Source organism: Magnolia sinica, chromosome 19 (assembly GCF_029962835.1).
Source record: "Magnolia sinica isolate HGM2019 chromosome 19, MsV1, whole genome shotgun sequence".
NCBI classification, from domain to species: domain Eukaryota; kingdom Viridiplantae; phylum Streptophyta; class Magnoliopsida; order Magnoliales; family Magnoliaceae; genus Magnolia; species Magnolia sinica.
Genome location: NC_080591.1, coordinates 53,064,237 through 53,174,851, shown reverse-complemented (window position 1 = coordinate 53,174,851; position 110,615 = coordinate 53,064,237). Strand labels below are relative to the sequence as shown.

Genomic DNA, 110,615 nt, shown 5'->3' with positions numbered 1-110,615 from the left:
GTCCTACGGCACACGGACAAAACAGGCAGGGACGTGGTCCCACTTGTAGGCCCCATCATGATGTGTGTTGTTCATCAACACCGTGCATTTGTTGGGTCCCTTTGGGACAGTGGGCCCCCCAAAAACATCACCTGCATTTGGGACTTAGGTGGGCCACACGGCAGGAAATAGTGTGTTTAAACGACTGCCATTTAAACCCTTTATAGCAGAAGTTTTGAATCATATGAAATTAGTTTTTTCTTTTCATCCAGGTATGTGTGACCTTACCAACAGATTGGATGTCAACTAAGCATTTTGGTGGGCCCCACGTGGGACCCACTAATGTATGTATTGTATTCCACGTGTGGGACCCACCACGTCACATGCATCAGGTATGCCCCATACTGATGGATTTTATCCATCCAGACCGTCCATGCATTGACGTCCATGTGGACCCCACACAGATGGCTTCATCCATCCGAGCCGTCCATCCATCTTAAATCCCAACCGTCCATCCGATTTGATGTGGGCCAGCAGCTGATGCCACCTGCTACTGCACGTGTAGTAGCAGTACTTTGGGACTAAGACGAAGCAGATTCATTTCTCTGGTGGGCCACCTACGTAGGCCCCACCCCCTGGTGTGTTTAAGCATTCATGCCATCCATCCATTTTTTTACAGTGGGCCCATTTTGACGCCTCCATGCCATCCATCCATCTGACGTGCACATGGCCCCCACCCTTTGATACATGTGTTGCGTCCAACCGCCCATCCACTTGGCGACCTTGTCTTATGGCTTGAGACTATAAATAAATTAGATCTAGCATCAAGTGGACCACACTACAACAAATAGTGGGTTTGAACATCTACATTGAAACCCCCTTTTTGGGATTACAGAAGTTTTGGAACCAATATGATATTTGTTTCTCCTCTAAATTCGGGCCTTTATGACCTTATGGACAGATTGGATGGAAAATAAGTACTGCGGTAGGGCCCAATGGAATTCAACAGTGGAAATCATTATCACCACTATTATTTGTGGTACAGTCTAGATGATCTGTCGATATGAATTATTTTCTTGGAAATGCTCTATAATGATCCTTAAAAATATAGATGGATAATGTAGTTGATGTGGTCCATCTTGATGTATTGGAGCCCATGGGTAGAGGCCCATTATGATGCATTTGAGGCCATGGGATGTGGGCCCTTTGTGACGTATATTGAGTCCATGTCGGGGGCCCACTGTGATGTATATTATGCCCATGTACAGGGCCAACCCATTGTGTATTAAGGCCCACGGAATAGGGCCCATTATGATGGAATTGTGGGCCCAGAGGGAGAGGCACAATTTGATGAATACAAGGCCCATACGATGGGGCCCACCTGCTTGAATCTGAGGCCCATGGGCAAGGCCCCTTGTGATGTATTTGTGGCCTATGGGCAAGGCCCATTGTGATATGTGTTAGGCCCATTGGCGTGGCTTATTTGATGCATAGGGCCCACATGTTATGTGTTTGAGGGCTCATGAGCAGGGCCCACCTGTCGTGTCGTATATGAGGCCCATGTAATGCGGCCCACTCAACGTTTATGAGGCCCATTGGTGCAACTCGTTGATGCGGCCCACTTGATGTTTACAAGGCCTATTAGTGCGACCCATTCGATACGACCCATTAAGATGTATTTGGGGATCATTTGGAAGGGCCTGATGTGAGGAATGTGAGGCCCTTGTATAAAGCCCAATATGATGTATTTGCGGCCCATTCGTTAAGGCCTAATATTACGTATTTGTCTAAGGCCCAATATGATATATTTGGGGCCCATAGGTTGAGGCCCATTGAGATGTATTTGGGGCCCCTGGGTTAAGACCCATTGAGATGTATTTGAGGCCCAGGTGCAGAGCCCACTTGTTGTGTATTCAAGGCCCGGTATGATGTGTGATTTTGCCATGATGTATGTAATGGTGATTATGTAGGCCACTCTTTGAGAGCAATGCTGGTTAAATGTCCACATTGATAGGCAATGATGGTTGAATGTCCACCTTGTGACCTTCCCTTGGGCCTTGTTAGGCCCATTCGTACCATTCTCTATATATGTTAACTCAAATAAGTGGGCCCCATTCGTCATAGACAAATGGCCCCGTGCCATCAGATTTGATATAACCACTGCTGTGGGCCGATCTTGATATTATGGTTGATCAGCCGTCCATCTTTAGATCCCACCTTGTTTATAAGCCAATTGTTGTGGCCGATTGCCGATTTTGATCTTCGAGGCTAATTATCGATCGATCCTGATTGTCGTGACCAATTACCGATTAGCGATCATGGCCGATTATCATGACCGATTGTCAATTTCGATTGTCCTAGCCGATTGTCGATTCCGATCATTGAGGCCGATTATTGATTGATTCCGATTGTTAAGGTTGATTATAGAGGCCGATTACATTTGCCGAGGCCGATGGTCGAGAGCCATATGATGTATATGCGGCCTATGTTTGAGGCCCATTATGATGTATATGGAACCTGTGTTGGAGGCCCAATATGATGTACATGTGACCTGTGTTTAAGGCACAATATGATGTATATCTAGCCCGTATTTAAGGCCTAATGTGATGTATATTGAGGCCTAGGTGATGAGGCCCATTGTGATGCATTTGGGGGCCAGGCGAAGGAGCCCATTGTTATGTATGTTAGGCCCATGTGAAAGGCCCATCATGATGTGTATTACGCTATTGAGTGGGACCCATGGTGTTGTATATTTGGCCCTTATGTGAGGCCATGGGTCCACCATTCCTTGGGGAATAATGTTGGTTAAATGTCCACATTGTTGTGATTGATTGTCGATGCCGAATATTGATACTGATTATGAGTGTGTGACTGCATAGCATCATGATCATACACATATGCATCATTTACATGTTTATTATGAGATGTGGTTGACCATTGCATATGCTATTAGGCAGGTTGTTATGAGACTCCCTGATAGGCGGAGGTTATCTCACATAAGCACACGGTATGCGCTGGATTGATGCATATCTAGATTGTATGACTCATGCATCTTGCATTGTGTGCCCTAGCAACATCAGGGTCGTAGCCTCCACAGGCATATCGTGGATGGCCAGATGGGATACCGAAAATGTTAGTTCTAGCATACGGGGGCCATAGATGTCCTTAGGTGAAAATCCTTAAACCCTTTTGGTACCAGAGGACGCCCCAATGTCGAGACCGAGTGGATATATATGAGCGCATGATGGCCGTATACCATAGGCCGTGTCTCCCACTGTGTCATGGTCGGTTGGGAGGGGATATGGCTTTACTCGCCTGAGGGAGTAGGTAATGTTAGGCTGAATCTGACCAGCTCGTGAATGGGTCCGCTATCGACATGCCGGATAGGTATTGGCAAACTATTGGCTAGGCGGATAATGAGATTTCTTACGCTCACTTGGACTGTGTGGATGGGAGAGCAGTGGTGCTATTTGGAGTGTACTAAACCCTGGTGATGATCTCAGAGATAAATTGTACTGATATATGGATTTAGTGAGCAGGAGTTGCATACTCATTCATGCATTCATTCATTCACTATCCACTCGGGTTAGTGGTGCACAACTATTTGTTACGTGTGCCTTCGCAATGGCCAGGATTTTGGTTGGGGCGCGCGACTAACCTGAAATCAGGAGTTTACCACATTGAGTCTGACTATCCAAATTTTGGTATGAGACTGGTTTGGACAGAAGTCCCTTGTGATGGACCCCATAGCCTATGATACTACGTACTATCATCCCGACTTCACACTCTAGTATGGTCATTCCATTCGCAGCATGACATTCACGGCATACAGCATTTTGGGTTATTGTGTCTCTACATTTATATGGTCTAGGTACGGCTAACGCTATTTGTGTTACTCATCAGGAATGTATATTGTATTACATCCTCTGCATCTAATATTTGGCTATCTATGATTCCTCATTTACATGTTGATTTGTATTACGTATTCTAATATTGGATAATTCCTGATCTTATCAGTATTTCTACTTATTCCGATATTGAACGATTTATGGATTACCAGTATTTTCAGTATTGTATGATTATGGCATTGTATTGAATACTTGACACTTACCTTGTGCACACACTTACACCACCCTCTAAGCTTTTTATAAGCTTATGCACGATAGATGCGTGCGGGTGATTTTAGGTTGGAGTAGTGTTGAGCTTGAAGGGTACAACGGTCTTCTGGAGCTTGATTTTTATTTATGTATTTCCTTCCAGAATTGTACTCAACTGATTATATTAGTGGATATGTGATGATGATGTTGCCTTTGTGAATTAGGTAATCTTGTAGTTATACTTATTGCGAGTTAAATGTACATAAAAAAATCCTCCTTGTAGGATCCTAGGATCGAAATCTGGCGTATGAACGCTAGGAGCCGAGAATGAGGTACTACGGAGACTGTCAGCACCGGATTCAGCGATCGAGATTCCAGTGAATCCGATTTTCGGGTTTGAGGTGTGACAGAAGTTGGTATCAGATCATAACTTGGGAATACATGAGGATAACATCACATATCTGCTGATAGCTACCTTGTACTCTGTGATTGTTGAGAACCTAGAATAATTAGATCCCCAAGTTCGAATAACTTAGAGATTTTCTAATATAGCTCTCTACCAATGAAATTATGAGGCTACATAGTATTCTCATTTCGATCGTTTCTAATATGGGATCCGAGAATTAACATGGTTCACTATTCTGTTAAGGAGGTGTCTTGGGAATGCAAAGCTGAGATTAGAGAGCGCTATCTTCATCTTTTGGTTAATTGATTGTGCCTTGACTTATATACTTGATGATGTTCTCTCTTCCCTTGTCTATTCTGTAAATTTCGAGGATAAAATTTTTATTAGGAGGGGAGAGCTGTAAGACCCGTATCCTAGCCTGTACCATTCCGTAGGCTTCCGCGGTCCTCCTGATCAAATTCCGGCGACCCGCGGTCTATTTCGGCGTTTGCATGCAATCTTAAGTCATGTCCTATCGATCTGAGTCGGCTCAACCCGAGACTTATACCATTACGACCGCACCGACGCCGCGAGTCCGATGTCGCGTCTCGTGTGTTAATACGACGCTTAAATCATGAGATGTAGCTCGCGCATTGTAATAGCTGTGGACCGCACATTTGCGGGGCCCACATATCACAATGGCACCATTTCCTAGGTTATCATGAGGTGATGTCATCATCCCATGCCAAGTAATAAATACTTACAAGCATTTATGACATTTATTTCTCCATGAGTCAACACCCTCCCTTACCAAGCAATTAATGATGACCTTACATCATTAATTCAAGCCATGATTTTTGATCTCTCCTATTTCCCTTTCTCTCTCTCCTTCCTCATTTTCATCTCCCCTAGCAACTAAGAAGCCATGGAGGTCCCAACCCATCTCCATGGCCAACCCTCTTACCTTAGATCCCCTTCAATCCTGCCATTAGAGGCTCATCTCCACCGTTGAAAAAGATCCTAAAAGGCTTGAGAACCCAAGGAATTGAGGAAGGAGTCGATTTAGAAGTGGGTGCTTCTTTCTCCCCCCCTCTCTCTCCCTCTCTCTTTCAATATTTTGGTGTGATGATGTGGCCGTGTGGCCCACTCGGATGTACCCCACCCCGATGTATGTGATGTCCAAGCTGTCCATCAAATGGACCCCATGGCCGTCCAGGCCATGTGGGCCCTACTTAACGGTGATGGGTAAACACAAAGATCAATTGACCAAGTGGGCCACTTCCATGTGGGACCCACCTTGAAGAACATTCCAACCGTCCAGCGTCTAGGGACGCTGAACGTATTTTGTAAAGTGTGAGCGGACAGTGAGGTGCTTACGTTGATTTTTTTTTTTTTGGCTTTTGGGTGGGCCAATCATACAGGTCCCACCTTGATGTATGGAGTAAATCCACATCGTCCATTTCATTCCCCGGCTCATTTTAGGCATTGAGCCGAAAAATGAGGCTAATCCGATTTTCTGGCGGGCCATAGCATAGAAACCAGTGGTTTTCACTGTTAAAACGCACTCTGATCTTCCTACACACCGAAGCATGCCCACCTTGAAGAACATTCCAACCGTCCAGCGTTTAGTGGACGAGGTGGATTTTGCTGATGCGGGCCCCACCTGGGAAAAACCATGGAAAAACACATTTCTTTTAAAAAAAATTTAAAACAAGGCAGGGACGTTGCTGTTGACGTCCTCAGCAGCGTCCTGCTGCGCACGGACAAAATGGGCAGGGACGTGGTCCCACTTGTAGGCCCCATCATGATGTGTGTTGTTCATCAACACCGTGCATTTGTTGGGTCCCTTTGGGACAGTGGGCCCCCCAAAAACATCACCTGCATTTGGGACTCAGGTGGCCCACACGACAAGAAATAGTGTGTTTAAATGACTGCCATTTAAACCCTTTGTAGCAGAAGTTTTGAATCATATGAAATTAGTTTTTTCTTTTCATCCAGGTACGTGTGACCTTACCAACAGATTGGATGGCAGTTAAGCATTTTGGTGGGCCCCACGTGGGACCCACAAATGTATGTATTGTATTCCGCGTGTGGGACCCACCACGTCATATGCATCAGGTATGCACCGTCCAGAACATCAGACCCTCTTGACGGTGGCTCTTTAAATATATATATATATATATATATATATATATATATATATATTGTATCATATGATAATATAATATATTATATTATATTATATTATATTATATTATAAAACATATATATCTAAACCCTCTAGAGGTGGGCCACGTGCGTGGGACCCACCTGATGAGCGGATTGACAGCGTCCTCACTGCCCCATACTGATGGATTTTATCCATCCAGACCATCCATGCATTGATGTCCATGTGGACCCCACATAGATGGCTTCATCCATCTGAGCCGTCCATCCATCTTAAATCCCAACTGTCCATCCGATTTGATGTGGGCTAGCAGCTGATGCCACCTGTTGCTGCACGTGCAGTAGCAGCACTTTGGGACTAAGACAAAGCAGATTCATTTCTCTGGTGGGCCACCTACGTGGGCCCTACCCCCTGGTGTGTTTAAGCATCCATGTCATCCGTCCATTTTTTTACAGTGGGCCCTTTTGACGCCTCCATGCCGTCCATCCATCTGACGTGCACATGGCCCCCACCCTTTGATACATGTGTTGCATCCAATCGCCCATCCATTTGGCGACCTTGTCTTATGGCTTGAGACTATAAATAAGTCAGATCTAGCATCAAGTGGACCACACTACAGCAAATAGTGGGTTTGAACGTCTACCATTGAAACCCCCTTTTTGGGATTACAGAAGTTTTGGAACCAATATGATATTTGTTTCTCCTCTAAATCCGTGCCTTTATGACCTTATGGACAGATTGGATGGAAAATAAGTACTGCGGTGGGGCCCACTGGAATTCAACAGTGGAAATCATTATCACCACTATTATTTGTGGTACGGTCCAGATGATCTGTCGATATGAATTATTTTCTTTGAAATGCTCTATAATGATCCTTAAAAATATAGATGGATAGTGTAGTTGATGTGGTCCATCTTGATGTATTGGAGCCCATCGGTAGAGACCCATTATGATCCATTTAAGGCCATGGGATGTTGGCCCTTTGTGACATATATTGAGTCCGTGTCAGGGGCCCACTGTGATGTATATTAGGCTCATGTGCAGGGCCCACCCATTGTGTATTAAGGCCCACGGGATAGGGCCCATTATGATGGAACTGCGGGCCGAGAGGGAGAGGCACAATGTGATGAATACAAGGCCCATATGATGGGGCCCACCTACTTGAATCTGAGGCCCATGGGCAAGGACCATTGTGATATGTGTTAGGCCCATTGGCATGGCCCATTTGATGCATATGAGACCCATGCATAGGGCCCACATGTTATGTGTTTGAGGGCCCATGAGCAGGGCCCACTTGTCGTGTCGTATATGAGGCCCATGTAATGCGGCCCACTCGACGTTTATGAGGCCCATTGGTGCAACCCGTTGATGCGGCCCACTTGATGTTTACGAGGCCTATTAGTGCGACCCATTCGATACGGCCCATTGAGATGTATTTGGGGCCCATTTGGAAGGGCCTGATGTGAGGAATGTGAGGCCCTTGTATAAAGCCCAATATGATGTATTTGCGGCCCATTCGTTAAGGCCCAATATTACATATTTGTCTAAGGCCCAATATGATATATTTGGGGCCCATAGGTTGAGGCCCATTGAGATATATTTAGGGCCCCTGGGTTAAGACCCATTGAGATGTATTTGAGGCCCAGGTGCAGGGTCCACTTGTTGTGTATTCAAGGCCCGGTATGATGTGTGATTTTGCCATGATGTATGTAATGGTGATTATGTAGGCCACTCCTTGAGAGCAATGCTGGTTAAATGTCCACATTGATAGGTAATGATGGTTGAATGTCCACCTAGTGACCTTCCCTTGGGCCTTGTTAGGCCCATTCGTACAGTTCTCTATATATGTTAACCCAAATAAGTGGGCCCCATTCGCTATAGACAAATGGCCCCGTGCCATCAGAGAATGTTGGATGTGTGATTTTATTTTTTTGCTTGGGAATGAGCTTGAGAAATGAGAGAGAGAGGGTTGTAAGGAGAGAGAGAGAGAGAGAGAGAGAGAGAGAGAGAGAGAGAGAGGGATGGGTGATGGAGTGATGGATGTGGTGAGTGATGGGTGTATAAGAACTTTTTGACTTTAGGGGTAGATGGTGTAAGAAAGATATGGGGTGTGTAAGAACTTTTTGACTTATGGGGTTGCTTGGGGATGGGTGTGAGGTGATGTGTACTTGACATGTACTTGACCCTTGATGAGATTGATTGATTGATGGATGTGACATTCAGTAGAGATTTTCTTGAGTTTTGCAACGCGCGGTGTTTTCCTCGAACTGAACATGAGCCCACATCTCCTGGCTTGGGTATCACTTCGGCGCACGAGACGCGGCATCGAAATCGCAACGACGATGCAGTCGCTAGGGTACAAGTCTCGGGTTGAGTCGACTCGAGTTGACAGGACTCGTCTTAGGATCATGCGCAAATGTTAGATACTGGTCGAGAGTTGCCGAAATTCGACAGGGAGGATCACGGGAACCTACGGAATGGTATGGACTATGATGCGGGTCTTACAAATACAAAAAGGCAGAAGGATTTAGAAAACTGGTGTGGTAACAATTTAACTACCTTAATAGTTGAAATAAAGAACATAAACAAATGCAAATCATTTGTGTTTACATCTGTGTAGCAGAGAAGCTTATAAACAAAAGAAGAAATCAACAGAATAAATCATATCATACCAACCAAATAAACCAATCACTTTATCTTTCCTTATTATAGCTTTAGCTCTATCTTATGAGTTGCGATAATCTTTAGTGGTAATCTTTACTTGTAATCTAAGTTTATGCTCTTACGATGGACTATTTTTGTTTCAATACAAAGAGTTTTTCATTCAGAAAGATTCCTTGCAATCTCGCCTAGTGGTCGATTGTAAATATTCCCTTTTTGTATGACTTTCTGATTGTTTGGTATACCAAAAGTCCTTTTGTATGGAATGCAATGTGCAACCCATCTCTAGAGGAAGAACCCCACCCTTCGATAATCATTTGATTGTCTTGTAACAATCTTATGCAAGTGGATAAATAGGTGACCAATCTTCTCAAGTCTCCATCATATACGTTCACATTCAACGTGTCCATCTATCTTGGCGCTCGGGAAGTTGTTCGGTTTGAATTGAGCCACATAATCGATTCTAGCAAGCCAGCACACACCACATGTACCTAAAACAAATCGAGAGCCAACAATTTTTGGCACACCCGGTCGAACTTCAAACTACTAGACTGTCATAAATATTTATTGTGCATCGGCCATGCATAAAGCCAACAATTTTTTGCACAACCGATACGAAATTACATGGTGACCATAAGTTTATCGATGTAATATGAGCTGAAGAGGTCGTAACGTTTCTAGCAATACTAAACCTTCTACATAAGAAGATGAAACGTTGTTGCAGCTAGTACCAGAGTTGTTGTTGAATTGGGCACTTAATCTTCCAAATCAGGATAGGGCATCTTCGTCTTGGATTGATCCTCTTAAGATAATGTCAATTGGGCTACATGATATGCAAATGGAGATTCGACATATTACAAAAAAGTCAAAAGCTCAGGCCGAGCAATCTCAAATTCAAGCCGAAACTTTCAACAGTTGGATAGTCAATCATACCGAGAGCTTGAATCGAATGATGACTATTTTTACTGAAAGTGCATCTGTTATGCCTTAGTAAATTGTTCTTTAACCAATTGTTAATACTAGTTCTATTAGAAATCTGTCACCAACATTACCAACGCTGACAATACCACCAGTACCTGTATTAGAATGGAACTTGCATCTTGCTTCCGTACAGGAAGTGATGAATATTCCTCAACCTGTTGAGGTCAGGCAACCTAAATGGGAGAATTTGAATTTTATTCATAAGGTCAAGAATCAAGTAATACCTAGGGGGCAACCCTTTCCTAGGAATGTCTTCACAATGGAGAACAATACCATGTAGGTCCTAAGCCACATCAGATGGTTGAACCTCCCGCATGTGGACAATGACTAGATTTTGGAAGTGGTCGAGCAGCAGCCAAATTCTTGGCCAAACTACCACCCCGGTCTACCATAAGCTTTATCTAGAACAGATTGACCAATAGACATAATTGCTGCAGCCATCTTTAATGTTTTTCGACCAAGATAGCTGAGTTCGATCAAGATGGCCAAATTTGATATTTTTCGACTAAGATAGTTGAGTTTGATCAAGACGACTGAAGTTGATGTTTTTCGACCGAGATGGCTGAGTTCGACCAAGATGGTTGAATTTGATGTTTTTTGACCGAGATAGCTGAATTTAATATTTTCGACCAAGGTGGTTAAGTTTGACCAAGATGGACGAATTTGATATTTTTCAATCGAGATGGTCGAATTTGATGTTTTCGCCTGGTCAAACAGTCTCATTTATTGTGTTGAATGATGAACCAACGTTGCTCTCACCTTGTCAACCAAATGTGAGGAGCTGTGGGGGGCCAATGTTATACTATATTTCTGACTGATCCTAAAATACCTAATCAAAGAATGACACATGTTATTGCATGAAGAAAAAATAATATCTAATGGATATGCGAAAATACTTGAAGTGCTTTTTATGGAAGTACAACTGGCGCTAAGCTAAATAGTACATGTCTTCTAGTAACAAGGCAAGGTCGAGAAGTTCAAGGGGTAGAAAGTGGTCGAGAGAAGAGGAACAGTTAGAAGAATACAAAGAGGCAGAAAGATCTACATGACTGACGTGACAATGATTCAACTACCTTAACGGTTGAAGTAAAGAACAGAAACGGATGCATAGCATTGAAAAGGCCTAGCTATATGTCCTAGAGGGGGGGTGAATAGGACAATGCCAAATAAAACTTATAACAGCGGAATTAAAAAGAATATGATAGCCAAAGTAAATCACAATGCAGGAAAGTAAAACAGCCTCAAAATTCAGATCTTGAGAGGTTGATACAAATGTTGTTCTAAGGACAACCTTACACCAAAAACCAGAGTTTATGGTAGGACAACCTAATTTCTAGAAGGATCTTTGTATCAAATCTCAAACCGAAGAGGAATACAGAAATAAATACAAACTGAATTGAAATAAATAGTAATCACAAATGTATTGTTCTAGGGATAGCCATACACCATAAAAATGGCAGGGCAACCTTGCTGGAACAACTTTTAAATGAAATTGAATATCAAGCTGATAAAGGAATAGCAGAAAATAAATTCTAAACTATTACAAAATTCTCATAATGCTTGAATTAAATGATTACAACATTCACCACCACATATACATCCCACAAAAGAATAATTAAAGATCAGAAGTATAAATCATTCAACCACAACACAAGGGATTATAGTGGTTCGCCTGTGTGTTTACCAATTGTTAAACAACAGCCACACAGAATGCTACTCCACTCCTAATATCCTCACACAGGGGATATTAGCGTTCATTAACAAAATAGGTTTTCCCAGGTTCACCCAAAACCTTTACAATTATGTCTTTGTCTGTGGGCTTACATAATTAAAAAACCCCACTTCTGAGTTTTCCTGGCTCTCCTCAGATAACCAATACAACAAGATTTTTCTGGCAAATCTTGAAAGAAACCAAAACAGAAAGGAATTTACAATTATGTAAAATACCTGATTATCTCCTTCGTTGTAGCAGCCCGGTAGAACTAAGTCGAGTAGATGATTGAATGTCCAAGTTCAATGTCCAAGACTCAATTACAATGGTTCTAATTCTAATAGATTTTAAATTAAACCAAATAGGGCTTGCTTTAATTGATTTTGATTCCAAAGAAAGGGAATAACAATTCCTCTTATCAAATTAGATTGGAATAGCGAAACAAAATCAATTAAATAAAGCTAAGGAAAGAGAATATTAAATAAGCACACTTAGCTTAGATGGAGCACGAATTATCTCTCGAAGTTCGACGAAGATTGGCTTGAATGGATTAATTAATTTGATGATTTCTTCGAGATTCGTGCACTATTTATAGGTGAGCGGATCGCGTCTTCGATGTCTAGGGAGCTCTTCGACTAGTCGAAGCAATAATGAATATTTGAAAAATCCGGCGAGATATGCTTTGACCGTTCTACGACGGTCGAAGGTCTCCTTCGAGTCGTAGAACTGAAACATATCTTTGGATTTTGAGTCAAGTTTTTCGACCGTCAAAAATGCGATCGACACTGTTCCTTCGACTGGTCGAATAGATTCCTGGACTAGTCGAAGCCTAACAGATTTTATCTGAAATTTGTAACAAACTCACGACAGATCGAGGAATTTCTTAGACTGGTCGAAGCAACTCTAGGACTAGTCGAAGAAGGCCTAGGACTAGTCGAAGAACAGACCAAACTCATGTAAAATAAACATTCGATTTATGTATCCGAAATGACCTACTTCTAAGGTCAACCTATGGTCAGTCAAACCTCAACCAAGAAGTAAGGATATTGAAACATTAGGAACTAGAGACCTTGAAGTATGAGCCTTGAAGTCTTGAGTTCTTTACAAACTGCCTTGTACTCTTCTTGAAGTCTTGCAGCTTGAGTCTTGTCTTGTGAGCTTTGCTTGTTTATGAATGTTGATCCTTGAGAGAACTTCACTTATGCAAGTTATATATAACAGTGATTTTGGCACCACAAATTTGACAACAGACAGGGATATAAACTATAGCACTTACAAGCATCTACGTAACAAAGAAGCTTATAAATAGAAGGGGAAATCAACATAACAAATCATCTCATACTAGTCAAACAAACCAATCACTTTATCTTTCCTTATTATAGCTTTAACTTTATCTTAGGAGTAACGATAATTTTTAGTAATAATCTTTAACTGTAATCCAAGTCTATGCTCTTAAGCTAGACTATTTCTGTTTCAATACAAACAGTTCTTTATTTAGAAAGATTCTTTGCAGTCTCACCCTGTGTTCGATTGTAAGTATTCATTTTCTATATGACTTTCTGATTGCCTGGTATACCAAAAGTCCTTTTGTATGGAAGGTAAAGTGTAACCCATCCTCGGAGGAAGAAGCCTACCCTCCACCAGTCACTTGATCGTCTTGCAACAATCTTGTGCGAGTGGCATAATAGGCGACTGATACAATTGGTTTGGCAAGCCCGCACACATCACATGTGAACAGAAAAAAAAAAAAAAAAAAACCAAGAGCCAACACACACCACAAGAAAGAGCAGGGATTGAACTCCTACTTGGAAAATTTTTGGGGCCACAAGAGTTTTAGATCAAACTGATATTTATGTTTCCCTTTGTTAGGTTTGTGTGAACTTATGAACAAGTTGGATGAAAATATAGCCATTATTGTGGTCTCTAAGAAGGCTTCAACAGTGGACATATTGTTCTAGGGGTGGCATGGTCCACTTGAGCTTTGAGGGCCCCTATTTGGCCGGGCAGATTGGATGGGATTAGATGGTATTAGAGTGGATTGCACGGATTTCAAGGTAATGATAGCTGTGTCAGTGGATTGGTGCAAGATCTATGGGATTGCTATATCTGGTTTGTTTGGCACGCCCGGCCAATCCCGGAATTAAACCTTCCAATCCCTTTCAATCCCTCGAACCAAACACGTCCCAGGAAATTTTGAAGGGATTAGGGTGGATTGGATGGGATTTAAAGGTAATGATGGTGATGTCAGTGGATTGTCTTAAGATCCACGGGATTGCTATATCCCGGGATCAGGATCCCATGTCCGGGATCCATCTTCCAATCCATTCTAATCCCTTCCAATCCCATCCAATCTACCTGGCCAAACAGGCCCTGAATATACTTTAATTTTTAGCTTGTGCCCTACGATGAGTTGGAAAATCAGACGAATGAATAAAACGAATACACCATGGTGGACCCTATAAAGTCCTGACATAACGCTGTGGATCTACCCAATGAGGGTAACCACGCGGTGTTTGAAAGTTGTTAGGTCAGGGTATATACATAAGGGGGTGTTCATCCCCATTATCGCTAATTCCAGCAAAAGCCAACCAAAATGAGTTATCTGTGATCTAGATGGATTTGCATGGTGTATTTGGAGATATTTGAGGATATAGGAATAGGATTCTATGATAATACAACTGGAGTGCATCGAGCGACGCCACGTCATCCACTAAGCGATCGATTGAAGAGTGATTGTGTAGAAGTGGTTACACAGATGGCGAAGTAGAAACAAAGATGATTAAGACATGTTAAACGGTTACAACAACTATCAGAATGTGAGAAACATCCAAATGGCTGGATTTAGGTGATAAATAGTAAATGAATTCAATGGGAAGATTTGTCTCATACCAACATAATGAAACCCAATATATATTTCAATTATCCTTTCAAGTACCCAATATTTACATTCCTTAGCGTATTCGTCAATTACATTTCTTAGTGTAATCCTTTACTTTTTGCTCAATGTTTACATTCCTTAGTATAATTCATAGCATTAATCAAGTGACTGATAATCTTAGCTGTAATTTGGATTTATGCTCATATGTTGCATTCAGCCCGAGTATTCAGGAAGGTACTTTGCAGTTGCTCTTTTCAACTGATTGTAAGGTTTCCTTTTCTATTTTTTATTTTATATGTATCGAAAAGTCCTCTCATACGGAAGATAAAGGTGTAACCCATCATCATAGGATGGACCCTACCATCTGAATATCGTTTGATCCTTTTTACATAATATGTTAGTGGTTGAATAAGTGACCAATCTCATTCGATGTTAGCACATACCACGTATCTACCTATTTCGGTGCTTTGGGGTCATAGTTGTTCGATTTGAATTGAGTTGGAAATTCAATTCCGGCACACCCACACTTGTCACATGATAGAAACTGAAAATCGAACCACAGCACAACACGGGCACCTCCTACAGAGACACATGACTCGAATCAAATCTCTCTGAATGAGTTCACCACGGAGGTGGGTGATGTGAGGTCACCGTACCAGCACAGATGATTCTCAGGCTCTTAGAAGTCATTTAGAAATTATATCCGTGACATGCAATAGAAATTAAAACTCCCAATTATAAGTCCTAGTTCACATGTATAACCAAAATTTATGCTAATCTCTGATTATCTAACCATTGGACAGGTGAGTATTTATTGGATGGTTAAACATGGAAAATAACTAATAGTCTTACTTCGCCAAACAAGTGTCTCACAATCAAAGATTAGGATGATTCAACTAATATAATTTTGGACTACAAATATTGAAATTGGCTTTCACTGATTGGTTTGGTTCGGTTCAATTTGAGTGTGAGCTCAACCTGAAAAACGTGTGAATGTAGGCACCCCACCCATACTCAAGGGAGTAACTTACCTCATAGCGTGAGAACGTATAGAAAGATTGCTTGAACCTTTTATTTCATTATCACTCATGCATTCTTATGTGCTCAAACTAGACACGTGTAAACCTGCACCAAAGATACTAACATCGGGGTTTTAATGGGTCAGGATAGGCCGAGTATAGGGAACCCATCTCCATACTTATAAGTGGGTATTGAACACGTACCATTCCCTAATGCTATTAAACCTGAAATGGACACACCCCAGTCTCAGACCTTTAGAGTGTTGATGTACCCCCGTTAAGATATCAGGTACCAATTTATTATTTAACATTTAAAAGAAAAAATACATAAAATTAACTCAAAAAAATGAATTTTATAACAAACATAAATATATACAATATATGATTTTTGTTATACAAAAAACATAAAATATAGCACGATAGCAAGTTATTTTGAAAAAAAAAAAAAAAAAAATCTTATTGTTTTTAGAAAATTTTACGGCAAAGTCCTTTAGAAATTCAGATTTTACAAATAATCCCCCTATAAATTGAAACTATTGGGTAATAAAATAAAATTACCTAAACACCCTTGTTTTAGTTTTTTTCTTTTATTGGTGGATTGAGAATCGTGGGCCCACAGAGTATATGTTTGACATCTAACCCATCCAATGGATATACAACCATATAATGGTTACCATACAAACCCAAAACATGGTGAATCTAATGATAAGATAGGCCAAACCATAAATTACATACACCGCTCAAAATCATCCAAATTCATATGTAGTCCATAGGTGATTTAATTAGCCGGATTTTTCGTTGGCATGAGCATCATGTCAGGGTTTGTATGTTAGATGGATAGGATGTTATACCCATACCATATGGACCTTGCAATTCTCAACTTAACAGCTTAAAAATAAATAAATCAAATGAGAGCATTTTGGTACTTTCTCCTCATGAAATCATCTCCCTGAATTATCATTTCAGCCAAGCCTTCTATGGTAAAATGCAAATGCATAATGAAATTTTCCATAAAAATTCCTTGTTTTAAATCCATAACATAATATTATTAAAAGCTAAAAACTATCATAGTAAAATTGTATACTTGCAGTCCAAGTAATTTAAATATATTGTCCAATTCTAGCCCAGATTAGATCTAATGTGAACCAAAAGTTAAACTTATTTGATCATCTTTATTATGTTTAATTGGAGAGGTTTTTTGGACAGTAAGAGCAGGTTTAGATGATAAGCTACTTAAAATAATTTACTTATAACTTAAGTAGCTTATCTTGGTTTATTCTTGATCATTAGATGAGCATATTTGGCAAGTGTATTTTTTTAAAACACCTTGTTCAAAAAACATTTCTATTATGGAAACACCAAATCCGGCAATGTCATGACAGTGGACACACCTTAATGTATGTGGTACATATCTACTCCATCCATCCATTTTGCCAGATCATTTTAGGATATTGGCCCAAAAAATGGGCCAGATCCAAATCTCAAGTGGATCACACAATAAGAAACGGTGGTCATTGAATGCCCATGATTAAAAACTTCGTGAGGCCCACTGAAATGTTTATTTGCCATCCAACCTGTTGATAAGTTCACATAGACTGAGATGAAGGGAAAACACAAATACCAGCTTGATCCAAAACATTTGTGGCCCTCAGTAAGTTTTAATGGCAAGCATGATGATTGAAAACACAAATTTTATTTGCCATCCAACTTGTTCAATCATCACGTTTCCTGTGATTTGGTCCACCTAAGATTTGGATCTGCTTCATTTTTGGGCTCATGCCCTAAAATGAGCCAGCAAAATGAATGGATGGCATGGATATACAACATATAAACTAAAATGGTCCACCGTCACTACTTGACTGAAATATTTGTTTCTTAATTTTCTTGACGAACCCAACTTCGCATTCCTAAGGCCCACCATGATGTTTCTTAGAAATCCACCCTGTCCATCCATTATACTAGATCATGTTAGGAGGTTGGCCCAAAAATAAGGCAAATCAAAAGCTTAAGTGGGCCACATTGAAGGAAACAATGGAAATTGAACAACCATCATTGAAATCTTTTTGAGGCCCACTCTGATGATTATATGCCATCCAAACCAGTCAGAAGGTCATTCCTATCCATAAGGTCATACAGAAAAACATGTGGATATTTTTTAAAAAAAATGTGGGCCTCATGACTATTTCAACAATTGAGGTTCGATACCACTGTTTCAAGTAGTATGGTCCATTTGAGTATTTAATTTAGCAAATATTTGGACTCATAGCCTAAAATGGGCCAATGAAAATGATAGACATGGTGGATTTCTCAAAAATATTATGATGGGACACTTTTTTTAAGCTCCGCCATTTTAAGGTGGGGTTTAATAATAGTTTTTCAAGTTGTGTGGCCCACTTAGGTTTTAGATCTTTATTATATTTGGACACACAGATTTAAATGAACTGGAAAAACTAGAAGATGCAGTGAATTTGTCAGGAACATCATAGAGGACCACATAACAATGGGCGCAGCTTCAACAATGGGTGCTTAGTATCATTGTTGCAAGTTGTGCAGCCCACATTTATGTTGGATCTACCTCATATTTAGGCTCATCCCCTCAAATGATATGAATAAAATAGTTGATAGGGTGGATTTCTCAAAAACATTACAAGAATTATTTCTCAACATGGCACATCCATTCATCAAGAACCAGCATAAGTTAATTTTTGTAAGTTAAAAAGAAAAGAAAAGAAAAGAAAAAAATCATCAAAATAAATTGCTTTCTATTATAATTACTTATTTAAGTTTAATAACCAAATTAAGTTAAAAAGTAACTTATTAACTTAAGTAAAAAAGTTACTTATTGAGTGGTATCCAAACCGACATAAAAATAAAAATTAGTTACTGATCCAATTTTAACAAGGTTCTATGACTCGAAGGTTAGATTTGTTTAACCAATCTAATTTTGGAGTTGTTACTACTTAGCTACAGTGATTCCATAATTTACTTGGTTTAATTTGAGATATTTGTTTGCCAAGCATATGATTTTTAGTTCCTAATAGGTATGTAAATTTTACACAACCGTTTGATTTGGTATATATTTCTTGGTATATATTTTCTACAGGGTGACACACTTGCACTTGGGCCACAGGCTGTTTTACACCTTAATGGCCACATGTTCATGTCAAAATAGATACTCTGGTAGGTTTGACTTATAGTTTATTCATTTGAATAAAGTCAAGGGTGTACCATGATAGAGCGGGTCATAGTCCTATTTGTAAGACTCGTATCCTAGTCTGTACCATTCCGTAGGCTTCCGCGGTCCTCCCGGTCGAATTCCGGCAACCCTCGACCTGTATTCGACGTTTGCGCGTGATCTTAAGCCGAGTCCTGCATAGTGAAGTCAGTTCGACTCGAAACTTTTACCCTAGTGACTGCGCCGTCGCCGCATTTCTAACGTCGTGACTCGCGCACCAATCCGATACCCGGGCCAGGAGATGTGGGCCCGCGTTCATTCCGAAGAAAACGCCGCACGTGCGAATTTTGAGAGAATCTTTACGACTTATCCCATCAATCAATCAATCAATCAAGTCAAGTACACACCATACCATAAGTACAAGCAACTCATCTATTCCCATTACTAAAGTCAATACTCTCTATCTCTCTCCACTCATCCCTTTCTTACAACCCCATCACTCCACCCATCACCCATCACCCATCATCCCATCCCTTTTCACCCATCACTTCCCTCTCTCTCCCTCTCTCTCTCTCTCATTCCCTCTCTTCACTCCCAGGCAACAAAATATCCTACATCCAAGCCTCCCCAAGCTCTCTTCCAAAACAACAAGTGTGGTCCACTTTCCCACCCTCTCATCTCCCATCTCAACCATTCACTCATCATCTACCTCTAACAAAATCGAAGGCAAGGAGCATACAAGCCTAAGGGAGCAAGAAGGAGGCCAATAGGTAGGTGATCTACCATCAATTTGCATTTGAGGGCCCACTTATAGGTGGGACCCATTATGATGTATGTGTTGTAATCATGAGGGGCCCATAGTGGCGAGGCCCCTCCATCGGCGTCTCTCTCGTCTCTCTCTCTCTCTCTCTCTCTTTCCTTGTTTCTTTGTGATGATGTGGCCATGTGGCCCACTCGGATAGAGCCCCACCATGAAGTATGTAACCTATCCACGCCATCCATCTTCATGGGACCCACCTGATGGATGTGTTGGATCTACACTGTCCAGCCCATTAGCGGGCCTGGATGAAAGGACAAACACAAATATCATGTCGATCCAAATAGGTGGGCCACGTCCATGTGGGACCACCTGTGTTGTTTCCACACCGTCCAGCGTCCAGGGACGCTGGACATGGCTTTACAGTGAAGTGTGAACTGGACAGTGTGGTATACTGACGGTAAAACAAAAATATTAGCTTTGGTTCAAAGCTTTTGGGTGGACCACTTATGTAGGCCCCACCTTGATGTATAAATCAAATCCACTTCATCCATTCCATTTCTCAATCTATTTTAGGCGTTGCGCCGAAAAATGAGGCCAATCCGATAATCAAGCGGGCCATACCATAGAAAACTGTGATTTCTACTGTTCAAGACTGCTAGGGCCCACTTTGATGTTTTTATACACCAAAACACATCGCGTATTAGACTCATTTGGTCGATCATGAGCCGTAGAATCCAATGGATGGAGTGGATCCACCTGATGGGGGCCCTACCATGGAAAAACCACGAGAAAATATAAAAATAAAAAATAATAAGGGTGCAGTAGGCGCTGTTGCTGAGCATGGACGGGAGGACGAACAGGGACATGGGCCCCACCGTGATGTGTCATGGCATCAACACCGTGCATTTGGTAGGCCCCTTAGGGCAATGGGCCACCCCAAAAATCACTTATAAATCACAGCTCAGGTGGTTCACGTCATAGGAAACGGTGTGGGTTGAACGTCTGCCATTAAAACCTCCCTGGTTCCAGACGTTTTGGATAAATATATAATTTTTTTTTTATGTATATGGGTTTATGTGACCTTATTAACAGTTGGATGACAGATAAACGTTATGGTGGGCCCCATGTGGGATCCACTGATGTATGCATTCCACACGTGTGGACCCCACCTTGAGGTATGCGCTTTATCTATACCGTCCATCCCTATGGGACCCACCATGATGCATATGTTGCATCCAAACCGTCCAACTATTTTGAAAGATAATATTAAGGCTTGAGACTAAAAGAAAAATGAGACAGATCTAGGATCAGGTGGACCACATTATCGAAAATAGTGGGTTTGAACGTCTACCATTAAACCCTTAAGCTACCAAGTTTGAACCATTATGATATTTGTTTTTCCTCTAAATCCAGGTCTTTGTGACCTTATAAATAGACTGGATGGGAAATAAACCCTATGATGGGGCCCACTGGAATTTAACCATGGAAATCATTATCACCACGGTTAGATATGGTACGGTCCAGTTGATCTTTTGATATAATTCATTATATATATATATATATATATATATATATATATATATATATATATATATATATATATATAGATTTCTAAAAATAGATGAATTGTGTTCGGCCCATTCGACTTGGCCCATTTAATTTGGCCCATTGCTTCGGCCCATTTGATTAGGCTCGATGTGATGTATGAGGCCCATTCAACTCAGCCCATTCAACTCGGCCCATTCGATTAGTCTCAATGTGATATATGAGGCCCGATGTTGAGGCCCACCTGGATATATATGAGGCCCATGTGATACGGCCCATTTGATGTATTTGGAGCCCTTGGGTCGAGGCCCAACGGGATGTACATAAAGTCCATTGCAATGTGTGATTCTACCATGGTTTACGTAATGATGTCTATGGCGGGCCATGCCTTGGCAGCAATGATGGTTTGATGTCCACATTGTAAGAATAATGTTGGTTAAATGTCCGCATTATAACTCTCCTTAGGTCCCATTGATAGGCCCATACTTGTTGTGTATAGGCTATCTAGGTCCATCTTCGTTGTGAGGATAGTTCATCACCTGATAACATGTTTAGTATAATTCCATGACTCATACCCATACGCATCATATGTATGCTTGATATGAGTTGTGACTGATCATAGCATATGTCATTGGGTAGATTATTCATGGGACTCATTGATAGGAGTTACTCACATGAGCGCGCGGTATGCGCAGGATTGCTGCATAACTGGACGGTGTGACTCATGCATCTTGCATATGTGTGACATGATCATTGTATGCCCTAGCGACATCAGGGCCGTGGCCTCCACAGGCACATTGTAGATGACCGGAATAGATACCGAAAATATTGGCTCTAGCATCGAGGTGCCATAGATGTCCCTGGGTGAAAATTCCTAAACCCGATGGTACCAGAGGATGAATCCAACGTCAAAACCAAGTGGATGCATAAGCGCGCTAGGGCTGTATACCAGTAGGTCACGTCTCCTACTGTGTCGTGGTCGGTTAGAAAGGGGTGTGACCTTACCCGCTTGAGTGAGGGGGCAATTTCTAAGTTGAGTTTGACCAGCTTGAGGAAGAAGTCCGCTATCGACGAAACGGGCCCGATATTGGTAGGCGGATAATGAGGTCTCTTCCACTCACCCAGTTGTGCGTTCGGATAGGAACGACAAGTTGGCGTAGAGTGTACTAGATCCCGGTGATTATCCAGAATGAGAACTATACTGATATTTGATGAGTTGTGTTAATATGTGGATTTGGATGAGGATTGACATGCTTGATTTTGCATCTCGCATCGCATAGTCTTGATATGGCTGATAGCATTCATATCCTACATCGCATAGCCTTGGTACGGCTGATTGCATTCATGTACTCATCAGCATGATTCCACATTACTCTGACCTTTCATTTTGAGCACACTTATATTGCGCACACACTTACACAGCCCTTTAAGCTTTTTATAAGCTTATGCACGATTGATGCGTGCAGGTGATGCTCGGACGCAGCCGTAGCCTCGTCACAGTTGGAGCGTGCAGTCGAGCTTTTGGAGTTTCTGTTATTATCATTATCTTATATTTCCCTTTATATGCATTGTACTTAAAGTTTTTGATCATAGTGGATTTTGTGATGATGTTCTCGTGGTTACTGTTCATGGGTTATGCTTATGGTTATGCTTATACTAAATCAAAATCATGTTTGAAATCCTCTTTGTAGGATCCCAAGATCGGAACCTGGTGTATGGGTGCCGGGAGCCGAGAATGGGGTACTACGGAGGCTGTCGGCGCCAGATTCGGCAATCGAGAATTTTGTGAGCCCGGTTTCCGAGTTCGGGGTGTGACACTATTTCTGGTGCAGATGGACCAAGAAAAGCCCGAACTGAAGTAGATGTAATTTATCAGTTCTGGGCCTAGTCTTACATGGGGCATGATGTAACTGGCCTCGGCGCATTTGGATCAAATAAAATTATTTCAGATTGAGAAATTTATCGGTCAAAGTGTAAACTATAAATCAATCATAACTTATGAATTTTACTGTAAAAGGTCATTCAAGATCAACCGACTCCATTAGCGGGTTATGTCTCTCCATTTCATGAGAAAATGACTCGTTCCTATCCAAAATTCTTACTTTTTGAAGATTTTATTATATTTTATAAATTTCATATTGGACATATTTTATTTTGTTTTTTCGTTTTAGAGTTTTAATATTTGGTACATTATAAAGATTTACTTTTTATTATGACACTAATCATCATGTGAATTAAATTAAAAAAATTTATTTGTAAATAAGCTTTACTATTTTGAAAAAGTTTTAGTTTATTCACATTAGAACTCTTAATTAAGCTTGCATTTTATTATTTAAAGCCTTATAATCTCATTTAGAGACAAAATTCAATAAAAGAAGTTAGATTTTCTTATCTTTTGTAAATTCGAGAGCCATTATGACTTGTGGATTTAAGGTTTATATCATGTGGAGGAAATGGTTTTCTTTCTCTCCACTTTCTCATGCCTTCCCAATGTCAACCCATAGCTGGACTCATTTGTTAATCAGGTCATAAAAAATAATTATAATAAATAAAAAATCACACCCACACCTATTTAGCTACACCCATGCCTGCTGATATTAGGCTGCTTTCAATACCTATTGGTGCACTTAGCCTGTGGATGTTCTCACCACACGTGTGAGTGTGAGAGAAGAGACTAGAACTTATATATATATATATATATATATATATATATATATATATATATATATATATATATATATATATATATATGGAAATGGTACTATGAGGTCGACATCATGGCAACTTCCATTTAAGGTCGATTTGTGTCGGCCACACTGTGATGTGTGTCAAGCATCTACCCCATTACTCAGATGCACTATTCCATAGTGGGCCACGTGCTTAAAATCAAGTCAATCCATGACTTAGGTGGGCCACACCACATACAAAAGTTTAGAGGGGTTACCCACCCATTAAATCATTCATAATCATTTGTTGGGTCCACCTAGATGTGGTTCACAAATCCAGCTCATCCATTATGTGTATCCCACTTGGATGGTGGGTCAAACCAAGTGGCAGATGCATCTAAATTTCAGGTGGGCCCGACCAAGTGCTTTTATATGTTTTAGGAATGTCTTCACATGATTTTAGATGGTATGGCCCACCTGGGTTCCATATATGGCTGATTTTTAGGATATCCCATAATTTAACGGGGACCCATCAAATGCACGGTGTTGATGTTCGATACACATCACGGTGGGGCCCACACGGCTAGGCCTCATGGGAAGCTCCCATGAGGTTGACCTTATAGTACCATTTCCCACACACACACACGCATGATGTAAACATACGTGTGAATATAGGCACCCCACTCATATACACCCAAAGATAAACGTACTCACGGCGTTTAGTTTTATTATTATTAAAAAAGCATTGACTCAGTGAGTGACTCAGGTTTAGGTCACACCAAGTTGACCGAGTTGATGAGCCAACTCAACAAGTCTTGCCAAGTCACAATTGAATCCAGCTTGTCAACGAGTTTCTCACTGACCCAGCCCAAGATCTCATCTAGTTGAGTTGACTCAGCCAAGTTTCAACTACACTTGGTTTCAAAACTATCTTTCTAACTAGTAGATATACATTAAAAGCTATACATCCACGTGTGCTCTATCCACCTAGAAAGATGTGTGAATGTAGCCACCCCACCTACGCTTGTCAATGGGTCAGGTTTGAGCTGAATAAGGGTCAGCACAAGCCCAACCCACTTACTCAACAGGCCAAGGATTCTTTGACTGCAGCACATTACCTTCTCAACCAACCTGACCCACTTAAACATTCATCAAGCCCAACCCAACCTGATCTAGCCCATTTAGCTGTGAATCGGTGAGGCCCAACTAACCAAACCCAGCCCACCATAACCCAACTCAAGTTTAAGCATGGAATATGATACTGAAGCTATGCATAACTTAGTCCAGACAATGGATATGCAAGTACACACAGAGAGAGAGAGAGAGAGAGAGAGAGAGAGAGGCAAGCTCCCCTGTGCACCTGCGCACCTTTACACACGTGTCATGGGCGTCTAATCCTCACAGTGCATGTGATGCGGCATTCTATGAAACACCACGGGACCAATTTTCACCATGATTTAAAACTCTGGTGGGCCACAGAAAGGGAGATGCAGATCAAGGGAGAAAACTGTTTTCTTTTTTCATGGCCCACCAAAGTTTTGGATCAAAGTAAAAGTTAGGCCCTAGGGGTTTCATGGGATTCTGCATCAAGTGGACCGTGAGGATTTTAGACTCACCTCACGTATGATTATGATGAGTTCTCAAAAAGTTCGGAGGAGTTCAATGCGAACTGGTGCGCATCTGAGTGCGCATCTGAGTATTCCGGTATATATATATATATATATATATATATATATATATATATATATGGATTGTGGGTCAGGTCGGGTGGGTTCATTTGGCTCAACCCATCCGCATCCTGTGTAGGTGGGCTAGTTTGGTAGTGTTCAACCCAAGGCCAACCCATTTACTCAAATGAGTCGTACTTCTAACTTGAGATCAACATAATCATTTAGCTTGGCCGAACCCACCTCAAAAACGGGTCATGTCAGTTGACCCGTGGACGGGCCTGACCCAAAAGACTACACTACTCATCACATGTGTGTGTCCACACGTGTGTTGTGTGTCTTAGAGAGAGATTACCTGAACATTTGACATTTCATTATAACTTCTAATCATATATATATAAACAACAATCCTCATACATTCACAGTCTACTTTCCAATCAAATCTCCAAATAATAAAACATTTCCCTCCTCACATTCCAAAGAAGAAGAAACGATCCCCACAAGCAAATCCACAAAAGCACCTACTATAAACCTATGAGTCTTCTTCCCATTCATTTTCAAATACCACTGCAAAAGCTCCATCAAACACTCCCAATCCTTCAATCCATGTGCTTCCACAATCTCCTCCATTGACACCCGAAAATCCACATACGGATCATCAGACTCCACCGCAAGCGCCACCACGCTCTCGTCGTCTAATACTGGCTCGCCCAATATCGACTTAGTGTCATCAGGTTCGCAGAAGAACCGGCCTGACCGTACAACCCCTCGCATGACACTCTCCAAAGACTCCCCGTCCGACACCGTCGAGAAGCTCCCCGACTCGGATGAATCCGTGAACCATGACTCAGATGTGGGGCCCACGTCGGAATATGCCGGTTCCACTACATGGCCGGTACTGCAATGCCCGAATGAGTCAGTTCTTGGGTGTTTGCATGAAGGCCATGGCCATGTAGATGTGGTTTCCTTGTGTTTGAAGAAGGTGGTGAGGCCCATCTTCTTGATTAGCTGAATTTTGGGTGGTTTGGTGAATTGGGTTTGGATGGTTTTTGGGTTGTTTTGGAATGGACTACTGCTTCTGTAGTGTTGATGGATATGATGAATGAAGGCTGGTTGTGGGGTTTTAAAGGGAAGGTGTGGGGAGGGTGGGAAACATGAGATTTAAAAATTTTGGGGCCCACCCATGTCTGTGTACTGAACAGCACGTTGAGAGACTTAAATGGTATTCATTGCACCATTTGCATGTTCCATGTTTCAAAAAAATAAAAAAATTCTTCATATATGAAGGTGTTTGATATGATTCCTTGCACCTTGTTCTTTTAAACGTGGGAGAGAATTTTAAGACAGTTCACCACCATTTTAAAATTGATGGAGAATCATCTACCATAGATGTTATGTTGTTTTTCGCCAATCTGGACCGTACAAATCTCTGTATTTTTTGCTAATAGAATTTGGCCCGCTGAATATAATTTTACCTTTAAGCCTCTCTTTGATAGACGCAATTTCAGTGGTTAAGATTACTCTATTAGTTTCACATTCAAGATATATTCCATACATAAAGTGCCCCACGATTTGTATGTTCTGGATAGCTGCACACGTGTGCCACTTGTGAGGATGAAGAGTTGCTGTTATTCTGCAAAATGGTGGTGAACTATCACCGGAGTCTACAAGAAGTTTCTAGGTTGGCTCTTAAAACAGTTGTCATTGTCGTTTCTTTAGTGTGTTGTAGCGTAGACCTCAGCCTGGGTTGGGTGGCTTTGAATTGTACGGTTTTCTAAGGCACATGATTCCCGACATGTGGGACCAATGCTGTGGTGGTGATTGAAACAGTTGATATGATGGGTCCCATCATAGACAAGCAATGTCCCAACAATCTTGAGGTTAATTAATTGGTGGATCTTAACCATCAACTAACCAACTAATTTTGTTTTTCCATAGAATACAATGGTGGCTCATCTGCCGTGGGGCTTTCATTAACCACATGGCCCATGAGATGATTAATGGATTAAAATAAATACATGCTAAATTTTTAACTTAATAATCGGTTACTTTAGGCACGGGCCAACTCACCAAATTCACCTAGGAGTAAGTTGGATTTGAATGATTGAAATCTAATTAGCTCAATTTATTTGAAGTTTAGGTCTTCCAGTCTCTCACTTCAATCTCTCACTTCCATAGAGATTGGACCTTCAAATCTTTCAATGTGGCAGAGTTTATTTATTTATTTTCATTTTTGCCTGTCGTATCTCCTGTGTGGCCTTATTGAATCAACGATTGCCTCATAATTCTCCCTTACCATGTATTTGTTGTTTTTGATGTCTTAAATCTGTTTAAAAACAGTGTTTGTTAATGTCATCGAGCACTGCTCGATGCCATCGAACAGTTGATTGCTGGACTTATTGGGTACCTTTCCGATGCCTTCGAACCAAGTTTCTATGCCATTGAAACTTAAGTTTTGATGTCATTGAACCACATCGAAGTGCAACTGAGAATTTCTAGCTTTCCATGGTTTTTTTTTTGGATTGTTTTGGTGTCTCCCATTGAAAGTGTCATCGAGCGTCATAGAGTCACGCAAAGTTGCAAATTTGTGGAATTTGTTTCCGATTTTGATTGTGATAATATTATATATATAAAAGTATAATCGGGATTGAAGGGTATTCTAAAGTCTTTTCCAATTCATTCTAGGGTTTCAAGGGTATAGTTTGGAGTGATTCAAGGCTTGTTCGAATTGGGTATTGTTACATCACAGATTTTTGCTATTTTAGATTTTTTAAAAACCTTAGAAAATTTTCAATATAATTAATTTATGTTATCACTTACTGACCATTAACACTCGATGTTTGCATAAACGTGGGTGGTACCAGTAAAGAATGGCACAAATTCGATTAATCAAGTATAAAAAACCAACGAATTCACCCGATCACTTAAGCATCAAGTTTAACCTCATGATTTGTTCACATAGGGCCCAAATCTAGCCGACGTATCATTGAATAATTAAGACGACCACAACTAAATTAAAGATCTACTCAAAACCAAGACAACTATGGGTCAAATCTTAATTAACAAACCCAAGTGACCCAATTATCCATTTAACCCATGAACCAACGGTTTATAGTACTTATGACCGAATCGCTATTTTCACAAATTGCGAATAGACCTACTATAAACATAGTTAATCCAAATCCTAATAATTACGCATAAAAAATCTTGATACCTGATTCATTCTAAAAATGTCCTGATTATCCAAACAAGCTATATACTTCTCGTTGTGGGCCATTAAATCTGAAGCTATAGAAAGATGTTCGTCTTACTGGGCTCAAGGTCCATCACGAGCAACGACTCAAGTTAACACCTAGAACTGCTCAACTTGGGCCGAAAGCTAAATGCTTTGAAATGCGCGATTCTCCTAAGCATGAAATCTGAAACTTAAATAAAATAGGCCCCCTCACTCTTTTGTGAAGTTATGACTTTTCGACTGTCGAATTTTGACCAAACTCGATGTACGAGTTAAGGATACTTCTCCCATCGTATCTGTAGAATCGCATCCCCGATCGATCACCGATGACTATCCATCGTAAATGGGGTCCTCACGGTTGATTAAAGCATCTGATCTCTACCTAAGTTTGACTAATCGCAAATCCTATGATCGGGCACCTGCCCCTTAGTACAGATGAGCTAGTGGGCCCTCGAAGGAACCCTATAGGCCGAAATTAGCCCAATAAGGGCAAGTTTATTGGAAAAGAGACCCCCAGGGCCATTTGTACACAAGTCTGGGACTATAAAAGGCCCAGAAATTCATTTCCCCACTCCCATACGAATTTCAAGCTACAAACAGAGAGAGGGAGTGGGGAGAGGAGGAAAGAGGAACTTTGGAGAGGCTAGTTTGGGCAGCTTTTCCGCCTTCGCTGGCCGCAAAAGAGCCTGCAACCGTGACGCGCCTTAGGAAAATAGCTCCGCAAAGAAAAGGAGGTAATTATTGGACCCTCCTTGTGGATTTAAATCTCATAAGCTAATTTGCATGCGCCCTTACAAGCAATTTCACCAGCACAGGGCACCGGCACGCTAGCCTACGGATCCAAACCTTAGAAGCGGCACCATAGATTGACGAACCACTTTTAGGTGCTGACCATTATCCTTAGGTTGCTGATTATCAAACCCATGTCACTATTAATGGTTTGTGTAATGAATAGACGACCGCATGCTAACCAATGTACATTTACTTGATTAATTGCTTTTCGAACTTTTAAATTTGCATAGTTTAGGTTGAATACCGGATTGCATGCTAGTATATGGTGAGATTTCTGAAACTTCCTACATATGCTTTATTGTATTCCCCCATAAATGCACCCAATTTTGCCTAATGATATGTCAATTATGATAATTTAGGTACTCCGCCTATATGTTCAATAAATTGCCTAATTTAAGTGGAACCCCTCTTAAAATTACTGTGTCGGATCCTTTCATGTACTTGTGATAAGTAATGTATGGAATATACTATTTGATTTGGATAATTGGTTAATCGGGTTGGCCGATGAACCGTAAACTCGTGAGGGCAGCCTAATTGGGTCAGCTGCCTCGAGCTAGTCCGACTGATCCAAGCCGAACGCGAACAATCGACAGTAGTCAGATTATACGAGATGCCCGCACCCAATGTCGGTTGCGCCATATTTCACCTAAGTTAGTCGGATTAGTCCACCAGCGGGCCAACCATGTGTGTCTACCATGTATGATCATGCCTGCTTGAATCTGAGGCACCCCACACCCTAGGAAGGCCCACTTACAACTGTTAGCGATATAATCCTCAAGTCTCGAGAGCTGGGCATGGTGCTATAGGACACTGTGTCGGTATTGTTGGCCTACACTGGGGTGACGAGCCTCCCCATAGTGACTAATGAGCTATCAAGGAGGCTGAGAGCTCAGTATATCAAACTAAAATGATGTCGCGACTGCTCCACAATTGCGTTTAGGTGACGACCGTTGCATCATTTATGGGCGCCCTCCACCCGTTAATGGGCGGCCTAACCCTATGTGTCCGGACTTGTCATCTGAGTCCGGAGTGATTGGTCGAGCCAGTTAGTCGGGCTAGTGTTAGCCTCACAGTGATTGAGGAGTTATCGTCTCGGTAGTAAACCCTAATATGGATCAATGATCATAAGTACAAGGCCGCTACGATCGCCCTGGGCCTAGTGATTGGGTTAGGGTCATTGATTTAGTGGAGGTGTTTCAGCTTCGCCAATCTGGTTGGATGAATGGACCTAACTAAATACTCGGCTAACATGATCACTTATCGCATTGCATTAGTATATGTTGTGGCGACTTGGGCATTGTCGTCTTATAATGAGAGAGTGTTGGCATTTGCGAATGAAGCATTGGAGTCGCTATGAGAGAGTGTTGGATTGTGAGAACATGCATTATTTCATAACAACATGCACGTGCATTAATAAGAGTATTTAGGAATTTAATCTTTAAGTTGCTTTATCATTAACTGTGCTTGTGAAATTGAAACATGTGTAACTTGATGTTTATAGAACTACTGAGTTGATCACTCACTTCTACTCTCGGACGATGTTTTAAAACACCAACCAGACCCTATCATAGACGCAGGTACCATGAAGTCCGACGTGCTGGAGGAGGCGTCCATGGACTTAGAGGAGAAGTCCTTGTATTTCCAGTTGCTCAGTGGGCCGATGTAGGACGCTTGTGGGTCGTCGATGAGACCTTAGAGTTGACAAATTTATAAATTTTAGACTGTATATTTTACTCAGCAGTAGTCCCGTACTCTGGATGGACATGTTTTACTATTAGCTGATTTACTTACATTAAATTTACGTTTATTTCAGGGTACATTACATAATCTATTTTAATTCTATGAACTACTAAATGCCGAGTGAAGCAAACTATAAAATCTCACTTTTGTAAAGCATAAGTGGCACCTGGGATATCGGAAGTCAAGTATTTACTCAGCCCCCGAAATCCAGGACGTTATAAGTATTCTCTAAACTGTTGTAATTTTTGCTTTCATAGTGATTATCTGTTGCTTTGTGCCGTGATTTTTTTCTACAAGGGTTTTTCCACGTTAAAATCGTTGTGTACTCTTTGTGCTTGTTTGGTGTGATAGGATTACTTCGCTTGATTCATCTATGTGTGCTTCTGCGGTCCCCCAACAAGCGGTATCAGAGATATTAGTGGGGCTCAGGCTTGAATCCAAAAGTGAGTATCAATGGCTGTCAATCCTAAGTATGATGTTTAGAAGTACTCCGAGAAAAATAATTTTGAATTATAGAAGATCAAGATGATTGGCCTAATAGTTCATCAAGGATATGATCAGGTCCTCGAGAAGCAACCAAAATTTATGGATAACGATGAATGGAACAAATTGGATAAGAAAGCTAAAACCTCAATCCAATTGTGCCTAATTGATGAGGTTCTCTACCATGTCATGAGAGAGAAAACTGCAGCTAGTCTATGGGCAAAGTTAAAGGATATTCATGCAAAGAAATCCCTTGAAAATCGCCTATACCTGAATTTGCAATTGTTCAATCTTAAGATGGTAGAGGGAGGAGATTTCGAGGCCCACATTAGTAATTTTAATAAGATGATTTGCAAATTGTTGGATGTGGAGGAAATGGTTGGGATGAAGATCAAGCTTGTATATTGTTGAATTCTCTCCCGACTTTGTATGAGTCTATCAAAGACATACTGTGTGCCGGTAAAATATCTCTAAGCGTTGATATTGTTATCTTAGCCCTTTAGGAAAGACGATGAGAAAAGAAAATGGCAACATAGGGGCCTCTACCGGCGTATTATTTATGAGGGGGCAGAAATTCTTAGCGAGACACCGGATCTTCTCGATCGAGATCCAATTCCAAGGCCAAGGGCAAAAGGTAAACTAAAGTGCTGGAACCGTGGGATGACGAGGCACATGATAAAAGATTTGTATAATCCTAAACCTAAGAAAGAGACTCAGAGGCTTCTTAAAGAGAGGCCAATACTGTCACATATGATAAAGGAACAAGTGGAGGTGATTTGTTGTTAGTGTCTATGATCGGACACTTATAAAATGATCATAGAGACGAGTAAATTTTGGACATGGGGGCATCATATCACATGACTCCTCATCGGAGTTGGTTCACCAGTTACAGAGAGTGCCATGGTGACCGGATATTTATGGATAATGATAATGCCTATAATGTTATGGGTTTTGGTACGGTGCGCATCAAGATGTTTGATGGGATGGAGCATACCTTGACTGAGGTAAGGCACGTTCCTAATATGAAGAAGAACTTGATATCTCTTGATGCACTCGAGACGATCGAGTGCAAATTTATTGGTTTCAATGGTGTCCTTAAGGTTTCAAAAGAGGCACTCATAGTTATGAAAGCACAGAGGCACGAAAATCTTTATAGGTTGATTAGGAGTACTTCAACAGGTGGAGTTGCAATACTTGTAATGGATTCCACGGCTGCATGTATGTGGCATGCATGTCTAGGCCACATGATCGAGCGAGGCATAAAGGTACTTGATCGTTGTTTAATTCCTAGTTTTAAAAGTTTTGATTTAAATATATGCGATCATTATATATATGGTAAACAATATAGGTTATCTTTTAAATATGGAAAATATTTAATTTACTAAAGACTCAGTTATCAGGAACATTAGATATGAAAGATCTAGAGGATGCAAAGAAGGTTCTTGGCATTGATATACACAGAGACAGGAATAGGAGTAGACTTTGGTTATCACATGCAGAATACCTTGAGAAGGTATTGATTAAGTATGGGATGGATAAGGAGAAACCAGTTAGTGTTCCCCACACGGCTCACTTCAAGCTATCTTCAGAGCAATGTCTTAAAACTGATGAAGAAAAACAGGATGTCTCGTGTGCCATATTCAAATGTAGTAGGCAATTTGATGTATGTCATGGTTTGTACAAGACCGGATATTTCATAGGTGGTTGATGTTGTGAGCATATATACGTCTAACCCCAGAAAGCAACATTAAGAAGCAGTGAAATGGCTACTTTGATACATTCGAGGTATAAAAGACTAGGTTTTAAATTTTGAAAAGACAAGGGCCAAGTTAGTTGGGTATGTAGATTCATATTACACGGGAAGTGTGGACTCTAAAGATTCATATTACACGGGAAGTGTGGACTCTAAAAAGTCGACTCCAGATTATTCATTTTTACTAGCAGGTGGAGCAATCAGTTGGATGTCGAAGCTTCAGTCTGTGGTGTTTCTTTTCACAACCGAAGCGGAGTATATGGTCATGACGGAGGCATTCAAGGAAGTTATTTGGTTAAGAGGCATGATAAATTAGTTGGGGCTTCAGCAAGAGGCCATGCCAATTAATTATGACAGCGAAAGTGCTATCAATTTGGCTAAAAACTTAGTTTATCACTCATGTACTAAACACATTGATATTCGTCACCATTTTATCTGACAAGTGCTTGAGAAAGGAGGCTTGAATCTGGAGAAGATTCACACTAGCGTGAATCTGGCAAACATGCTAACTAAGGTGGTTCCTGCAGAGAAATTTAAGTTTTGTGTAACTTCTTTGGACTTGGTGAAAGCATAAAAGGAGGACTATGCATAAGAATCGATGATGGAGCTATGATGCAAGGCATAGATGAGAGAAGAGGTCAATAAGCTACATGATTGAAGATTGAATACAAGGTGAAGATAGTTATTTTTTGTCTTAAATCTGTTCAAAAACAGGATCTGTTGATGCCATCGATAAACCATTTGATCCCATCGAGATTTTTTAGATTTTCTCCAGTTGGCTACTGGACTCGTTGGGTGCCTTTTCGATGCCATCGAACCAAGTTTTGATGCCATTGAAACTTAAGTTTCGAATCCATGGAGACCCATTGAAGTGCAATCGAGTGAATCCATGGAGACCCATTGAAGTGCAATCGAGAATTTTTGGATTTGTACGTTTTTTTTACGTCTCTAGATTGTTTTGGTGTCTTTTCGATGGCATCGAAGTGGGTTTGATGACATCGAAGTCCCATCGAAGGTGTCATCAAGCGTATCGTAGAGTTACGCAGAGTTGCGAATTTGCAGGATTTGTTTCCGATTTTGATTGTAATTCCTCCTAAGGCTATATATAAGAGTATAATCGAGGTTGGAGGATATTCCAGAGCTTTTTACAATTCATTCTAGGATTTTAAGGTTGTAGCTTGGGGTGATTCAAGGCTTGTTCGAATCGGGTATTTTCTAAACTCTTATAATTTCTACTTTCATAGTCATTATCCGTCGCTTTATGTTATGGTTTTTTTCGCAAGGGTTTTTTCACGTTAAAATTGATGTGATCTCTTTGTTCTTTCTTGGTGTGATAGGATTGCTTCACTTGATTCATCTTTGTGTGCTTCTGTGGTCCCCTAACAATATTTTTATAGTGGGCTCACATGTAGAGATATTCTGATGATTAGAACTGTCTATACTATATTGGTTACCGTAAGAAACTCGGCTTGAATGATGATTGTTATGCGTATATGAATGTGTAGTGTTGGGGGACCGTGGAAGCACAGAGAGATGAATCAAGCAAAGTATTCCAATTGCACAACCAAGCCCAATCACAAAGACTCCAAATTTAACATGGAAAAACCCCTGTAGGAAAAAACCATGACACAAAGTAACATATATCACCATGAAAGTAGAAATTATAAGAGATAAAGAGAATATTTGATTCGAACAAGCCTCGAATCTCCCCTTACAAGCCCTTGAAAACCCTATAATGAATTAAAAAGCTCTAAGATGTACCTTATTTCTGAATACACCCCTGTATATAGCCTCTAGGAGAATCACAATTGAAATAGGAAACAAACCCCGCAGATACACAACTCCGCGTATTACTGCGCGATTGTTTGATGGAACTTCGATGGGATTTCGATGGCATCGAACAACCCTCAATGTTATCGAGCAGTCTTCGATTGTATCAAACTAAATATTAAAACGTTCCAACGATAAATCATGAATTTTCTAGATTTTTCCGACGGCATCGAATATGCTTTTGATGTCATCGAAGAGCCTTCGACAACATCAAACCTATTTCGTTGGCATTGAGTAGGACACCAAAAGTGATAGCAACCAACATGAGAAATTCTGAATTTTTACGATGACATCGAGCAAGACTTTGATAGCATCGAAGTTTCTCGATGACATCAAACTATTATCGACAGACATATTTAAGACATCAAAAAAACATGTAGAACATTGAAAAGAATTTTCAATGACTAAAATTCAACTCAAAAACCAAATGTTAGAAAACATTCTTAAAAAACATGATTATTGAACCATAGCCCATTTAGGGTGGCACCAAGAAGATGGATGATTCTAATCATTGATCATATCCGGTCCCACGAGGAAAAGCATGCTCACTACCATCACAGTCAAGGATTGATGACTCATCCGAGTCGACCAGGACTCGGTCAAGTCAATCCAGTTTGATTCAACAATGGAAGCATGGGTAACTCAACCTGACTCGCCTGAGTCATACCCGGACCGATACAGGACCGCAAAAGGTGAGTTAGACACAGATCGCAGTCAGCCGATGCAGGACCGTAACAGGCGAGTCGTACGTACAAACCACTATCTATGTAGGATTGAGATCTGAGATGTCCCAATCAGGGAATCTCCTGCCGTTGGTTCATATGTCAACATGAATTTTTTTATTTCATTTTAGGCTTTTCCTATACTCCTTAGAAAGGTATGATGGATGTGGGTGGCCCACTTTTGATTCTGTTTTTAACAACCACCAACAGATGAAGGATACATATAAACAGAAAAATCATAAATTCGGTTTGTTTCCACATGTAGGTGTCCTGGGCCACTAATTAATTAGGTGGGCCACAATGTCGGAAAAAACCCCTACATATTATAAAAGTTGGCCAAAGGTCCACATTCAATTTACACGTTTGTCCTAACTGATGGTTGGACGGACCTTTTTCTTGGGTCAAGGTATGTAAGTACTCGTACCCAGCAAACGGACGGTTGGATCTCCACACATCTGTCGCACTGGTACTAGTTGAGGCGTGGATGAGGGTTGGATTAGCAAAGCTCTTTAAAAGCACTAATCTATTAGAGAACAAACACTTTGTCAATGAGAAATGCCCACATCCAACCAGGCGAATGAGTTAATGGGACAGGTAGGTGGTACTAACTGTAATGTTTGTGAGAAATCCACTCCGGCCATTCATTTTTCCAGCTTATATTAGGACATAAGACAAAAAAATGAAGCTGATCCGAAAATCAAGTGGGCCACATAGTAGGAAATAGTGGGGATTGAATGCCCACCATTGAAATGGTCATGGGGCTGTCAAAGTTTTGCATCAGGCTAATATTTTTCTGTTTTGAGCTCATCCCAATAGGAATGATATTATAAATGGTTTGGATGACATATAAACATCAAGATACATGGTGGGAAGGATTCAAAAGTAGACATTTCCTTTCCCACTTTTTTCAGTAACAGGATTAGGCCGTGTTTGTTAACGCTGAATTTTTGCACTTAACGCAAGATGGGAAAATTTTCCGTGTTTAGTGGTGTTTGTTAATGCGTTGTTAACGCGGAAGACGGAAAGCGCTAAGTGGTTTCTATCTACTAAAATGAGATGACAAAAGTGATGGATAAGATAGATTTCTCACAAACATCACCGCCATAACTTTGCTGAAACCTATGACACAGCAATGTGGGTGGTACGTTGACCGTGGGGCTCACCTTAATGTATGCATTGTATATTTACCTTATCCATATATTTTGCTGACTCATTTTGGAGCATGAGCCCAAAAATAAAGTAGATACAAATATAAGGTGGACCACACCATAGGAAATAGCGATAAATGACTATTAATAAAAAGTTTTTGTGGACCATAGAAGTTTTGGACCAAGATAGTATTTGTGTTTTTCCATCATCAAGTCTTTGTGACCTTATAAATAAGTTGGATGGCAAATAATAAGCATTACAATAGGATTAAAAAGTTTATACTAATGGGCATTCAATGATCGCCGTTTCATGTTGTGTGGTCCACATGAGATTAGTATATGCTTCAATTTTAAGCTCATGCTATAAACTGAGTTGGTAAAATGGATGGACCACATAGATGTATAAAGCATTCATTGAAGTGTGCCTCACAGTCAGCATGCCACCCACAGTGCTAGTTTTGGGTCCCAGCCATGTCCAAACATCACAGTGGAGCCACCTAGCCTCCCACCCGGCAGGCAAACCTCTCCAAGTTCTGTCCATCTAACAAATAACTTCACCTAACCCAAATGGTTGGGCCCACCATAAGAATCACCTTGTGCAAGAATCTTCCCCAGCCACTCATCAAGAGGACCACACGTAATGAGTGGATGGGGATTATTCTTGCACAAGGTGATCCTCATTGTGGGGCCAATCTATTAGATAAGTTGGATATTTGATGCAAGGTTGAACGTGATGAGATCAATTACCATCTTCCTCAAGGATAACTACTCCGAATCCACCAGCTTTTTTGAATTCCTCACATAGACTTCTCGAATCCACTAGAAAAAGAACAATAGAAATAATTGTAGAAAATTCATAAATTGATTGATAAGTGAAACAAACAAGTTTACCACCCTTTAAATAGGGATACTAAGCCATGAGAGAAGTTTCAGAATTAAACTACAACTAAAACTCTTAGAAATCGCGACTTAATATAAATAGTAAACTTACTATTTATAAACGGTCGTGATTGCACATGGTTTCTGGCCAAAAGTAGCAAGTTCTATTTGGCTTCACCATACCATTCTCCTAATTATTCTAAGTACTTTTCACGTTGGGCGCAACTCCTAAAGCCCAACGGATGAAAAGTTATACTCAAACTAAAACTTATTATAAACGGTAAAAACAAAATTAAAACAGGAATTCTACAATCAATTTGATGGTATTTCACAAATTCGGTATGCACAACCTGGCATAGCAAGGTTGGATGGCTAAAGTAATTCGTCCTTCCTGAAAATCATATATGATCCATAGAAAAATATATTTTGGCTTGCAACATGCATCCATTTTAAGGCATGGATGGTCTTGGACTTTTGATCGGGCCTTTTTTGATATTTCATCTTGGCCATGAAACTGTCTGCTACCCACTTTGCATCAATATTGCATGCACATGAAATATTTAAAGTTATTTAATGTGTGGACGGAAACTCATTGTGGTGTCCTAGATGATGGACCATCCGTAATTAGCCGTAGGCTCCCATCATCCTTCCTCATGGTCGGCCACATGCTACATTGAAAGATGGGTTATTCATTGCCCTTTCGAGTGTTAGTTTTGTCCTGTGGCCACTCACAATCCAATGGTTGTCGTTGCCCAGTGGGGCTCACATGATCAGCAGTCCAATGATTGAAACCGTCCATGTCTAGGACTCCTTGATAAACGTGTGGAAAACACCAAAAAGAAAATTGTCAATGGCTCGCAATCAACTCCAATAATCAAAGGTTTGGATTATCAGTAGATGTGATTATGGAATAATAACTTAGTAGTGATGATAATATTAATGGTTCAGATCATCTTACTACATCATGGATATCAGTGGACGTGGGACGATCACTGTATAATCGTGATCTAACGGTGACCAGGCCAAAGGCACTACACCAAAATCGTCATTTAGGAACGGTTTTAAACCGTTCTTAAATGCTTCAGGAACGGTTTAATACCGTTTTTGATTGAGGCGTCGCAGAAAATCAGGAACGGTTCAGAACCGTTTTGGGTACCGTTTCAGTTTTTAGAAACGGAATTTTAGGAATGGTTTTAAACCGTTCTGGTGCCAACGGTCACATTTTGGGCAAAAAATTGTAAAACGGTTTTGAATGCTTATGAACGTTGCCAACGGTCAGATTTTAGGACGAAATTTTAAGAACAATTTTAAACCCCTTTGTTAATTGTATGAGAGAGAGTGGGGTATGTAATCTACTTGTATTATATGCCAAATAATTACACAAATAGAAGAAAAAGACAATAGAATGATTCACCCGCAACAATTTTTTCCTTCTAGTACACGTTCAATTTAAATTCCAATTTCAATACAACATTTCATTTCCAGGCTTCTATAATCCAACAATTCCTTGCTCTTTTCTAGAATGATCACTCTGCCTTCAGATATGACATCCGCTGCAAATCCTCCTCATCCATCCCCCACAACCCGAGCGATCTCTTCCACCAGTTCTTCAGGCCTGGTATTCCATCTGCAAAAATACCATATTTATATTAAAAATAATTGCACAGGTAAAAATGTTATCAGCCCCTGTCCAGGCTCTTTATTTGGTCACCAGAAATTGAGACCAAGGCCTGGCCTGCAAACCCCAAAATCATGGAATAGAGCTCTCAACAGCCAAAAATGGGCAGGGACTCGGTATGGGCTAGGCCTTAGTGGAGATAGTTATGAAACCTCAATCAACCCATAGTAACAAGGGCCACCTAGAAGCCCAACAAGCCCAGTGACAGCATAAAGAGAGAGGACTGATCACCTATAACTGGTTGTACTCTGCAACCTGCTTTTCTCTTTTCAATGAAAAAAAAAAATTTTAAAACTGGCAAGCACTCATGCAGTTAAGGTAATTGCATAGGAAATTACACCAATCATTTCAGTGTATAGGAAGATTTTGTTGCACCTGGAATTGGATCCAACCCCACAAAATGGTCCTTGAATGTCTTCCCAAGCAATCCATACCTGCATTATGAGAAAACCCATCTTAAAATGAATAAATTCACATTTAGTTCTGCTTCGACCGAAACAGAAAAATACGCACCAGTTAGCTTGCAATCCCGCACGAAGAGTATCCATTTTAAGCAATTCGACCGTCCAATCAATGGTGTGGATCTTTGCAATGACTCCGGACGTCACCAGCCATGCGTAACGCTATAGTTCTTCATCATCGAGGTTTGGGTAGTTGTCCTGAATGGTTGTTTCAAATTCGAATAATGAAAGATGATTATAGTCAATGCATTTAATTAAGCTAGTTAAGCCCCCATGTAGATAAGAGGTGTATACGTGTAGGAGATCTGGATCCTTCAACTGCGTATCCCGAAAATTTACTCTAACCAGATGATCCAAGCCATGGTAGGTACTAGCAGATGAGTAGCCTGGATCTCATACATATCTATAGTGCTTTAGAACTAACACTCAGATCGTAGAGTTTGATGCCCAATCCCTTTTAAAAGAAAAATAGAAAGTTAAAGCACCCATGCTGGCATCATTGTGAAACATTTTTTGTGACTGCTCTATCGATCAACATGTCAGATGTGGGGACCAAAGTAATTCATGGTTCACGCGAACAGTTTTGAGGTGGTGGGCCCCACAATGAAACTTATTTGATCGATGATTAGACGGCTACAAAAATTGCTCGCACTGTGATAGCCACAGTCCGCCTCACGCCAGTTATCAAATAAGAGTTTGATTCTCACCTTGAGCTTGTCACATACTGCATTATGTTCTTTAACGAAGAGTGCTTGCAACACAGAAACACCAACCCAACTGTTCCGCACGTCGCCAGAGATCAAAATACCATTGTTATTGTGAGGAAGAAGACCATCATCGGAGATGACAAGCTTCCCATCTTTGAAGGTCTGAACACGTGACAGTTTCTCTACATTGCTTCCATAGATAGCACTACCATCCCTGTGATTATCCATGTTAATCACCACCTAATAAGGAAACAACTCTAGAGAAGGGAAGAATGATTTTTTTGTTTTTTTGTTTTTTTAAATATGGCTTAAGTGCTGTTTGTATGCACAATTGAATTCATTTTCAATAACAAATCTGATAAAGAAGAAATGGCACCACTGGATTGACTCTCTACTCACAATGAGGAATTAGACTTCAAATTGCAATTTCATTCCTTTCAATTCCAACTCCTAATTAAAATAATCGTGATTTGGAGGATAGTTTAGTGCAAAAGGTAATTGCAATTTGGTTATTTCCTCTCTATTGAACAAACCATTGTAATTAAATAGAATGTTGCATCCAAATGCGATTTAGTTTATGTCGACACTTACCACCATGCAATCCTAGTATTCAAATGCCCACTCTTGATTTCATAAGAGCCTATACGGACTTCCTTCGTCTTGTAGAATCGGAATGCCTTGAGCGGGCATTCGTTTGCAACTGATGAAGGGGCTATAATCTCTATCTGTATCATTTGGAAATTAGGAAACCCTTAAAAATCGATAAAGAATACAGATATGCACATAATTTGAAATCATGTCCCCTCTTGTAGATGAAACCTAGCCCATAAGTTACACTCATTGGGAGATCAGAACCATCTACCCTAGATAACACCAATGCACATACATGATCATTAATTTGTAACGGTTTGTTTGTTTCAACCAAATTAGACTGGCTAATCATGATATTTAGTGCAACCAAACACACCCTAATTTAATTAAGTTGGCATACTCTACCTGTTTGGTATCCTCAAGATGGTCAATCCAGTCATGTATCATGAATTGGATCCAAGATGCAGCTATCATGTTGAATTGCTTTCCTGTGTTTACCATCTTCTTCCTAGCAAGTACCTTTGTTGCAACAACGACTGGATCTGGCTTCATAACCTGTTCAATTAACCCAAATGCCACATGAAATCTTGACTTTAAAGAGTTCCTTCTTTATGATACAGGCTCATCCAACATGTGTTGCACCAAGAGACTCTCATGAAGGGATGGTTGGATGATCAGAACCATCAATCAGTTGGGTGATACTTGTGATGGAACATGACCAATAATCACGATGAAAGGATGATCCTGACATTCTTTAGTGGATTTGAATGTGAACTGTTTAAATTTATCGAAAATATCATCAAATAAGCATGAGTTTTGAACTATGGCCACCCAAGTAGCTCCAATAAGATCGACAGTTCTGATCATGTTTGTGACTTCCTCTCTCACCGTTTGGCATGTACTCCATACAATATAAAATAGATTCTTCTACAATGTAACGCTCTGCAATACACCCTTCAGGATGTGCTGTATTCTTTACGTATCCTTTATAAATCTTTATTAACCTGATGGAGGCAATAATATATTGTCAATATACGACGACGATGAAGTCTAAATGAATCACATCAAGGTTAGATATTTACCGTTCAAAAGGATACATCCACCGAAATCTAACTGGACCGCAAGCTAATGCTTCGTCAGCTAGATGTACCATAAGGTGAACGCTAATAACAAAGAATGAAGGAGGAAAAAACTTCTCCAAAACACACATTGCCACAAAAACACGTTGTTTGACAGCAATGATATTATCTGCACTAATTGTCTTCGAGCACAGGACATTAAAGAAGTAACAGATGTGCTGAATAGCAGTTCGCAACGTCTTATGCTCTGAGAAAGCATGTTGTAGCAACACAGGTAGTAATTGACACATAATGACGTGATAATCATGCGACTTTAGTCCTTTATCTCAAGAGTTTGTAAGTTCACAAGATGTTTGAATCTGGAACTATGCCTTGTTGGAACTTTCAAGTCATGCAATGTTTGGCAGAACAATTCTTTCTCCTTGCGACTTAAAGTAAATGGTGCCTTTGGTTTAATAGTTTTGCCATCCGCTTCTTTCAGCCATAAGTCTTTCATTATGTTCATTTTTTTCAAATCTTCGCATGCACTTATATCATCCTTAGCTTTATCTTTGACTTCTAGAATCGTCAACAGAAGATGGTCACCAACATTCTTTATAACATGCATTACATCCAAGTTATGCCGAACTGGTAACTCCTGGAAAAACACAATTATGATGGAATGTTAAGTTTTTATTCACTAACATATATGCAAATGAAACTAACAAGTTAAGGAAATCACCTTCCAATATGGCAAGTCGAATAGGATAGATCTTTTGTACCAAGCAGTTATATTCCCAGTCGAATCATCACCATAACTTTTTCGTTTCTTCCCCTTCGATTTACCGATATCCATCTGAATACCGATTACCTTCGCTTCAACCTCTGAACCACTTAATCGATGAGAAGGTCTTCCTTCTTCCACTTTATTATTGAATGCCGCTTTTTGAGTCCTAAAAACATGATTAATAGGAAGAAATCTTCGATGACCCTGATAGGAGTACTTCTTGCCACTCTTAAGTCGTTCAGCGATGGTTCCCTCGGCACAAACAGGGCAAGCATATTGTGCATGTGTAACACATCCTGATAAACTCCCATATGCAGGAAAATCATGAATTCCCCACATTAAAATGGCTTTCAAATTAAAAATTGTCTTTAAATGAGAATCATATGTTGTCACTCCATTAAGCTACAAATTCTTCAACTGGTCAATCAACGGTTGTAGGTAGACATCAATGTCCTTACTTGGTCCTTTTGGACTTGGTATCAATACCGTTAACATTGAAAATTCTCTTTTCATACACATCGAAGGGGGTAGATTATATGGCACTATAATGACAGGCCAACAACTATAGGCACTACTAAGATGTCCAAATGGGTTAAATCCATCAGTCGCAAACCCTAAACGCACATTACGGAATTCTTCAGTAAAACTTGGCCACTTGTTATTTATTACCATCCAACTTGATGAATTAGACGGATGCCGCATAACACCACTATATTCTTTCGGTTGAGAATGCCAAGTCATTTGCTCCGCTATCCATGGCACACTAGAAATAAAGTTTTTTTTTAAAAAAAGATTACTTATTAATTTTTTTAACAAAAGGTATATAGGATAATATTAAAATTATATTAAACATTGAATGCACACCTGTATAGCCTCTGTAGCCTTGGTGCCAAAGGAAAATATCTCAAAACCTTTGATGGAACTCTAACGCCTTTTTTCTTTGCCAAGTAATCTGACCTCCATCTCGATCTATGACATGTTGGACAATTTTGTCTATCTTTATACTCTTTCTAATAAATAATACAATCATTGGGACATGCATGTATAGTTTCATAAGTCATTCCCAATGAGTTGATCATCTTTTTCGCTTGATATGTGCTCACTGGCAACGTGTTTTCTACTGATAACAACTTCTTAACCAATTGAAGAAGATCATTAAAGCTGTTATCCGACCAACCATTACGTGCCTTTAAACTATACAACTCAACAGTAACCGATAATTTTGTGAGTTCTCTAGGGCAGGAAGGGTACAAAGATTGTCTTGCATCATCAAATAAAGCCTTATATCTTTCTGCATCAAGGTCTTCATGACAATTTTCATTTCTTCTAAGATCATCCATAAGAGTATCAGCATGTTCTCCAATATTTCTAAATGCATCATTAACAAGTTCCTCCATTCTAAGATACTCATCATCGGATTGATCATCAAACGTCGATGATGATGGTTTCTCGTTACTTTTCGCAAGACTTTCACCGTGAAAAATCCAATGTGTGTATGACTTATCAATACCGTTAATGAGCAAATGCTCATGAATCTCTCCAAGAGTGAACATCCCACTCCCATTTCTACATTTCACACACGGACACGAATAATGATCAAATCCACCACCGTTGTTCTTTGTAAACTCAATAAAATGCACAAGTCCATCCAAATATTCTGGACTTAACCTATGTTTGTCCATCCATGCTTTGTTACTTAATGACAACATTCTGCAATAAATGAGAAAATCAAGTCAATTTTGATGTTAAAATGATGGTTGGACCCTATTAACTAAATGTGTTTAAAGTGAATAAACAAATTCCGATGCATGCTTTAGTGAAATAAAACAAGTTTTTTATTTCCATTTTTCAATCGTAAGTATGATAACAAACTAAAATAAAAAACACTGCATCTCTTTTTTAGACTCAACGGGCAGATATGTTTACATGAAGTAATAAAAATATAAATTAACTAAGACTATAGGTAAGCACACAATTATACCTGATTCAGTAGGTTCTTATCTACAACAAGAGAAGTAGACTTCAACAAATATGATTATATTCCTGAAACAAAACAAAACAGATATATGGTTCATTTGATTAAAGAGGTATTTAGCATTCTATAAAAGCATTTAATGCACCACATTAATCCATTGCACTCTCTAACAAGTAATACCATTGTTAGCAAGGAATGTAACATTCATTTTAAAAATAAACTCTCCACCATCACTACGAACATTCTTTTGGGTATGCAAACCATTCATTTGTAAAGAAAATGAGTTTACAGGAACAAGTGGGAAGTGCAGTGGAAGAACAGGGAGATTGGCCTGGAAAAATGTCAATAAAAACATGTACCTCAGTGCGCCCTTTCACAGCTTTTGGGTATTGGTCAGATCAGTCAAGCCCAACCATCTAGTTGCATAGAATGTTGTGGAACCTGTTGTGGTGTTGCAGTTTAAAATCAGATTTCTGCTACAACGACCAATTGAGGTAGAAGACTAGAACTCATCTTCCATCTAGTCTGAACAAAAGATATATAATTTTTGTAAGCTGAACAAAAGAAATGAAGAAAGAATGAACGATGACTGTGGACTGGAAGCTGAACAAAAGATATATAATTTTGTAGGAGCACTGAAGTAGTGACCCACCATAAGATTGTGGACTTCCAGCTGCTATCCCTGATTGATCCATGGATGATGACTGTGCAGGCATGGAAGCACTTCCCTGTGTAGGAGCACTGGAAGTAGTGCCATCCCCATACTGCGTTGGTTCCCCAATAAGATCGCACTTTTCAACTATTACTTCCAAGTTGATGATAATAATGATCTTGATTGTAGTGAATGAAATCATCATGAGAGAGAATATTAAAAAATAAATAAAAACACCTAGATGAAATGAAGAATAGATATGATATGCATATGCTGAGCATTTTAAGAGAATGAGGTTGGGCAGAATTAGCTTTAGCCCAAAAGTAACAGCCACATAGCTTTCTGTCTTACACAACCTAAGCAGAATATTAATTTTGAGTTTAGAAGGAAGAAAATGAATGGCCTTCCTAATAAGAAAATCACTTTATGTGCCCTGCACACCTCCCACCTTTCCAGTGGTAAGTAGCTTTTTTCTTTTTCCTGATACAAAATGCTGCCAATCAATCCCTGGACCTTCTGTTTGACGGATTAGCTGCTCATTCAAGACTGGTCTGTGGCAGATAGTATCCTATTCTAGTTCCAGTAGCTCTGCATGTCAACCACCATAAAAGAAATGAAATATCGTCCAACCTGTTACTGTTGAAAATATAATTTGAAAATTAATATATCTATTGCGGGTGTTATCCACCACTGAATTGTATCTTAGATGATGATCTGAACCAAATCATGCTGTGGATTGTATGCTACTAGTGCCATTTGAAGAAAATTGGTTTTGGATGATTGTGCATGAATAGGAACATGGAATATTGAAAAGTAAAATTTTTAACGAGTCATGTTCAAATCCAAGATTCAAAGGTTATAGGATCATCAATGATGCATGATTACAAGAAAGTAGCAAACATGAACAATTGAGATCAATATGAGAAAGTACCCTGTGTCTGTTGCAACCCTGATAAAAATGCACCCACCATGTCTACTTTCTAATTTAGTATTATTATCTGACTAAAAGCAGAAGGGATAGGGGGGTGTTTATCAAATCAGTGGGTCTATACAAGAATGGTGATTCCTTACATGTGCGGACATACAAAAGGGTTGCAGGATTTGTGACGATCAATGAGCAGTAAAGATTAGGTGAATGTATTTCAGCAAAAAATGTTGTGCAAATTGCATGTGACAGATAATTGTAAAAAGAAAGAAAGGAAAAAAAAAAAAAAAAACAACCACATACCTTTTGTCACATCCTACACCCGATGATACAATGCATTGACCTCAATAAGAGTACAAAGGTATGATTTCTTTGTAATCCAAAATAAACATAAATGTAATGTACTACTGGCCACAACTAGCCAACTTGGTAAGGTATGATTTCTTTCTCCTTGTAAGTAACATGTTTATTTTGAATTTCTATCCACATCTCTACCCTCCATTTCCACCTTTGCTACTACTAACTATAAAATTGGTAGCACTCTAACTTTTTGGCTGTTACAGAGTCACAGTCATCTGTTGTTTGTCTTTTATTCTTAGTGTCGAAAATGGAAACATGCATGTACAGAATCTGTTGCACAAGAAGCAACATCTTATGAGAAAATTGATGCAAGAAAACCTGCAACCATGATTTGGAAGTCCAATAATAAAAAAAAATGCTACAAAGTAGAAATAAAGAAAATGCTAACAGGAGCATGTCTTACACTAGTAAATTCAGATTCTGATGTGCCACATAGCTCAATAAGCTTAATCTTGTCTACTTTAAGCTGCAAAACAAGTAAACACTGAAGCGTAAGAAACATTTTAAAAAATCAGGCAGGTTGAAATGGAAAGAGAAGAAAGGATTTCAATGAATAGCTACCTTGTGCCTTTTTGCACACAAGTAGAATGCAGTGGCTATGAAAACAGGCCGACTGAAGTCAACACTTGCTCAACGAGGTGCTGGCAAAGCAACAAGAAACTAGGGGCCGTACTCGATTGACGATTTTGGTGTAGTGAGTGGTTGCTACACAAACATCACAGTGGGCCCCATAGAAGCTCAACTGCATGGGAACTTCCCATATGTTGGATTAATCCATTTGTGAACACTTGTTTGTTGAAATAGGACTGTTGGATTTTCCCTCCATTGTTAACCATCCAATAAATGTCCACCAATCCAATAGTCAAATAATCAAACAAGCTTCATTTTTATTCATGATACATCTACTGGGAACACCATAATTTGGATGGCATAATTTGACTTGTATGCCATGTATGCAATTTCTAAGTAATTTCTAAGTGCCTGCACATTATCCGTCACACTGCCAGAGTATCTAAAGTTTCTCTTTTTCAAAAGCAACCACTTATAATCCGTTCAAGTGCCCAAGCAAAGATGAGAAATGCTAGCCAAATGTAGATGAGAATGGGCAAACTAGAAGCCATTTTCAGATAAATGGAATACAAGCACAATACATTGTCTAGTTAGTAATTGTATTTATCATGTAGAACATGTTTGCTTTATCACCACCAGAAAAGACGAGGGGGAAAAAATAATAATAAAGAACGTGCCATTGTAAATAATCAAAATACCATGAAAATAAACCCAAGTATACAGATGCCTAACAAGGTAGAGAGAATTGAACCTGGACTACCATGGGTCAATGCTGAGTTTGTCCTGCATTCTCTACTATTGATTTCTCTGAAAAATAAAAATTTAGAGTCAAAATCTATCAAACAACAACAGGATACAATCTCAGTGAGGTCGAGTCACAGTCACAACCAAGTTTCCTAGTGATGCAGCTAAAAATCTCAGCAAGTCAGAGTTTACTCCCTCGAGTTTCGAGTCGAGTCAATGAGTTTTTGAACTGTGCAATAAAAAATGCCAGGAATTGATATATCCAAAGGCCTTTGTAGAACAGTGAGGTCTCTACGATTTTATCTAAAGGATATTTGGACCTACTTATCCAACCAGAATGGTGGTCCGAGCTTTATATCCTGTTTTTAATTAAAAAGGGACCAAGTGAAGTGAAAAATGAAATCAAACTCCTAATTACAAGAAATATCAGCCCCATGCACTTAAAGGTTGCATTTCCATGTCCTGATGTTTCTGCCCAGGCAGGATGCTTTTCTCCCCAAATCAACATCCCCAATGTTTCACATCCAACCTGAATCTGGATACTGATTTGATGCACAAAAGGCTGAAAAATGGGACCTTCGATAATGCAGTTTCAAAAAACTTGCACCACTCCAAGTGTCAGATGGAACAAATAGCCATCTTTTAAGCCAAAAACTCCCATCGATTTGCAATTTAGATGACAACCAAATGCATCATGATTGTCTAAGAGGACCACAACTAAATTTCCTACCTCTCCCCAGACATGATTGAAGAAAAGTATAATGCCTGCCTCATCAGTTAGTCACAACAGCCAGCAGGGTTGCAGTTTAAATTAACATGCTCGAGGTCTAAACTATCATCCCAGTCTACCACTTCATTTTTCTTTTACCAATTCCAAGTCCACATTCTCCTTGTTGTGGCAGATTAACTACTACAGTCTACAGTATGTATTAGTAATGGAACAAAAAAAAAAAATCCAGTTTAATGCAATGTTTGAAACCCAAACTGGACCAAAGAGTCCCAGTCGAGACCAGTTGGGAAATCCCAGTCAACTAAAGTGTTCATTTGCTTTCTTTTAAAAAGAAAAACAACTCTATCAGGTAGAGTTTGATCCAACAGCCTCTAATTCAAAAATAATTGCCAAGCCAATGACATCGTTATCCTTTTAGTTACTTTCTTCTAACTCGAGTAGATTTCCAGATTGGATAAAAACAGTCTGAAAACCCCACAAAATGCAAAACTACATGTTCATAAACATTTATAAATACACCAAAACAAATATATATCGAAAGATTATAACATGCACATTCATGATGAGAGATTCTAGGAGACGTCATTTCAATTTCATAGAGTAAGCAGACGTCACATTACCTTCTTCCACAGATTCAAATGCACGAATACATCTTTCATATGAGAGGAGATGTAGGGAGAGGGAGATCGAGAGAGGGAGGGAGTGTGAGAGGGAGATCGAGGGAAAGGGAGATCGAGAGAGAGAGGGTCGAGATCGGAAGACGGAGAGGGAGATCGAGGGAGAGGGAGATTGAGGGAGAGGGAGCGAGAGTGAGAGGGAGAACGAGAGAGAGAGAGGGTTGAGATCGGGAGAGGGAGATCGAGAGAGAGGGTGGAGATCGGGAGAGGGAGATCGAGGGAGGGAGATCGAGGGAGATTGGGAGAGGGAGACGCAGATGGCGATGGCGTAAGGAAATGAGGGATTTAGGGCGTTTTGGCGTAAGGAAATGAAGAAAAAATTCGGTAGTCTGCGGTATATACAGTAACGTGGCTCTCCAGCCATGTGGGGTCCACTCAGAAGTTACTAATAGAATCCATTCCGTCCATCTGTTTCAAAATAAAACAATAAAGCATAATAATAATAAATAAGAACATCAAACACTCAATTAAGACACACCAACAAAAAATGGAAACAACAGAGTATAACAACAACTAGCCAAGTACGGTTCATTACCATTTCAAACCAGAAATGGCCTAGAGCCATTTCTGAACCAAACATCCAGCCGTACCAGATGCACGATTTTGGTGTAGTGAGGGGAGACCTTAATAGAAGGTGGTGGGCCGAAAATGGATGGTGAAATCTACTAATGCAACGGTGATCATTGGATCCGGTGTTTACATTGTGTGTTGGATCTCATTTCTCCCATTTTCTACCGACTTTAACTACAAAATTCCTCCAAAAGTTCCTAGTTACACTGATGGTGATTTCTGGGCAGAGCAGTACACAAGTCGAATCAAGTGAGCTTGGCACAGCTCAGCTCAGCTCGGCCAGTAGCTCACCACAGCTCGAACTCAACTCGGCTTAGCTTGATCCTCAAGCTTGATTGGCTAGCTTGGCACGGTTCATTCAGTAGCTCATGCTAATGTGAGCTGAGTTTGAACATGTGCAACATTTTTTCAAACACAAAATGCATCTTTAATTTCTCACACATTGCAGGTATTTCATCAAATACTCGGTGAGTATCATCAAAACCAAGAATGAGGGTAGTTTTATAATATAAAGTTCTTTTTTTTTAAAAAAAAAATTAATTTTTATTTTGTAGTGATTTGTTTCATGTCCATCCCTTCCTCGCCAACAGCCAATCCCACGGGAAATGTATGCCATGCACCCGAAACAACACGTCATTGAGTTATTTCATCAAGAGCAACATCAATATCAAAATAACATAGTTACCGAGCTGATTCAAGTTGAGGTTCGGTTCAAGTCCAATCGAACTCAGGAAGCTTGAACTCTGGCTCAAAATTTTTTCAAGCTTCAAAAATCAGTTCAACTCAGTCTGAATCCAATTTCAAGCCAAGGCGAGTCAAGTTTTTCCTAATCGGGTCGGACAAGTCGGCCCAGCTAACTCAATTCATATACAACTCTATTTTCAGGGAATGAAATTAATAAATTCTCCTCGTAGAATTGTAATGTCCATCTGGTATGTGCATTAAATCTAACCTGTCCGTCATATGCACCCATCATGATGATCACTTTAACAAAATATATAGTTAATCGAATGATCAGATGGGTCACAGGTGAATTTGGATATTTTTGGGTCGCGTATATTATATTCTATTATGAGGTCTATTTTCTAGTTAGATCTACATTATTTTTATCCACATGATCATCATGATTGGATTCATCTGTTGGGCGGGTTGGATGCCATGATCGTACAACATAAGCCCCTACAATGTTCGACTTTATCACTTTTTAAAAAGAAATATTAATGAGGGTCATTTTGTAATTTCATTCTTGAAAGGACTTCACTGTATTTTTTATTTTTATTTTTTTAAATTCTATGAAGTATTATTTAGTAAAATTCAAATAAAAATCATGTTTTAAATTATTAAATTGAATGAGGAAGCATACTTAAAACATGTCTATGTTAATGGATGCTCCAATGCTCTGGGCGCACTGTAAGTTATACTGCTCCTGATTGCATTGGGTAACTTGGACAGTACAACAGATCCATCTAAACCATTCATTTAGTCTAAAACATATTTCTAGGGATATCTTGCATAAAATAAGGCTGATTGGATGATCAAATCCATCTAGAATCAGCCTTAATTTTTAGCTGTCCTTTTTCCAACTCATGGATGGGATTGTTAAAATTGCCAACGGAAGTGATTCTTTAAAATCACAAGCAATCCATGATAAATGGACCGAATTGTTGGATTGACCTATTTTTATGCCAATAATCTTGACCATCCATATTGGAGCCACTGATCAGATGGTTGAGATCATCATATTGGTGAGAAATTTGTATGGTGGCTCATTATTTTTTGTCGTACCTAATGGACGGTATAGATCAACCTATTGGACTGTTCAAGTGTCCCAGTGCAACTAGAAGCACTTTTAAGTTATATGAGAGCACCTGAACACCTCTCAGTATAAAATCACTCCATCCCAATAGGGAAAACGGATTGGCTACTCCCCATGGCACCAGCCAATGACTGATGGTCGCTGCTATGTGGGCTCCATTATGATGTATGTATTTCATCCATGCCGTCCATATATTTTTATAGGTAATTTTACGGTATGAGTCCAAAAATGAGATATATTCAAATCCCAAGTGAACCACATTACAGGAAATAGTGTTGAATGAGGATCTACCATTAAAAACATTTTGGGGGCCATAAAAGTTTTGGATCAAGCTGATCTTTGTTTTCCCTTCATCTGGGCCTGTATGACGTAATAAATAGATTGGATGTCAAATAAACAGTATAGTGGGCCTTAGGAGGTTTTAAATGGTGGATTTGTTTTCGTGTGGTGTGGTCCACTGAGATTTATATCCATATAATTTTTGGTATAAAGCCATAAAATGATGTTTAACAATGGATGAACGGAATGGATGAAACACATACATCATGGTGGGGCCCACAGAGTACCGACCATTAGCAACTGAGCTGGTGGCGGGGGGAGTAGCTAATCTGTTTCCCCAATAGGGTCCTCGTTGGAAGCGGATTGGTTGATGTACCTCGCACCAGCTGTATAGCTTATGTATTCACGTGAGCAAGTTCCGTGGGTTTGATCATGAGTTACGTGTTATATCCAAACTGTCTATACATTTGGCAAGCTTGTCTTAAGGCTTGAGACATGAAGAAAGACAGATCCATCTATCAAGTGGACCACACTGCAAAAAGTAGTAGGGAATTGAACATCTACCATTGAAACCCTTTTTGAGGTCACAGAAGTTTTGGATCAATATGAATTTTTTTTCCTCTTTATCAAGGTTTTTTTTAACCTTATGAACAGATTGGATGGAAAATAAATGTTATGGTGGGCCCTACAAATTTTTTAACGGTGAAAATCATTATCTCTGCTGCTATTTGTGGCGTGGTCCAGATGATCCTTGGATATGATTCATTTTTTTGTATAATGCTCTAAAATGATCTCTAAAAATAGATGAATGGTGTAGATATAATAAATAAATCACTGTGGGGCCATGTAACTTTGATCTCCTTTGAACCGTTCGTACAACTCGGAGCTCGAAGAGCGAGGTACACTAGCCAATCCGCTTCCGTCCTTGTTTGTACACGTGGGGTCTGTGGCTTACTGAAGAAAACCCTTCATATGATGGGCCCCATATCGAATTGATCATGGCCAAATATTCTCTTTGATCGGCCAATCTTAACCTTTCAATTTGTGGTAAACACCGCAGAATTCCACATTTAAATGGAAAAGAAACTAATAAAGATTGGATGGCTGGCGATATACAAATATGGGTAACTTTTACCTTTAGTTGGGGCCCATCAAAACAACGGCTTGGATCACCGAACCGTGTACTCCACTTGTAAAACCCAAAACCAGTGGATACTATAGATATCCCCGGTCGAGGATCATAAGCCTCCTCAAGAACGGACGCGGATTTCTGCGAAAGGCCCAGTGCAAGGATGCCGGGTGGGGTCCACCTCGATGTTTTTGAGAAATCCACCCCGTCCATCCTAATTTGGAACTCAATTTAAAAATTTTGAAAATTCAGCGTATCCAACACTCAAATGTGCCACACGAGAGGAAACAGTAGACATTAAGTAAGAACCGTTGAAGCATTCCCATGGCCATAAAACTTTTGTATCAGGCTATATTTTTTGTGTTTTCACTTCACACATTAGGAATGACTTTATAAACGGTTTGGATAGCATATAAACATCAAGGTGGAGCCTAAGAAGTCTCAACGGTAGGAATTTCTTTCCCCAAATTTCCCTCTCGTGTGACCCACTTGAGTTTTTTATCCACCTAATTTTCGATCGTACGTTCTAAATTGAGCTCTCAAAACGGATGGACGGAATGGATTTGTCACGTACGTCGCATTAGGCCCCACCCACCATCCTTGTGCAGCGAAAGGCTTTCACATGAAATCCGCGTCCCTCTAGAACGTGGGTCAAAGCCTTGATACTCTTTTATTTTTTACACGCACGCACCCTGCACCCGCCACATCTACGCACGGCGTAGAGGGATTTCACCACCTAAGGGTTTCGAACCCAAGACCTCGGGTTGAAACTCCTGAGTCTACCACTCAGGCAAGGACCGGAACCCAGAGTTATTTGATACTCTGGTTGCGTACGACTCGTGATACACAGGCACTTAAATATTATACTTGTTACGTGGAAAATAAATTTTAACCGACTATATTGTGGAAAAAAAAAAAAAATCTCTACGATACATTATAAATTTCATATTGTTTGAACTATCCTAACCTCTGATTCGTGGATACTTACTTTTGAAAATAAGGTCATTGGATATTTTCATTTTCAACCGTCCAATTAATGTGAAGAAATCCGATATTTAGATAATCAAATAAGAGTAATTTTCCTTTACCTATAAATTTAAAGAGGTACTCGTAATTCTTACGGTTTAGTTTGACTTAGTTATATGCAACATATGAATTTCACGGTAATTTCTAACTGCCTGCGCATCATCCATCATCCTCTACCAGAGCAACACGGCATTTCTTTTTTCCACCGACATCTTCAGAGGAATTGTACGTACGTCGACTGCAAGTTCCATCTGGTTTCTCAATTCCTATAACTGGGTCCATATTTCAGTAATCCAGACGGTTGATCTATCTTGGATGGTCCATGACTCAAATAATACTCGATTAGACAATCTCAAACTTTCAATTTCTTTCCTACAGATATATGTTTAGGAAGAGAAATACAACACTGTTTCAGTGGAATAGGATATTATGCCCTACTTATATTATGGTACACTAACCATCCATGGTGGGACTCAACAGATCAGTGGTCTGGATCAACAAAAAATAGCCCCATTTGTGAGAATTGAAAACGGATGTATACACCGCTGTCATGTGTTTTCAGCTCACGTAGTGCAAGAACGTGGAAGGAACTACCCAAAAGTGAAATTTAATCAGTTGGGCCAGTAGGTCAGGGTGCACGGATTTTGTGTAGTCCTTCCATGAGTTGTCAATACTGAGATTATTGAGTTTTTGGCCGTTGATGGAAGGGCAGAGGAGATACGGTCGGCCGCACACGTGTACTTTGAACGTGGACCGTTTATTGTTATCGCCAGCTCGATGGATAGATCAGCTTGAGATTGGCGTATGATTGTCTTAAATGTGAGGGCATCAAGAGTAGGGTTAGCGTTGTACACTGAGCCAAGGCGGGTCGAGGTGGGCTAAATTTCGTGCTTCCCTTGAGATTGAGCTTACCACTGTAGTTTGGCTTGTTTGTCAAACATTTGAAGTCAAGCTCAAGGCAAGCTAGTGGATCCAGATGAGGTGAGATTACTTCGAGTTGAGTCAAGCCTGCTTCTGACCTGGCTGAGCCCAACTCGCATCCAACCCAACTCCCAAATCAAATATTTAATATATATATCGGATAAAGCCATAGAGGTACCTTGTTGTTGGTGTTGAGAGAGTCTGTAGAGCTCGAGCACAAGACAGAGGAGCTTGAGCACAAGAGAGAGAGGAGCTTGGGCACGATTGATAGAGTAAGAAAGAAAAATGATAAGAAAGCAACGGACGGATGCTTGCATGACCTTATGAACGGGTTGGATGGCAAATAAACACCACGGTGGGCACTAGGGAGATTTCAATGGTGGTTATCGCTATCCTCACTGTTTCCTGTGGGGTGGTCCACTTAAGCTTTGGATTTGCTTCATTTCCTGGGATCATGCCCTAAAGTGAGCTGGCAAAGCGATGGACAGCATGGATGTAAAACGGCCTCACCATGAAGATGAAGATCTGCAAAATTAGGAAAGTACCCATGCAGTCCCATTAGATCAACGGTAAGGTTCACATGAGCCTTGGGACAAACAAATGGCCTTGGATGTTATTATACGAAGCATGCGAAGTTTATTCACCAAGGAAAGATTGAAGAGGCGATTTGCAGCACGTGTGCATACATGGCACATGTGTGAAGAAATCTAGGCCATTCATCAGGCAGGGTTCACAGCAAAAACGCCTTGTCCCAAAATATCACCAAGTTGAGTGGACTTGGCCGAATTTTGAGTATAGCCACTGGCTTTCAGAATTATGCTCTTATCTAATATGGATTTAAGAAATTGTGTTGGAAACCTTACAACCAATAAATAAAATGCTTGCAGCCATTGCACTAAATATAATTAGGGTATCTTTGTGTTGGAGATTAGACGTTGGAATCACACATAGATGAACTTAGGATAACAATCCAAGAGCACCAAGCAAACACAAGAGAATACAAATATTTAACGTGGAAAATTCTTAAAAAATAAAAATAAAATTCACGGCACAAAGTGACAGATCTTTATTATAAAAACAGAAATTACAAAGAGAAAAGGCTTACCCAATTCAAACAACTTTGAATCTCTCCCTTGCTTTACCCCTTTGAAACTATAGAACTATTTAGAAACCCTTGAAATAGTTCCTAAAGCTTAGAATAACTCCCAATCTCGTTTATACCCCTCTATATAGCTTCAGAAGAAACCAAAACAAATTAGGAAACAAAATTTGCAAATCTTGCGGATCCGCAAATTGCGTAAATCGTTTGATGTCATTGAACTACCTTCGATGACATCGAACAAACGCCAAAAGAGTCTAGTAACTAAACATGAATTTTGCGAAAATTCTCGATTACTCGACCCAGCTTTGATGGCATCGAACATGTATTCGATATCATCGAAAATGGCCACAGTATGTCCATCAACCAATAGAGGAAATCGAGAAAATGTTCGACGGATTGAGCACTGTTTGATGTTATCAAAGGTGACATTGAACAAACAATTGATGGCATCGACAGACTCAGTATATCACTAGATTAAAGACATCAAATACAACAATTTGGTTGTATAAGGGGTCGTTTGGATGCTTATAAAGTTTTTAGTTATGAACACATTACACCTAAAAAGAGTTTCAGATGTAATTGAGTTACATGCTATTTTACTTGGATTTTAATTGGTAATATGGTTACAGGGATAAATAGATTATGTACTAGGCTAGCATATAAAGTGTTTACAATAAATAAAGTATGTATTTATACCATAGAGCTTAGACGGCGAACCTTCCAAAATCCACAAATCATATGAGGATTTGATTTTTTTAAAAGCCCTAAGAAAGCATTAAAGCATGCACATACTAAAGAGATTGGATGTCTTCCACCCATCACATTGGACCCCAAATGCAATTTAAAAGTTTTTAATGGTGGACATCCCATCCTCCTCTCAGTGGTCAATTTGATAATGAATGAACTGTTTTTTTTTTTTTTAAAGGGTAATAGGAGAGCATCAAGGGAAGTACATTATGAATAAATTGAAAGTACCATACACATTATGGTAGGCCCCACATATCATGAGTGTATATTAACCATTGTGTTCTGACATGTATAATACCTTTTTAGCGGTAAAGATTTTACATGTGCCATGTTTCACATTACAACTTAAAGTTATAATATGTTTACAGCTTGTAAAGCCTTCTAGGCAAATACATGCATCCAAACAGCCCTTGTAACCAGATTACATGTAATCCCTTTATAACCTAAGGACTTTACATGCATCCAAATCACCCCTAAAATCAATGGCTAAAATGAAAATTGATTTACACAAATACATGAATCCTATCTAGTAATCATTATTCTTATTTATAGTTAAAATTTTTTGACACAAGAAACAAAGTAACTGCGGTGGTTTAATGCATTTCAGATTCTACTTGATATCCAAACAGGGCATCTCATTTTTAGAATCCTAGTAATCGTCACTTAATCCATGAAATCCAAATGGAATGTATCCAAACACGCTCACAGCTCTCTCTTTTCTCTTGATAAACCAGACCCATTTCGGAATTTTAAAAATAATGAAAAGAAACCTCCATCTCCTTCTAATTCTCAAAGATCTGATATCAACAAAATTATTTCTTCTAATAGACTTCAATTCTTCTCTTCTAAAACTTGTCCTTAGATAAGATAAGTGTCAAACGGAGGATTTGAATTGTTATCAGTGCCTTAAGTTCTCTGTCTTTCCTATTTTGGGTGTTTAGATTCCAGCGTTGATTATCCCTGAGATTCATTTTCTGTACGATACAAAGATACATATGTATGTGTGTATAGAGAGAGGCCTTTCCCTATTTGGGACCTAATCTGTACATGAGGGGCCATAATAAATTTGTCGAAGTCATGGATCTGATGTCCTCCATAATGGATGAACCATGGCTATAAGAAAACCTCCCAAACTGGAAGATCCTAATAATCAAATTGTTTTTATTTTCTTCATTGAATGTGGACTCTGGGAGAATTCCTTCTTCACCATGTATTTACATGCTAACAATGGAATGGTTAGAGTTGACCAAATCAAGAAATTTTTTTTATTTTTTTATTTTATTTTTTATTTTGGCATGGTTCGTCCATGATGGGTCATCAGATCAATGGATTGGATAAACCAACCATTGGGCTCCACTTTTAAAGATTAGCCTCACACAAGCACGGGCATATGGAAAATAGTGATATGGGAGAAAGCTATTAATTTTTGTATCATAGATCAACCTTCGGTCTGGTTTGATGGTCTACTCAATTTTTAAGGCATTGGACTAAAGCATGCACCTTTGTTATGCAACTGCCAAAACCAGTATCATTGGCTCTATATTTTCATTTGGGTTTTCTAACATTCCTTGCCATTTGAGGCTTCTAAGGTCATGCTAATACATTCTATTTATTAATGGTAGCATCTTTTAGGTTCAGGCAGTTTCTACTCTGGCCCTTGGAAAATTCTCAAACCCCACATGTTTGTGGGATGGGACTTGTTCTTTCTTTTTCCTTCAATCTTCTTATGTGAAAAACATGGAAAGGACTTGGTTTTTTTCTTCTTCTTCAGTCTTCTTATATGGGATGTTGGCTGTAAATTTTCATTTATGCCATGTTTGGATATATGTATCCCCATAAGCATTATTAAAACACAGATTTCATTTTTGGAGTTCTCTCTCTCTCTCTCTCTCTCTCTCTCTCTCTCTCTCTCTCTATATATATATATATATATATATATATATATATACATATATAATAATAATAATAATAATAATAATAATAATAATCTGTCACATCAATGGAAACATTTTCCATTTCCATTGATTTCCATGGAATTGATGATACTCAAACATGCCCTTGGCTACTTCTATTAAGTCCTAGTTGTGATGGTGAGAGGCTTGCTTTGCTCTTCAATATCCCAAAATCATTAGGATGGATTATTATTTTCTAAAGCTGCCACCTCAACACAAATAATGCATTCAGAAGCAAATAGGACTAGTTACGTAAAAATCACTCATCGTATAACAAAACAGAAATAACTGAAAGATAAAACAGATTAATGAAACAAAGAATCAAGCTGGATGGATGGAACTCAAGAGTTCTAAACCTGAGTTAGCACCCAAAGATTTTGTTTTCAACCAAAAAAAAAAAAAAAAAAAGAAAAAGAAAGAAAGAAAGAAAGGAAAAACAATATCATGTCCAATTGTCGATTTGAACCGTTGATTCAGTCATGCAACTAGAAGCAAGCCATGGTGCAAAAATCACACCAATTTGATGATCTTAAACATCCAATCAATATCAGGGCATGAAGAGTCAGGATTGAGCAGAGAAAAAAATAGATCCAATCATGATAGATCCCATTTTGTATTGATTATGATTCCATGGTAGCAGTTCAGTTTGATGATTATATCAATGTGATTTATGGCTCAGAAACAATGGATGGTTGTAACAAATTGACCTTATTCAAAGGGTTAGGATCATCTAATCAGCATGATTCTTCCACCATGGCTTTCTCCCAATGGTACTACTGAATAAACTGTCTCAATTGGTGATTGGGTGTCCCGTGTGTCATTCAAAATGTTAGGGAACATTAGCAAAACCATATATATAGTCCTTGATAGAGTAGAACAGCAGAACACGACTCATGTCGCCGACCCCTATTGATTGGGAATTAGATGACGACGATGACAATGACAATGACAATGACAATAGAATAACATGCATCTTTCAATGAAGGATCCATTGTTTTGTTATCCAATTTCTTTAATTGTAAGATGTGGCCACAAATGCATGCAAAAAGCAACAATGTCAAAGCTCAAAACTGGTAACTCTATCCAATGAAGCTTGATCACCTCATTCTAGTCTGTGCCTGTCCAAACAGTCTCGAGCCTGGGTAAAGCCAGAGGGTTGATGTTACGTGGACAGCCAAGCAATCTTGAGAATCAGCTGACTCAAATAGCTGGAACAAGTCTGCAATGATATGATGGATGGATGGATTGATGGACGGACGGATTGATGGACGTGTACATGAACATTTTGACTGTGTTAAATAACGTAGCTCATAAGCAGGTGAATAATCCTATATAGAATGTGAAAATTCAGAGTGGGGCAACACATGAGAGAGTTTCCATGTGCAAATTCTCATGATTTGAGTGTTAGATGGTAATTTAAAATTGACTTCTTTTTTTTTTGTTAAGGCAGTTAAGGTAATAGATAGTTTTGATCAACTACGTGAATTTATTATTATGCGGATGAGATTCGATGGGAAGTGAACACAAGGGCTGGAGTGAAACGTATCTATTTCATGTTTCTTGGGCTTGACAGTGTTGGATTCTTCAATAGATGTCTATTTGAAATGGGTTGTTTTAACTGTCTTACAACATTGTTTTGTTTCATGATTTTCCCAACTTTGGAAGGATGATTTTGATGGAAGGAGATTTTGACACAATGGTGGTGGATGATGCAGCCATCCTTTTCATGCTCTTGAGCTTGGGAATGCTGAATTTGTTGATGGATCTTCTTCAGGAGGGCTGTTTGGGGGAGAATTACAGGTTCTGGATATTTTGAGTATTGGTTCTCTTAGGCTGCATTTGATTGCACCAAATCTCATGAAATATGATGATATTTTGCACCAAAATGGACTAATTAATCATGATATTTCACGATATTTGGTGTAATCAAACATACCCTCAATGATTTTTTTATAGAACCAGATGCATTTCCTTTTCGAAAACCCATGCAACTTGGATTGTATTTCTTGTGTGTGATGTCATAGTAATTCAGTTTAGCGTTCGGGGTGCAGGAATTGACTTCTCTTCTAGAATTGAAGTTCTCATATTTCTAGCAGATTTATAGTTACTGTGGATTCAAAGTATAATGAGAAGCCGAAGAGAGACTGAAGCTGGTGCAGCCCATGTTGCAAGAGCTGGCCTTTCATTTCACAAAACAAATAGAAGATCAGCAATAAGATTGCACGCTCATTTATGTGGGTTGCCTTTTCATTTCTTCTCAAATATTGCAACAGATTATGCCAAATGATTTAGATATTAGATTATGCAGAATGATTTAGAGATTTTAAGTAGGGAAGAGAGAACTTCAATAGTCTGAATTTTTCAAAACAGAATCCCTTTCCTTCAATGCTTTTGTCTAAGTGGAAAACGATTGCTTGAATACATCCAAATGTACTGCAATGTGATACATGGAGACTTTAACCTTGAATCTGGGTTGTCTTCCAATGACCCAAATGGTTTATAGGATGTGTCTCACCTTGCACGGTGGATATACAAAAAATAAAATCTCTCATATCCAATTATTTCAACCATTTGAAATTTGGGTCTCTTTTGCTTTGAAAATGGACGATCATCATAAACTTCATATAGTCAAGAGGGTTGAAATATTCAATCCGAGAGATTTTTGGTCCATCCCACATTAATAGGAAGCCCTTTAAAAGAACCCAATTACAATGGCTAGTGCTGATGTATCATATTGCCGTACATCGGGATGTCTTGGAGCAAACCTCTTAACTGCAATTCACGTCTTTGTTCCTTTTTATGCTCAATGCTGTTGCATGGCTGTATAGACTGTTGTTGATTGTGTTTCTTTCGGAAGATGCAGTATTCACATGAGCAGAACAGCCATTCTGCTCAATTTAGATTTCCCCCAGCTTGCTTGCCTTTTTATGAAGAACCAGCTTCACGGACTTTCTCTGTTCAGCTGTGTTTCTGAACTTCCCAAACATGAGACTGCTCTCGGTTTAACGTGGACAATGGCAATTGGCATCTGTTCCAAGCAGAACATTAGGCACAGTTTGGAGAGAGCGAAGATTTCCAGCTAATGCTGCTATTGAAACAGACGGGCCGAGATGTGCAGAAGGTGCATTCAGGAAACAATCCATCAAACTGAATTTGCAGGGATCTCAATGCGGCAAGTGGCTCAACCAACCAATTCAACACAATGGCCATTCCGCTCATCTTGAATACAGTAACTTCAAAGGAATTGTTTGAGTTCTCAGAAGAAACTTTCATCCACCATTCATTTTCAGTGGACCCATCACGAACAGAACATGGTCAAGCACCAGAGTGATATTCATTCCAAACCGTTCAATTTTGGTGAATGTATTCAAGGGCTATTGACGATCTTCCCAAACATTCTATTCAAGACTACATAGATCAGGCAGCTAGAATCATTTTATCATTGTGATCCTTCAGGCCATGACCCATCATCCACAGTAGCCTGCACATGCAAAATCGATGGGTCCGACAAGAACTACACTCGCCCCATTGACAGGAAGCAAGGGGACCCAAACATGGAAAACTGTAGGTCTGGATCTGTGTTTCATTTAAGCAGTCAGCCCCAAAAGCTGATGAAGTCTGAGGGCCCACCTTTCTACAATCAGAGACAATAATCATCAAAAGCTGCAAGGTAAGCTGGGGGCCCCACAATTCAGCAGCTGATGGGTGGGCCACATTGCTATGGTCATCAATGACTATAGCGGTAATGGGGCCTGGCCGTATCTGCTCAAAATCTGGCTGGTGGACTACACCATTGACGACTTTAAGTTGACAGGTCCATGTTTCAGCAGCAAACGTGGGGACAGAGTCATCACTTGACCACAATTTTCTATAACTACCATTAATCAACATTCAAATAATAATAATAATAGTAATAAATTTTGATGGGCCCTATGGATGCAGAGACTGTTGTTGGTTCTGTTTCTTTCGAAGATGCTGTATTCGCATGAGCAGAGCAGCTTCATGGACTTTTTCCAATCAGCTGCATTTTTTGCAACTTTCCAAACATCGTTCGAATAGATGGCAATGGCAATTCACACCAAAAGCAATTGTGGCAGAGATCTCAATGCAGCCAATTCAACACAATCACATTCTGTTCAGTGCGAATACAGTAATTTCTAAGTATTTTTGTGATTAATAGACCATCCACAATTCATATACAGTGGACCCATCACAAGCAGATCATATGATTGAACTCAGTTGACTATCTTTCCAAACATTTATATACAAACCAGGCAGCTAAAATCATTTAATCAATGCAATTCTTCAGGCCACACTCCTTCCAGTAGTACACAAACAAGCCTCCATGCTAACTGAATCAAAATGCAGTTTGTCAATGGCAGTGATGGGTCTGAAGGCCCATCATTCTGCAGTCAGGGGACCATAGTTATCAAAAACTGCAAATTACGATGGGCCCCACTATTCAGCAGGTGATTAGTGGGCACAGTCATCAACGACAATGGCTAAAATGGGCCAGTCTGGATCCATTCAAAATCCAGCCGCTGGACTGCACCATCAACGGCTTAAATTCAATGGGCCCGCGATTCAGCAGCTGATGGGCAATCTACAGTCATCAAAAGCTGCAAATGGGACCAACCAGATCCGTTCAAAATCCGGCTGGTGGACCACACCATTAACAACTTAAATTCAACAGGCTCAGCGACTCAGAAGCTGATGGGTACACCACAGTCATCAACAACTGTAAATGGGTCCAACAGGACCCGCTCAAAATCCTCAGCTGGTAGCCCACACCATCGACACTGAAATTCAACGGGCCCATGCTTCAGCCGCGAATGTGAGGCCAAGGTACTGCAATTCGATATAACTACCACGAACAAACATTCAAAAATTAAAAAAACAAAGCAAAACAAAAACACCATGATTTGAATTTTAGAATTCCAAAAAGACCCATTTACACCAATATATAAAAAAGTATCAATTGTCTGTATATATGTATATGAAAAAAAAAGAAGCAAAAATTCAATTCAATTCAAACAATTCCCCATCAGCAGCAAACCTGCTTGAGCCCATACAACACTCCGGCGTGCTTCTCAGTACCATTGGCAAAGTACCTCTCCTTCAACCGTAGGAAGGTGTGCCACGTCAACAGGCTATCAGACCCGGCCTGGTGGCAATTCCCGACAGCCCGATCCACCTCCAACACCTTCGCCAATCGCTCAAGCCCTCCATACAAGCTATCACAGAACGTCATGAGGTACTTCACATCATAAACCATGTTTCCGAAGTTCTCCTTGAGCAATGTGAGAAACTCGCCCATGTCCTCCGGTAGGTCTTGCCAAGTCAGGATCCTGACCAGGTATCCAAAGTCGTAGGCGCTGTGAAAAGTAACCCAGTTCACGGAATTGTTCCCAACAAGCCCAGATCGCTTCATGAGGAACCCGAAACGGGCAGCGTCGATGCCGTAGAGTCGGTTCTGTTCGAAATCGATGCCGTTCTGACGCAAGAGTTGGATTGATTCGGGTGCGTGGGGATCAGAAAGCGGATCGAAATCACGGAAATTGAATTCCCATATGTAACGGTATTGGGTGCCGAAATCGGGAAGGTTGCCGGCAGAGTCAGAGAAGGTGAGTCCGACCTGGATGAGCTTGAGGGCATTGACGTTTGCTCGGAGGATTTGGTAGAGGAGAGCGGATCGGTCCTTCGAAACAGAGTCGGACGTGCCGGGCACGTGACGGTAGACAACTCCGGGGAACTCAGTGTCCATCGCGATGTATGGGTAGCGTTTTAGCAGGCCACGGATTAGGCGGAATTCGTACTCGAGATTCGTTGAGTAGACGGATCGTATGAGAATCGGTTTTGGTGGGACTGAGTCGGTGGAAGGCATGACTCGTTTTGGTGGAACAGAGTCGGTGGAAGGCATGACTCGCTTTGGTGGGACTTTGTCGGTGGAAGGCATGGATCTCTTTCTCTCTCTCTTTCTCCTCTTCTCTGTATTTGAATTTTTGGAACTGTGGAGAAGAGAGCGAGGGTTTTATAAAGAGAGACGGAAGCAAACGCGTTTCTTTTTTAGAAGGCTTTTGAGAGAGCTCTAACCGTACACGAGTGTGTATTAAATCGCGTGTACACGTACCACACGTGTGATAGAATCATATATACGTGTGAGATCCAATCCATCCATATGGTTTTTCAAAACTCAATATGGTCAAATAATCATCTACTATACAATATTGGAAACATATTGATGGGATCTGACTTCAGCAGTATTTTTTTAAATATATAGATATTTTGAATTTGTGGTCCACTGAAGATTATATAAAACTAATTTTTATAATTTTTCATCAATTAAAATTTTAATTTATTATGGACGGATTGGATCTTCTATATATGTATTGTAATTCTGGACGTGACACTCTACCATAGTTAGGTATGATGGCAGCGTACCATATAAAACCCCGTTTTGGAAACTGATAGGAAGCTGGAAACGTGAAAGGGAACGCTGTTTGCCTTCTAACGGGAGTATTATTTGATACTCCGCTGCTCATTACGCTTGATACGAAATACTCTGTGGGGCCCACTGTATTTCCTATGTGTAATCCCTTTATCCGTCGATTTCTCCAGATCGAGTTAGTGCGTGATCCGGGAAATCAGTCACATGTAGAACTCCAGTGGGTCACACCACACGAAGGAGTAGAGATGGGAACTCCTACCATTGGAACTATCTTTGGGCCCACTCCATGTTTTTGATAGATCGATAGTTGTATATATCCATTCATCCTGCAGAGAATACCCTTACGAACGGTCTGAATTGAATATGAACATCACTACGGCCCCAGAAATGTATCAACGGTAGACATTCTCATCCCCACTCTTTCCTATGGTCTGGACAATTTGAACCTTTAATCTGTCTGATTTTCGGGTTCACGGACTAAAATGAGATGACACGAAAGATGGACGGAGTGGATTTCGCACAATTCTTACGCTGGCACCATAGAGGTTTTGTTGCACGGTGCTTGTACAACCCGGGATGCAGGAAATTTGCGCGCACGTGTGGCCCGCTAATTTTGAGTTTGACTCGACTTACTTAATAATTAACGACGATCGACTGATGGGCGCTGGAGACGCGGCTCGCTTCGGCTTTATAGCCGACTTCTCTTGCTTGCGGCTGAATATATATATTATATTATATATTAACCGGCTGAATATATATATTTTAGCTTTATAACGGAACGCTCACCTGCGATCCAGTTCGTACGTACCACATACCAACTTTTTTGAGAACTCATCATATCTGATGAGTTTCGAAAATCTGAACGGTCCACATGAAGCGGAACCTCATGAAACCCTTCTGCCAATTTTTACCTTGAACCAAAACTTCGGTGGGCCATAAAAAATGCAAACAGTTTCTTCCCTTGATTTGAATTTATCTTTTCTATGGCCCACTAGAATCTTAGATCAGGGTGAAAATTCACCCCCTGAAGTTTCATGGGATTCCTCATCTTCTGGACCGTTCGGATGCGACACCCATGATACGTGTGAAAAGGTGCACACGTGCTTAGGTGCGTAGGTGAAAAGGTGCGCACGTGCTCAGCCGGAGTAAACTGGCACCAGCTATATATCTTAAACCGATTCCTCCTAACTCCTTTTATTAGAAATCCAAAAAATGAACGATCGAAAGAAAAGATATAGATATGACAGGATTTTCATACGGGTACAGTCTTCTCGTTCGGAAATTTTTGGTGCACTAATCACCCACGGTGAGAAATTTTAGATCTTAAGACACATGAACTTCTGCTCTAATTTCATAAGCTCTTAAAAATTTGTTTATCAATATATATCAAAGGACTTTAATACAAATACATTGAATTGAATTGGAATATAAGTCTCCCACATCTAACACATATAAGCATACTGTCACGGGTAAAATAAAGCTAAACAAATATATGAGATGGGTGAGCCAAGCAGTCAAACTCAATGACTATGAATTACTTGAGGGCCGGAAAATCACACTGACCATTGGTATCAAATACTTTCTACTTCGGCCTTAGTTGTGGCCCGTGAGCCCTCGAGTACTGACCTCATTCCCAAGGAAGCGGTGCATGTGGATGACTATTCCGACTAGATAGCTCTGACCGTCATGGTAGCTAGTCTTAAACAAGGAAAGTTCTTCTCTATTGATAAGAACCCCCTGAATGAATACTCTCATCGACCTACTTAACCGAGCTAAAAAATATTTAAATACCGAGAAATTCTTTAGTTTACGAAAAACTACTCGAGAAAGAAACAACTCGGCCAAAGATGGGAAGCGAAAGGAAGAAGAGGATCCCTCTGCCGCTTATGCCAAAAGAAAGAAACAGAACGACCAAAACTGAGGCCAACATACCAATCGACATCTAGAAAGTTACTTCCATTGGTACACTCCCTTGAACACCAAGTCGGAGCAGGTACTTAAGGAAGTTGAGATGAGCAAGAAAACCTGATGACAAAGCTGAACCAATCAACCAAGATCGGTAATAAGGCTCACCGACCAACCTCGACCTCGACATCAGGTACTGAGGGATATACCGATTAAAAGACATGGAGGGTAAGCTCTTACCTCACCCATGGAATGCCGATCATTTAAAAATCTATTACCCACGAGGCACTTCGATCGGTGAAACGACTATGCTTGATTGATCGCTTCGGTAGAAGCTACCCATGTTTGACTATAAGAAACCTCCCTCAGTTAAAGGGAAGAAGGTTCCTCCCTCCCTTTTTTTACTATTTTATCTACATATTCGACTGTGAGTAACCTCCCTTTGTAAAAGGAAAAAAGGTGCTCCCGATACTGCTACCATTTCTCATCTATTATTTTACGAATTCTACAAGGAAAGAACTTCTTCAAGTCAAGGGAAGAGAATTTCTTTCAAATCCCAACTATCTGAGCCGTATGATCGACCACAAGGACTTCTCTCAATTTAAGGGAAGAAAGTCCTTCTTAATGCTTGGCTTACCACTGTGTCTACTATTTGACGGTCGACCTATTGATTCTACCATGCACGACCTATCACTACATGCTTGACTTCTCGACTAGAAAACTACATGCTCGACTATTGTATCTACTAAGTCATCATACACGACCACCACACATAAAGGTAACAAAATCGAGAAACATACATGGAATAAGCTGACATTCTCATACATTAATTCAAAAGTTACTTATTGAGCTCGGAAGTAGGGGGCCTATTGTTATGGGTAAAATGAAGTTAAACAAATGTATGAGACAGATGAGCCGAGAAGCCAAACTCAATGACTATGGATTGCTTGAGGGTTAGAAAATCATCCTGACCTTTGGTGTTTGCTACTTTTTACCTTGGCCTCAGTTGTCACTTTGACCATCGGGTACCAACTTCGGTCCTAAGGGACGACCTCAACCTCGGAATTCGGTATGACCATAGACTTCGACCTTGAATACTGACTTCAGCCTCGAGTACCAACTTCGATCTTGGAGGTTGGCCTCGACTATAGACCTTGACCTCAGAGGTCGGCCTCGACTATAGAGCTTGACCTTCGAGGTCGGTCTAAATATCGACCACCGGCTAGAAATAGAAATATCCTTACAATATATAAAAATAGGATTACCCTCCGATATCTGTACAGAAGATCGCGTCGATCGATGTAAAGTTGGAGATATTCTTGAAGTTAGAGTTCGACTCTAATATAGGCACTTCTAGCATATCCAGCAAATCAACTCAAATATATGAGATTGCCTTAAAAGCTTATAAATACCTCCCCCCCTTTAATTCTACTACACCTATTGTGAGCTCATATGCCTAACTTAGGCATCGAAGGGTCCCCGGATTTAACCAGTGCCTCCCCTATCTTCTTTTGTTCTTCATTAAATTATATAAATCAGGCTATTTATTAAATACGTGGCCATGTCTTTTAATTAAATAGCAACATATTCAAAGCTCAAGTGAGGTCGATCTATGGCTTAGTGGTAGATAAAATCTATTCCACGTTAAGACAAATGATCGAGTGCCCATGCGGTGGCTGGGGTGTGTTAGTAATTAAAAAAAAATTTCAAAAGTCAAGTGAACCACATGATGGAAAATAATGAGGATTGAACAATGTAACGCCCTAGAAATTGGGGGCTGTGCATACACTCGGCTCCCGAGTTCCCGGGGTCACTTATAACCGATTTTCATTACTATGCGTTTAATTCAATTTAAATGTGTAGCCTGAAATTTCTTGGAACATGAAGCACAACCACACAAATCTATTGAAATGAAAAGATCAAATATATACAGGTCTAAAAGAATGTAAATGGGTCGCACAAGGCGTCGCCCAACAAAATTATAAGAAAAGAATGCCATGTCCCAAAGAATATAAGGTTGAGTCCACGACTCAACGATCTAAGCTCCACCCGTCAAGCCAATGGAGAGCCGCCCATCAACGGAAAGTAGGATAGCTCGTCCTCTTTGTCTAAGCTCGCGTCGACAAGCTCCTCGAACTCCTCGTCACCTGCAGCTATGGAAGAGTCTGGTTGGTGTTTTAAAACACTGTCCCAGAGTGGGAGTGAGTGATCAATTCAGTGGGTGCTATTAGACTTAAGTTGTAACAAGCATCAGTTATAATAAGAATTTAATGAAAAGTAATCATTCACAAATACCTAACTAATCTTATTAATACACATGCATGGTGGATGATATGATATATGCCCTCGCCACAATTCTCCCTCAAGCGACTCCGTCTAACGATTGCGTATGTCAACACTCCCTCAGAGCGACCTCGACTGCCGAGTCGTCAACCTAACTAGTGTCGTGCAATGATGATGTTAACCGGGTTCTTAATTAGTTCCATTCATCCAGCAGATTTGAGAATTTGATACACCCCACGTATCAAATGCCCTGAACGAGTTACGAGGCCAACAGCCCCCAACGTGTGAGGCTAAGACATCGCGATCCTTGATCCTGTCAGGTTCCCCGTCCCCGACTTCAAGCACACGGGGAGTGCTGAGAGAATGGGATCACTTGCAGTCACCACGGGGAGGCGCGTCACCCCAGCGTAGGCCGACAGCCCGGATACAGTATCCCATTCCACCATGCCCGGCTCACGAGACTGTGGATCAATATTCTATCCGGTATCGATGGGCTACAACGGTGATAGGGTGTTCCAGATACCATACATAAGTGAGTAAACATGGTTAACAACCAGGGTTGGATAGTAAATAAGCTAGACCGCACGAGTCAGGCGAGCACGTGACGGACGACATCGAGCACAAGAGGCCCATGTAGTCGAACTACTGCCGCCCATGTGCACCTGCCCAAATCCATGGGTTTAGACATGGGTGGCCCTACCAATGGGGCTACCGTCTCTCCTCAAGTTTCCTAACTAATCCAAGGATTTGAGAATGACTGTTGACATGCCAACCATCAAGGATATCATCTAGCATACAGTATTATGTTCACATACATTTCAATATATGATTCAAATACTCCTAGCAAGCAAACTACAACATCATGAATAAGGTGCATGTGAGTGGTGTGGATTTGGAAGGAAGTCAAGCACTTCCTACACCTCAAGGGATCAATTACATAAGACCAATGAATCATACACACTAGGAAGTAACACATATGAGAGAAAAAGAAATCAAACAAACATGAGCATATAATCATCCATACACTAGATCATGAGAGGTAAGATTTAACATTAAGGAGAACTAAACATGTTATTCCATATAATCCAACAACATACCATTCCTAGGTTCCTCTAGATTCTTCCATACAACATACCAAGCAAACAAAATCATTAAACTCCAACTATAATTGGTGCTAGGCCACCTAAGGATAATAGTCCGCACCTATGGATCGTTGAGATCTTGGAAACGACCTAGGAGGGTGGATTTTGGGTCGATCGGCTGGAATCCCTAAAGCACACATTTGCATGTTAGAAATCCATGCAAATCCTTTCTCAACACAAGGGTTTTAAGAAAAAGGATGAGGGATCTTACCTAGACGATTCTTGTGGTTGTGGTGTAGGGTTTTTCTTTTGAGAAGGGATAGGGAGTTGCAAGATTGAGTTTCCTTGGGCCCACCTCGATTCATGGTCCACCCTTGCTCTCCTTCACTCTTTCTCTCCTTGCTCTCTCTCTTCTCCCTTTACTCTCTCTCTCTTTCTCTCTTCTCCCTCATCTATGGCAAAATCGTATGGGGAGAGGGGGTGCCCAAATGAGCCCCTTTTATAATGCCAGATTTGGTGGAAATGGCCCCAAGTGTTGGGTTTTTACTATACTAACCCTATGAGAGGGTTTTTCTAGCCTCTAGGGCCCACTATAGGGTGTACAAGTCGATATACACCGTAGGATAGTTAGCCCTAATAATGATCTACGTATGGATATGATCGGCCCGCCATTTGGATGTGCCAATCAACGGATATGATTAGAAGTCTGTTTAACGGTCACCGATGGTCGATCGGGGCTGCGGTTATACGGATGAGTAGAAAAATATCATTACTCCATGTGTGAATTTTGATCGCAACTGACGGTCCGAAACTGTCAACTTTGCATAAAAGTTGACGACCCAATTCACTTAAAATTCAGCTTCTTCCTTTAGGGTATTTGCACTTCTCATGCGCTCGTCCTTTGCACTTCTCATGCGCTCGTCCTTAACTTAAGTTGAGCGGTTCTGGATAGTACCCAGGTCCGGCTCTTGCGATGGATGTCAAGCCCAGTAAGACGGACATTACTCTATAATTTTGTAACTAGTGGCCCACCAACGAGTGGTCTAGAGCTTGTTCGGGAAATCGGGATATTTTTGGAATGAATTAGGTATTGAGATTTCTCGTGAGCGATGATTAGGGTTTGGATTAACTATGTTCATAGTGTGACTTATTTATAACTAGTGAAAGCGGAGATTTAGTCATGATTACTCTAAGCCGTTGGTTTTAGGCTAAAAGAGTAACAGGGTTGATTTGGTCTATTATTTAAGATCCAGGCCTTATCTGACTCTACCCGGTTAGATCTTTAATTTAGTCATGCTTGCCTTCATTAGTTAGCGAAGGGTCGGTTAGATTTGAGCCCTCTGGCCTTAAGTTTCAATAAATTTCCACAATGACCCTCTAGGACTCCTCATTGGCTTTGGAGCAGATTCAACACCCCCCCTGGCCACCAACTTTGGTGTGTAGGTACCTTATGGCCCAATGAAGGGCCACATAAAATTTAGAAACAAACGGATGAACGGATATGGGGTCTGAGTAAACGATTTCAACCTTTAAATGGCTTTGTGGGGTCCATTCTGGTGATTGGAGCAGTTTTGGTGGCCCTCTAGCCATGAAACTTATAGGATAAATGTTCCATGGCCCGATGAAGGGCCATGCAAAATTTGGAGATGATCGGATATGGGGTTTGGTCGTACGGGTTCAATTTGCGATCAACGGTCACCGTGCCACGATCGGGATCCAGATTTTGTGGGCGGGCATATACAAATACATTAGACCTTTATCTTAAATTTGGAAGAAATTCGATGGCTGAAATGTCTGAAATTCCAGTTTTATTTACCAGTGCCAGATTTCAATTCTGGCATTGGTGGGGTACATTTGGTAAGTGCCATATTCCAATTCTGAGTGTCCACTGGGTCCGTGGTCCGTGATGGACCACAAGCCCATTGAGATCTTCAGTTCCCTAAATTTTTAGATTTTTCTGACCCTCCTCGGTCGCTGGGTGGCCCACACGGGTTGTCGTCAAGTGTAAACGGGCCATCTGGCTTGCCTTCAGTTAGATCTTTGGGTCCAATGTGAGTGAATCATGGGGCTAAACTTGATGTTTAAATGATTGGGCAGATTCATTGGCTTCCTATGGTTGATTAAATGGACTTGTGCGGTTCTTTACTGGTTCCACCCATGTTTAAACTATCATTGAGTGCTAATGGTCATTAAGTGATGTTATAAGTTAATTAAAAAAAATAAAATTCAAGGATTTTTGGAAATCCAAAACAGTGAAAATTCAGGATGTTACAAACAACTATAATTGGAATCTTCCCGATGTCAAAAGAGTTTTTGCATGAAGTTGATATTCGTATTTTCCATTCATCCACGTCTACTTTATAAATAGGTTAGATGACAAATAAACATCATAGTAGGCAATAAAAAGGTTTCAACGGTAGTTCATTTTCACCATTGCTTAGTGTGGTGTGACCCACTTGAGCCTTGGATCAGCCACCTTCTCAGGATTCATGCCTTGTGATTAGTCAAAATGGATGGACTATGTAGATTAAAAAAATACATCATGGTGGGCCCATAGAGCCCTTACCAAGGACCAAGTCTTTTAGGCAAGAGTTGATGCAATTCGCCTTCTTGTTGGATAGAAGCAGTTTGCCTATATAGAAAATGTGTCTTATCCACAATGTTTGTAAGTTTTTTCAACTCAGCGTGAACTCAAAATTGAATCATATCCAAAGCTCTGATGGACTACTACACCTTGAGAAACAAGGTAGATAATGATGTCAACCGTTGAAACCTTCAAAAAAAAATTTAAAATTAAAATTAAAACCTTCTGGGTACCCACAATGATGTTTATTTGTCATCAAACTTATTATAAGGCAACATAAATATGGATGAAGTAAAAACACAAATATCAGCTTGATCTACGGCCTCCGTAGCTTCAAGAAGTTTTCAATGGCAGGCATTTAATCACAGTGAAAGTTGGATATACTTCAGATTTGGGCCATGCCCTAAAATGAGCTGAAAAAACAGATGGATGGTGTGGATAAGACATAGACATCTATGATGGGCCCATAGAGTTTACTCAGTACACTAAACATAACGGTGGGCCCAGTGGGGATTCGATTATGGGACTTCCCAACCCAACTGATTCCTTTGCTATGGCTCACTTAAGCTCGGAATCTGCTTGGTTTTTGGAATATCCACTGGAATGAGCATTAAAAAAATTACCGACGGACTGGATGTTACGTTGGGATCACGGTGAGGCCCACATATCATTCACTTTATGTTTCCCTTCCAGGAAATCGGATTGCCTACTGAGTTACTCAGTACGCTCTTCTCGTACTGAATAAACTCTGTTGGGCCCACCGTGTATATATGTGTTTTATCCATGCCGTCTATCCGTTTTCCAGCTCATTTAAGGGGCTGATACCGAAATTTAAACATATAAAAAGCTCAAGTGGACCATACCACAGTAAACAGTGGGAATAATGATTTCCACCGTTGAAACCTTGCTAGCCCCTACAGTGATGTTTATTTGTCATCCAACCTGTTCATAAGATCAAAAAACATAGATGAAGTGAAAACACAAATATAAGCTTTATCCAAAACGTCAGTGGCCCTCAAAAAATTTTCAACCGTAGACATTCAGTTCACACTGTTTCCGTGGTGTGGCTCATTTTAGCTTTGTATATGTTTCGTTTTTGGGCTCAAGCCCTAAAATTATCTGGTAAAATGGATGGAAGGAGTGGATAAAATATATAAGTCAGGGTGGATCGTGGATCCCACAGAGTTTACTCAGTAGCGTACTGAGTAACTCACTACGCAATCCGCTTCCTTGAGTAGCACCAGTACAACTTAGGCTTTGGTGTTTGCCGGAAGACGTAGGTGGGGTACATGTGACCTGAATAATCCAACCCGTTCATCAGATACTTCAGAGTACGCTACTCCCAAATTCAAAAATTCAGGCCGATCTATAAATCAAATGGGCCACACCATGGGATGGAATGCCCACCCTTGATTTGCATGAAGGGTCCAGACAAAACTCAAGACTGTTTTGCAATTCATATGGGCCGCTGGGACTGGTTGGATGAACTCAGACTCGGTAGTGACCCCTCCACTACCCAGATCTCAGTACAGATCGGTGTTGTGGGCCCCACCGATGTATGTGTTTTATCCACTCCGTCCATCCATTGTACCAGCTCATGAGCTTAAAAAATGAGGCAGATCTAAATCTCAGATGGACCACACCATTAAATGGCTGTGATTGAACGTCCACCATTAAAACCTTCCTAGGCCCACTGTCATCCAACCTATCGATTAGGTCGCACCTTTTGATGAAGTTAGGTAGTCTCCAATGGAAGCCGACTGTTGGCTGGGTAAACTGTATCTGGTCCGGTTCGGCCTTTTGCCAATCTCATCAGCTCATGAAAGTGCATGAACGGCTTAAACGACTTCAAAGGGTGGGCTTTGACTGTACGGTCAGCAGCCTACGGTGAATGTGGATGGCTCGCGGAAATTAAGGTGATCACTTGTGGAAATCAAGAGGCGTCAGGAGTATGGTATTATACTCGCAGCGTGTGACACTTGATACGAAGCCGCTTAGGAATTATACACGTGGCATGTAATTTGTTGATGCAAAAATTCTGATGCTGTCTCTTCGCCGATCCATCACCTGCACGAGAGGAAAACAAAGGACACCCTTGCAATAGCCGGGATCCTTGGATATTAAAGTTAGGGTTAGGATTATTAAGGGTCTCAGAGACAATGTTTTTGTGTATCTTTCATCTTGGAAGTCTTTTTTATTTATACGAAGGGGAGAATCTCATCGTGCCATGATTCTCTTCTTGATATCTTGGAGATTCGGTGTCAATCCATTTCTCGACTCCAACCGATCCCAAGATCTTTAGGATCGCTAATCCTTTTACTAGATTTTCAGTAAGGTATTTCACTTGATACCGTTTTTATCTTGCTCGGATCGGTCCGGGCCGACTCTACTGATGAGTGAGTCTCGGCCTGCTATAAAGGGTAGAGCTACTTGCTTACTGTCGGATGAGATGAGACCGATTCGTAATCAGTGTACGTTCTTTAATCCGATAACCGACTCTATAACTGACCTAAAGATGGGTCGGTTTTATAATCGGTCTGGTGGCTTCTGAGTGTTGGGCCTTAGTTGGCCTTTTCGGATGTTGTTGCCTCGTTTTTTGAGTCAACTTTATGCATCTCGTATACTTTGCCTTATGGATTTGGACTTTGTAAGTCTCGGTCAGGATTTACTTCCTACAATCCGAGTCAAGTCTCTCATTTAGAAGTTTGGTCTACTTATCTCAGTCGGGCTCGTTGCCTCGGAATCCCGGGCGGTGTCAGTAAAAGTGGTTCATTCCATGGCCGAGTTTTTGAACATGTTCTATTTTTTCCCCGACATAATTAACTCAAATTTATTTGGCTAAATTGTGGATCCCCCTTCAATAGGTCACATTCTGAAAATCAAATTGTTTAAACATTCTTAACCTCTGATTAAAGCACAGTCGTTCGTTGAAATAGGTTCATTGTATACTTTTCTTTTTAAGGCCGATGGAAGTATACTAAAAATCCGTAATTTTTAAGTCATGATACATCTAAACTGAGAATCGTAATCTGGACAGTTAAATTTGACTTTCTTTTATGCCATACATGCAATTTTAAAATAATTTATGAATGCCTGAGTATCATACATCACACTCTGCCAGAGTATAAAAGATTTTCTTCTTATGACGTGCCAAACATTTGAGGAAATCCGAAGAGTAGAAACCGTGAGGCAGACAGTGGACGCATCAGAGCCTCAAATTTACACCAAACAGAATCTTAGCCATATAAATTTACCCATTACTTTATTTTCGACCACCCATTTTAGTAAGATGCTAATTGGACGGAACCACCCATTTTAGTAGATGCTAATTGGACGGATGAAATTATCAGTTCAATTATATTTTGAAATATAAACTGTCCAAATTCGGCGCTACTATTTTAGACGGCTTAGATTGAAGTGCGTGTATTTCACGTGTACCATGGATGAATCAGCACAATCTAGAATATGCTGGTCAACACACACTGACCAAAGTCGTCTGGCGGCTGTTTGACGTTTTCAGTGAAAACCCGGTCAACACTCTTCATGGTCCCGCACCAGTTTTATAGGTTATTGGAGAGCGGTTTAGGTGGGAACCCGGCCACGTCACTAAGTTCTGTGGGCCCACCGTAATATATTTATTGTATCCACACCGTCCATTCATTTGGAAAGATCGTAGACTCTACAGAAAACGGTGGATGTTGAAACGAGGTGTCTCCACTCAGTCTGCCAGTTGAGCCATGGATCTGGGTGTTGTTTTCAATCAATATAATATTTGGGTTTAACCCTTAAAAATGATCTGAAAAAAAAAAAATGAGGTCGAAAAATAAATAGATGGAGTAGATAAACTACGTGCATTCACGGTGGGCCCAACAGAGTTTACTCTTGAGTAACTCAGTAGGCAATCTGAAAGGCTCTGTGGGGCCCACCCAGATGTCTGAGTGACAGACACTCCAAACCTCAGTTGTTGCAGTTCATGCGCCGCTTATATTAAAACTAGATCCCTAAATCCACCCTGATTGATAAATCAAGTGGCCCACTTCGAGGAAGGGGCGCCCACCATCTGCATGTGTATATTTCATCCAATCCATTCATCGGGGTAGCACATCAGGAGTAATCAGACATACCCGAGCACAAGCCATTCCAACATTTAGGTGGCCCACAATAAGTGAATACATAGGTTGTAGGCATGATTATACAGTTATTCCTGTGGTGTGTCTCACGTAAGCTTTTGATAAGGATGATTAATGATATGTACAGTGACTATGAGCAGACGCACCAAGACACGTCACAATGGGACCAAACAGAATAATGTTTAAAAAGGCCACGGTTGCACAATCCTGACTGTTGATCTAACATGCTCCATCCTATCCTTTTAAACTGTGGTCTACATATAACTTAAGAAAAGACACCGCAATGAATCTCTCTAACCCAAAGCGCCATGGGGCCCACCTATCCAAATGACACGGGGATGAATGTGATGAGGTCCATCACCATCGTCTTCAAGAATAGCTATTTTGAATCTACTAAGCTTAAGGGAGACTTCTCAAATTCTTGAGAAAAAATAAAAACTAGAAATAATTTTAAAAATTCTAAATAAATTTATTGATGATTGATAGATCAAATAGGCAAGGATACTAAGACTTAGAAGAAGTTTAAGAATTATTCTAAGCACTTTTCATGTTGGAGACAACTCTTAAAGCCTAGCGGATGAAGAGTTATAATTAAACCAAAACTTAATAAAAATAGTAAAAATTGAAATAAACATGAAATTTGACGGTTGATATGATATAATCTTATAAATTCAGCATAAGTAACCTGCTAGAGCCAGGTTGGTTGGCTAAAGTAGTTTGTCCTACCCCAAAATTATATATGGTACGTCGAGTAACTCAGTCTAGTTTACAAGATATGTCTGTTTTAAAGTTTTGACAGTCTTGATGACTTTTGCTTCTGATTTGGCCTTCTCCGATCCATTTTGAACATGAAAGTGCCTGCGACCCCCTCTACATTACTAAAGCTCTATAGGGCCCACCTTGATGTTTGTGTTATATTCACTCATTCATTTATTTCATCAACTCATTGAATTTCTAACCATTGAAATCACATAAGTCTTGGATTAGGGTAGTATTTGTCAAATGGAATGATAAGCTTCAAACCAAGCTCAAAAGCATATGTTTATTTATTTATTTTAAACACACGCACACACACCCCCACCCCCACACGCTCACACGCTAGTGGAATTTCACCATCTATGGGTACTCGAACCCTTGACCGGGTGTTGAAACTACTGAGAGTCTACCACCCGAGCAAGAGTAAGGACCCATATGTTAAATATGTTTTTCTTAAAATATTATTTACTAATACCTTAAGATTTTTTAATCGCTTCTAAAATAGGACAAACCTTAATTGTTTCAGGTGCAGCTATTACGGAGTTTCAGATGATAGGCGTTCATCTCGGCCCTTGGCTTCCTATCTCACGTTGTTTACTCTGACACCTGGGTTTTATAAGAGATTACATGTACAGTGGACTGGTGGGCTGGACTCAGCAAATCTTGGAACTGTTCAGTGCTGTGGGTCCCACCATTGTGTATCTGTTTTATCCACCCCATCTATTCATTTTATCAGTTTATTTTATGGCATGAGCCAAAAAATGTGAAAAATCTAAATCTTAGGTGGACCACACCAAATGAAACAGTGGTGATTGAAAGTCTATCATTAAAAACTACCTGGGGCCCACTGTCATCCAAACTGTTCATTAGGTCGCACCGTTTGACAGAGTTAGGTAGACTTCAGTTGTTGCAGTTCATGCACCGCTTATATTAAAACTAGATCCCTAAACCCACCCTGATTGATAAATCAAGTGGCCCACTTGAGGAGGGGGCGCCCACCATCTTCATGTGTATATTTCATCCAACCCATTCATCAGGTTAGCACATCAGGAGTAATCAGACATACCCAAACGCAAGCCATTCCAACATTTAGGTGGCCCACAATAAGTGAATACATAGGTTGCAGGCATGATTATACAGTTATTCCTGTGGCGTGTCCCACCTAAGCTTTTGATAAGGATGATTAATGATATGTACAGTGACTATGAGGAGACGCACCAAGACACGTCACAACGGGACGAAACAGAATAATGTTTTAAAAGGCCACGGTTGGGCAATCCTGACCGTTGATCTAACATGCTCCATCCTATCCTTTTAAACTGTGGTCTACATATAACTTAAGAAAAGACACCACAATGACTCACCCAAAGCGCTATGGGGCCCACCTATCCAAATGACATGGGGATGAACATGATGAGGTCGATCGCCACCGTCTTCAAGGATAACTATTTCGAATCTACAAAGCTTCTCTAGACTTCTAATGGAGACTTCTCGAATCCATGAGGAAAAATAGAAACTAGAAATAATTCTAAAAATTATAAATAAATTTATTGATGATTGATAGATCAAATAAACGAATTTACGAACCTTTAAATAAGGATACTAAGGGCCTGTTTGTTAACGCTGAATTTTTGCACTTAAAGTGGAATTGGAAAAATGTTCTGTGTTTAGTGGTATTTGTTAATGCGTCGTTAACGCCAAAGAAGGAAAGCACTTAGTGGTTTTTCACTGAATTCTTTCCGTGATAGGAGTTTGGCTTAACATAGAGTGTGTGTACTGACATGGGTGTGTTACTAACAAGCTAACTGAAAAAAGGAAAAAAAAAAAAAAAAAAAAGGAGTCTGGCTTAACGGTGAATGCGGAATGCGCTCAGTGAATTTCTCATTAAACAAAAATTTTTGCTTCCAAAATTATCCCTTTTCAAGTTATACAAAATAACTTTCAACCTGTTAAACTTCTTTATGCCCCACCAAGATGTATGAGTTTCATCTGTTCTATTCATCCATTTTTAAAGATCATTTTATGGCTTGATACAAAAAATGAGAGGAATATAAATCTCAAGTGGACCATACCACAGGAAAACAACAATGATTGGATATCCACCATTAAAATTCTCCTAAGGCGCAATGTACTGTTTATTTGACATCTAATCTATTGATTAGGTCATATAGACCTAAATGAATGGAAAAAACAAAAGGTCAGCTTGATCCAAAACTTTTCTGGCCCCCAAAATGTTTTTAATGGTCGATGTTCATTCAACACTGTTATCTTGTAATGTGGTCCACTTGAGAAACATAGATGGATGGCATGGATGAAACACATATATCATGGTGGGCCCATATAGCATCGACCATCAACCATTGGCTGGTGGCAGGGGAGTAGCCGATCTGTTTCTGCAGATGCGGATTGGATACTGACAGGTCGAGTAGCGAGACTCGCTACTGAAGTTACGTCACCAAGTTATGTGGGCCCCATCATGATGTATGTTTTGTATCCATGCCATTCAGCCATTTGGAAATATAATTTTAGGTAAAGATCCAAAGAATGAGTCAAATCTAAAGCTCTAGTAGACCTCACCACAGAAAACAGTGGGGAGAGTGACGCCCACCATTAAAAACTTAAATATGTCACAAAAGTTTTTGATCAAGCTGATATTTAATTTTTTCCTTCTTTCATGTTTGTGTTAACATGTGAACAAGCTGGATTTCAAATAAAAATTACGGTGAGCCTTAAGAAGGTTTCAACGGTAGGCATCAATCTCGCCACTATTTTTTGTGGTGGGGTCAACTACATATTTGGATCTGCCTCATTCTTTAACTCATGCTCTAAAATTAAATCTCCAAATAGATGGATGGTGTAGATAAAACACATACATCATACTAGGCCCACATACATCATAGTGTTCCCATGGGACTTGATGATGTCACTTCCATAGCGAATCTCGCTATTCAACCTATCAGTAGCTAATCTGCGTCGAAGTAGGTATTGACGTCAGCAAGTTCTGTGGGTCCCATCATGAGGTGTGTTATATCCAAACCATCCATCCATTTTGCGAACTCGTATTTAAGCTTCAGACGAAAAAAAAAAGGCTGCAAAAAGCAGTGGGGTATTGAACATCTACCATGAAAACCCTTTTTGGGATCATAGAAGTTTTGGACCGGTATATAAATTTTTTTCCCCTCTTTATAGAGGTATTTGTGACCTTATGAACATATTGGATGAAAAATAAACTTAAATAGGCCACGGAAGTTTTGGATATGTTTTCACTTCATCCAATTGGAAATGCCCTTATAAACAGTTTGGATAGCATATAAATATAAGGTGTTTTTTATTTGAAGGTTTTGTTGCTACTGGTGTTCAATCCTATACAACACATAGTGACAATCTTCCCACTAAGAGGGATTGAGGGCTTTATGATGATATTTTAGTTTTTTTTTATCAAGTATTTTAGTTTATTTGAATTAAATATAATGATTTTATTTTCATTTAATAAAAAATAATTTTTTTATAACGTAAAACATTTCCAAACGAGTGATAGGAGCAAATGTGTCAAACTAACATATTTTAGACATGTAAGATGTTTGTTAACAAACAGCTTGTTTCAGATTCATTACTTAATTTTTAGACTTAAGCCATAATTATCAAATAAGTTTTTTTTTTTTTTTAAAACTTAAAATTTCAGATTCAAGCTTTAGATTTCAGATTCAGGCTTCAGATTTCAGATTCGGTATTTAGACTTCAGATTTAACAAACGGGATCTAAGATTTGGAAGAAGTTTAAGAATTATTCTAAGCACTTTTCATGTTGGAGACGACGCTTAAAGCCTAGCAGAGGAAGAGTTACAATTAAACTAAAACTTACTAAAAATAGTAAGAATTGAAATAAACTTGAAATTTGATGGTCGATATAATGTAATCTCATAAATTCGGCATATGCAACCCAGCATAGCAAGGTTGGTTGGCTAAAGTAGCTCGTCCTACTCCAAAATTATATATGGTATGTTGAGTAACTCATTCCGATTTACAAGATATGCCTATTTTAAGGTTCTGACCGTCTTTATAACTTCTGCTTGTAATCTAACCTTCTCTAATACATTTGGACATGAAAGTATCCGCAACCCCCTCTACATCACCAAAGCTCTATAGGGCCTACCTTGATGTTTGTGTTATATTCACTTATTCATTTATTTCATCCACTCATTGAATTTCTAACCATTGAAATCGCATAAGCCTTGGATGAGGGTGATATTTGTTAAATGGAATAACAAACTTCAAAACAAGCTCCAAAGCATATGTTAAATATGTTTTTCTTAAAGTATCATTTACCAGTACCTTAAGATTTTTTAATCGCTTCTAAAATTACGACAAACCTTAATTGTTCAGGTGCAGCTATTACGAAGTTTCAGATGATTGGCGTTCATCTCGGCCCTTGGCTCCCTATCGCAAGTTGTTTACTCTGACGCCTGGGTTTTATAAGAGATTACATGTACAGTGGACTTGTTGGCTGGACTTAGCAAATCTTGGAGCTGTTCAGTGCTGGGGTCCCACCAGAGTGTTTGTGTTTTATCCACTCCGTCTATTCATTTTATCAGTTTATTTTAGGCATGAACCAAACAATGAGGAAAAGCTAAATCTTAGGTGGACCACACCAAATGAAATAGTGGTGATTGAAAGTCTATCATTAAAAACTTCCTGGGCCCACTGTCATCCAAACTGTTCATTAGGTCGCACCGTTGGACGGAGTTAGGTAGACTTCAACGAAGCTGACTGTAGACTTAGTAAACTCTGTCTTAGCCAGGGTCATCAGCTGATAAAAGTTCATGAACGACTTTAACGGCTTCCAGAAAGGGGCTTTGACCGTACGGGCATAAGCGTACATTGAATGTGGATAGCGCGTGGAAATCAAGGAAATCACGTGTTGAAATCAAGGGGGTGTTAGGAGTATGGCAATATAATCTGGTACAGTGTGACGCTTGATTCGTGGCTAGAGCTCGGCATATAGTCCAGTTGTACTGGGCCAGGGTTGACCCCGATCCAGTTTTGAAATAGGCCTGATCTGAAGTTTACCTGACTCGGTACCGACTGGACCATGCATGACCCAATTGAGTCTACATCTAGCCTTGACTAACCTAAACCCACCCAATCATAAGTACAAGTTGAGTTGAGTTAGCACCCGGCTGAGTCAAGTGCAACAGGTATCCGCAGGCTAAAATTACAAGTCAAAACTTAAATTCACTTGCTATGTTTGTAACTTCTCCATCAGCTACAAGGCATCTGGGATCTAAAACAATATATATATATATATATATATATAGACACACATATACTAGTTGAATTTCGGATGAGTTGAGTCAATATCAAGTATTTCGGGTCGAGTCAAGTCTAGTTACTGGGCCACTTGAACTTGACACGGTTTAAGTTTGGATCAGATGGAATTTACTTGATTCGGATCGACTCACCCACTTGGTTCGGATTGAGTTAAATCTGAACAAGTCAGACAAGTCGAGTTTGCCAAATCAAATTGTTTTATGCACAACCTTACATGCAGCCACTAAGAAATTATACATGTGGCATGTGATTAACTCAAATTAAACATGCTAAACTGTGGATCCCCTTTCAATAGGTCACATCCCAAAATCAGATTGATAAAAGGATCCTAACCTCTTATTGGAGGACAGTTGTTTGTTGAAATAGGTCTGTTGCACACTCTTCTTTTATAGCTGTCCAATAAACATTCACCAAAATGGCATTCTGATTGTTAAAAAACGGTAATTTTTAAGCCATGATACATCTAAACTGAGAATCATAATTTGGACAGTTGAATCTGACTTTCTTACATGCCACATTTGCAATTTCTAAGTAATTTATGAGTCCTGCATATCATCCATCACACTCTACCAGAGTATAAAAGATTTTCTTCTTGTGGTGATGACTCATTCACCAATGACATGGCATTCATGTGAGGAAATCAGAAGAGTAGAAACCGTGATGTCCGTCATGGTCGCATCAGATCCTCAAATGTACTCTGATCAGCCAATCTTAGCCATTTAAATTTACATGTTACTTTATTTTCGACCACCCATTTTAATGTAGGCTAAATTGGACGGATGGCACCATCAGATCAGTTATATTTTGACATGCAAACTTTCCACGTTCGGCACTACTATTTAAACGGCTTAGATTGATGTGCGTGTATTCCACGTGTACCATGGATGAATCAGCACCATCTCGAACATGGCGGTCAGCACACACATTAGAGTTATCGCAGCTTCCCCTTGACAACAGGTCGTCTGGCGAGTGGCGACGCTCCGACGTTTTCGGTGCAAACCCGGTCAACACTATTCGGGCTCACGCACCAGTCCCTAAGAGGCTCGAAGACCATTAATGTGAATTCACCACCAACTCAAAGTGACTTTCACTCATTCTATGTTATGTCAATGCGTACTGTCTGATGGCATCTAGTTGGGTACCGAGAATAACCTACTTGGGTACCGGGAATAACCTACAATTAACCGGGGACATTGGAAGGAGTGCTGGTTCTTCGAGGGTGGAGATCTACCCTATTCTTTTCACTGATTATCTCGCTCGATTGCTTTTATAATGGGGTAAGAATGTGATATTTGACCAGAGTCACCACTAATCAATTATTACGATTCTATAGTCAGTTAGAATCCGTGAAAACACTTAAAATTGAGGATCCGAAGATTCATAACCCCAAGATGATTTGAAAGTTTACGTTCCAGAGATTCTGAATAAATGATTACGGTTACAGAGTAGGGAGGTGTTAGACACCTACCTTACTCTTACAAATATACGGTCTTTACTACATAAAATCTGACTAATTTATGAAGACTAAGGACAGTTCTCACGTATTGAAAATTTAATGCGATGCAATGATATTAGTAATTCATCGATCTAAATTTTTGATGGATAGGATCCGATTATATCGGCAAGCTATAGAGTTGTGAACGCTGGGAAATCGATGCCCATGTAGATTTTGTTGTTGATTTAGTGTGATGGGGTGATTAGGCTGATTTGGATTGATGATGCAATAGACTTGGAGTCGCTACTAGTCACTTAATTCAAAATTCCGTAGTCAGCTAGAACCTACAGAATATGTAAAGCTAGAGAATCCGGAAACTATCTTGCTTTAAATTGACTCCTGATCTGCGATTTGATATTATGAGTAAGGAACCTCAGTTACAAAGAGAGAAAGTGTTAGGCACCTTCTCTGCCCGTACGGATGTACAGTCTTTACTTCGTGTGATAAGATAGTTTTAAGGGATGAAATGATAAGATTAGATGGGATTAGTCAGACTTGGATTTCTGATGTGACAAGATCTGAAAATTCGGAAAGCTAAAGAGTATATGCCCAGAGAATGTCTAGAGGAGTTTTAAATAGATGATGATGATGGAATGTGGACTAGGCTACTATGAGTTTCTGATGTGACAGAATCTAGAGTTCTAACAAGTCATAGAGTTTACATTCAATGGTAGTCTAGAGGAGTAAGAGGGGGTGAGAAGGGAAGTGATGATGCGATTGATGGACTATGAATGCTAGTGATGATTGTATGATCTTTGGCTTGTACTTGAAAAGACTTGGATTTTTGAAATACTATGACCAGGTTTAGCTCGAGTGGGTGTATGAAGCTAAGGATGGGTGAAGAGGCTAGAAGGATAGAACCTTGAAGGCTCAAGCGCTCCTCATTCTCACTTGCTTACTCTCTCTCTCTCTTCCTCTCCGGTGATCTTCGTTATCTTGGTCATGAGAAATGAAGAGAAGTGAAGGCTATTTATAGCCTTTTGAGATGACATTTTAGTAATTCTAAGGGCTATGGAGGGTGAATGATGATGTGGTGACCTGAGATTGGTCGAGGGGAAGGTAATGCCACATGACACTCTCTCATTAGTCCTTGGGCTTTGGTAGGATGGTAAATAAGGTGAATACTAGGGGTAATTTTTTGGAAGAGTTGACTTTGAGAGGAAGGAACAACTATGTGCTCAGAGGGCACATTTGTCGAGAGAGGGTGGTAATCGGATTACCACCGGCGATAGTCCGATTACAGCCCGGCTGCCGTTGACTATGAACTCCAGCTAGTGGGCTCTGGGTATGACTTTTTGGGCTTTTTAGGCTTTTTGGGGTAGTAACTTATGTTTGTTTTGGCCGAGGTTTGTGGTAGGATGTGAAGTTTAGGTTCAATTTATAAGGATCATCCATGCCTTATCAAGATGCTAGCCTGGGTGGGGTGTCTACAAGAGCATACGTTCGAAACAATCAAGTGCATGGTGCAAAGTTGTAACGCCCTGAAAATCGGAGGTCGAGCATAAACTCAATCCACAAGTTCCAACGCATCACTTATGCAACACAAATAATGATGATTAAATGTTGTCTGCGTTAGTGCATTAATCATGAGTGAGATTATACCAAAACAGTAATTCATACTCCAGATCAAATCATATAACGCAAGCGGAAGACTAGAAAATGTATATAAACGAGCATGAGCCAAAAGACCACGATCGATCTCCAGAGTATGAATACATCACTGAGTCATCATATAAATGTAATAGTTCAAAATAGTTCAACTACAAAAATAAACCCTGTAGCCCCGTCGATCCGGATGGCCTAAGTGAAACCCCCGGAGAACTGCATATACGAGAACTCGTCCTGATCATCATAGAAATCAAGCTTCGCCTCCTGAGTTGCATCATCAACTGCAACTAAGACAGAGTCTGGTGGGTGTTCAGAACACCATCCCAGAACGTGGGAGTGAGTGATCAACTCAGTAGAACAATAAAGCAAAGGTTAACATGTTATCAATTCAGTCAAGCAGTAATGATAACGCAATACAAGCAAACATCCCTAAGTATTGTGATTAATGCAAGAATGATATGAATAACGATACATGCCCTCGCCTGCGCTCCCTCAGTGACTTCATCTTATGTTCGAGCATGCAACACTGCCACAGTGCTTAACCTGCTACGCCAAACACACTCGTAATGCGGTGTATGAGCGTGATTACCAAGTTCTTATTAGTCCTTTTCATACAGCAGGATTGGGAAGCTAAGGTACCTCCCTTATATCAATTCCCAAACAATGATCCATTCTAGGGTCGTTAATCCTAGTAAATCTCATACGATGATACGGTTCTAAGTCACTGCAAAGGGTTCGTCACCTTATCAGTGCAGGCCTAGTGTACTCTTGTTGCTACGTAAGGGCTTGTCGCATCTACGCAGTCTTAGTGTACGCTCAAGGTCACAACAAAGGGCTCGTCACCTTATCAGTGTAGGCCCATAGCTCGAATACAGTGTCCCATACCACCGTATTCAGCTCACGAGTCTAGGTTGCTCACTAGTCACTACGGGGAGGCTTGTCACCCCAGCGTAGGCCGACAGCTCGACTACGGTGTCCTATACCACCATGCCCGGCTAATGAGTCTTAGCGGATCAAGGTACCAAGGTTAAAGGGGTTTTCACTGTGAGTTTAGTACTTTAGATTCAAGCAGTAGCGTCCATACATGGTGAATATACATCGGGTTAATCGGGTTACTTGATGAGCTCGATTAGTACGAGCGCACGTTGAGTTGATCGACATGAAGTGCGTAAGCACTCCGTGTGGCCTAACCACTACCGACATCCCAAGTACGGCTCGGATTCATCGATCACGTCCTATGTGGCGAAACAACCTCAGCCACCATATCAGGACCTGTTACCGATTGTCTGGACTATTCTGTAGTCCCAAACACATTCAATTATAACAGATACCCATACAAGCAAATCAGAACAGTAATGGATCAATAATTCTAAATACAAGCATGTGAGCATTTGATGGATTTCAACTTAAACATGAGTTCACACATAAGCAATGTCAAAGTTAAGCAGACAAAGAATGTAAGTTGCATGGAGGAAATCATATACATCGTTAAGGTAGTTGAGAATCTCTTCTCAACGCCCATATAAAATACAATATATTCCACACTTATTCATTCAGACATTTCTACAAACACTTAGACTACGTATTCCAACATACATGATGTATGTTGGTGATAGCACATATTAGGACAAATCCTTACACTAGAGAGTTGCCCCATATACCACACGCATATACCCACGGCGGATAATCATGGCTTGCATGAATCCAGGTTCCATATTCATTTAATCATTTTCACAAACACTTGGGCTACACACTTTAACATATATAATGTATATTAGCCGTGGCGTGATTTAGGGCAAGTCCTTTCGCTAAGGAGTTGTCGCATATATAGCAAGCATATATCCACAACAGATAATCATGTTAGGCATAATTCCAAATTCCATACGTATTCAAATATCACAACATATACATAGAATACACTATACGTCACATAGTTCATATATACTTATAAAACGAAACAGACGATGCATTTTGCATGTAACATAGCACCCACGTCAGTTATAAATCATTAACCGACATTGAAAGCTTTGAAAACCATAACCTATACGTTTATAGTCCGCACCTTATGCGGGTAGATACGTAACGAACTCAGTTTGTTCACTCACGCTCCGTCTACGGCCCAACGGCAACCTATTTCATGAAATAGGTTAGTTACCTCGTTACTTTAACTAATGGAAACCCTGGAACGGATTAGGGTTAGGATTCCTTACCCAATAGTGGAATGGAATTCGCCAGAATAGCGATCCGGTAGCGATGAATAAGCACGGGAAGAGGCAGGGTAGAATACCAGGAATCTTCACCAAGTTCTCTCTCACTTTCTCTCTCTTTACTCTCTTCTCTCTCCTAGGGTTTTTCTCAAATTCGTATGGAGTGAATGAGAGAGGGTTTAAGGTCCTTATATAGGCCCAGGTTTGATGGGAATGGCCCCAGGGCCAAGGTATACTTAGGTTATATCCAAATACGGACCGTTCCGATCCAACGACGCACTTCTGGTGGCCCCTTTTCCACGTGCATTCGGACTTAAGCTCCCTAACCATGGATCTAGGTCAGGCTGAGTTTTCGTTCCAATCGGATTTACAGATCAGCCGTGGCGGATCAGTTTCAGTTCAACGGTCACGGTCACTCGATCAGGGCCACAAGCACGTCGACATGTGTGGGACATTTCTCCTGATCCGAGGGTTTATTTGGTTCAGATTCTGACAGTCTGAATCCTTATATTTGGCCCGCAAGTGACACGACTCAGATTACTTAAATTCGGATTTTATTTCTAAATATTTTCACGTTTCTCACACTCATCGCTCCGGGCTCAAGTTGTGCATTTCTAGACACAATTAAGACTTAATTTCTGAGGGGGTTGTCAAGTCCAGTAATGCGGTCATATCCGTATAGTTTCGGGGTAATCGGACTTTCAATGTGCGGTCGAGGTCCGATACGGTGTTTCAAGGTGCTCCCGATAGCAACTGGGTTTTGAGATGGATCCTAAGTTTCAAGATAATGTAGCATTAATGATTCTACATATTTTGAGTCTTGTAGTTCATATTTAAAGTAGTTCGAGCTAATTCTATTGATTGTTCAGTTTAACACTTAACTAAATCGTGCCCTAATTACGATAGAATAAGGTCATAGGGCAGTTCTACGCCCATTTCTGGCACTTTTAGTTGGTATATTATTTTAATTATTTTTCTAATAGTTCTTCATCAAGTCCACTTCATTCATACCAAATTTCATTAGATTTGTGTTGTACAAAAATTCTAAAAATTCCAGAAGCAGCAACTGTCCAAACTAATGATTTTCGGACAATTGTCACAACAACCTATATTTAACTATATTAAGTATTTTATTATATTTTTATATGAAACTAGACTTATCAAGCTTCAATCTGAATTTTGAATTACCTAAATGAGAGTTATAATGAGGGAGATATGATTTTTCAAAGTCGAATGTATATTGCAGAATTTTTCTGCCGAAAACGGGGCGCCGGCCCGCTGCGGCCCTACCAGGCCCGCATTTGGGTGAGGCCTTACCAAACCGGCGAGCCCCTCACCGGTCACTGGACCCCCCTCGGGGGTGCCGGATACATGCGGGACCCACCTCGGGTCCCCCCGAATTGTGTCGTTTGGCCCCCGTGTCCATGTGCGGTATTTTTGGGTCCCATTTGCAAATCGAAATGAGTTTATTTGACATACAATATATGATTTTGGGGTAGGAAATGCTAATCTATCCAACTAACCTATTTATTTTGTTAGATTCCAAAAGGTTAAGGGTCAAAAACCCATTTTACCCATTTAGTTACTATTTATGGTAAGTTTTAGTTTCGGTATTGTTCTTCATCATTTATACCCTAGGATTGGTGTATATTATGAATGTGCTTAGAAAAATTTGAAGGATAGGATGGTGAAAGGTGATATTTCGAAGGAAAAGGGTTAAAAAGGGACTTTACGCTTTGAGATTGAGTTTTGGAAAGTTAATAAGGTATTAAGATCGACCCATTGCCTAAGTACGTCTAACTCCAAGTTGGCAAAAATTCGGGGTGTTATAAAAGTATGCTTGATGCTGTATGGATGCTTATGATAAAACGACGACTAACCAACTAAGGTTTTTAGTGGACCCACTGTGATTTTATTAATAGGTATCGAAGCATACACCCACCAGTCAGATGCGATAAAAATGACAGGATGCAATGTATATGCTAAATGACAGCTAATTGGCTAAGGTTTTTGATGAGCAAGATCTGATTATATCGGCAGCCATAGAGCATACACTCACCAGTCAAATGCATGTAAACAATGAAAAATGCACTATGATGATGATGTATGTGAGTAGGGGGGTTTAGAAGGGAATGAATGTTATTCGATGCTGATGCACTAATTTAATGAAACTGATAAAGGTTAGAACTGTTGGATGAATGGTAGTGTCGTGATACTAGATTGAGTGACTTAAATTGAAACTCGGGTGGCTTAGACTCTAGTTATGCTAGGTTAGACCAGGGCTAGGTACTCTCTCTCACATTCTTACTCTCCTTGGTAGAAGGATGTGTAAGGCTAATGGATGAGCTTCTATGAAATAAGAAGGCTCTCTGATGCTTGGTGAAGCTTATTGTGTCTAAAATAAGAAGGGGAGGAGGGCTATTTATAGTTTCTCAACTCAGTTTTCTGGTAATTCTTGATGATATTAGGGATACAATGTGCTTGAATGGTTGGAATTGGAGATTACCACATGACATCATCTCATGGGTTAGATGAGTTGGTAAAATGGTAATTTTAGATAAGAAGAGGAGTATCGGAGTAAATGCACATCAATTGCATACTTAAGGTTCTAAAAAAGGAGAATCCTATATGCTTGAAGGATGTTGCCCAAAAGAGGGAGAGTGCCACGTGGCCGGTGGCAACCTAGTTGCTCCCAATCTCCATTTGGACTTCCTATTTTGACATGTGGCATCATCCAAGCATGTGGAGGCTTTGGTGTGAGGATTGGTAGTTGAGGTTTCGACCATTTATCCAATTGGGATTGGTTTTGAGCGTGAGTTCGGATTTGGTTTTGGGCTTGACTAGGTAAGTTAACTGTGTTATGAGTTTGGGTAGACCGATCGAGTGAGTTAACTTAATGAGTTGACCGAATGAGTTGACTTACCGAGTTGACTTAAGGCTTTAGGATTTTGGATTCCTAGGTTTTATGATTAGGTTGAGTGGGTTGATTGGGTTGCATGGGCTGAGTTTAGGGTTTAGGATGAGTTTTCTAACATTTAGATTCATAGGGTTAGAGTTTAAGATTAAGTGTAATTGTTCGTTCATCCCTTCAAAACTTTATTAGTTTATCAGCTTAGGATGGAGTGTCTATACTAACAGGACAATGATGAACCGAACCACACAATTGTGGCTTCAACGTGAAAATATTAATGTGAGAGGTCTAAAGTCATCCTTGTTAATGAAGGGGTCCCACTATTTGGACCGTCCGGATTGCAGAATGATTTATGGCATGTAAACAACAGATGGTCATTACAAATTGACCCCATTCAAAGGGCTAGATAATCGGATCAACATGATGATCTGTGCAAAGTGGCTTGCTTTTAATTGAATGATTGAATGAACGGTTCAGGTTGATGATAGGTCACCTCTTGTGTTCTTTAAAAAAGTCACCAACATTTTCAAAAAAGGAATTGAAACGCAACCGTATCAATTCTTCCTCCCTTGTCTTACTTGCGAATATGCTACATGGATGGTACGTAGACCGGGTCTTTGGTGAGGAAGCGAAGTCTCCGTAACAGTCGTTGTAGGGACCCGTTCCACAAAAAGCCCCGTGGGGCCTACCTTTATGTCTGAGTGATATCAGCTCCGACTAATACTTGTGCCAGATCATGCACCGCTTATGGGAAACGGATTGGCTACTCCCTCTGCCACCCGCCAATGGCTGATGGTCGGTGCTCTATGGGCCCCACCATGATTTGTGTTTCATTCATGCTGTCCATTTGAGACTAAAAATTAGGTATATCCAAATCTCAAGTGGACCACATTACAGGAAACAGTGTTGAATGAACATGGACCATTGAAAACTTTTTGGAGGCCATAAAAGTTTTGGACCAAGCTGATCTTTGTTTTTTCCCTTCATCTGGATCTGTATGACCTAACCAATAGATTTGGATGTCAAATAAACAATATAGTGGGCCTTAGGAGGATTTTAATGGTGGATATCCCATCACTATTGTTTTCCTGTGGTGTGGTCCACCTGAGATTTATATTCCTCTTATTTTTAGGAGGAAGCACTAAAATGATCTGTAAAAATGGATGAAACACGATACATCATGGTGGGGCCTACAGAGCACTGACCACCAGCCACCGGGCTGGTGGCAGGGGGAGTAGCCAATCCGTTTCCCGCTTATGGAGAGCGGATCGGTTGGGTCCCCGGCCTCACCCAAGATGGTGCAGCCCTTACCGTGGGGCCCACCTTGATGTATGTATTATGTTTCCACACTGTCTATCCGTTTTCACAGATCATTTTACGGCATTATCCAAAAAAATGAAGCAGATCCAATTATCAGGTGGACCATACCATAAGAAACAGTGGTGATTGATAGTCCTACCATTAAAAACTTCTTAGGGCCCACTTTAATATGGGCATGCAGCTATGGCAATTGACCATCTTCCCAAACATTCTATTCATGACTACATAGATTAATATCAGGCAGATAGAATCATTTGATAATTGTGATCTCATAATGCATCATCCACATTAACCAACGACTATATATAACAGTAAAGGGGCCAGGCCTGCCAGGTCTGACCCAGTCAGTTCAAAATCTGACTGTTGGACCACACCATTGACGACTTTTATGTCAACGGGTCCATTTTTTCGGCGGCAAATGTAGTGCCAGAGTCGTAAAAAAATTCATAGGGCCCAATGACCAGAGAGACTGTTATTTGTTGTGTTTCTTTGGAAGATGCTGTAATCACATGAGCATAGCATCTTGTTGGACTTTCTCCTATTGGGTCATGCCAAGCATCCATGGTAACTGAATCAAAGCATACGTGAGATTGATGGGTCCCACAAGAACTACACTCTCCCACTGGCATGAGGCAGGGGACCCAACATGGAAAATTGATGATGGGTCTGTGATTCATTTAAGCTGTCAAGGGTGGTGATGGGTCTGAAGTCAGCGGACCATAGTCATAAAAAAAAACTGCAAATTATGATAGGGCCCACGATTTAGCAGCTGATTGGTGGGCCACACTCATCAACTACTATGGTTAAAATGGGATCATCTAAATCAGCTAGATCAACTCGAAATCCGACTGGTGGACCACACCATTAACAACCTAAATTCGATGGGCTCTTTGATTTAGCAGCTAATGGGAGGCCACAGTTATCAACAGCTGTAAATCGGTCCAGCCAGATCTGCTCATAATCTTCAGCTGGTGCACTTACCATCAGCGGGAAGTTCCCATGAGGTCGAACTATGTGGGGCCCACCATGATGTGTGTTGAACATCAACATCATTAGTCAGATGCACCATTCCATGGTGGGCCACGGGCTTAAAAATCAAGTCAATCCATTACTTGGGTGGGCCACACCACATAGAAAAGCTGAGAGGGGTTACCCTCCCATTAAAACATTCATAATCATTTATTAGGCTAACTGAAATGTAGTTCACAAATCCAGCCCATCTATTGTGTGTGTCCCACTTGGATGAGGGGTCAGACCAAGTTTTAGCCACGTACAAAACTTAGGTGGGCCTCACCAAGCGCTTTTATATGTTTTAAGTATGTCTTCACATAGTTTTAGATGGTATGGCCCGCCTGAGTTCTGTATATGGCTGATTTTTGGGATATCCCATAACCTAAAGGGGACCCATTAAATGCACGGTGTTGATGTTCGACACACGTCATGATGGGCCCCACACAGCTCGACCTCATAGGAAGTTCATATATATATATATATATGGTATCTCACCTCACGATGGGCCCCACACAGCTCGACCTCACAGAAAGTTCATATATATATATATATATATATATAGTTTTAGATGGTATGGTGTAACGCCCTGAAAATCGGGGGTCGAGCAAAGCTCAACTCCCGAGTTCCAATGCATCACTTATGCAACATAGATAATGATGTTTAAATGTTGTCCATATTAGTGCATTAAACATGAGTGAGATTACACTAAATTAGCATATCATACTCCAGAGTTAATGTAAATAAGCAAGCGAAAGACTGAACTAAATGTATAAAGTATATACGTGTTTCATAACCTCCAGAGTATGAACGTGCTACCGGGCTGAATAAATACATAATTTGTTTCAAAATATACAAAACATTAAAATGTAAATGTTTAACTAGTCCAATATCCCTGTAATCCCGATGATGCAGCTCTAGGTCTACACAGACCCGCCTGAGAGTTGAACGTAGGAGAACTCTTCTTCGTTAATGAAATCTCGCTCCATTGCGAAAGCCTCGTTGTAACCTGCATCTAAATTAGAGTCTGGTTGGTGTTTTAAAACACCATCCCAGAGTGGAAGTGAGTGATCAACTCAGTGGTACTATAAAGCAAATGTTAGCATGTTATCAATTTATTCAAGCAGTAATGACAAAGCAGTACAATAAACATAATCTAATTATTCTTGTTAATGCAGGGATGATATGTTGTAATGATGCATGCCCTCGCTTGCACTCTCTTAGTGATTTCATCTAATGATCGCACATGGCAAACTCCCTAAAAGTGCGCTTCCTCGTCAAATCACATGCACTGACTGCGGTGCATGGTCGTGTTAGCCAAGTAATTTATTAGGCTAATTCATAAGCAGATTCGGGAAGTTAAGGTACCTCCCTTTTTATCATTTATCCAAGCAAGGATCCATCTAGGGTCATCAATTCTAGTTAATCACATACGATAGGTAAGATGTAGGGCATCACCCTTGATGAAAACAGTGGATAGACAAGTTCAGGAGTTCACACTCGAGGTTGCTACGGGGAGGCTCGTCACATCAACGTAGGCCTAATTTATACTCGAGATCACTACGGGATGCTCGTCACCTGAACGTAAGCCGACAGCTCGAATACGGTGTCCCATACACCACCATATTCAGCTCACGAGTTTTGTGTTGCTCACTAGTCACTACGGGGAGGCTCGTCACCCCAGCATAGGCGGACAGTTCGACCACGGTGTCCCATACACTATCATGCCTAGCTTATGAGTCTTAGCCGATCTTGGTACCATGGTTAGAACGGGTTTTACATTGGTAAATGGTACCTTAGATTCAAACAGTAGCGTCCATACATAGAAAACACACAATAGGTCAATCGGGTAATTTGACAAGTTCGATTGGTACGAGCGCCGGCTGAATAAATCGGCATAGAGCGCATACGTACTCTACGTGGCCTAACCACTGTCGACAATCACTGTACGGCTCGGATTTACCAAACGTATCCAATGCGGCGAAACTAGTTTGACCACTCAATCGAGAACCGTTACCGATTGCTTGGACTGCGTAGTAGTCCCAATCATACTCAAATGCAATAAATAGTCACATATGTTAATCATAACAACATTTAACGAACAATTAGAACGTAATTCCCATTTGAGCATTTTATCAAACACAATGAACAAGTTATTATATATATGCATTTCATCCATAAATCACATAGCAACAATTTACATTATATGTAGGAAACTACAAATATGGATAAGGTAGTTGAGACTCCCATCTCAACACCCTTGTTGGGAGCGATTTATCAAACCATTTCTCATTCAGACATTTTATCAAACACTTAGACTACATAATACTATATACATAAACTAAATTAGTTATAGCATATATTATGGCAGGTCCTTTCACAAAGGAGCTGTTATACATACAACAAACATGTATTCTAGATTAATAGTCATGGGAAGCATAAATCATAATTTCACCTTATTCAAACATTTCAACAAACACATGAATTGCATTTTATATTCACATAGTTCACACACATGTATAGTTTATCGAATACATCGTAACTAAGATCATATGACAGCAATCAAGTCAGACATAAATCATTGCTGACATTGAAAGCCTTGAAAACCATAACCTAAATGTTTATAGTCCGCACCTTCGTCGGATTCCTCGTTTCGAACTCGATTCGAATCCTACATCCCCGTATACAGAATAACGGTACCTAAACATCAAAATAGGATAGCTATTTCGCTGATTCCTCTATTTGGATTCCTAAAACAAGATTAGGGTTAGGATTTCTTAGCCAAATCGGAGTTGGAATCGATGGTGTAGCAAAACGGGAGAGGTGATTTAGCCCGTGGAGTGGTAGGAGTGAATCCCAGTAACGATCTCTTTATCTCTCTCTCTCTTCTCCTCACCCTTTTCTCCTCTTTTCTCTCTTCTCTCACCTAGGGTTCGAGAAATTCGTATGAAATGAGAGAGGGGTGGTTTAAGGTCTTTAAATAGGCCTAAAAGTGATGTCAATGGCCCAATGGCCATGGTATACTTAAGTTACAGCTAAAGGGTGTCAGTTTTTGACAAACAGGGCCCTTAGGAAGGTCCATTTCTCACCTAAGTCATGGAGCAAGCTCCTTGACAATAGATCTACGCCAGGACTATCTTTATGGTGTGATTTGACAAACTGATTGGCCGTGAAGGACCTGCATCAGATCAACGGTTGTCATTACTCGATCAGGGTCACAAGTATACCAATAGGTGTAGGGAAATTTTCCTGATCCATGGGTGTAGTTGGGTTAGAAACTGACGATCTGAAGTCCTCAATTTTGCCTGCAAGTAAATGGTCCAATTCACTTAAGTTTGAGTTTATTTTCTAAAGATATTCACGTTTCTCACACACTTTGCTCCAGGCTCAAGTTGTGCGTTTCTGGATACTAGTTGGGCTCGATTTCTACGATGATTATCAAGCCCAAACAGGCGGTCATAACCTTATAGTTTCGCGGTAATCGGACTTTCGACGCGCTGTCCAGGTCCGATACGGAGTTTTAATGTGCTCTCGAGAGCAACTGGGTTTTGGGATTTTTTCGAGGTTTTTAAGTAATGTTGAGCTAGCGATTTTAATGGTTTTGGGTCTTGTAGTTCGTATAGATAGTGGTTCAAGCAAATCCACCGATTAATTTAGTTTAGTACTTAATAAATTTTTGTCTAATTTTCACAGTATACGGTCTTTAAGGATTTTTGCCTGAGATGGTACTCGGGTCTTTGTACGGATTTTTCCGAGACGTTACAATCTACCCCCCTTAAAGAAAAATTTCATCCCCGAAATTAGTACCTTTTTGTACTCCTGAGGATCTGAGAGTAGTTCTTACAGATTTCGGCTTCCGTTTCCCAGGTCGCCTCTTCATCAGTTTGGTGAGTCCACAATACTTCACAAGAGGGATAACTTTGCTGCATGGCACCTGTTCCTTCCTATCCAAAATAGTTGTTGGTCGTAGTACAGAGGTAACATCTTCACTTAGCTGCACCTGCTCCTACTTGATAATGTGAGTGGAATTAGGAACGTATTTCTTTAGCATTAATACGTGAAATACGTTGTGCATGCCGGCGAGTGGTGTGGGCAAGGCGAGACGGTATGCGACCACACTCACTCGATCTAGAATCTGAAATGGGCCTATGAACCTCAGCGTAAACTTCCCTTTCTTACCAAATCGAAGGATTCCCTTCATGGGGGAAACCTTAAGAAACATATGGTCCCCAACCTCAAATTCCAACTGCCGCCGTCGTGTATCGGTGCGACTCTTCTGTCTGCTCTGTACTGCAAGGAGTTGACGTCTAATAATATCAATATTCTCTGAGGTTGCCTAAACTAAATCTGGGCCAATCAGGCTCTTCTTGCCAACTTCTGCCCAACAATGGGGTGCTCGACATGGGCGCCCGTACAATGTTTTGTAGGGAGTCATGCCAATGCTCGCTTGGAAGCTGTTGTTATAAGCGAACTCAGCATAAGGAAGACAGTCATCCCAATTGTCCTTTAAATCAAGCACACATGCCCGTAACATGTCTTCTAATATCTGGTTTACCCGTTCCATCTGCCCATCTGTCTGTGGTTGGAACGTGGTACTGAACTTCAATTTCATTCCATTACTTCCTAGATTCGAGTCCAGAAAGTGAATGTGAATCGCGTGTCTCGATCTGACATAATCTCCATAGGAACTCTATGCAGACGCACGATCTCTTTGATATATAGCTTAGCTAATTCATCTGTTGAGTTTGAAACTCTAATCGGGAGGAAATGAGCCGACTTCGTCAATCGGTCCATAATCACCTAAATGAAGTCATGTCTCTTCCTTATCTTCAGTAACCCGAAAATGAAATCCATAGATATGAAATCCCATTTTCATTCAGTATGGGCATGGGCTGAAGTAAACTAGGAGGTTGGCGATGCTCGGCCTTGACCTGTTGGCATGTGAGACAACGGGATATAAAATCTACTATCTGGGCCTTCATGTTGTCCCACTAGTATGAACGCTTCAAATCCCGATACTTCTTTGTACTTCCGGGATGCATTGCCAATCTTGAATTATGTGCGGCTTTCAGAACCTCTCTTCTCAAGTCATGGAGATTCGGGATGCATGGGCGGCCGCGATATCTCAAACCTTCATCTAAGCCAACCCTCCATTCGGAGTCTTCACCGTCACTTGCTCGCCTTCTCATCTTCACCAGCAGTTCGTCTTCTTTTTGTGTCGCAATGATTCGGTCATCTATAAGCGGTTGCCCATGGATGTGTGCGACGCTCTCTTACAGCTCCTCTATTGTAAGCCTCTGTTCGAAGTCTCGCACAAACTCTACCATATTCCATTCTTCTATCATCAGCAGAGCTACAAATTATATTGTCTTCTTGTGGCTCAACACATCAACCACAAAGTTAGCCTTACCAGGATGGTAGGAAACCTCAAACTTGAAGTCTTTCAAGGTTTCCATCCATCGCCGCTGCCTCATATTCAGGTCCCTCTGCGTGAATATATACTTGAGGCTCTTGTGGTCACAAAAGAGCTCGAACTCCTCCTCGTAGAGGTAATGTTTCCAGAGCTTTAATGCAAAAATGACCGCTGCCAATTCCAGGTCATGCGTGGGGTAGTTTTCCTCATGTTTCCTCAATTGTAGCGAGGTATAGGCAATCACCCTATCCTTCTGCATAAGCAAACATTCCAAACCAACTCGAGAGACGTCGGTGTAGATAGTGTACTTGACCCCTTGCTTTGCCAATACTAGCACGGGTGCGGATGTCAGCTTGTCCTTTAATTCCTGAAAGCCTGCTTCTACTTTCTCGTTCCAAGTGAACTTAAAATCCTTTCGAGTGAGTTGTGATAACGGCCTGGCTATCTTGGAAAAGTCTTTAATGAAGCGGCGATAGTAGCCAGCAAGTTCGAGGAAACTCCTCACTTCTGTAACCGAACCGGGCTGCTCCCAGTCCTGAACCGCGACCACCTTGGCAAGGTCCACGACAATACCTTCCTTGGACACCACATGTCCTAGAAACTTGACATCTTCCTTCCAGAAGTCGCATTTCTGGTATTGAGCAAACAAGTGATTCTTCCCGAGAGTATCGAAGACTGCTCGCAGGTGCTCTTCGTGATCCTTTTGGCTCTTGGAGTATATCAATGTCATCTATAAATACGATGACGAGCCGATACAGATATGGCTGAAACACCCGGTTCATGAGGTCCATAAATACTGTCGGTGCGTTCGTAAGTCCGAACGACATCACGAGAAATTCATAGTGACCAAAACTGGTCCTGAATGCTGTTTTCTGCACGTCCTCATCACTGACACATAATTGATGATATCTAGACAGTAAGTAAATCTTTGAGAAATACTGTGTCCCTTTCAACTGGTCAAACAGATCATCTATCCTGGGCAAATGATACTTGTTCTTCACTGTTACTTGGTTCAACCTGTGATAATCAATACACAATCGCAGGGATTCATCCTTCTTGTTTACAAACAAAACAGGCGCTCCCCGAGGAGATACGCTAGGCCGTATGAAACCTGAATCTAACAGATCATCAATCTGTCTCTTTAATTCCTTCATTTCATATGGAGGTATGCGATATGTCGGCAAAGAAATGGGTGTTACACCAGGCACAAGGTCGATAGTAAAGTCGATCTCGCGTCGAGGAGGTAGTCCAGGTATCGTCCTGAACATGTCTGTGAAATCTTGGACTACAAGCGTATCCCTTAGTGTCGAACCATCAACATTCTCCAACAAGGAAGTGTAGCAACTATACGGTAGGCCCAACTGACCTGCATTGGGAAAGTAAAGGTCTTGTCCTCAGGTGCATGCGCTGTCACCAATCTGGTATCGCAATCGATCTCTACCTTCATTTCGGTGAGCTAATCCATGCCGAGGATGGCGTCGTAATGATGCAGCGGAGTGATAATCAGGTCAATGCGCACTATTCTGCTCCCTAAGTCTATTAGACAATCTTTACAAAACTTAGTAGCATCGGAGAAAGTCCTCGTTGTGGTAAGGACTCTCACCCAAATCATAGGGGTACTGTTCAACCCCAAACGCTAGACTGTAGAGTATGATACTATCAAGATGGTGGACCCGGTGTCCACTAATAAAAATACAGGTATACCTTGAATGTGGGCAGTGACTTCAAAGGCTAAAGGCACTGCAGTTACTGTCTTAGATGCACTAGCTTGTAGTGTATGTACACGTGCCTGTTGAGGACGATTCGGTTGCGCTGTCATAGGTCATTGAGGCGGCCTATTTCGAGGTACAGGTGGTCGGTAAAATGGCTGTGCTGGCAGTGCTGATCGTAGAGGTGGAGCTGATATAGCTTGCGGTTGTTGAAGACTGATCTTCTGAGGCAGCGTAAAACCATTGTCCCTCATATTAGTAAAACAATATGTATCTGAATGGGCCATCTTCTTACAGTAGGTGCACCACATATCTGATCGCCTAGGTTGTGTCGGTGGAGCCATAAGCCTAGGAGGCGAATCTGCACGCGGCCTCTTGCCGAGGAACGGTTGATTCGGTAAATTAGGTCACGGCCTCGGGCCCACTGGTAAACGTGTGCGAGACAGTCTATCTCCATCCTGCTTAGCTCGCAGGGACATGTTCACTAGCTTAGCATAGTTGGGGATGCTAGTGCAACACATCTTCGTGCAGATATCGGGCCATAGACCATCTGAGAAACGCCGCATCTTCATCGGCTAATTTCCTAGGATTAAAGGAGTGTATCTGGCTAGCTCCGTAAATTTGTTCTCATATTCCGACACGGTCATTCCTCTCTGTCGGAGGCGAAGAAACTCACTCTTCTTTTCATTATGGTAAGTGAGGGGGAAGTACTTCCCATAGAAGCTAGTTTCAAATGCATCTCATGTCCACACGTGTCCTGAGGGAACTGTTCGTAGGACACTGTCCCACCATAAACTAGCCTCCTTCTCGAACATATATATGACCAGCTCAACCTGCTCTACCTCAGTGCAGTACAGCGGCTTCAGCATCTTAGAGATGCGATCTAGCCAGTATTCGGCTTCCTCGGGCCTGTGAGTGCCCGTAAAGGTGGGAGGTCAGAAGCGCTGGAAGCGTTCAAATAGACCACTGGTATTCATGTTTCCAGCAGGCTGCACAGGTGGTGCAGGCGGGACCATATTCATGTTCTGAGCAATGACCCTCGTAATAGTAGCAAAAAACTATTGCTGTTGCTGCATCAAAAATATCATCTGTTCTAACCTATCAAGAGGAGGATCCAACTGTGGTACGTGTGGCGTCGATGAAGACGCATGGTTTTGTTCGGGAACCGGTGGTACATAAGGTGTTGGCCCATTGGTGGGGCTAGTAGCCGGCTGTGAATCGGGCATTGTGTCAAAGTCCGGGCCCAAGCTAGGGTCCGTGTGTCTATCGCTTGGGGGAGGTGCCCCGTCAATCGATTCGCCAAGTGCAAGACATGCAGTGCTCCGAGTGTTCTTAGGGGGCATTCCCTATATACAACATAGGGTGCAACATGTGTGAGATTCAGAACAAGGTTACTTAATTTGCAAAAAATTCCACACTTTCAATAACAAAAGAAGCTTCATGCATTTCTTTTAGCCAAAATAGTCACAATACATGAGATGTAGTCTTACATGGATCATGACGGAAGATGCATGTGAGCTAATCTAACAAAAACTTTAAACACTAAGCAAATCAACACACAACTAAGCCTACTAAGGCTATTACAAAGGAAAACAAGAAACAAGGAAAACCCCAAGATGACTACAACATATGACCAGTCGTTCGACTCTGGTGAAGGTGGAGGCACACCCTTATCCTGCATACAGTACAAGAGAGTCTTCAAGGTGCGCGACATTCTCTTGAATTTTTGTTTCAAGTAAGCCTGATTCTCTTCAAGCTTTTGCTTCAATTCGGCTTGGGTCTCCTTGACCTATTGTCTCAGGGTGGCCTAGTTCTCTTCAATCTGAGTAATGCGGGCTTCTAAGGCAGTCCGATCATGGCGGTGCTCATGTGTAGCAGTAGGAGGTCCCCCATCAGAGTCTTGGGCCTCCTCTTTTTCTTCACTTCCTTCTTCCTCACTTCCTTCCTCTATTTTCTTTTCTTCCTCTTCTTCATTACTTTCTTCCTCTTCACTGTCCTCTTCTATTTCATCCCCACACTCATCAAGTCGGGCTTGATGTTGTCGCGGGCCAATTCCTATGTTGTTGAGCATAGTGTCATTAATGAAGTGGATCGGCGCAAGCTCATCCATGTTAAGTCTGTAATCGAAATTACAAGCAATCTTGCATATAAGTAGACAGAATGGGAGTGAAGTATCTCCCCTAACAGAGCGTGTGGTCTGGATTATCTGTAGTAGGGTGAACATAGGCAGACACAACTTGTCTCCCTGCCCAGCTCTGTACAGGAAGTCCACCATCAAACGAGTGCATTCGGTACGGTTGCTTCACCTAGGATACACATTGTACGTGAATATGTGGTGGAGTAAGCGAAAGTCTGCCATCATCTTAGTCGATGGGCGGCAATTGCCTCGCTTCTAGTGAATCAGTCGGCCACAAAGAAACCGTGTGCGACAATCTCTTTCTTGCACACTAGTGAGACAAGATTCACTAGCATGTACCTCACCACGTTCAATTCTCATAATTTGGGCCATCACACCTACATCGACTATGGCTTCCCGCCTTCCCACGGGAATAGTGAATTATAGAGGCTCCAGTAGTGGATCCCGTATGTGGGCATAGAAGGCTCGGATAGTACTTTCATACGCATGAGACTTGCCTTCAAATATGGGACCCCACCTGGATTCCAATAGGAGGTCCATCACCGGATATAGCCCAAATAGCCTTTCATCAACATGTGCTTCCAATACAACTTTACGGCCACGAAACTTACTAAGTCCGATGCCTGGCGGTAGGGATCTTTTGAGCAAAATTTGGGGATCGAGATCCCGCTTCGTACTTCGCTCTCGCCCGACACTAGCGCTAGCCTCAGTGTTTGTTTGCTTCCTTGAACGAGTAGGGCGGCTAGGCCCGGTTTCATCCGCGGACGCCCTCTTCTTTCCCATGAGGGAAAGGAGTGCGGAGATAGAGAAAATAGTGGTAACTAGCTCAAAAAGAGCCATGGGAGTGAAGACACTTGAAGGGTGTGATGGGTTTGTAGGTTTTGGAGATTATGAGACACAAAAAAGAGCTTTTGTGCTCAAATAGGTAGGAAATAGGAAGATGGAGAGTTGTATAAGATGGGTTTAAGGAAAATGGTGGAGGTGAGAGTGAAATGTAGAAGAAGAAGAGGCTTGGTGTGTATGGGAGGAAGATTTGAGAGAGAAATCAGATTTTTGGAGGGGTTTGGAGGGTTTAGAAGCTTGAAATGGGGGAAAGGAAGCAAAAGGGAGTGAAATAGGGTGGCCTCACACGTAAATAAGTCCCCACACATGTGGGTGAGGGCGACGAGCTGCCGAAACTGTGGGCCTGCTATGGCCCGCTGGAGACCCAGGTGGCGTGCCACGGTCAGGGCGGTGCCGCCGCTGTCCCTTGGACTATGGGCGGTGCCTCCGCCCTCGGGTGGTGGCCACCCCCCTCCCGGAGTGCCAGAAACAAGTGGGGGACCCCCTGGGTTCCACCGTATTTTGTGGTTGGGGCTCCTATGCCGGTAAGATGTGTTTTCTCGCCCCATTTCGCACATATTCACCCCCTTTGGCATGTTTTGAGTTTGGGATTTATCAACTAATAACTTAAACCTGTCGTTTGATAGCCTAGGAAGGAATTAAGATAATTTTATATAGTCTCGGTCGCGTATGGGCTAATTCAACGGTCACTCTCGCCCGTTGGTGAAACTTGAGATCTTACGACCGTTTCTACATTTTATCGCCCCCTCCTAAGTTAAAGTACATCAGTGTGCGTCGTGTTACCATAACCCAGGTCCGGTTTAATCCAAATCATGCTCTGATACCAACTTGTAACACCCCAAAAATCGAGGGTCGAGCAAAGCTCAACTCCCGAGTTCCAACGCATCACTTATGCAACATAGATAATGATGTTTAAATGTTGTCCATATTAGTGCATTAAACATGAGTGAGATTACACTAAATCAGCATATCATACTCCAGAGTTAATGTAAATAAGCAAGCGGAAGACTGAACTAAATGTATAAACTATATACGTGTTTCATAACCTCTAGAGTATGAATGTGCTACCGGGCTGAATAAATACATAATTTGTTTCAAAATATATAAAATATAAAAATGTAAATGTTTAACTAGTCCAATATCCCTGTAATCCCGGTGACACAGCTCTAGGTCTACACAGACGCGCCTGAGAGTAGAATGTAGGAGAACCCCTCCTCATCAATGAAATCTAGCTCCGTCACGAAAGCCTCGTTGTAACCTGCATCTAAATAAGAGTCTGGTTGGTGTTTTAAAACACCGTCCCAGAGTAGGAGTGAGTGATCAACTCAGTGATACTATAAAACAAAGGTTAACATGTTATCAATTCAGTCAAGCAGTAATGATAAAGCAGTACAACAAACATAATCTAAATATTCTTGTTAATGCAGGGATGGTATGCTGTAATGATGCATGCCCTTGCTTGCACTCTCTCAGCAACTTCATCTAATGATCGCGCATGGCAAACTCCCTAAAAGTGTGCTTCCTCGCCAAAGCATATACAATGCGGTGCATGGTCGTGTTAGCCTAGTAATTTATTAGGTTGATTCATACAGCAGATTCGGAAAGCTAAGGTACCTCCCTTTTTATCATTTACCCAAGAAAGTATCCATCTAGGGTCGTTAATCCTACTTAATCACATACGATAGGCAAGTTGTAGGGCATCACCCCTGATGAAAATAGTGGATAGGCGAGTTCAAGAGTTTACACTCGAGGTCACTAAGGGGAGGCTCGTCACCTCAGCGTAAGCCTAATTTATACTCGAGTCACTATGGGAGGCTCGTCACCTGAACGTAGGCCGACAACTCGAATACGGTGTCCCATACACCACTATATTCAGCTCACGAGTTTTGGGTTACTCACAGGTCACTACTGGGAGGCTCGTCACCCCAGCGTAGGCTGACAGCTCGACCATGGTGTCCCATACACCACCATACCTGACTCATGAGTCTTAGCAGATCTTGGTACCATGGTTAGAATGGGCTTTACATTGGTAAGCGGTACCTTAGATTCAAACAGTAGCGTCCATACATGGTAAACACATAATACGCCAATCGGGTTATTTGACAAGTTCGATTGGTACTAGCGCACGCTGAATAAATAGACATGGACCACATACGCATGCCACGAGGCCTAACCACTGTCGACAATTACTGTATGGCTTGGATTCACCGAACGTATCCAATGTGGCAAAACTAGTTCGACCACTCAATCGGGAATTGTTACCGATTGCCTGGACTGCATAGTAGTCCCAATCATACTCAAATGCAATAGATAGTCATATATGTTAATTATAACATCATTTAATGAACAATTTGAACATAATTTCCATTTGAGCATTTTATCAAACACACTGAACAAGTTATTATATATATGCATTTCATCCATAAATCACATAGCAGCAATTTACATTATATGCAGGAAACTACAAATATGAATAAGGTAGTTGAGACTCTCATCTCAACACCCTTGTTGGAAGCAATTTATCAAACCATTTCTCATTTAGACATTTTATCAAACACTTAGACTACATAATACTATGTACATAAACTAAATTAGTTATAACATATATTATGGCAGGTCCTTTCACAAAGGAGCTGTCATACATACAACAAACATGTATTGTAGATTAATAGTTGTGGCAAGCATAAATCATAATTTCACCTTCATTCAAACATTTCAACAAACACATGGACTGCATTTTATATTCACATAGTTCAAACACATGTATAGTTTATCGAATACATCGTAACTAAGATCATATGTCAGTAATCAAGTCAGACATAAATCATTGCTGACATTAAAATCCTTGAAAACCATAACCTAAATGTTATAATCCGCACCTTCCATCGGATTCCTCGTTTCGAACTCGATTCGAATCCTATGTCACCGTATACAGAACAACGGTACCTAAACATCAAAATAGGTTAGCTATTTCACTGATTCCTCTATTTGGATTCCTAAAACAAGATTAGGGTTATGATTTCTTACCCAAATCAGAGTTGGAATCGATGGTGTAGCGAAATGGGAGAGGTGATTCAGCCCGTGGAGTGGTGGGAGTGAATCCCAGCAACAATCTCTCTATCTCTCTCTTCTCCTCACCCTTTTCTCCTCTTTTCTCTCTTCTCTCACCTAGGGTTTGAAAAATTCATATGAAATGAGAGAGGGGTGGTTTAAGGTCTTTAAATAGGCCCAAAAGTGATGTCAATGGCCCCAATGCCATGATATACTTAAGCTATAGCCAAAGGGTGCCTGTTTTTGACAAACAGGGCCCTTAGGAAGGTCTATTTCTCACCTAAGTCATGGAGCAAAATCCCTGACAATGGATCTACGCTAGGACTGTGTTTATGGTGCGATCTAATAAACTGATCGGCTGTGAAGGACCTGTATCAGATCAATGGCTGTTGTTACTCGATCAGGGCCACAAGTATACCAATAGATGCGGGAAAATTTTCCTAATCCATGGGTGTAGTTGGGTCAGAAACTGACGGTCTAAAGTCCTTAATTTTGCCCACAAGTGAATGGTCTAATTCACTTAAGTTTGAGTTTATTTTTTAAAGATATTCACGTTTCTCACACACTTCGCTCCAGGCTCAAGTTGTGCGTTTCTGGATACTATTTGGTCTCGATTCCCGCGATGGTTGACAAGCCCAATACGATGGCTATAACCATATAGTTTCGCTGTAATCGGACTTTCGACGCGTGGTCCAAGTCCGATACGGAGTTTTAATATGCTCCTGAGAGCAACTGGGTTTTGGGATTTCCTTGAGGTTTTTAAGTAATGTTGAGCTAGCGATTTTAATGGTTTTGGGTCTTGCAGTTCGTATAGATAGTGGTTCAAACAAATTCACCGATTAATTTAGTTTAGTACTTAATAAATTTTCATCTAATTTCCACAGTATACGGTCTTTAAGGATTTCTGCCTGAGGTGGTACTCGAGTCTTTGTATAGATTTTTCCGAGATGTTACATATGGCCCACCTGAGTTCTGTATATGGCCATATTTTTGGATATCCCATAACTTAAAGGGGACCCATTAAATGCATGGTGTTGATGTTCGGCACACATCACGATGGGCTCCACACGGCTCGACCTCATGGGAAGTTCATATATATATATATATGTGTGTGTGTTTTTGTGTGTGTGTGTGTGTGTGTGTGTGTGTGTGTGTGTGTGTGTGTGAGAAATAGTACTATGAGGTCAGCTTCATGGGAACTTTCTGTGAGGTTGAGTTGTGTTGGCCCCACTGTGATGTGTGTCAAACATCTACCCCATCGGTTAGATGCACCATTCCATGGTGGGCCACATGCTTAAAAATCAAGTCAATCCATGATTTGAGTGGGCCACACCACATACAAAAGCTGAGAGGGGTTACTCACCCATTAAATCCTTCGCGATTGATTTTTGGGCCCACTAAGATGTGGTTCATAAATCCAGCCCATCCATTGTATCCCACTTGGATGAGGGGTCAGGCCAAGTTTCAGTTGCATTCAAAACTCAGGTGGGCCCCACCAAGTGCTTTTTGTATGTTTTAGGTATTCCTTCACATAATTTTAGATGGTATGACCCACCCGAGTTCTCATATACGTCTGATTTTTGGAATATCCCATATCCTAAACAGGACCCGTCAATGCATAGTGTTGATGTCCGACACATCAAGGTGGGGTCCACGCAACTCAACCTCATGGGAAGTTCCCATGAGGTCGAGAGAGTGGGGGGGTGTGTGAGCACTTGTGCGCACCTTTGCACACATGTCTCAGGAATAGAATCTGAACAGTAATGCGGCACCCCTTGAAACCTCATAAGCCTAACTTTAAGCTTGATTCAAAACTTTGGTGGGCCATGGCTAAAGGAAAAAAGTTACCTTCATTGATTTGCATTTCTCTTTGTTATGGCCCACTAGAGTTTTGGATCGAGCTGAAAATTGGCCCTATAGAGTTTTAAGGGGTGCTGCATCACGTGGACGGTCTAGATTTTATGCCTAAGACATGTGTACAAAGGTGCGCAGGTGAGTATTCCTCTATATGTGTGTACATAACACACACATATTGGAATGCTCACCTACGCACCTTCTTACATAAGTACCCATACGAACCTTTGCACACATGTCATGGTCACAGAATTTGAACGGTTCACGTGATGCGGCACCCCTTGAAACTCTATAGGGCCCAATTTTCAGCCTGATCCAAAAATCTAGTGGGCAATAGCAAAGAGAAATGCAAATTAAGGGAGGAAACCATTTTCTTTTGCCATGGCCCACCAAAATTTTGTATTGGGATGAAAGTGCGCTTGTGAGGTTTTAAGGGGTGTCGCATCATGTGGACCCTTCAGATTTTGTGCCCATGACACATGTACAAAGGTGCGCACGGGTGCTCCCTTAAAAAGGTGCGCAGGTAAGCATTCCTCTCTCTCTCTCTCTCTCTCTCTCTCTCTCTCTCTATATATATATATATATATATATATATATATATATATATATATATATAACGCCTCGTGTTTTCAGGACCTGAGTATATGACTCGTTTCCCAAAAACCCGATTGTTAACCTTAAAGGATGGTCAAATTCGAGTATATATATATTATCAGATTTAGCAAATGAGTGTAGAATGGACAAGTCAGCATAAAGAAAAATTTGCATTTAAATTTAGAATATATAAAGGTTGCCCATAATGACTTATACAAAC

General features: G+C 40.6%; 2 protein-coding genes across 2 annotated transcripts; both read right to left on the bottom strand.

The window, feature by feature from the left end:
• Positions 1-43,102: 43,102 nt before the first annotated feature.
• On the bottom strand, positions 43,103-45,108 carry LOC131234619 (uncharacterized). Its single transcript, XM_058231549.1, has 3 exons — positions 44,659-45,108; positions 43,511-43,957; positions 43,103-43,426 (listed from the first exon to the last, which is right to left on the bottom strand). Exons 1-3 carry the CDS (start codon positions 45,106-45,108, stop codon positions 43,103-43,105), a joined length of 1,221 nt encoding a protein of 406 aa, XP_058087532.1.
• Positions 45,109-64,634: 19,526 nt separating this feature from the next.
• On the bottom strand, positions 64,635-97,705 carry LOC131235141 (probable CCR4-associated factor 1 homolog 11). The gene is made up of 2 exons (XM_058232280.1): positions 97,691-97,705; positions 64,635-65,704 (listed from the first exon to the last, which is right to left on the bottom strand). Exon 2 carries the CDS (start codon positions 65,684-65,686, stop codon positions 64,775-64,777), a length of 912 nt encoding a protein of 303 aa, XP_058088263.1. The 5' UTR covers positions 65,687-65,704; positions 97,691-97,705; the 3' UTR covers positions 64,635-64,774.
• Between the last annotated feature and the right edge of the window lie 12,910 nt (positions 97,706-110,615).

What these genes read in the sequence shown, in the direction of transcription:
- LOC131234619 (XM_058231549.1), bottom strand. Translation starts at nt 45,108, where the DNA reads ATGTTCACTCTTGGAGAGATTCATGAGCATTTGCTCATTAACGGTATT. An exon ending in CAGTAGAAAACACGTTGCCA is followed by an intron (nt 43,958 to 44,658) that starts GTGAGCACATAT and finishes AAGAATTTGTAG; the next exon opens with CTTAATGGAGTGACAACATA. An exon ending in TCGACTTGCCATATTGGAAG is followed by an intron (nt 43,427 to 43,510) that starts GTGATTTCCTTA and finishes GTGTTTTTCCAG; the next exon opens with GAGTTACCAGTTCGGCATAA.
- LOC131235141 (XM_058232280.1), bottom strand. Translation starts at nt 65,686, where the DNA reads ATGCCTTCCACCGACAAAGTCCCACCAAAGCGAGTCATGCCTTCCACC.